This window comes from Dryobates pubescens, chromosome 25, assembly GCF_014839835.1.
Source record: "Dryobates pubescens isolate bDryPub1 chromosome 25, bDryPub1.pri, whole genome shotgun sequence".
NCBI lineage: Eukaryota > Metazoa > Chordata > Aves > Piciformes > Picidae > Dryobates > Dryobates pubescens.
The window spans coordinates 10,621,419-10,765,597 of NC_071636.1; the positions used below are offsets into that span (position 1 = coordinate 10,621,419).

General features: G+C 38.8%; 2 protein-coding genes across 5 annotated transcripts; one reads left to right on the forward strand and one right to left on the reverse strand.

The window, feature by feature from the left end:
* Nucleotides 1-3,890: 3,890 nt before the first annotated feature.
* Nucleotides 3,891-17,889, forward strand: PIWIL1 (piwi like RNA-mediated gene silencing 1). Of its 2 annotated transcripts, none has more exons than XM_054173077.1 (20): nucleotides 3,891-3,977; nucleotides 4,321-4,468; nucleotides 5,153-5,278; nucleotides 6,356-6,570; nucleotides 7,561-7,682; nucleotides 8,323-8,403; nucleotides 9,001-9,198; nucleotides 9,538-9,649; nucleotides 10,857-10,974; nucleotides 11,588-11,705; nucleotides 11,872-11,986; nucleotides 12,348-12,535; nucleotides 13,097-13,173; nucleotides 13,513-13,709; nucleotides 14,046-14,149; nucleotides 14,625-14,695; nucleotides 15,206-15,359; nucleotides 16,126-16,251; nucleotides 16,901-17,048; nucleotides 17,773-17,889. In XM_054173077.1, the coding sequence occupies exons 1-20, from the start codon at nucleotides 3,891-3,893 to the stop codon at nucleotides 17,887-17,889; spliced, it is 2,622 nt and encodes an 873-aa protein (XP_054029052.1). The 2 variants fall into 2 exon arrangements, with proteins under 2 accessions (XP_054029052.1, XP_009909329.2); XM_009911027.2 differs by having other exon boundaries at nucleotides 4,321-4,447; nucleotides 5,147-5,278.
* A 2,124-nt stretch (nucleotides 17,890-20,013) lies between these two features.
* Nucleotides 20,014-83,738, reverse strand: RIMBP2 (RIMS binding protein 2). Of its 3 annotated transcripts, XM_054173298.1 has the most exons (23): nucleotides 78,186-78,295; nucleotides 72,047-72,151; nucleotides 67,797-67,847; nucleotides 66,760-66,780; nucleotides 63,542-63,746; nucleotides 57,759-57,910; nucleotides 55,271-55,347; nucleotides 54,258-54,367; nucleotides 53,032-53,841; nucleotides 48,757-48,908; nucleotides 47,934-48,395; nucleotides 45,681-45,830; nucleotides 42,820-42,978; nucleotides 39,078-39,803; nucleotides 37,168-37,285; nucleotides 33,999-34,151; nucleotides 30,789-30,973; nucleotides 28,673-28,841; nucleotides 26,618-26,683; nucleotides 25,196-25,299; nucleotides 24,543-24,614; nucleotides 23,299-23,433; nucleotides 20,014-20,890 (listed from the first exon to the last, which is right to left on the reverse strand). In XM_054173298.1, exons 2-23 carry the CDS (start codon nucleotides 72,146-72,148, stop codon nucleotides 20,702-20,704), a joined length of 4,368 nt encoding a protein of 1,455 aa, XP_054029273.1. In that variant the 5' UTR covers nucleotides 72,149-72,151; nucleotides 78,186-78,295; the 3' UTR covers nucleotides 20,014-20,701. The 3 variants fall into 3 exon arrangements, with proteins under 3 accessions (XP_054029273.1, XP_054029274.1, XP_054029272.1); XM_054173299.1 differs by lacking the exons at nucleotides 26,618-26,683; nucleotides 33,999-34,151 and adding an exon at nucleotides 83,648-83,738 and having other exon boundaries at nucleotides 78,186-78,308; XM_054173297.1 differs by lacking the exons at nucleotides 26,618-26,683; nucleotides 66,760-66,780 and having other exon boundaries at nucleotides 78,186-78,308.
* Nucleotides 83,739-144,179: the final 60,441 nt, after the last annotated feature.

Here is a 144,179-nt window from a genome sequence, read left to right on the forward strand (position 1 = left end):
CAGAAAAAAACTAATTAAGAATGCAAACCCACTGTGGTCCAGATTAGTGAATACTTAATACCTACCACAGGAACTTGAATTTGAGTTTATTTTTGAGCAATTCCCATTTGAATTTTTTAAACAAATATTTAATAAGTTTCAGGAGCAACACATTGGGCTTTTAAAAATCTAGCCACATGTATGAATTGCTGAGCTCTTTTGTGAAGCATCTCTTCTGTTTTCTTGCTTCATCTCGACAGACAATGCTTCCTATTCTGGCATCTTCAGGTTTTCCCTTTGCTGGGGCTAGAACCAAAACAACTATTGATACCCAGACTTGGTGTTGCAAGAAAGGCACAGAGGTAAGAGTTCAGCTTATGCTGCTAGGAGTTTGCAGTACACTTAAACAGTACACTAAAAGCACTGAAGTGAGCACTTTCTTCACTATGTGCATTGGATTTATTTATTTATTTAGCATTCAAAATCCCAAAGTGCTGCTAACTACACAAGTTAACAGCTGTCTGCTGGTACAGTTCCTGGCTCCTACCTCCTCAGGCATCTTTTTCCTGTTTATACTTGTACATCAAATGGGCCTTTGGAAAAATCCCTGATTTTCTTTTGTTCTGTTTTCTTTGTTCTGTTTCCATGCAGTCTTTTCCCCTTTGGAGATGACATGTATGGGAAATGGCTTATTGTAGCAACAGGAGACAGAAGGCAAACCCAGTTGCATCATGGGTAAAACAAACATCAAAGCAGAGCACAAGCCAAGTAGCTGTGAAAAAATTATTTCATATGTGATATTTCGACATGTTGAAGTCCAGCACTGAGAGCTTTTTTGGCAACACAGAAAAAAAGAAAAAGGCTAACAGTTACCATTTCTTTTCCTAGTGTTTCTGAGAAACTAGCCAGGTTGAAGGACAAGATGCACCTGTTGCAATTGGTGCCTTGCCATTCCACATTGCCTCTGACTCTGGAAATTCATTAAGCTTACCTGCAGAGTCACAGTTTTAACTGGGCTTGAACTGTTGGGAAAAAAAAAAAAAAGAAAAGAAAAGAAAAAAAAGGGCATGTCTGAAAGACTGTGAAAACCAAATCAGAACCTATCTTTCATTAAGCACTAATTAACTGTCTGACAACCCATGTGTAAAAATGAAGGTGCTTATTGTCAATGTTTATTTTCACTTTCTAAGGAATTGCTGTAGGTAGCCAGACTGATTAAGTACTTTTAACAACTCCCATCTAAAGATAATTAAGTTCTGCAGTGAAATGTAAGAAATGTAGCATAAAAAATATCAACATTAAGTATGGAAGATGTTTTATATGATTAAACATAACGATTTATAACACACATTCTGCTTTTCTCAAGATTTACATAATGTAAATTACTTTGACAAGATCTTTGCATTATGTTTAAGTACTGCTGAGAAAAAAAAAAATCTGCATATTGTGTTTCTGCAGCTTTAACCCTCTGAACCACTGGAAAGCTCTGCAGGCTACAAAGCAATAAAAGTTGCCACTGTGGTTGAAGACCCCATGGCAAGCAGTAATCAGTAAAATCACTGAACATTCCCCATCTAAGTGTATGCATTGAGTTTGTTAAATATTTATCCAGATTTATATGTGAATAATAAAAATCACTTGCTAGAGTACTTCAGCTCTTTTCAAGCACTAACATCCACACTTTCATAGTTCGAAAGCTCTTCTTTTTAACTTGTAAAAGAGAATCTGTCTTCCCAAGTGGATTACTACACTGACATCAATGAGCACAACAAAACTGGCTTTAGGGACAAACTGACAATCTGAATCAAACATAAAGATGTATTTGTATTATTTATCCTAAGTATTAATGTTAACAGTGTGACCCACTTCCCATTTCCACCTGGAATAACAGAGAACATGGAAAAGGAAGCTTGTCCTCTATTCACTTCAGGTACCTGAAAAATGTTAAGCGCCCTCATGAGAGCAGACTGGGGTTTTATCAAAGTCAAGTTCTAATTAGATAATGCTATCTCTTGACCCTTGAAGTCAGAGACTCTAGATGCATCACAGCCATCTAATCTTTAAGGAAAGGCACACTTCAAGCTGACAGAAATGTGCAGTCGAGCCTTGGCGCTGTCTAGACATCCTGTCTTCCCACAAAAGCATGGAAAAGCTTGCTGGAGTCCATTCCCACTTGAGGCTGCTTACTCACAAATCATAAGATTTGCTAGTTCTCTTGTGTAGTATCTAAAATACAGGTTATGATTCTCTGTTACAATCATAGCAATTGAATCAGCCTTGATACTTGGCAAAAGATGCTTTTTAAACTTCTATTTGATTGCTACTCTGCTGAAGAACGTACTGCAACGGGAAAATTGCTGCTTCAGCGGATTGTCAGTCACACGGCTTCCATGCTCAGCCCAATGTCCTTTTGACAACAATGTGTTTCCATTTGGGGCTGGAAAAGAGCCAGTAATCTAAGCGACATCGTTGTGAATACTGCCGACAAATGCAGTCCTTCACTTAAACCACTTCAGAGTGTTATTCCTTGTTTCAGTGCTCCACCTTCTGGTTAACTTATTTTTTTTCCAAGCAAGAAGCGGAATGACGAGGAGATAATTTTTAGCGGGAAAATTCTCCTCTCACAAGGTGACAGCCCGGGTTTGCCAGCGGACGCCACACCGGGGGCACGAACGGCTGAAGGAAGCCGCGGGAATGGCACGGCCCTAGGGGCCCGTTTCTGCCAGGGCACCGAGCTCCCTTCCGGCTACAGACTGCCCAGAGCTGAGGTTCCCGGAGGGAGGTTCCCGAGCCGCACCCTGTGGAAAACAGGACGTCAGTATCACCAGGTGGAGCCCAGAGCGGCAGGGTTATTTCTTTTTGCCGCCCGCAGGAACAAGCGGAACACACTGACAACCCTGCCCGCGCACGAAAACAAATAGACCACGTTATCCTTTAACCTCCTTCGGCTCCGTCCGACGCGACCGCACCTGCCCTTCGGCACTCTTCGGCAGCGCTCGGGCCTCGGGAGCCAATCAGGGAAGAGCGTTCATTCCCGCCTTGCAGCGCCAGCGCGTGCCGCCTGAGAGCTCCTCCGGAAGGGTCGAAGGGGAGCTGGGAGGAGCTAGGAGGAGGTGGGAGTAGCTAGGAGGAGGTGGGAGTTGCTGGGGCGTTTGTGCCCTTACCCGGGGGAGAGGTTTGTGGACACCGGTGTCCATTGACCTTAGCAGGAGGGCAGCCGTGTGACGTCGTGAGGAGGACTGCCCATAGAGTATTGCTGGAGCAGGAGCAAGAGCAAAATCCCCTTTTGCGACCCGGTAGCAGGCTGAGGTAACACTGAGGGCCGGGGCTGGCAGTAGAGGGGGGAGTACGACTCTGTACGTGGCTTTTTGTCCTTGCAAAATGCTCGAGTCTAGCAAAGGAGCTGGGGCCAAGCCCACATGGAAAAGAAGAGTTGCTGGATGGAGTTGGGGCAGGAGAGGTTGGTAAGGTCTTAGGGGCCAGTTTGTGTCGCTGTGTAGCTGGCTATGCATAAGGGCTGTTGGGTGCTTTGGGGGAACTGCATGCTGCTCCTTGAGCGGAGTAACAAATGGGGCTGAATCGAAGCTGAAGTATAACTGAAAGTAACATTAGTAGGCCCTGAATGACACTTGGCTGAGGTTGCAGATCTGCCCTGCTCTCCAGTATGGTTGACTTTCATCACAGCTTTCACAGTTTGTGGTGGGCTGTGCTAGAAAGTTCAAACTTGACTATAAGAAGGTGTAACTTCCCCACACTACCTGTTGTGGCTGGGTTAGTGCAGAGATCCAGGAGCAGGGACTTTTGCAGAGGATGGTGTATTTCACTGAACCAATGAAATGAAACATAGTATTTATTGGGGTAAGGGAAGGAGCAGATTGAACACTAATGCTGTAGATGGTTTGTCTTACAAGATGACAGGAAGAGCTAGAGCCAGAGCGAGAGCAAGAGGAAGACCTCCAGCACAAGGGACTGCTCTTCCAGCTGTTGGGGCTGCCGCTGTAAGTTGACTCTTTTCTTTAATGAGCACAGCTAGGCTTTGAAACATCATAGCTCAGCTACTTCCTATTTTAGTATGTTGGATGATATGTATACATGTGTATATTCTGTCGGGTTTCTAGTTGTATTAACTCCTTTTTATTAAGGAAATTTTTGTGTGCATACAAGTAAGCATGGAAGTACAGACTATAAGAACCCTGCTACTTGATACAGGACAAACAATTAAACTTGGGTAGCTCTTACACTTGAGTATTATTTCCTCATTAGTGACTTTGTTTTGCTGTACTCTTGGAACTGTGCTGTTTCTTCAGCTGCAGTAGAAAAAGTTGATCCCAACTATTACAGGCTCAACAGACTTTGTCAAGTCAGCTATTCATGTGTCAGCAACCTCAGCAGCCACATATTCTTCCACAAGTAGGAGAGGTACCTGCTGGCTACGGGCGACAGAGGCAAGTTCAGAATGTTCCGCAAGGCCAGGAGAGAAGACCAGAAGGTCAGAAAGTGTAAAAAAGTTAATTGCCTGCAAGAGCAAATGTTTGAAGAGAATGCAATTAAGACATTCTTTAGACTGTATTTCTAATTTTTCTTTTCAAAATGAGATTTATTACTGAGATGTGGAAAAGTCTATTCTACATACTTGTTATCTTAGCATTGTCATTCTAAGGTGCAGGAGTTTTGAAATTTCTGCTCCTTCTGTATTATTTCCTTTATCAGAGCAGTTCAAAACAATAAATTGGAGAGTAGTTGTCACAATTGACTGCATAAATACCAATGGTATATGTCATATTGATATTTCATTATTTTTTTAAATCTTAATAAGGAAGCTAAGCTTTCTTACCTATTTCACATCACAGTGTATTTAAACATTTCAGTGTCAGTTGGAACTGCAAGGAAATATCTGTCCTTGCATTTGCAGAACAGATTATTGATTTGAAGGGTTGACATCTCTTTCATCTGGCTAGTGAGCTGTCATCTTAGTAGTTAGCAGTCTGTAAGTCTCAGGAAGTTAATGTCTTGCCTGGACGCTACTTATGTACATAGCAAAAGCTGAATCTTAACATTTCATGGTTTCTCTTAATTTTGTACATACATTACTTTCTAGTGTGAATTGTATTTGGATCTTATTTGTATATAAGACTTAATTGTAACTCATCCTCTTCATATTTTTAAACAATAGGATTACAAATTTCTGCAGGATTTCAGGAATTGTCTTTAGCAGATAGAGGTGGACGTCGCAGAGATTTCCATGACCTCGGGGTAAATACTCGGCAAACCATTGAACATGTGCAAGAATCAAAAACTGGTATGTTCAGATGAGACTATAGGCATATAAGCAAGTTGAAATGAAAACCAGTTTTGCATTGTTTCTGCTTGTAGTATTCCCTAGAGAGGCAAATAAAAAAAGCCTTTATGGTTTACGAGAAAAAGATACTGTTTGTGCCTGGTATGTGAAGAGGAGTACTAAGGATGACATGTCTGGTGGCAAAGTGCTTGAGACAGAAGTTGTGTAGCATTTTAAATTGCAGCAATTTAGGCCTAAATGATGTTCTTGATGCCCACTTCTTCAAGCAGGATTCTAGGTTTGCTTCTAGGTGTTCCAGTTTGTAACACCTAGCTGAATTTTTAAAGATCTGGTAGTGGAATTTGAGGCCTCTTCTGAAGAAAGCCTTTAGTTTAAATAAAATTCTGCCTTACTTGAGATGGAACCATACATATGAAAAGTTTTCTAGTATGGTAGATATGATTTGTGTATGGTAGGATTTGTTAGTTTTCATCTGAGGTGGTGTATTTATGATAGGAAAAAAGGGATAATGAAAACCAAGTTAACCTGGATGGTACACAGCTAATCTGAAGTGTGTTAGGTTTGTGTCTTTTAAGTCTAGAAGAGATTGAAAGTAGACATGAAAAAAGGGTAGAAATACTTTAATGTGGAGATAGTGCTTACTGGTCTGGGTTTTTGTGTTTTAGTTGTTTGAAACAATCTTGAAATACTGAGAGAAATGTCATCTTGTCCATATGAATGGGACTGTGGGTATTTGGTTTTGTTTGTATGTTTATGATTCATGTAAAGAAAAGTTTGTTTGGGTGGAAATTCAATTCTGTAGTACCTGGCACCAATCCTTAAAGACTGCTTACCTCATTTGATGTCAGAATATTTCTGAGTACTGAGGGAATGATAAAAACCTCAAGTGAGTGAGTGAGCATCTATACTAACTGTGCCTACGTGAGCATTTCCTATACCTGACTGAGCTGGGACAGTTTCAGAGCACAGCTGATCTCTAATGTTTGTCTTAATGGCTTAGTTTTTGTAAATGTCTTAAAGCTGTTGAATTGCTATAAACAGCTTTGTATGTACTAAGGTGTTTGCCTCTCATTTTAGGCACTTCAGGTAGTGTGGTAAAACTGGTTACAAATTACTTTCGTCTGATGTCTCGACCACAGTGGGCTTTGTATCAGTACCATGTTGACTACCATCCTGAGATGGAAGCACGCCGCCTTCGATCAGCTTTGCTTTTTCAGCATGAAAAGTTAATTGGAAAGACACATGCGTTTGATGGATCAATATTATTCTTGCCAAAAAAACTAGACAATAAGGTGTGATACCAGCAGGCTATTTTGTTTTTTATTTTGACTTGTATTTTATGATGTTTCTTGTTTCTTACTCATCTGGATGAGGTTAGACAACTGATGTCCCACAAGCAACAGAAATGGATAGTAAATACAGTATTTTTCCTTTACTCTTCTTTCTCCTTATGTTTTTGTAACTTCTGTATTTTAACATCCAACTTACTTGAGAGGGTGGATGTATTAGGTATATGTGACAAGGATGTGGAGGCAGAGGAGACCTGTGTTGGCTCCTATGGGAAGTAGCTAGAGGCTGCTCTGTGCTGTACACAGCCATTTTAGCTGGCTTCACAACAAACCCACCAGAGATCAAAGCTGATCAGAAAAGTTGATGGCACTTTTGCGTGTTTAAAAAGGTGGTGTCTGGGCAGGTGGATGGGGAATGCCAAAGCAGACCAAAAATCTGAGAAGAAAGGAACAGCAGAAGGGAAGATGCTGTGAAATTATAGTGAGTCTTGCTCCCCCTGCCTTTTGCCACTCATTGTGTCATTTAAAGGTCTGAGTATAACCAGTGGTGGGGACAAAGGAGTCCATAGTGAATTTGAGCCTGGAAAAGAGGAGGGGAGGAAGATGTTTTCAGTGTTTTAATGTTAGTCATTTTGCCTCCAAGTAGCTGAATGAATAATTAAATATATATTAATTAGCAATATATAAAGTTTATTTCTCTAAGTTGAGTCTCCTTTTCTTGCAATGGTAATTGGTAAGTGCTCTCCTTGTCTTCATTTTGAATTCAGCTGCTTTGGGGATAGCCTCCATTCTATTCCACTAGTCATCTTCATCCAACTGAACACAGCATGTCAGGTCATAGTTTACAGTCGTAGGAAATAAAATTCCTGTTTCAGCAGCCTTGAATTATTAATTAGAATCTTAATATACAATTTCTATTCAATATTAGTGGAGCAAAATCCAGATATTGCACTGTTTACCTCTTTTCTTACTAACCTAGCTTCACTTTCACAGGTTAGTGAAGTGTTTAGTAGGACTCGAAATGGAGAGAATGTGAAGATAACAATCACGCTGACTAATGAGTTGCCACCTTCTTCACCTACATGTCTACAGTTTTACAACATCATTTTTAGAAGGTTTGTTGTTCAATTTATTTCTTTCTAAGAAGTAATTTAAAAATATCTCTCAAGCTATTCCTTTCCAAAGAATGGACTACAAAATCATACTACAAATGTAAATTTTTAAGCTTATGTAGCTACTGTTACTCTGTGGCCAGTGTTTTGATGTGCAGTTACCACTGTCTGCCAGAAACATTCATGTGTGAAATGAGTTTATATCTTTTTCCTTAGCAAGCAGATGCATACTGGGAGTGCTGACTTGTAGGCAACGATTCCTAACTCTGCTCTCCTTTTGTGTCTGTGGATTTGCCTCTTAAAGGAAATAGCAGTCCAGACCTCGAACTGGCAAATTACTTTTTTTGCTGTAGTCTTTCCACTTAACCTTGGTACCTGAACTGCCTGGTTCATTTGAAACATAGCTTGTTTATGCTACCTTCAGGTGTTCAGCAAAGGGTTGGGTTGTATGCAAACTTAACCATGAGTTGTCATTATTAAGTGTCTGTGGCCTTTCTAAATTGAGTTTAATGGAAAGTTTATGTTCATACCTGTTTCATCTGTTCAAATGAATAAAAAATGAGGTTGTGCAGGGGAATGGGACCAGGTGTAGTTTGATGAGGTGAATTGTAGTGGTAAATGATATCCATGTTTCAACTTCTAGGATTCTGAAGATGTTGAATTTGCAGCAGATTGGACGCAATTATTACAACCCCAGTGACCCAATCACCATCCCTAATCACAGGTTTGGCAAAAAGGGTACTCAAGTTTAGAAGTGATACAGGGAGAAAGGATGGTATTTTGTTAATGCACCGATGACTTATCTTGTAATAAAACCTTGGACTTAAAAGCTGGTGTTCTGGGAAGCATGAGACTTCCTTCTCCTAATTTTATTTCTTCTATGTGTAAGATCTTATTGCTCATTACCAGTCTCTGTTCTGCTGTTATATTTTACCCCAATGTCAGAAACCATGCTGAAGTGTCTGTAAGGCTGCAATCTCTGAATACTTGAATTCTAAAGCTCAAGAGTATCCAGCCTTCATTCTGAAGTCCATCTAATCTGCCATGAAAATTGATAGCCAGTCATACCCCATCAGCAGTTGTGGAACTCTGGTATTGCTGACTCATATTGTGTTCTGGTCCCATACAATGTGCATAGTGCTTCTGGCTAGCCTGTGGAGAAGCTAGTAAATTTGAGTTTTTAATTCTGTTAGATTTTAGCAGCTTGTTTATATTTGGATAATGATTTCTTTGTGTCTTGACTGATTTCTGCTGTCTGAGAAACTAGAGGTGAGCATTGAGATGCCTTAAAGCATGTTAAGACTCTCTTTTTCTTGGACAGGTTGGTAGTTTGGCCAGGCTTCACAAGCTCTATCCTTCAGTATGAGGAAAACATTATGTTATGTGCAGATGTCAGCTATAAGGTTCTTCGCAGTGAAACAGTGTTGGATTTTATGTACAGCCTGTATTGCCAGGTTGAAGAGCAACGATTTAAAGATGCCTGTGCTAAAGAGCTGATAGGTTTAATTGTTCTTACAAAGTAAGTATTTGTGGACTCCTCTTTAGAGTTCTGTTTAGTTTTCTTTGGATGTTCCATGTCCTGAAGTATACAATAAAATGTAAAGCATGAAAATGATATCATTGTCAAGCTAGCGAATTAATCTAGGTGACAACACAGAAAAGCAGGACTTGCTTGTTTTCATTTGGTGTTATTACAGTTTATCTTTTAGTAGAATTGACAGCCTATTACAACTGAAAACTTGAACTTGCTAATACAAGCAAAGCTTTCAATGACGTATTAACCTTTTCATTCTGCCATTCTATTTCTTCTCTATTTAAGTGAAGGTTATAAAAAAAACTGATTAAATTGTTTATTTAGGTACAATAACAAAACCTATAGGATCGATGACATTGACTGGGATGGCAATCCAAAGCGTACCTTTAGAAAAGCAGATGGTTCTGAGATCAGCTTTGTGGAATACTACAAGAGGGTATGGAAACGTAGTGCTTGTGCGTGCATTATGCTTTAGCTTGGAGTGTTACAGCATTTAGATGTTTACTTACAATGTGTGGATTTGTAATGCATAGCTGTCATTTACAGAATTTTTAATGGATATTGTAATTGAGAGCCTTAAGTAATGTACAGGGTGTGAGTAGTCCAGTGGTGACTGGACGCCAGTAACCAGAAGTGTACCTCAGAGGTCAGTACTAGGTCCAATCCTATTTAAAATCTTAATGATCTGGATGATGGGCCAGTGTGTACCCTCAGCAAGTTTGCAGATAATTTACTGGAGGTAGTATATATCAACAGTCATCTGAAAAGAAATTACTCTTCAATGCTTCGGATTCTTTTGAACAAACTTTATGTATGTCTTTCTGCTATTGTATGGCTTTCTACCACTGTCATTGGGAAAATTTTCTGCCATCAGGTTCAACTGTAAAACAGGAGGACACTTTAATAAACTAGAAGGAAAATTTGCATTACCCATTCTAGGTCAGGATGGAGTTTAGAAATGATAAATTTTCCCTGACTTATTTACGTCTGCTTTTACTTTGTTTGTTTGATTTTAAATGCTTCCTTTGGATGTTTTCTGACGTTTGATTCTCATGAAGAAAAAGTTGAACTGTGAAGTACGCTGTTTGACTGACTTGTGTTGCCTTTCTGTTGTTTTTTGTTGTTTGCTGGGGTGGGGGTTGTGGGGTGTGTGTCATGTGTTTGGGGGGGGGGGTGTGGGTGTTTTTTTTCTGTTATAAACTAAAGCAGTGACAACTTGACAAACCAGCTCTTGCCAGATTAAGGAAAGGTTGGCTGGAGGGTTGAAATTCAGAAACTTCCCTTGTTTAATTCCTGTAATACTTTGTTGCTCTACAGGGCAGGAGCCTTGTCTGTTACAGAGCCGGAATGAGTTTCCTAAGCTTGAATTAGATACTGTGGATGATACTGCCTCAACTGAGGCAGAAGCATTGTGCCATCTCTTACAAGTCAACAGTTAGTTGTCCTCAATAGAGAGAATAGTACTTTCTTCTTTGGCCTTTTCCAACAAAACCAGTTCCTGGTGAAAAAGTTGCTGGTTGCTTTGTTTTGGTTTTGTTTATTTTAGGAAAGATTTTGCTTATTTTTAGAAGTGAATGTTACTATTAAGAAAACAGAGTGCTTGTTACGAATAAACTAACTTTCAATTTGTATTTCTAATACAGCAATATAATCAAGAAATTACTGACTTGAACCAACCTGTCTTGATCAGTCAACCTAAGAGGAAGGCCAGCAGTCTGCCAGGCCCTGTGGTTCTAATTCCAGAACTGTGCTTCCTAACAGGTACTCCAGCATTTTTTTCGTATCAAAGCATATGTCAAACCATAATGTCTACTGAAATTGGTACTCTGACAGCAGGCTCATACCAAGTTAAAGAGAAATGTTTTGTTTTATAAATGTGAGTTTGTAAACTAGTTTAGTAGCTAAAGATTGAACATTCTAAAGAGGCTGGAAGGTTTGAGAGGTTGCAAAGTCCCTACAAATGGTGTTCAACATTGGCCCACTGGTAACTTGCAAAGTTTTTTGGTGGTAAAACTCAAGTTGAAAAAGAGAGATTTCCTATATATTGATAAATTATTATAGAGTATATAAATATGTATTTTTCTCTGATATATGCACTTTGTACTAGTAATATCTGTCCATCTCAGCACTGTTTTGATTTGGTTTAGAAGTGTAAATAGAACTGCATGTCTTGTGTGGTTTCCTGTCAAGTGCAAAAATCTAGATTTTATTTTTTCCAGACAGAATGTGTGTACAGGGAGCAGCTGAAACCTTGAAAAGTACTGATGCCACTTTCTGTGTCTGTAATACCTGCATAGTTAATATAGCATGACTTGCAAATTTGCTTTTCTTAGTCCTCTAACTTTTACTCAGAAAAAGATTTTGCTGTTAACAGGATTAACTGAGAAGATGCGTAATGATTTTAATATGATGAAAGACTTGTCTATTCATACACGGCTGCCACCTGAGCAAAGGCAACGTGAAATTGGAAAACTCAGGGATTACATCCAAAAGTATGCTACCCTAGTGTCTTCTATACTTCTTTCTTTGTCTTGAAAAATGTGTACAATAAACTTCTTTCTTAAGAAGTTCCATAAAACTTTGGAAATCTTACATGTTCTAAGTCTCAGCAAGAGCAAATGTCTTTGTTTTAAGTTAAGTCTTCTCTTTTCTTAACAGTGATGAAAATGTTCAGAAGGAACTCCAAGACTGGGGTTTAAATTTTGATTCTAATTTATTGTCCTTTACGGGAAGAGTTGTTGAAGGAGAAAAGATCTTTCAATCAGGACGTGTGGTAAATAAAAACAACTTCTAAAATCTGGATCTCACTGATGAAGCAAACTCTTAAGGAAGGAAATGCTACTAGTTGGTTTATAAATGAAGGATTGTGAGTGAACACATCATACACAAGTCTTGTCCAAACAGGAGTCTCACAAACTTTCACATTGCTTACAAGTTATTTTCAGAAACCTCAGAAGACTTTTCTGGCTTGACATTTGACTAGTGTCTTCCTTGCAAAACAGGCCCTTTGTCTAAACAAAGTCCTTTCAGATACATAAATTAGGAGACTAGAGAGGTCTCTAACTAGTTTAACTGCTGTAGTTTGTGGTTGGTAGGATGCTGATTTTAATTTCCCTACTATCTCTTATTTACAGTTTGATTACAACCCTCAGTTTGCTGATTGGTCAAAGGAAACCAGGGGAGCAGCCTTAATCTGTCCAAAGCCGCTGGATAACTGGGTGTTAGTATACACACGGCGCAACTATGATACTGCTAATACATTAGTTCAAAATCTGTTTAAAGTCACGCCATCTATGGGAATGAGAATGAAAAAGGCGACCATGTAAGTATCTTTAGAAACTGGATAGAGAAATCGTTATATATTCATTAGGATATTTTTGTTAGCACGCTTAGGCTGTTAAATGGGGAGTTGAGTATGTCACACTACAGATTTCTGTGAGATTTGTAATAGAACCAGGTTGCTCTCAGTGTGCAAGTTGTTCACTTTTCTGTAGTGGCTGACTTTCTTACTCATGTTTATTTGTGGGAGCTTTTACTGGGGATCAAAGCGTTCCAAAATCAGTGTTGGACATACAATCATTTAAGCAAAACTTTCTCAGGTGGAGCTGTATTTAGTACAAGAATACATACTTTTCTCTCTGACTTTATTCTCATTGCAAATATCTTCATCTGTGCTTGCTTTTAGCTTCACATTTTGTTGCTCATGGAAGTCTTAGTTGGGGATGATTCCTCTTTATCTTTGAAATATGTGAATGTTGTACATTTATTAATTGCTGTACATGTGACACAGTACCGATACATCATGAGCATGGATGCTTTTTGCTGAAGTTTCAATAGCTGTTAAGTTTTTTTCTGTGAGCATTTTTTCTCTCTTCCCTTTCAGGATTGAAGTAGATGACAGAACAGAAGCTTATCTAAGAGCTTTACAGCAAAGTATTACCCCTGAGACAAATATAGTATGTATTTGAATCCATGATTTCAAATCATTATATCTATCTAATTGGTGTTTTCAGACTAGTGGGATTTGTTCTTAGAAATAAAATTCCTGGCTCCTGATTATCTATTACATGCCTACTCATACTTCTGTTCACACACCCTAGGCTAACTATAGATATCATTCTGGAAAAGAGCTTTTGTACTTGGCTTTGAAGTAATAGACACTGAAAGTGTTACAGGTATTTCTTTCACTGTGAGCACTTGAATATTTCTCCTGAGCATAAGAAACTTTTCCTAAAGGATGACTGTTACATAAATCTGAGAATGCACTGTCTTAAAACCTCTTTCTTTCTTTAAAGGCAGTGTGTGTTTTGTCTAGTTCCCGAAAGGATAAATATGACGCTATCAAGAAATATTTATGTACAGATTGTCCCATTCCAAGTCAGTGCGTGCTTGCTCGCACTTTAAGCAAACCTCAGACTGCTATGGCTGTAGCCACAAAAATTGCCTTACAAATGAACTGTAAAATGGGTGGAGAACTTTGGACTGTTGAGATCCCAGTAAGTATTTTTTTTTTCTTTTTAAATGGTAACTGTTTTCTTTATTGAGCATTATTTTGAAAACAAGCTTTTTGCCCCAAAAGGAAATTTGAGTGTTCTTTTGGTTTGTTGTTTTGTTTGTTTGTTGTTTTTTTCTTTGTGTGTCTCTGTTAGAAGAGACATGAAGTTAAATATGACATAGACATTTAATTGAAGAATTCAGTGGTCATAGTTTACTTAAGTGTTCTGAAAGCATGCATCTTATGTCATGATCTTGTTACACTATAGGATTGAGATGGTAGGTGCTTTGACATGTTTTAATGTACTAATACATATTCTGTATTGATTCCTTTTAAGCTGAAGCAGGTAATGATTGTGGGAATTGATTGTTACCATGACACTTTAGCTGGGAAGCAGTCAATTGCAGGATTTGTTGCTAGCATGAATCAAACATTGACACGGTAAGATTTCAATGCCAAAAAGATAAATCTTTCCCTTAACTTGAAAAATAACTTGAATTGGTTAGGCCATCATGAAAGTGTCCAAATGATTGATCTACTGTGTGTTGTTACCAATATTGTGACTTAGTTTTTCCACTGCATCCCTTAGGTGATAGTTTTGCCCTTCTATGGTGCTTGGGAGAGGAGGCAGAGGTTGGGATGAGTAGAGGACATCTGGGTGACAGGTTCTTGCCTTTTGAGCTGGTTTGTGTGAAAGTGTTTTGATTTGAGAGGAATTGCACTTGATGGTAAGACATTTAACTGCCATGGGGACTTTGCCAGGGAAATGCACTCATAACACACCAGCTCCTGCTTGACTGCCTTGACCTACAGCAGCCAGAAAGACTTAAGTGGTTATAGCCATTTGAAAAAAAACTTCCTTGATGTAAGCCTGGGAAATGCTTTGAAGGTCAGATTTTATCTTTGTTTTTCACAGGTGGTTCTCACGTTGTGCTGTTCAAACTCGTGGGCAAGAACTTGTGGATGGACTCAAAGCCTGCTTGCAAAGTAAGGGAAGGCTTTCTTCTCTTCTTGAGTCAGTCCTGAGGAATGGAAGTTTTAGCTTCCTCAAAACACCTCCTCAGCTGTCTTGAGGGGGAGGCATTGCCACCTTACACTTAGATAAAAGCACATTAGAAATACAGTTATAAATATTGCTGAAAAGTATTAGCATTATATGTATGTTCTTTCATATTTAATTGTAACAGTAAATAGTACTTAGTGTGCTTCAAGAGTGCTTTAAAGGAGACCAATATAAAGGATGACAGCTTTCTTGCTGAGAGAGGCCAGTGGAGCAGATAATCTCCTTTGGTTTTTTGTGGGCACACAGCTAAACCAGATTATTTTGCAGGTAACATTTGTGTACCATGGTGCATGCCTGTTTCAGGTTACTGAAAGATCAAGGGGCCTTAGGTTTCAAAACTTACTGCTGTTTTTTCAGTTAAAAAAAGACTGTTTTTGTTTTGGAATCAATTCTCATTATAGCTAACAGCTTTTGCTGGTTTTATTGTTTTTAAGCTGCTCTAAGAGAATGGTTCAAGTGGAATAAGTGTCTGCCCTCTCGTGTTATTGTGTATCGTGATGGTGTTGGAGATGGACAGCTGAGTGCTTTGGTTAATTATGAAGTACCTCAGTTTCTGGATTGTTTGAAGAATATTAGTAAAGACTACAAGTAAGTTTGTTTCCACAACCCCACTTTTTATGCTGCAAGACAAATACACAACAAAATACAGAGGTTAGAGATTATGATCGTGTCATCTTTTCATCTCTATTTTGACTTGAGCTCAAGTAACTGCTTTTCTGATGATTGTTAACAGGATTTGAGATACCTAACCTGTAACTCAACAGAAAAAGGTTTTAGTACACACCCTATATGAATATTCAAGACACACACAGTGTCCAAGCACTTCTGTGCAGGTTTCAACATTCTGCTTTAGGACTTGCTAACTGCAGTGACTTGGTTTCTTAATCTGCTCTGAAAAATGGAAATATTTCCTGACACTCAGGCAGGTGGAACAAAAAAGAAAAGCTAAGAAACTGAAGTGCTTACTGCTTGTTTCACTTTTGTTAATGGCTTGCTGTTTTCCAAAAATAGTTAAAACACTGTGTTTCCTGTATGAAAAGATGAGGTTGAGAGACAGTGGAAATCGGGTATCTATTTAGAATATCCCTTTGTGGTCTGGTGTGTCTCCCTATGAAGTTTAATATAAACCAAACTGGTAAGAAATAGTATCAAAGTTGCACCTGAAACCAAAAATCCTGAAGTTACAAAAAATGCCTTATTTAATATAAATCAAGGAATTGGAGAAGAATTATACATGAAATTAATGCTCTGGAGAACTCAAAGTGCTTTTAATTTGAAACTCTAGAGACTCTGCTCCTGTGACACTCTCAGTACAGTATTTCAGAATAATTTTGGCTTTTCTCTTTTACTTTAGTCCAAGACTTACTGTGATAGTTGTGAAGAAACGACTGAATACCAGGTTCTTTGCACAGTGTGGTGAAGCACTTAAAAACCCACCCCCTGGTACTGTGGTTGATGTGGAGGTTACCAGACCAGAATGGTGAGTTAGTGTAAAAGTAACACTTGGATTTGCTGGCAATCTGCTAACAAAAGAAATTTATCCAATAGTAAACTATCTGAGGGATCATGTTTTAGCCAGATTTGGCGACGACAGAGGTTCTTGGAATCAATACGGCTGACCAATATGATCGGGTATTGATCCTTTATTGTTCCAGTATTGCAGGCCTATGGCTCAGGCCTATGGTGAAAGCATGGCACAGTAAAGCATGGAAGGAAAGGAGATAGGACAGGCAGGAAAAGAAGAAGTGCGTAGCAAGGAAACTGCTACAATTTATATAACCTTGGTGTACCTTGTTGGCATGAATTCATTGGTTGCCTACGAGTGACCACACATCACACTTTTGTAGATTATTGGTCCAACTATGGATGACACTTGAGGTTTGTTGATGCAGGTGCATGTCCTGTTGTCCCAAGATAACTTACTATGTTTCTAGCTACCAGCGTCTTGTTTTAGTTACAGTGCTGCAGGCACAGCACTGTTTTGGCATACTGGTAGCTGGCTCTGCACTTACGCTGAGCATGGCCCACCACCATGTCAGGCTCTAGGCCTGCACTGCCAGATTGCTCACACTGCTGGTCACTGTCATTCCCACATCATGTCAAAGAATATTTTTTGTTTTCTGTTCCAGGTATGATTTCTTTATTGTGAGCCAGGCTGTGAGAAACGGTTGTGTTACACCCACTCATTATAATGTCATTTATGACACCAGCAAACTGAAACCAGATCATATACAACGTTTAACCTACAAACTTTGCCACATGTACTATAACTGGTCGGTGAGTTGTTTCTCTGGGCAGCGATAATATTTTTCTTCTAAGACTGCCACATCTCTGTGCAGTAACAACCTACAAGAATGTAGAAAAGGATATCCTTAAAACACCCCTGCAGATCCACAAAGCCTGCAGGGTGCCTCCGGAGCTTGAGAGCTGGATGTTTTATAGGTTCTGTGATCAGTCTCTGTCTAAGGGCTGAAGAGTAAAGTCAGCTTTATTCTTGTTGTTTGTCTTATTTATTATTGTTCCCACAGTCTGTGTCAAAAGCAAAACTGAAATGATGATTTCTTACTGCAAAAACACTTTTAGCTGTGTGGAGATAGAACCTCATCCTCCATTTCCACGGAGGCTGCTTCTGTTGCATGCCAAGATCAGCACATGGTCAGCTCTTGCCAGAGGTGTGCTTTAGATTTGTCAGTTTAGTGATCACAAATATGACACAAGACTTACCCATATCCCATCTCCTGTGAGATCCAGCATCCAATGCAGAGCTGCATAAAAGGCTGTTTTGGAAGGAGGATTTGGGAAGTCTTTTTTGCATCTCTTCTATGAAGTGCTTTTTAAAAACTGTTCAGTGTATGTAGTATTGTTTTCAGAAATTAGTGTAAACTACAGGGAACAGACATTTTAAACCTATCAGACTTTTGAATTCTAATACTCTGTTACAGAGAATGATGCTTACTAAAATGACTTGAAAATAGTTCCTTTTGTTTTGTGTCTTCTGCAGGGTGTTATCAGAGTACCTGCTCCTTGCCAATATGCTCATAAACTGGCTTTCCTCATCGGTCAGAGTATTCACAAGGAACCAAACCTGCTGCTTTCAGACAAACTTTACTACCTCTGAAGTTAAGTTACTAGCTAAAAAATATAGTTCCTTTTCCAGGAATGGTGAATTGTCAGGGGCTTGCATGTTGTGTTGTTTTGTTCTTTAGAAAGGTGTTTATGGCGTAATGAGAACGTGCAGTTGTGGAACTTTTATTTTCTATGTAGCAACTAAAAGGAGTAGGCCTGGTTTTTGCTGTTCTTATTTATGTTTTGGGGAAGTCTTACTCAGAATTACTTCTAAATACAGGATCTATAGTTGTGTAGACCAAACTCTGAATTTCTCCAGTTTTAATTTTCAAAATGCAATTGTTGCAGGGATGGAAAGCTGATACGGGGCTGTGTGACTCAGCAGGGCCTCTCCTGTTGACATCCATTTTCTTAGGCTTGTAATTTCTTATTTACTACATAGTGTGAGTTAACTGGTCTTTAGACCACCACAAATTCATAACAGGAATCAACTAAGTTTCTTGGCTGGCATTGTTTAACTGAACGCTTGTTAAATGAGAAGAAAAATGTTGGTGCCCCTGGTGTGCAAAAAGGTAGATGGCTGTACTGTTACTAGCTGGTTTTGCAGTTCCAAGTAATGGGCAGTGTGCAGGCCTTAGTTTGTGTTGATGGAAACCGATTTCAGGTTTTTGCATCACTAGCTGCCAAGTCAGACTAGCGCATGTGGAAGAATTGGATGAGCGCTAACTGACTTGCTGTGGGCCTTGTTCCTTTCCTTTGTGAGATTTCAATAAAGTTGCTGCATTCATCCTTGCACGTGTAGCTATATTTGTGTACATACGGCATGACTGAGCTCTGGGCATACTCTGACAAATGCTAGAGTAGCTTCCTAATCCTTCTTGATCTCTGGAAGCTCCTGGAAACTTGCATGTAGATGAAACTGTTATTTCCCCAGCTAACTTTAGCAGCTGCCAACAGCTCTGAAGTAATGAGGGAGCTCTATTATTACTATTCAGTTTGGGTTTTTTTTCCTTCCTAGGCTGAGAGACCTGCCTCTTCTTTTCCCATGAAATGTGTAATGAAGAGAAGCATAGGGGGTTTTGACCAGTATTTCAGTCTTTGGTATCATACAGTGGTGGCTTTCCCTACTCACTGCTTTGTTTTGTATTTCTTCCTAGTTATGTATCACTTACTTACACCTGTGGTAGGTGTTTGATCTGGTGCCTGTCATTTGAGGGCAAAAGCGACGGAGTTAGTGCAGCTGCCTCCTCAGTCAGCAACAGAAAGGTGGGAAATGGTCGCTGCGGGCCGCTACTTTTCCCCATGCGTGAACATAGCTTGAACCATTACTGCGTGCTGAGTGATCCTACCCGCGGTGTCTGAGCCTTTAGGAAGGGAGGGCAGCTGATACAGGACATGTATGAAACATACTGCACTCTAGAAAATATCAAATCATTTATTTATATAAAATATAATACACAACAGTTGTACACATGCACACATCCACACAGTACTTTACCACAAATTTAGGCCAGTTATTTCCTTTTTAATTAAATGTTATAATCTAGCACACAGTATCTTACAGTAATTTACATTGTTATCTGAAGACACAATGGGGAAGCTTCGAGCATTCATTTATAAACCTTCCATAAATTACAAAAAGAAAGGCAGTCTGAAAAGTATGTATAAACAGTAAAAACAATTTACAAATGGACAAGAATTACAAAATAGTAACAGCCAATGACTGCCATCAATGTGTAAGATTGTTTTTCTTGAGATGCCAATATTGCAGTTAATATTTGATTATCATCTCTTGCAGCCTTATTACTGGCTAGGGCTTGTGTGTGTGTAACACAGTTGGTTTATTTTTTTTTTTTTTTACTTGAGACATGCACTTTATCATGAGTCTGACATCAACAATATGAAAATGCCTTTTAACTTAAGACTGTACCTCCACAGGTAAAAAAGTCAGGGAGTAAAGGGGTGGGGTTTTTTTGGTGGAGTTACTGGTTTGGTTTGGTGTGTTGTTTTGTTCCCCTGGTAATTTAGAAGTGACCCAGGAACTCCAAAACTGGAGGTCACATGATTGAAACTGGGTAAGTTGCTGAATAACTTACACTGTATCCGATAGGGAAAATGTGTTGACAACAGAAATCAATAGAAGTAGTGTAGTTTAGTTTAGAGAGGGGGGAAAAAAAAGAAAAACAAAGGGGGAAAAAAAGCAGCAAAACCCAAAAGAGAGCATTTTGCACAGCACTTTCAAACTCCCAGGAGTTACATCAGACATTGAATGGAGTCAGTAACACAGTATTGATCTTAAATTACCATGTTTGAGGGAAAATGAAGACAGTTGAACACACAGTACATACAAAGTATACGCTGCATATTTATTAGACAGTACAAATCATTGTGCATTAATAAGGCAAAACATCAAGGCTGATTAAACTAGGAGTTTCAAGACCATTTTTGTTAATGATAAGGATTAGATACAGTGGGGTGATCCCTCTGGACCAGGAATCAGTGAATAGTTTTCTTCCCCCCACTCATGGTTAATGGAGACCAAAGGCTGAGATTTATCCAATGGAGTTGCAGGTGTTGAGTTGACTTCAAATAAAACCATGTTCTTCTGGTCTTAATCCCATACAAAATTTATTTAGTTGTTTGTTGTTTTTTTTAAAGAAAAAAATATTTGCAACAACACATCCACTTCCTTAGTTCTTGCTGTTCTGATTAAGCAATTCACATGATTCTATTGATGTCAGAGTTAAAAATGTAAAGGTTTGGTAAAGTTGTAGTGCATAGTCATGAAAGCCCTAGTTTTGACGTTTAAAAAAAATAAAAATACACAGACTGGAAGCTTTACAAGTTGTCCAGGAGAACATGAATCATTTCACTGCACCAAGCTTTTTCAGCAGTTTCTTGCCTTTGGAAAGCAGCCCCTTTTTCTTTTTCGAGGACATATCCCTGCCTCTCCCAGGACTACCAGAACCCATAGGTGACGTAGGTGACCCAGAATGGAGATGAACTGTGGGGGATGGTGCTCTCCGTGATGTACCTGTATTCTCAGGAGGAACCTATTAGGTACATTGTTATAATTTATTGAATGTTTGAAAGCTTAAAAGCTATTATCATCAAGAAAGTTGGTAACATCACTTGTCCCACTACCCACTTAAACAAAAGGGCTGTTTTTTTTCTTTGTGGCTTAGAATACTGTATGGGCTTAGGGAAACTAGATAAATATTGAGGGGAAAAAAATGCAAAGACTAGAGAACACTCCCATAGAGCCCTGGTTTGGGTGGACTTTTGTACAGAAAGACTTCTTTGCCGTAGCTTTTGCCACAAAAGCCACAAAATCGGTTTGGGTTTTGCATTTCAGTACTCAGTACGGAAATGTAGAGGGATACTTTTGGCAGTATTAAGAAACACAAATTTGTTAATTACTAGAGCTTAGCAATCTATAGAAGCCAAACCCTTTCCGGAAGAAATTACTTAAATTGATACATGATCACTTAATTTTTAGTGTCTTTAAAATGCTTTACAATTGGCTAGCAAACTTTATGTACATATTTGAGAAGATGGCACACTGGCTTAAAATAAAAGGGAAAAAAAAAAAAAAGGGAAAAAGAAAAAGCTAAAATGAACCTTAATTGCAATCAAAGAAAGCTTAAAGACCCTGACTGCTTGATGTGTATGCTGCAGCTATGAGGTGGCTGAATGATGGTGAGTACTTGAACTATAGCTAGATGACAGCATTCCTAAATATTTTGAACAGCTATTTTTAGAAATTATTTTAAAATTATTTTTAAATCATCAAAAGCACTTGAATGAAAAGAATGCTAAAACTACTTATACTCAGCCTACCCTAACTACAGTGCCCGGCTGACAACATGTGGTACTAGCAGTTAAGATGATATTATCATAGTAGAATCCATGCCTTAGGGACCCCTGTTAGCTTGTAGGTCAAGTTAAAACATCAGCAATTTACTGGCTGGTTGTGCAACAGGGAGTTTAAGCAAAGGGGCTTCAAGCCTACTTTGATTTTAAATCAAGGTCTAATTCTAATGGAAAGAAAACAACTTGGTAAAGCACCCCAACGTACACCTGAAGATACCAGATATTTAGTCTAATGCATTCATTCAGTGAGCTGCATGGTTCATTCCGAGACTTTTATTGCATTGGTAAACCAACAGTTGCTGATATTTCAAATGTGCACTTCTAGAAAAATCCGAGCAGGTTGTACTGTAGGAAGGGATTTTTTTCAGAATGGTTAAGTAGTTGGTCTTAGGCAAACTGGGGTATAATCGATTATGGAAAACACATTTTTAAGGCAGAGAATTTGTAGCTATATTCGAGTGTAATGAGTTTCAAAACCAACTATACCCTTGTAAACTACCGTTCGTATCAGCTTGTGTTTTGTTTGCACGCTCCTTAAGGGCTGGGGGAGTTGTGCTTTTCTCCTGATAGTGGAGCTTGGAATTTTTATATCCCAGGTTGGCTAACAATGCAATATGCAGCTTTTGTTTGTAGGGTAGTTAGACATCAAACTCTTCTTGCTATGTAAACATAAACATTTAGCTAAGAAAGAAATATGTTCCAAACGCCGACCTTCATAAAGTGAAGTCAAATTGATTTGTTTCCAAGGATTCCTTTTTAAAGGATTTGTCTCCTAAAACCTCTAAATTGACTTGACTAGGTACAGTAAAAGCAGACAGTTCTGTGGCCAAGGCTTTTGGAGACATATTTCTTTTCTCTTTCTTTTTTTTTTTTTCCCCCACAATTAGGTTTCAAGACTTGCATTAGAGAGCCAGGTAGCTTTAATTGAAATCTCTATTGGTATCTTCAGTTGCTCACTTACGTGAAGGCTACATTGCCTTATTAAGGTGTGAAATGAACACTCTTCTTCTGTTTCCAAGCAGATGAGCAAAGAAATAAAAATATATATAAAATATATAATATAGAAAAGTATTGCAGTGACGAAACAAAACAAAAAATGAGATACTCTAAACATTAGTCTTTCATAAACTATAAGTCTCTGGGCAGTTAACTAATGCTGGTTGGAATAGGAAGTCATAAGGATTAAAAGAGGAGCACTGTCCAGTTACAGTTGGTATTTAAAGGAATGTGGGTACCAGGCCTGTGTCCACAAGAACTTTTGCTTTCATCAAGATACTGCTTGTCACAAGAGTGGGTTGGAAGCACTGGGAGGCATCTACTTTCACCAGGGAAAGCTACTTAGGCTCAAATTGTAACTGAAGGTACTGCAGTGACTGCAATCAAATGGTCAATTTAGTTTCTTCATTTACAATTGTAACCAGCTAGCAGAGGGCTCAGTAAAGTAATTTTTCTTTAGGTTTTGTATACTTGAAAGTTAACTTTAAATGGGCAAATGGATTAAAAATGTTAAAAGTAATGTCTAAATTATATATGAGACAGAATGGAATGGAAAGTAAAAACGTAAAGTTTTGCTAATTTGGTTGCTTACCCTTTTTGCTTTTGTACGCATCGGTGTGTCATGAACATATCGCGAGGGTGCATCAGACAGATAGACCTCAACATCATCAGGCACTTCTTCAAGGAAGTTGGAAGGAACCAGCCCCTTTTGTCCATTAAGTTCACCCTGCGCATGATGAAAAGTACTGTGAATGTTTTGACTAAAGCAAGTGTTGGTGCCTAAGAAGGCAAGGACCTTTCAGAGCCAGTGAGGAGCAGAAGACAGCCATCTAAAGTCACTTGGGACCTTAAGAGCTTACTTGCTGCTGAAAACTGCAAGAGCTGTTGTGCACAGTGGAGAGCAGAGGAACTCCTGTTCTTTATCTAGGCACAGTGGAGAAGCAGGAACTGAAGTGCCACACAATTTCTAGATGTCGGTCCTTAGGACTGTAGCATCATAAATGTGTGGGGCTGGGCTGTACTGCTCAGGCAATCACATTATTCCTTTGGGTCTCAACTTCTACAATGTTTTGGAAAATGACAGCTGGGCCTGTTTTCTGGGGTGAAAACACCATGGAAATGTGAAATGCAAGTTCACGATGCAGCTTGGCTGCTACTGTCAATTTGAAGACCATCCAGCTGGGCAAGCAGTGCTGGAATACTGTTTGTCAGGGTTAAATGCTCCTTCTCCTTCAAGGAGCAACAAACTAGTGGGGGCAGTTAGCTACAGCTTAAACCACTGAACTGTTTAATGGATATAATAGAACCAATTAACCCTTTATTGTAGGAGAGGCTGGATCTAGCCTTTTCTCCCACATTGCCATTACACATAATTTACATGTTATCAAAATCCACATTTCTAACAAGCTTATCAAAGAAAATATCACTTATAAAATGCCAGAGCAGCTCTGAGCTGTATGAACAACCACCCCTAAAATTCTGTGCAGAGCTGGTGAGTAAACTTCAGTGCCTTATGATCTCCTCCAGCTAAGGGAGCATCAGCTTCTGCTACAATCTGCAGCAGTGGGAGCTGAGGTCAGGTTCACAGCCTGGCTCTCTGTCGGGCTTGGTGTTGACCTCAGTGTGGCAGGTACAAAATGGGAGTGGTGATACAAACTCCAGGCACATCATGTAGATGTTTTTGGTCAAATCAGGATCAGTTAGCCCCACCACAAAATGAGCTGGAATTGTGTCCTGAAATCCACTCCCCAGGCTGGCATTTGATCGTTCATGCTGGTGAAGACTGCCTCTAACAGTTTGTAATGGTTTGAAGTGACCATGCAGAAGCCAACTTACATAGTAAAACCCATCTTCATCAATTTCACCAAACACAGTGATGATGTCCCCAGTGCAGAATGTCAGCTCAGCCTGCAGCAAAAGGAAATGAGACAGTGAGTGCCTTGTTAGGCAAAGGTTACCATTTCCTTTGTTAACAGGAAATCCAGTCACATTTCTCTGTGTTAAGACGCAGTTGGTGAAACCCAACTAAACTTTGAGAGCAAACCTAAATTTTTCTTGTTTTTTTAAGCTTGCTAAGTCTAGCTAAGAGCTGATGCTTGAATGAAGATCTAGCTAATGGTCTGTTGATGATTAAGATAGGGCATTATTTTTTAATATACAACAATTTAAAGCTACTCTGTATAACTTCATGCTTTTTAGATATAGATACGTGTGCACATGCATTGCAACGCATCTCTCCATAGTTGACTAGAGAACGCATTGTGCCATATTAAATACATCCTACATTGGACAGTCCTTCCTTTTGTTTGAACAAGAACCATAAATCTACAGAAGCTGTAAGCTCATCCTAGACATCTGCCCAAAACCACTTCACCAGTGCTTGCAGTTCTGAACTTTCTGGCTTCTGCACACCCACTGGAATGTGTAATAGTGCTGATCCTATCACTACTGACTGCTGCAGCTCCACGACCGGTAACATAGGTCAATACCTCTACATCCACATTAGGAGAACTTTCTCTTGGATCATAATCATACAGTGCCACCATCCTTCTTGTAGCCACTGAGTGTTGTCTGCCGCTCCGTCTGTTCCTTTCTGTTCCATCACCGGGGGGGGGAAGGGAAGGAAAGCTATCACAGTTATTTGGAAAAGAAAAACAAAAGCGCAACTTTCCCCACATCATTTTCTCAACAGCGCTGTAACAGTGTTGGTATTTCTCTAGCAGACCACCAAACCCCCTGACATAGAAAAAGGCTTCAGAGCAGCATGGACTTTTCATAAACAGTTTAACAGTTGTGATGCCCTTGTTATTATAAGCCACTGAATCCTCTGAACAGCATTTGCCTGCAAAACTAACATCCCAAGATTATACCGAGGTGTATGAAGCCAGTCAAAATTCATGTTTGTTTATTTTATCAAACTTCCACATTTACTGTCTATTCCCTTCCCCACCCTCCTAATCACAAGGATTATTCCATCCTCTGGTGGGAGACTGGAAGGAAAAAGGGACATTCTTAGCTGTCCCAAGGCAAAAGAGGCGTCCCAGTATGCGAGTGCTCTGCAGTGTTCTCAACACTGACTACAAAACCACATTCTCAATTACTGTTTGATTTTACAAGTTTCCTTTGTGGGGAGCAGAAGGAAAGGAGTAAAATTTGTAGCTTCCAGGACCCACATGAAATGTTTATGACTCAACGGTAAACATTTACAGTGGTCCGAAATGGGCATCATTTCAAATTTGAATGACATTAGCATGATTCTTGCAGATGGTTGCTGCAGCAAGAGGAACATGCTTGTTAGTGCTACTTACGGACAGGTATTGAGGGCAGGTTTGCTGAGTGTTGTGCAGCGTGACAAAGGAAACCTAGGGTTAGGAGGCACCCTGTGATTGTTCCAGCAGGAGGGTGAGCATTACAGGCTCAGCTAATGTAGGAGCAGATCCTGAGTGTCACTTGTGCTCACAGCTGTCACCTCACCCACCAGTTCAGTCAGGAGATCACTTACTTTTGTAGTGGGTGCTTTGATGTAGCTGTCCCAGCTGTCAGTCCAAGGGATTGACATAGAACTCAAAGAAATCCAAAAGGAAGGCACAAACTGCAACAGACTTGGGACCTCAATCCCCCAAAGCCTGGATCAACCAATACCTAACTGATTGTCTTAAGAGTCTCACTTTTCACTTTGAAGTATCTCTCTGGGGCAAGACATTGCCCACTGCTCAGGGTCAAGGGCCCCTCTATGATCAACCAAGGAGAGAATCAAAGAAGGACCCTATGCATAACTGCTATGGGACAATATTTTCCAACTTCTGGTTTCCAAAAGTTTAAAGGCATTAAATAAAATAATAACTCTAGACAGCTCAAGTAATTTCAGCTAATGTACAGCTTGAATCAAGTTATTGGTTCTTAGCACAGACCTCTTTTAGACTTTCTGGATCTGCGGTGTACAGAGTGTGTGCTCTCTTTGAAACGGTCACAGTTGACTTCAGGAAAGGAATGCATACAAATAAAAGAAGAAAAGATAGGAAGCTGTTCAAAGTTCTGGTTTTAAGGATTTCATGTGGGCAAAGGATTAAGAAAAAATATCGTATGAACACAGCATGTAAAGGGTCTGATATGACATTGAAAACAAGAGTAACAATATGAGACACACTGGCAAGTTAGATCCTGCTTCTGCTACAAATCCACGTGGCAGCCTGTGTGACAGTGAGGGTCTGAGCACATGGATCTCTGCTGTTCAGAATTTGTATTTAGTTTAAAATTAAGACTAGCTGTTCTAACAATTTATACCCATATTAAAGAGAAAATAAAATGCTTTTAAAGTGCTAGGATATTTAAAGGTGAACTGCTGAGGGTAGGTTGCTAACAGCACTCTCAGAAACATCCCAGGGTAAGTAGAATTGCTTAAAAATGTAATGTAGGGCAGAATTTCTGTCATAAGCTGCCTCTCCCTCTTTCCAAGAGAAAGAATTCCTGATTTCTCAGCTGCCCATTGGGCACAAGAAAATCCAATTATATTCACATAATCTGGCTGTCCCAACCACGAGAGGCTATGTGGAGTAGTGGGTTTTTATCTTCACAAGTGTTCTGTTTCTACAGCTTGCTGACTTTGATAAAAGCTGAGAGCCCTGAGCAGGACTTAAAGCAGTAAGATCCAGCCATAGCTATTCAGGAAGATATTTTCTGTACCCACAGGTGACCTCCCAGCTAGAAGCAGAAACATATTTGGACATTTCTTAACTCCACTAGGCCCCCAGTTGTGTTTACAGATGTCCCTAAAGCAGGCTGGGTATCTCATTCTAACAGACTGCAAATGATGCAGACCCATGCTAGAACTTCTGCAGAATAATGCTGTCAGCTGCCAGACTGCTCAGACACAGCTGTAGGGTCCCACTGTGTGCCCACCCCAAGTTTTTGTCTTACAACTGTACGTGTAGGTGGGTGTGCTTACCCCCAGGGCAGTGGGGTTTATAGTGCATGCGAGTGGGAGGACTTTATGTGGCATAAGGAAATAGATTTGAATTAAGAACTCAGTTCAGCATTTAAGAATCTAATCACCTTTCCCATTTCTGGACAATGGAGAATGTAAAAATATTTCAGTATCTTAAAAAAGCAATCAAACAAAATGATTACCACACATTTACTAAGACAGTTTTGGAAATTACAAGGTTTGACTCAATCTAAAAAGTGATACGGGAGATTTCTTTGTTGGGTTTTTTTTTTTTAGCAACCACTACTACAGTTCACATTTAAAACAGGAGTGAACCAATTCCAGCCCTTTATGCTCTCTGAATCACGCTGAAAATTTTCCAACACATTTAGTTGTATGAAATTTACTTACAGAAAGAAATCTAAGTTAAGATGCTTGCTTTGTGTATCTGTGCACAGCACTGAAGCAGTCACGTAACACGAGTGACATGGAATTGTTTGGCCAGACTCTGCTTTTTCAAGGGTTTGTTCTTGCACTATCCATGACATCTCATACTATCTAGTGCTATCTCCAATGAGATTACACATAACCCTTTGCCACCATCCCTTTCAATTATTGGTAAAGTAGGAAAATGTAGAAGAGTAAAAATAACAACAAACAGGTGGTCCTTTTTATGCTTTGCAGCAGTGAGCATATCACAAAGCACCCCCAGTGCAGCACACTCCAAAGCACAGGGATCGTGTTCTGTGTCTAGACGTCTTTCAGGTGACAAACCCTTTTCTTCCATTTGTTTTTAAATAAAAAAAGTAATGAGTGGAGTGGTGAGGATACAAGTCCTCATTTGCAGCAAAAGATGTCACCAAGATTAAATATTAGCAGAATAAAGTCATCCAGAGACTGACACAGAATGTATCCCATGGCGCAGCAAATTGCTGCAGGTTTTAGATGCATCTGCATATAGTAGGAACAAAAGGCAAAGCAGATCCAGCCAAGTTAATAGCACCCAACAGACAGGAGAAGTGAAGCATATCTTTGCCCTTACCAATTTTCTCCACTGGTGTGTTTAAAGGAAGAAAGCCTTGCTTCAGAAGCTGATCCATCATCTCTTCATCATCTGCTTGGATCTCAGACACCATATTACATGGGATAAGGCCAATTCTTGTACAGGTTTCTCCACGATAGAATCCATCAGCATCTTTGTCCCCATAAACCTGTGATTCAAAGAGTGGTAACATTGGTCAGTAAAGATTTTAGCATTTGGGAGTTTTAATGCAGGCTAAATGGCTACTGAAGCACAGACAGATGACTACAGATTGGATCACAGAATTGTCAGCGTTGGAAGGGACCCCAAGGATCATCTAGTTCCAAACCCTCTGCCATGAGCAGGGACACCTCATACTAGATCAGGCTGTCCAGAGCCACACTGAGCCTGGCCTTAAAAACATCCAGGGATGGGGCTTCAACCACATCCCTGGGCAACCTATTCCAGTGTCTCACCAGCCTCACAGTGAAGAACTTCTTCCTAACTTTTAATCTAAATCTTCCCTGCTCTAGCTTGGATCCATTCACCGTAGTCTGATCACTACCTAAAAAGTCCCTCACCTGCTTTCTTGTAGGCCCTCTTCAGATATTAGAAGGCCACAAAAAGGTCTCCTTGGAGCCTTCTCTTTTCCAGACTGAACAACCCCTACTCTCTCAGCCTGTCCTCATAGTAGAGTTGCTCCAGCCCTCTGACCATGTGGAATTGTATGAGTTCTCGAGTGCTCTGACTTAACGTTATAAACCTGGAATTCCGTTAATTATGATTTCAGAGAATTTTTTTGTTAGCACTGAAATGCACAGGAAGTGAGAAGCATCATTAAAAGTCATCAGTTTCTCACTATGTTGAGTCAGAAATATCCACTTTGACATCAGTCTGACATGAGATTCAGAGCAGCAGATCACATAGTAAGCACCATGGTCCCAAATAGAAAATAAACATCACTGAGAGGCAATATCTGCTGTGTGATCTCTCTAGGCTTTCCAGTGCCAAACATACGTATTGGTGAAGAAATCCTTAAAATAGTGACGTGAACATTCTTGCAAAGTAAAAGAAGTTCTTAAATTCCATATTGTTGGCATGAATCCTTTATCAGGTGAAGGGGTAAACAAAACATCAAAGTCTTCAGCATTTTAAAACTGTCCTTTGGGATACAGACATTTATTTGTGTTGGGGTCCAATCCAGCAGAGTGGAAAGGCAGGCAGTATTTTAATAGCTGAAGTTCCAATATTTTGTCTTTGAAATGGGGAGTGGAACACAGGAGTCCATGTTTTTTCCAGGTTCTGTCTCAGATCACACTCAGATTGACATTACCCTTGCACCAGCATCAGCTGTTCCTTCTGCCTGTCTCATTTCTGCCCATCTTGCACCAGATCCATTGGATGCAAGGCTGTAGGAGATGCATTTGCTGACACCACAGAAAAATCCGCTGGTGTTTTAAAATCGGAACGGCAGACCGAACAAATGTGCCTTGCAGCTGCACTACCATGAGATGAGGCAAGCTGGGCCAGAGGGGTGGCTAAAAACATGGACAAAGCCTAACACCATCCCTGGAATCTGAAACAGGGCCAACTTGTCTTCTGCAGCCTGCTCTGAGACAGCTTGCTTATTTTACACCAAACAGTCAGAAAAGGGAGTGGCTTTCACAGCTTCTGCAAGAAAAATGCCTAACTTCTGGACCTTAATTAATCTGAAGTGTATACTGGCTGGGAGTGTTCAGCATTTTAAAACTCAGCAGCTCTGCTAGGACCAACGGTACAACACTAAGCACTTTTGTGGTACCTTGCAGGGAAGACATCACCTCTCTGAAGCAGCTTTTCCTACAGGGTTTGTGGCAATGGACATAGGGGGCTTCATAGTCACAGTTTTGCTTTTAGCACCTAATCTCTGATCAAATCTGGCTCTAACCCATCTACAGCAGCTCTGAGGTTTTTGCCCATTATTATTTTTAACTCATTAGGACTAGATACTAGTTTCAAGATCCAGGGAGTTTTGAAGCCTGAACCTCTGGAGGAAAAAAATCTTGGATTCTAATCACACAAGTTGCTTTCCCCATGGGGAACCAAGGACACCCTGTTTGCAAATGTGTCCTTTGTTTCCTCTGTTTTTAGATCCCACCTTAATGATCTGTCCTTCCTTAAATGGCAGCTCTTCTTCTGCAGCATCAGGATTTGGGGACATCGTCAGCGGATCATAGTCAAAGAGTGCAACAAATATCCGAATAGAAATATCTTCTGTGCCAGGATCTGTTTCTGACTCTTCATAAATATCTGGAGAAAGATGGTCATGACCACCATAGCCATCTAGGAAAGTAAATTCAGAGAAGAATAAATCAGTAATACAAGCTGGCTCCATCTTTCAACTATTCCAGTTAATAGTTGAAAAATGTTTGGCATTCCAGTGAAAGAAACCCAGCGAGTTAAGGCCTGTCCTGTCAGGCAAATGAGCAGTTTGTTTCTCTGTTTGTTTATTTTTAAAGCATACACAATCTGCATGCATTGCCTGTGGTGCTGATCTTCGGCACCACACTGACATTTACACATGTGTACAAGTCAGGCAAGAAACCCAATCTTTGTCACTAGAGTTAAATTAGTGAAGCATGCCCAGAGTGACAAAATGATGAGTCTGATAGGCTTTATCATTACTGCAAAAATAACCATGCTTTGGATCCCCCTGTTTTCCAGCAGAGCTGCTTCTGCTCTTCATGAACACAAGAAAGCTGTCTTGACATACCATGTTTTAGGCACCAAGTTTAAAACACAGTTATAATCTCTTCCCTCCAGACAGGCAAGAAGAAATACATTTCAGTACTGTCAGTTATACCAGGGCTGGAACTCCACTGCCTATGATTTTGTTTAAACACAGTCAATAGCTAACACAGCCAGCAGTGCCCCAACCCAAACACTAACACAAGGCATTAAAATCCAAGGGAAATGGTTAACTATGACTGCATTTAACCACAATCTCATTAGGAAAGATCATCCATGAATCATCCAGCTCCTGACACAGCGTTGAACTTTGTCCACCGCAGGGTACCAAATTAATTTGGACAGGAACAATGAGAATTGCCATTTCGTCTTGTCTATCATTCAGATTTTTCAAGTGACTTGAAGAATGCAATTAATCCATGATTCAACAATGTGCTTCAGGATGGACTTCAGTAAAACTGAATCAGAAAATCTAGCCAAAATGTCTTGAGTGTTTAGACTGAGGGGTTTCAAAGGCTTTTACTTGTGCTTTGAAAGAGTATATGGCAGCACTTTCCCCCAAATTAGACTTTTTCAAGTTCCATGAAGTCCCCCTCAAAGTTGCAAGCCACTTCTGAAAAACACGGCTTACTGCACAAGTCCCACTAAGTTCAGTGGGAGTCTTTTATTCCTTGCTGACTCAACACTTACCATCCACTTTAGAAGATCCTTCACAATGAATAAATTGAGAAAGTGATGTAATGAATTATGGTGAAAATGGAGTTCAACTAACTCAAAATCTTTCCAAAGACTTTTTCATATTAACACAACTTTTACCTCCAGCAAATGAAAGACTTGCATTTTTTTTTCAATAGTTTGAACATTCAATATGGAACATTTTAAATAAAATTCCTCCTTTTTTTTTTGCCTCTATGTCAGATGCATTTCATTCAACAATTGGTATTTTTAAAATACCATCAAAAGAGGGTACCTCAGAGGATCACAGCTTGAAGGGAACAGCTACTAACTCTTGGGTCCAGAGCGCAAGAGAGAATGTGAACAGGGAAAAGTGCAGACCAGCAAAAGGGCACAGGGAAGTATTCCAGCCAAGAAGCTTTAGGCAGGCACAAAGCACAGAAAGGAAGTGTGGGAGAAGGACACATGGGACAGAAAGCAATGGGACACAATGATGGGATTCTCCTCTGTTCTGTTCTCCTCCCACAGTCAGCTTGCAGTCGTTCTGTGGTCGATACCTGGGGCTCACCAGGCAGTGGAAAAGAGGTGGGTTAAGGGGCGTTTTGTTTTGGTTTTTTAAATTAAAAAATAATGAATTTTGCAACCAACTCCAACTGTGGTCAACAGGAATTTGGTGCAAACATGAGGTATGGCCAAATAATCTCCGTTAAAAGCACCGGCCTGCAAAAATCTGCGTCAGAATAATCACATTTGCTTCAGTGAACCAGAGAGGAAATGCCTCTTGATTAGCACATCAGCTACTTAGCTTACTCTCTCAAGAGGTATATGAGATAGCATTCACACACACACACACACACGTAACTGTGTGTGTAAAACAGTCTTTGGCTGCAGCCACTCAGATTCCCAATTGATGCATGGCTGCAACCACAGCTGCACTGAATTAACTAGACCTACAGCAACATACACAAGCTGATGATCTGGTCAGTCAGATCTCTCAACTCAACATTAAATTATCATTTACCTAAACTCTAAGGGTCCCTTCAGTCTGGGCGGCTTTGATGGGTTAAGAGTTGGACATTTCATTTTACTGTGTCATGGAACTATGAGTTGTTGATCATGTAATGATTTCTATGTTGATGAAGCAACAAATACTATCAGTAGTGGGTATAATTGCTTTACTCATGGAAGACAAGTCATTATGATGTACCTATTCCTAAAAATAAGAATGATTTCTTTTGCCTCTGCTCAGTGGCACAGACAGTTCTGTGTGATCACTGAAAAGACCCTTGAATGTTCGTGTAGCCTAAGCCAAAAATCAGAATAATGTTTGGTAACTGCCTCCTATTGTAGAATCATAGAATGGTCTGGATTGGAAGGGACCTCCAAAGGTCAACCAGTCCAACTCCCCTCTGCATTAAGCAGAGGCATCTTCAACTAGATCAGGTTGAATCTTCACCTTGCATATCTCCAAGGATGGGACCCCTACCACCTCCCTGGGCAACCTGTTCCAGTGTTCCACTACCCTCACGGTAAAGAACTTTATGGGATGCTGAGTTGTGATATACCAGCTACTGTTTGTCCCTGTCCAGTCTACATGACTCAAGTGGAGATGTGGTCAATTGGATGAATGGTTGTTCAAGTGTGTACAGTAAATATTGACTGGCATTAGTAGCAGCATAGCTTCACAGAGGTTCATGCAATGCAGTGTGCTTGGACTCAGTCGAGTATGGAAAGGTGGCTGCACAGCAGTTTCAGGACAGAGGACTAAAGGGCTGTTTGTCCCTTGCAGCTGAGCTGGAGAAACTTACCTGAGAGCAGACAGGACTTAAGAGCTAGTTCCCCTGGCACTGTGCATTGCATGCAAGGTTGTCATAGCCAAACCGCGCTCGTTAACACGCAGCTCTACAAGGTGTCTGTCACAAAGGAGGAAGAATGGTCGGCATACCGTATCTATATTCAGAGGCCATGGTACGCTGCTGGGGCCATTTCTTGTGTCCACCAGTGCTGCGATAATAAGCTTCTTCTTTTACAGGTGAAATATTTCCCTCACTACCTGACCGAGACCGACCGCCTTCACTGTTACTGTCCATTGTAATTTCTATGGAGAAAAAGGGAATGATCTATTAAAACATATTGTAGAGTTGCCTTTGTGGAGGCTCCTGCTGGCAGGCTTTGCCTACCTTGTTTTCTGACTTGCATATAGCAGGAAGGCTATAAGCTCTGCCAGATGGCTCAGACTCTAGAAGTCCTTCTTTAGCAGGGGAAATACAGAAATGTGTACCTCCTTTGTTTAAAGCATCTGAATGCTGTGCTTTTAAGGATTCATACAGTGTAAATATTGCTCATTAGATCTTTGGTTAGGAATCATCTTTTATTATGAGGTTTAAACAATCCTACCTGCCAGATCTGCAAGGTCAAGAGCACTGTAAACTGTCTTTCACCTTCTAAAGTATCAACCTAAAAACAAAAATTAATTAATTTACTTAAATCCTACCTGCAAGAAGATACTAATCTAAAGCATTTATACCTTAATGGAGGAAATACCTCAAAGAATTTAAATTCCAGAACATTTTGGAGAAAGGCTTTATCAGTGGAATCCTAAGAATGTTACAATTCTGCAGGTCTTTCCCACCAATCTGACCTCCTAGAGGTGCCTTAAGAACTTTCTGTCACTCGAGTGACCCTTTAGCTGAATAACTCAGTGAAAACTCCAGACATGCATTTAAAGGAATAAGCTGCTGCCAAGAAATGTAGAATCCACAGTTTTGAGCTATATATCCTGAAGCCAGCAACAGTTTCATTTATTTAAATGGTCTAAACTTTGGCTCAGTCATATTTACTTTCTTCTTTCCTTTCTTTTTACTCTGCTTTTCACTCCGTGGGACTACATATTATAACAACACAGCTACAATAACTTCCTTCTTCAAAACCCATACTTGCAACCCTTGTTCATGGGAAACTTGCTTTGTCAGTGGAAGCTCTGAACAGGGGGTTCAAGCTCTCCTATGTGCTTTTGGATGACCTACTTTTACCACATTTTGTTTATCTGGATACAGAACTCCTAGATTATGCTTACAGGAAGCAACTTTTGGGCAGAGTTTCATCAGACATTTGTATTTGCTTCACTTATCCTCAAAGTGTCTTATTGCAGTGTGCTGCTGAAAGTGAGACATATTGCACACATCTTTTAGTGATTTAATCACTGGTCTTTTAGTGAGAAAAGTCACTCTAACACACACAGCCCCTTTTAACAGCTTCAGAGTAAATAATTTTTTCGTTAGATGCTGTGCATAATGCTCAGGGGTTTGCTTATTACCAGCATTAGACAATATTGTAATTTATTCCTGGAGCATCTGTGGATTGTAAGCAGAACAAAATACATTCATTCACTCTTTTAGTTATGCTGAAAGAAAGGAAATCTTAGGTTGTATTTTCTATTTAATTACCCATTTGAGCACAGATTGACTATCAGAAATTAATGTCTTTATCCGATTCCTAAGCTGCTGGTTTTGAACTAATGAACTGTGAAGTCATTCCTTAGCAGTTTCTGTGTCCTAACCTTGGCTGGCAGAACGTGAGCTCTGACAAATTTAATTGCATCCCTTATTTTTTAATTAAAATGAAACCCAAAGGATTTATTTAAACAAGACTGTTTGCTCTCTCACTATTCATTAAAAGAAAAAGATGTTTTAGCAGATAATATAAAAGAAAGATCTTGGATACGAAACTTGCTTTAAGTAGTCCAAACATAAACCAGAAATCTGTACTCCTGAGGGAAAAAAAAAAGCTGCTTTCAGGGAGAAAAAAAATAGTAAAAAGGACACAAAAATCTAAGTGTTCACACCATCACCTGAAAGCTATTTGATCTACCTAATAGTAAACCATCAACAGAAGCACAAGAGCCTCTCTGGGGCTGATTCTCCCCTATACCATTTTCGTACCAGTGTAATTTCATTGACATCTGTGAAGATTATGCTGGTTTACACCAGGCTGCATGACAAGGATCAGCCTCTGACCAGCCATCCTCTATTGAAGACACTGAAGTTTCATGCATTACAGCTGTGTGTGTTTTCTGATCTATGGTTTCAATAGTAGCAATCCCTATCTAATAGATAACAAAGTAACTGTGTCCACTAGGGAGATTTTACTTTTATTTTATGGTATGGGCATTTCAGTTTGATTCTTTGAAAACAGGGGAAAGTAATATTTTTAAATGAAATCATTCCCTAATGATCAGCCTCTTTCCTTCTGCTAATCCCCACTTGTGGTATCTTACTCACATAAATGTCAGGTGAGAAATGCCTGACTGCTTTCTTCTCCTGACGATTCAGTACTCACAAACTACACTCCAGGTTGGGGTCAGGAACTGAACCAAATTTACAGCTTCATAAAGTTCTGGAAACAGCTCACAGAACTCTTTCTGCATTTGTTTTGCTTCTGTTTCCTGATTTTCAGTGTGAATGTTCCTCATTTGTCAGTAAAGAGTGCAAGTTTTAACAGATACGTATTTGCCCATAGCGCCTTGATTCCATTATCTTTTCTGCACTACTTTTTGGATTTTCTGGTATGCACCAGCACTTAGTTTAAATCATAAGTAACCCAAAATAGGGATCATTCTGTAAGAAATAGGAAATCTAGTAAATATATGCAAGTTCTACTAACTTGTTATATTTAACAGCTTCCATCTTTCCTGCTAAATTCCAAAAAGTAGTCAAGAAAATGGAAAGTGAATGCAAAAATGATGGTTGATGAATGAAAAGATGGATGGCTGAATGGATGGCTGAATGGGTACATTTATTTTACTGATTATATAGTTGCCTGCCTGCAAATTTCTGCTTAGGTAAAAATCTAACAGTATCTAAATTTAACCAAGCTTATAAAAGCTCAAATACCCTTGAAATTTAACTAAACTACTTCCAGTGATGTCAATGACTACCCAGCGAGAGCCCAGTACACTCAGATTTTGATGGAGTGCGTTACTTCCATTTCATCCCATTTAAACTAAGAATAACCATGGTACAAGACAAGTGCCTTGTGTCTTTTTTTTTTTCAAGGACCACCTTCCCAACTCTGAGGCTGTAAAGAACAGAAATGCACCGATCTGTCCAACTAACCAATGGAAGGGACCAACATTGGTCGAGACCTGTGTGGCACTGCACTGCCATGAGAGGACCTTCGCCCTGCATGCTCCACCCTTTCAGGCCGTCCTGCAGATGATGGATTACCTAAAAGCTAAAAAACAACAACAGAAAAAACAGGTTTGTAAGTTCCATGCACGGTAACATTATGGTTACAAGACTGGACATTAATCAGGTCAATCACATTTGGAAGCATAAGCTCTAAAGGCAACTAAACTTAGTTTTTAACTGAAAGGTTAGCTGAAAAGTCAATACTGTTGCCTGGCAAACCTGCAAAAGAAAAAAAAAAAATGGTTCCCTGATTTATGGCAGAGTTTTGTAACCAGCAGTCACACGTCAGAACAAAAAGAAAAGAAAAAGAATAATTTTTTTTGAAATATTCTTTTGCCTTTGTTGTTGCTGCTAAGATGGTCAGAATCTTCTGAAGAGTAGTACAACCAGTCCTGAGAGCTGTGCAGATTGGACTGCTCTGAAAAGGGAAGCCTTTTTTTTTGTGCATGGCTACATTGCATTGTCCAGTTTGCAGCACGGGAACAAGTGCACGTCCTCCTGTCTTTCAGCACACAGCTTTTCTACAATGGCCTTCGGTTGTTAAAGCCTTTTAGAGGTCACTGAGACATGTGGAAGGGAATGTAGACACACTTCGTCTCACATCACAGCTGTCTCACTACCCTTGCAGAAAATGTTGCTGTTTTAATAAGTAATGGCACTGTTTTAATGCTCTCCAGAGTTTTCGATGCAGTCATTGAGATTAGTACAGCTTGGGCACTGATTTTAATTGGAGAAAATGCTAAGGATCATTTAAGCATAAACTGCTAGGCTAGAAGAGCAGGAGCTGACTCTCATATGAGACACATTAGATTTGAGGTTTCCACTCTGGACTCTTGCAGACTGAGGGTGTAAAGAACTTGCTTTAGTCTTTAGGGAAGCCTATGGATGCATCTATCAAAGAGTGGAGACTCTCTATAGATTAATAGACAGAAATGCAAATAGGCAAGATCACAGAGAGGCATCCTTGGAAGATATGGAATGGCCCTGGCCTCTCCCTTTGGAAGAAGCTGTTTGCCTGCATTCTCATGCAGAGATGCAGTCTGCAACTTCAAAGGCAAGAAGAGATGGTCTAAAAGGGATGACAAAGTAGTTACAATGCAGAGCTAAGGCAGAAAATGGAAATATGATGAAAACTGTGACTCCATAAATCTGGGTCACTGGCACACCAGGGGAGAATCTTGATTGTTGTCCAGAGACGTTTCATGATAGAGAGTATATCTTGAACATTCTAGGAATGAGCTGAATAAAAACAACATGATGAAATGAATTCCTTGACACACACCAAAAAAAAAAAAAAAGAAAAAAAAAGAAAAAGAATCATTAAAAAAAAACAGTAACTGATGAAATATTTTTCCAGTTGCAATGTAGTGGGGTTTTATTTTGATTTTTTTGGGGGGGAACAAGATTTAGATGGGCAAAAATAAAGAAAAATGGTCTGTTGGAAAAAAAAAAAATCATAGTTCAGCTAACCCTTAATTAAAATTTAGATTCAGTTGTCCTTTAATAAAAGCAGCCATTATTGTAATTGGTTCGGGGGGGGGGGGGGGGAAATCATTGGAAAGCAAATTAAACTGATTTCGGCATGACAGAAAAAGAGAACTGCGAACGAAAATGAAGAATAACAAATTAAAATGAATGGGGAGGAAGAACAATTTAAAACAACAACAACAAAAAAAGGGGGGAAATGTAGCAGCTAGGTCCAAAGGATGGACTCTAAAAATTAAGTCAGGAAAAAAAAAAAAAAATAACAACCCCCCAGAAATAAAGAACTAAAGAAAGAAAACAGACTGATTCAGAAGCAAGCAGATGGTAGAAGGAAGATTTATTTCACACACCAGAGAGTCTTCTGCATCTCTGTGGGATGGCTTTGCAAGTAGACCAGCTGCCCTAGAGTCAGCCATTTTTAAGTCGGTCTTCCAGCCTCCCTGAACATCTTCATTAGAGAAATTATCTGTTCTATTACATTTCTGAGTCTCATACTTTCTCTCATAACTGGGCTTGACCTGTTCACTCCTGGGCTCTACAAAGGAAGGACCCAGGTCACCAAAATCTTCTTCGATGCTGGTTTGTCTGGTTAAGGTTTTCCTGCGAGCAAGCAAGGGCCTCATGCTTTTCCTGCAGGAACAGTTAGCAGTCTCTGCACAGCAGCTAGAGGCCACAGTGGCAGAAACTGAATCGCAAGTGTATTTGAAATTAAACCGAGACTCTTCTTCTTCACTTCCACAGTCTAGTCCACTGTCTGGGCTTCTTGATAAGGATCGGATATATTTACATCCTTTGTCGTCTGCAGCAAAATCCTCCATGCCTGAAATTCTGTGCTTGGCTGGGTACCAGAAGTTGTGCTGCTGGTCTTGATTGTAGGGCCTAGGTGGTCTAGAGTCTCTAGCTATTGTGGGATTCTTTTTATAGGGCATACCTAAACCCTGCTTGTACAGCAGTTCAGAGTATTCACCATCCTCTTCAGCTACTTCTGGAATACTGAAAAGCTTTTTACTGTGATGTATCTGCTGTGAAAAGTCAGGCTGTTCCAAAAAAGTGGCTTCAGTGGTCTTATCGCACTCCTTAAGATTATGTAATGTTAAAAAAAAAACAGATAGGGAACAAATAGTGTGTGACAAAAATAAAGTGGGAGGGAAAAGGGAGAAGAAAAGAAAAATAAAGACAGAATTAGTTTTAGAGAAATGGCAAACATAAGACATGCAGCTTATTTAGTGAAAAGGATGTCATGCTTTGAATGAGGCTCTGTGAAAAATAAAGACGTGATCAAGAAGTTGCTGGGTGTCAGATACAACATGAGAGGTCAGTACAAACGACTGAGTGACGCTCTTAACAAGAATAAACTCATGCATTTAAAACAAAGCAATAAAAGCTGCACATGTTCCAGCATGGTGAATGAGAATGGCATTAAAACACAGCACTGATGCTTAGTATGGTCCTTGCCCCATGCCAAATTGCTATTTAATTTTTCTTTGTAACCAGAACCCATATCCGAGAATGAAAACTCTGTTCTAGCAAGCTTTCTTGCTTTGTATCTGTTAAAGCATCCTGCATGAATAGCAAATACTCCTAAATCTCCTGCCAGAGAAGAGCTATTCTGCAGATATCATTAAAGGAGTTTTAGTTTCCTTTGTAATGCTGTAAAAAAATGGCATCATTTAAAAAAGTTTGGCTTCCACAGAAAGAACTCTGAGAAGCAGACTGCGCTCTGGTGTCACTTAGTCTGCACTGTCATCAAAACTCATCCTGAGCTTACGCTGCTGGATAAAACCAGTATTTGAGTATCAGCCGATTGGCAGAAAAGAGTCAAAGTCACTGCTTATACCAGAAGTAGGTAAAAAGGATCCCAGCCCAGGTAAAATAAACATTCTGAACAGGACAGATACAGCTTGTGATTTTTCTGTAACATTTACACAAAACACAGGTTGGTGTGACAGAAGAATCCTATCTACTACCTTTGTTGGACTGTGAGAAGAGAGAATAGTGTTGCAGGAGGTGTTGTTCTTGATTGATGTGGTTTATAGATTCTACATCATGGAGCTCACCTCTCCTTGTACTTAATTCCCAGGTCAGGCAGGTTTCTGAACACAACAGCACCCATAAATAATGACAGGATCATCTTGGAGACTTCAGCGTGACTTCTCTCTCTCTGAGCACGTTAAACTTAATTGACTTGTGGATCTTTTCCCCTTTCAGACAATAGGAACTTTCTAAGTTACTTTATGACTGCATTTGTTTTCATTAGTTTTTAAAATGCATATCATACCTGGGAAACTTTTAAGACAAACTGCCATAAAAGTGGAAAAAAGGTCAATAAATATGAACAAGGACAGATTTGATGTGAGCTCAGATACCCCACATTTTAGAATACTAAGACCAGATGAGTTGAACCTTCCCTTGCTCACCCATGTCAGTGGCATTTTTTTTTAGGGAACCTCTGGAGAGAATAACAATCTCCCAATAAAGCAAATATGTATCTGCATGAAAAATGTTTTCTTGTTACTTGGGGGCATCTGTTAGCTCAGGAGTGAATACTTAATTATAGCTGCAAGGGCATGGTTGGCATAATTCCAGAGGTAAGATAAACAGGAATCTGATTATGGAAAATTCAGTAAACGTGTTTTCCACTTTTTGTTAATTACTGATGCTGCAAAGTGAAGTTGGATCTAGAAAGAGGGGGAAATTACAGAGCCCTGTGGGAGCAGAATCTAACCTGCATTTTGTATCAGAAAAAATATCAGCATGGTGGCCCATGCTCTCCAGATAAGACTGAGACATCCATGAGTCCTGCCACAGGAACCACTCATATACTGAATTTCTGCATAATGAGTCCACTAGCTGTACCCTTCGCACACACTTCTACACCCAGAGAAGTATTTTGGCAGATTTAACAGTCTAAACTGATTTACTACATCAACTAAGGGTCTGAACCTTTGTATTTAAATATCAACATTGGCAATACTAATTTAAAACCAAGAAGTGAATGTACCTTTTGATGCATAAAGAACAAGAACAGTCTAGAGATAATTCACTTATTCCCAGAGGAAAGGGACAGAAGCAGCATGCAGAAGGATTTCAGTTTCAACCTTTTGTCAGCAGAATAATAGAAATACTGATTATTTTTTCTTTTGAAAAATTACCTGTCTCATTCCAGATACTATCAGAATAAAAGAATGGAATTTATAGTACATGAAAGCAATTCCAGAATGGTCAAAATTCTTGCGTGCATGTGAAAACAATATTGGTTTTTAGTTGAATAGCAGTGTGTTGGAAGAAAAAAAAAAATCTACTTGTGGGTTTCCCTGTCAGAGTTGTCCAACTTTCCATGAAAATACTATTTGGTATAATTGCTAGACACAGAAAAAGCAAATACAACTCACATGTACAAATATACTATGGGAAATATGTGTTATCTATTGGGTAGGTTCAACATTCTGTATTTGCTTCAGTCATTATAATAAAGTTGTCTCTGATGATTTAATATTCCTGTGTAGTGTTGAAGCAGTATTTCTGAGAGCTATTTCCTACTGTCTCTTCCTTATAATCAGAGCACAAAGATCTCTGATAATTCCTCATCCCCAAAGCTGACCCAACTCACTTTTTCCACAAGTCTGTGGAAGAGATAGCACTCAAAACAGGGACAAATTACTCAGATATGAAAAAAAAAATATCTATTTTTTAAAATATATATATGTATGCATGTATGTTTATACACATCCCCTTGCTCAGAACTCATTGTCCTGATAGTACATGTGGTATATTGTTGTATGGAAATGTGAAAGGTCCCCAGATATAGAAAAGAAACTGCACTGCAGCAATTACATATAGAAAAAAATGGTCAATTAGTTAAAGGGTTAGCTATCAAATAATAATAAAACAAAGAATAAGAAAAAATAAAAGTAAAGTAATAAATGTATTAAAATGGCCTTGGCATCATAAAACAATGTTCAGCCCAGTTCTAGGTCTATACAACAGTGTGAGTTTTAATGGTCTGCAAAATCCATAGCTGACTACAGGAAATGCTTTGAAGGAAGAATTGACATATGGAAGCACTCCTTAGGTTTCCCTGCAGTCACCTACCTTAAGTGCATTGTGTGAAGTCACACTGACTCGTCGCCTCCCTCCATCCTCCAGCTGCATTTCAGAGTACAGCTCTTCCTCATCTTCTTCCATAATATCAGACAAGTCAGAACCTCGGCTGCTCTCTGTATGGTACTCTTCACCATGGCAATAGTGAGGCTAAGTGACAGGAAGAGAAAGAAAAATCTTTACTGATTGTAAATCTGAAAATCCTTCTCTAATACCAATGAGGACTAGAGAATTTCCTAGGTTTGAATATCACACTAATAACCACATGCAAATTACATCATGTGGCTTGCTGCTCTGTCCTAGTGGGGAGATCATGTAGAAACCTCTTTTGCCCATTTAATGCTCCCAATTCAAGAAATGCAATCTTCATCCCATAGGTGATACCTAAAAAAGATGTCTGCATTCACAGTAACAAATGCAGTTTTAGTCTTGATTAAATTCCCTTGATTTAAAGAGGTCCTTCATGCATCAATGGACTTGCTGACCAAACTGTAAAAGCCTCAGGATAATTCACATATCATCTGTTCTTCACAGCTGTTTGTTTTATCACGTTGTAATTTAAACGTGATCAGCATTCAGTTCTTGCAGGATACATCGGTGTATGATATAGCTAGCTGATGGAATTTCAAGCTTTCATTCTTTAAAACTTTGCAGAAATAGATTGATGAAAACTTTAACTATCCTTTAAAATTAGTCCAAATATTTCAAGTTGCTTTAAGTTTCAAATTAGTTGGAAGATAAGGAGGAAAAAGTATGTCCTACTGAATTGCTGAAGGTATATAGGAGTGGCCTCTGAGAAATGTTACATCAAACAAATCAGATCATAAACAAAACTCACTGTATTGCCACAGGAAAATCTTCACATGGAGTCATCTGACTGTCAGATTGCAGGAGAATGTTTGAAGTACCAGAATGCTTAAAATGACTGCATTCCTTCCCCCAGCAATATTAATGAAGAAATCATTTCTGTGTTACCAGATCAATTAATTCCCTTAGCTATGTAACATGCTGACATCAATCAATCCCAGCAATGAGAAGAAAATGTCTGCAATAAGCAATTTCTCCAAAGTGAATGTAGATTTGCCCTCCAAGTATAAGAGACAATTTATCCTCTTTTAATTCTTTGTTCTGGAACTAAAAAGATTGGGGGAGTAAAGCCTTTAGTACTAATTTTTGGTGTCAAGCTCATAAATGTTTTCAGATCCTTCAGATGTATTATATTAGGATCATGTTTGGGGGTGGGGGGAAGCCACTGCAGTTTCACAATGGCTTTGGTTTCTTTTTGAGGTTTAAAGATCAGAGGATATTTTAATGCTTTTAAAAATTATTTCTAAACTTTGCACCTCTTACATTCAATGTTATTATTTCATCTTGGTCCTGTTTTTCAGAGAAAAGCATTCCTGCACTCCTGTTCTCAGCTCTGTTCATATAAGACTTGGGGGTTACACTGGCACAGTGCCACAAAAACTTGCCTAGCTAAGTGCACAAGGCCTTCACTGCTGGAATACAGTCCTGAGTGCCCAGGCAATCAGACTGCAGAGGCTGTCTCCAAGACTCATCCATTGTGGTTCTAGTAACAGCAAAGCCTTGCTGAACAACCACTCAATTATTTAAACCAATCTTTTAATTCAAGCACTACTTTAACTGAGGTATAAAACATAACTAGGAGATATTATATAAGCAATAATTATGCAATTCTGCTTGCAATCAATTAACTATATACAACAGGGCATTCATACCCTGGGATCAATAACTGGCTGCATTTACAGATGCAGATTTCCAGTGAGACCTCTATGGCTATATTTTCCATGCACTTGTTATTTCCCATGTTTTCTAGCACTGCCCTTGCTGAAAGTGTCCCAGCTTGTCTGTGAATATCAGTATTTGAATTTCTATCTCCAGTACTTCCCCTATCTCCAGTACTTCCCTATCTCCAGTACTTCCCCTATCCTAATTATCAACAGTTTGCATAAACCAATATGCTCATCCATTTTTGTGACTAAAGAAAGAATTATGATTCTCATTTTTGATTGCATACATTCTGAAAACCACTGCATGTGAAGATGGGACCAAAGAAAATCCTGAAATGACATATTTAGAACACTGGAAATTTGGATCAATGTTTCTATAAATATCTGTACTAAATGGAACCAAAATTCCATAAAGTTTCAGAACTGGTACAAAATGGAATGCTGTTGCTTGGACTCTTCAACATGGGAGGTCAAAGGTTTGGCTAACAAAATGATTCAACCATGCCAAGACATAAGAAATCATCTCTTTGTTAGAATTTACATCTCTCTTTAAAGTAATGGAATAAAGTACTTGATATATTACTTGATATATCAGTTGGATCAGACTAAAAACTGCATAGATGTGAAAAAATTCTTCTGGCAACATCTTTCTATTCATTACAGCATGCCAAACAGATACAGCATTGGTTTTCTGCTAATTAGAATTATAGGTTATGGCTTTTATGGAACACAAAAGTCCTTCCTCCTTTCCTTCTTTTCATGGTATGTTTTCATATGCACCAGTAACACCATACAGAAAAAGCCCAGAGCCCAAACATGACATTCCACTCACATTTTCTATTTCAGTGCTTCAGTTTCCAGTGCTCAAGACTGCTGCACAGGATAACGATCTGTAGCTGCATGGTGCCAAACACTCAGTTCCCATTAGGCAGCGTTATGCTCCAGTAACAGGACATTCACTCTCCTCCCCACAATTTAGCTGCTTGTCTGGATAGTTTACCAATACGGCCACAATAATCAGATGGTGACCCGGATAGCCTGCTGAGCTCCATAAAAAGATTTGTTTCATGTTGGACACAATAACAAGACCAGGCTACTTACTTGCTTTCCAAGTTCTGATCCTTTCAGGAAATCATCAACTGAAGCCCCCCTTCTTTTGACATTAGGAGAATCGTAGCCATCTTCCTCATCATCTGAGTTAGCGTACTGGGTTGCATTACTCCTTTCGCTAAAAACACTCCTCCTCTCCATCTAGCAAAGCAACAACAAAAGGGGAAATTGTCAAGCAGGCTTGTTCCTGCAAGCAATGGAAGAAACAGTGAATATAAGACAAGGACTGAAGAACACAGCATTTAAGTATACTCATGGTTTAAAACAAGGTTAATTTCATCCGACTGTAATCTTTCAGGAGTTTTCAAGATATTTTACTTTGTACTGCTCTTGCTCACAATTCTATGATTTTATGTGACCATCCACTCAGCTGCTAGTTTTCCTGTACCACCCAAGTCAAAATTTTCAGTATTCTACAATCACAGGCTGCTAATGAAGACACTCATTTCCCCTCAGCAGAGGGCTAGTGGCTAATCTAGCCACTACAGCATTTTAGCCTCAGTAGTAGCTATAGAACAAGGCTTCATGCTCTTCCTCTGCTGCTTATCCTCATGACAATAACCATCAGCCATCTAACAGGTTGGATGAAAGGCAAGGAGAGAAGACACACAGCTTCTGCAGCAGCCTACTGCAAGGGAAGAATTTCTACTACTGGAGTCTAAACATGGAAAGTATCACTGGAAGAATTTGATTTGATTTAGAGTGAATCCATCTGTAAACTTCCATTCAGGTCCCTGAATTAAGTATTTCAAGCATCACTAAAATTAATGTAATTAAATGTGGTTCAGAGCCTATGTTATGTTAGCAAATTAAAGAAAGAAAAAAGAAAAAGCAATTCAGTCCTCTTTCTCAATTATGGTTAAATCAATTTTCACCTCAGAGTCCCAAAGAAACTAATTGCCTTCTCTCCCTGTATTGCATTTCTTCCAGTTTGCTTTACTTCTAAACAGAAGGCAGAAATATACATGTCCATATATATGTATTTAGCAGACCTTAGTGATTCAGAATTACTCAGTTTCCCAAAAGCTCCATCACCACCCACTGGCTCAGTTCTGTCCCAAAACAGGGACAATCAACAAATTGAGACAGGTGTGAAGTGTCAAAATTAATGGAGTTATTTTGGAGATACAATAGCAGACTGAAAGGTGGACATAACGTCTGATGACTGCCAGATGAAGGACCAAGAGACTGCATGAAGAAAAGTGAGACCAGAGCTTGAGACAAGTAACAGACAGTTGTGAGCAGCCTGTGATGAGCAAGTAACTGCCCAGGGCACTGGGAGTATTTACATATTTCATACTTGGGTAGGAAAACCAGAGCATGTTGTCAGGATGTATATGCATCAGCTATGCTGACCCAACAGCTTCAAATATGGGATTTAAATTAGCAAACATCTGAGTCACTGCAGCAGCTGGGGGTCTTAATGGTCTCAAAACCAGGGAGTCTCCTCTGGGCAGTGGTTTTTCTAGCGGCTACAATAGTAGCTGTAATGAAGAGCTTTCACATAGCAGCTATAATGAAGCAGTTGTGAACATCTGTGAAGGTGTAGCACTGAGAAAGGGGCACTCTTGAAGGGTCAATGCAAAAAATTGCCTGTGGATCCATGACAGTGTACAAAACAGTACTTCATGTGCATCTAAAGTGCTCTTTGCCATTTTGGAAAAGCAGATGGGTTTAGAATATAAACAGAGCTCTTACCTGACTGCCCTTAGCATCTCCCTTAGAGAAATGAGGCTTTGCCCTCATTCTGTAAACTGGCAAAAGTCTCTTACAATAAGGACTTTTGTCTATCTGCCCATTTCCAGATGCATTTTTAAACTGCCTTTTATTGTTTTGGTCTTTGAACATTTCAAAGTACTTCAGGACTTGGTTGACTTTTCCCAGAAAGGCAGAAGCCTCCCTTTTGGCTCCTGCACAAACATTGACCCCAAGCACAAATATTGATGATTCTTCATTGTTTTCAGAAGGAAGGATCTGCATTTTTTGAGACATTCTTAGTGATGTTATGTGGTTTCCCTGCTAGCGAAAGGCTGATCAATGCTCTTTATGATTATAAGCATATCTGTAAAAGATGGCACAGAACTGCAGCACATAGAATCTTCTCAAACTACAGATCTTTAGGGTTTAGGAATGATTAGCTGCTCCTTAAAGCATATGGCAAATAAATTCTTTGATAGAAAGTGCCACAATTAATAAAGTCAGCACACACAAAAAACCCAACTTTAAGAAAACATTTGGCTTTACCCTGGTGCTCTCTGCAACTCGTTGGGCAGCTTCTCTTGCCATGGCTTTTGCAACGGTATTTGGGACAGGTGTGCCTTGAGGTTGAGGGAGTATTCGGTTAGGCGATGGAGACCTCCTCCCCTGAAGTGAGCTGTGAAAGTTAGGTGGCTCAAGCATGTGTCCATGAACGGGGGATGCCGAACGAGTCTGCTCCCACGACTCATCCATTTTTAAATGTGGACCTAAATGTTCTTCTTTGGTTTCTGGGGCTCCGGCACTTGCTAATGGCTTAGATTTGGGAGCAGTTCTGGGGTGAGGGGTTGGAGGCACCAGTAGGTCAGATGGAATGGCAGCAACAGAAGAGTCCACTGATTCCCCTTGTGCAGACAGTGTCCGAACAGTAACTTCCTTGGCTTCCAAATTCCTTAGCCTCATTAGCTCCACCAGTGTGTTCTCTGCTGTTGGAAAGATCACTTCTGCTACCTGAGTACACAAAGAAGCAACTTATTAGCATGAAAATATTTGTTCCTCTCACCTCAATCCCACTAAAGTACCACCTTCAAAGTCTTAACATGTAATGAGTTATTGCCAGCAGAGAATGGGCTGCAAGAGCCCACATTAGGGCTCCACACCAGTTAGCACCAATTGTCATCCATCCTTTCAATTCATTTGTCCAGAAAGCTTAAATGCTTATAGAAAGGGAGCTAATAAGCAATTCATGCACATAGAAGCAGATTCTACTGAAAGCCGGGAAAACCTTGCACACATTCAAGTGCTGTCATATGTTTATTGTTGCCTTTAGCTGTCAGTAGATGGTCACTGTCATACTGGAAGGAGAACTCACCCGTTGACCTTTCGCATAAACACCATAGCCTGTGACATTGGCGCCATGGGAGGTCCCTGTTGCTGTCAGAGTTGGTGGTTTCCAGGACACTTGTACAGTTGCTGGGCTGGACCCAGCCCGTACAGTAACATCTTGAGGTGGAGCTGGAGGACCTAAGAAAGACAAGACTGGTCACTGCCATAGTTCAGAATTATATATAGCAGCTGGTGTATCTGTGAGTTGGAAACTATACATCTCAAAGCACTTTAAAAAAATATTTTGTTTTGATGATATAAAGTAACCTTATTGCAGTTACTGTGCAAAAACAGAAGCACAGGTTCAGCAGGTCACAGAGCGAGGAAGTGACCCTTAGCTTACAGCCACTGACTGATCTATATTTCTTTCCAAGGTTGTCTGTACTTGTAACATCCTCTGGACCTATTTTCATCTGTCCAGGCTGCATAACTGCTACTTACTCTGAATGCAGAAGATGTTAACATAAAAATGCAGGAAGAAAAAAAGCCCAAGAACAGCACTGTTAGTGGAAAGCTGCTGCAAGTGGCAGCCAGTGACTTTCTGGTATGTATCTCTGCAGTGAACGCACACTACATATGCAGAACTTACTTTCAAAATCTGTCTCTCTGGACCATCAATGCCTCCAAGTAATGATTTATGGACCAGAAGCAAACTGACACTAAGGTGCAACGGGGACCACAAGCTGAAACTTTAACTTTTCCAACCAGCAGCATGCTGGTTTAAAGGAAACTGGATTCCAAGTCTTCTTGCTACACTGAGGAAAAGAAATATGCCTACTAATCTTTTAAGGTGTTTGGATAGAAAGCCAAAGTTAAAATATCTTAGAGATTATTAGTTTGTTAATATTTTAGTCATCCTTTTGTGTTAATCTAACAGTCAGACTCTTGAGAAGTATTTAATGCTAAAACATTTCAGAAGCAAGACTCAGCTGTAGCCATCTCCGTGCAAGAGCCAGAACAATGCAAACTTAGCTGCTCTAAGTTTGCTTTTGCCAGTGAACAAGGTAGAACCAATTTATTTTCATCTCCCCCAAAAGCTATGTGTATTTTAACTGTGTGCATTCAATGCTACCAAACAGCTCATGGTACAAATGTAAATATCACAAAAGCCTCCGCCTCCAGATGTGCTGGCGAACCAACAGCGCACTTCAGTAGTTTGCTGTTGCTGAATTTCACCCTCTAGCAGTCATCGAAATAAAATTACGGTCATGATCAGAATACTACAGGCACAACATGAATTTTTCATCTGTACCATCCCATCTAGAATGCATTTTAACTTATAAGGCCAAAATATTCAAGCTGACCCAATACTATTCTTGGGCAAGATGTAGATAATGATTTAAGACTGAATTTCAGCTTTCCTGATCATTCTATTTTATTGACAGTCAGCACTCCCAATCCAGCAAAGCTCCTCTGCTTACAAGAAAGAATTCATCTGCTCTAGTCCAGTACATTTGTCAGTGACAATGACATTAATCTTTTCCTGCAGGAGAAGTCACCTTCCTTCCATTCTCACAAAAACAAACAATCCCCAGGGAGTCTATCTCAACTTTCACAGGCTGTAATAGAGAGAGGTTTAATAAACTGTGATGCCCAAGGCTTAGTGTGGCTTCTGTTTCTCCCCATTATTAAACAGGAAATTGCTCCTGATGACTTTTGATCATCAACATAAATGTTAATTTCAGAATTCTCCTAGAGTTTGGTCTTCATGAATTTATTACCTAAATTAACTTAAAATGCATAACAGTCACATTAGTCCTAACCCTGTTGATATTTATGCCTAGTTTTATATCAGAGCACTCAAGAAAGAACTACTTCTGTTTTAATTTAAGCAGTTCTGATGCTTTGATGAATCAAGAAGAGCAATTCAATTGCTCAGCAACTAAAGAGCTGTCACTCAGCTTTGGTCCAATAGTAAGCAATGTGTTTGCAAGCATAAAGCATGCAAAACACAGTATATCTATGCAAAGAGAAAAATGGAAAGGTGAGCTCTAACTGTCCTGTGCTTTCCATGCAACTGCTCTCTCTAGCTTTGAAATATGAGCAGTTATCTCAAGTTCATTTTTTGCTTAATATATTCCTAAAAGTACCCCTGAGATTGATACAGTGAAAATGTTAAAATATCTACTGATCCCCACTCCCTTTTTGGTGTAAGCAGCTGATGGTATCCTTTTCTGCAAGGATAGCACTGAACCCTCTAGAGTAAAGAGCAGAGCTTCTCAGCTTCAAATAAAGCAAGCACAAGTATTCATTTGTAAACATTCCCAAATCCCTTAGAAAAATGTCAGTACAAACTTTAGCAGCTGCCTGTGGCCAATTCATGCTGCACTGTCTGCTAAACCTGACATTCACCACAACTAAAGGTTTAGGTGACATTACTCACTCCTAGGCATCTTCTAGAGAAGCACAATAAGAAAATACTTTCTTCATGCAGAATACCTGCATTGCTCCCTCAGCATACTCTAAAATCATCTTTGAAACACGCCCCCTTAGAGTGTAGACCAACTGAAGGCAGTTAAGGTGGAAAAATAATCCAGAATGTGAGAGAAAAAATAGGATTAGTTGCATTAAAGACACTTTGCCTTTTGTTTTGTTTTGTTTTGTTTTTAATTTTAGCTTCTTTTAACTCTAGGTTGGAAGAAGAGATACAAGACTGCTTGAAGCCAGTAATATTTGCAGGACAAAATCATGACAAACTATGGTGGCAGTTCCCATTGCTGACTGATTTCATGGCCATCCTTTTCCCTTTGTTTCAATGACTCTTGCAGTACAAATATCAGCCTCTAACCATTCAACAGCCACCGTCTTATTTTAATACACATAACAGTGAAAAGTCGATGTACTTTTGTAACAATGCCCTGTGTGAAATGAAGTGGTGGGGAAGATTCTAGGATCTCTGGATCTAAAAGCAGAAGCTGTGATGCATTTTAGCTCCTCAGCAGGGAACAGCTCATTCATTGCTTTAGCATACTTCAGCAACTAGAGGGAGATACAGCATGGTAAGTGTTTGGCCTGAAAAAGATTCACTAGAAATGTCCTTCCCAAAGCACAAAGAAGTTAACTCATCTAATACATTCAAGCCACCATCTAGGCAGTATTTCATGACTCTTACAGAACGTGTACAAAGTTTAAAATGCAGCCTCATCCTAGCAGATCCTGTAATAGCATTACCTTTTATCTCACTGAAATTATTTAAGACATAAGAGTAAATGCCTGATCTGAGGATGTTCTCACTGAACCTGTAAATCAACAGCATCAAAAGTAGTTGACATACAAGCCTAACTCTCTCTCTGCTCCAGCAGCATTACTGCCGTGCATGTCTCCTTACATGTAAATCACACAAGCCAAGGAAGAGACCAGAACTAATTCGTGTCCCTTTGCTAGAGTCAAATCCCAGCAGAGAGTCAATTAAGATATAGCACAGTATATGCTACTGACATTTCACTTGCCAGGAGTCACTTGTACTTGACTGTCCCTGCTTCAGAGGCATACTGAAAAACTGAAAGTATAAGTCTTCTGTCCTTGGTTAGAAGACCTTGGTTAGATGGTTCTTTAAGAAGAGATGTTCCAGTTTTTCAGGTACAGCTATACACATCCAAAACTATGAGATGATCCTTTAAATACACTATAATATTTCTGCTCTGGTTTTCAGTGTTACTTCACTGTTCTCAAATACTGGGAAGTAACTGGTAATACCAGCATTTCTAATGTAAAAGTGAGGTGGAAAAACACCCCAGACTTTCCAATACACAACCAATCTGTTATCTTCACAAATGCAAACTTAGCAACCAAAATGCATGCACATCTCCTAAATGACTGTGTGCTCCTCGAACATGTCTGTCTTTACTTCAGAAAAGGGCTGAATCATCCTGCAAAAAATGCTTTAAAACACACAAATAACATGCCAGAAGTAATAATTGGTTAGTTGGGTTTTACCCATTGTGGTTTGCATCAATGAAAATCAATTACTATCAGAAATAGTGGACAAATTAAATACAAATGGAAATTAATTTGATAAAACACAGTGTGTGACCTATGATGATGATAAGCAGTTTATCTCCCAGAAATGCTTCAGCCCTTGCCCAGGAATAAGAAGAGGACAGAAATTAACTTTAGATACTATAAAGCAATCTAACAATCCCCAGTCTGCTCATGAAAGTGACAGGGTTCACAGCGTAAAGCTAAAGGTTAGTTCAATTTATCTAGTAATTTCAGAGAAACTTAACCAGATAGTTTTAGGGTCGAGAGACAAATATCAAACCTGCTGGCAACGTAGAAAATTCCACAAAGGCTTCCTTTTTCTCTCGTTGTTCCAGGGGAAGCTGCCAGGGCATCTGGTGGGGCTTTGCCATGACCTTCACCTTGTAGGCCATATTGGGCTTCAAATTAAAAAAATGGTACTTGTAGCTAGCAGCCTTGACTATGTCAAATTCTTCTTCATTAAGAAAGATCACATGACTGTAATTACTATTTGTAGGTAGCCAGGAGAGCTCAGCAGAAATCTGGGTTATATTGTCCACTTTCAGATTAGAGGGGGCTACTATGACATCCTTCCCAACTAACAAAGTGCACTGCAGTTCGTCTGAGTTGCCCTTGTTTGTGATGCTCTGAACTGATATTCGGTATGTACAAGCAGAAATGTTAAGCTTTTCTATAAGAGCTTTCGTTCTGCTTCCCAAGGCTATGTTCATCCGTACTTCTTTGTCAACTAGAACATTGTAGCTGCTAATGGTTCCCCATCCGGGTGGCACTACCGGTGGCTCCCAGCCCACAATGACACTTTTGGCTAGTTGTTTGATAAGGGTGATTTTTCTAGGATAAGGCACAATGTCTTCTCCAATTTCATCAATGTTCACATCCAGAGTCCCTGCACCATTGCTGATTACAGTAGAGTCTATGTGACTCGGTGGACTTGTCTCCAAGAGATCTCCTTCCAAAGCAGGACCCGAACGGTTGATGAAATTCTGATCTTGTTCACTGCTTAATGTGCTCGATAACCGAGTCTCGTTGTCTTGAACAAAATCCACAAAATTTGAAGGGACTAGTCCTCTTTGTCCATCTAGAAGTTCCCCTGGCAAGAAAGAAAAAAGCCATGAAAATTCTTGAAGGAGCGTACCTCTTGCACACCATTGCCTTGCAAGTAGACAAGGGAGAAGATATAAGCGAAAACCTTACGTAAACAACATTCACAGCTTGAGAACGTAAAGACTCACTGAGGCAAAAAGCAGAACTGCCAGTAAGCTTTCTTATCATCTTAAATCTTGGCAGTAGGAAAAGCTGACAATACAAAATATCTTGTAATTAGCTTTGCCTGCAAGGAGCAGCTTTGCTGGTGCAGGAACTCTCTTAATTAACACAATGATTATAGGAGTAATTTTAGCAGCTGATTTGGTAGTAGATGAAGGAAAGAACTGGGAGCACGTTTGACAGATGAACTAATTTGAATCTCCATGAATCTGCAGGAATTCACAGACTGAAAAAATGTACCTTCGTAAAAGCCATCTTCATCCATATCTCCATACACATAAAGGTACTTTCCTGCCGTGAGGGGGAGCTCTGCCTCTGGATTTTCATTTGGTCCATCAAAGGGGTTGTAGCTGCAATGGGAGCACAGAGGAGAAACGGAGTTCACTGGCAACTCCACACTGAATGCTGATCAGAGAAAGGTGTACAGCTCTAATGCAGAACAGGAAGGAAATTCCTAGGTTTAATGTTTTGGCTTCCAATCTGAAACATACATTCTGAGTGCAGTCTAGTCAGTTTGTTGTTGTGAGCTGCAATTCTATCCCCATCAAGCTGCCATGAAATGCAGCTGAAGCACTATACACTTAAGACCACATCCTTTTCTGTTGAATTTGCTTACGTGTTTCCTCATCAGGTCTCCTTGAACACACTGGCCAAGATCTTCTTTATCTTTTTCTTACAATGAATGAAAGCAAGCTCAGTTGTGCAGGTCTTTTCCAGTCACTGTATTCCTTATGCTTTATATGGCAGACTTCTATACAAGTTTATTAACTTCAAGAAGTTAAATAAAGACAAACCCAGTGAGTTACATCTAAAACAAGCTACTCCTAGACAAAAAACTCCTTTAAAAGTATTCAAATCCATACCCAACCTGAAAAAAAATTGTTGGTCACAGAAAATTTTACCATGTCAGTACTTTATAGCTGAAATATGGGTGGAACTTTAAAATAATTTTTGCATTGATGAAAGAGCAATTTATCTGACCAGACTGAGACACCCTCTTTAAAGTAGGAGATACACATTCTCATCTCATTCAGACACTGAAGGCCAGGAATATAGAGATGGGTAAGAAAGTCATGTCATGGTAAATTTTCTCTGACAACTAAAGCACATGGAAATGGCACTAATTTGCAGCCAGCCTGCTGTCTGTAATATTTGTTCCAGGTAATAATTCAATGTATGAATAAAGGTGAAGCAAACCCAAATGCTGAATAATATAAAGACGTAGGGTAGATGTAATGAGCTGGGATTTTTACCTGTAACGGGCAATGCAAAGATGGACTTTTCCAGAATATCTCTGCTTTGAGGTATTGGAATTCTGATCATTATCCATCTGTAGTGAAAAATTAAAAAAGGAAGAAAGAAACAATGTGATTTCAAAAACATGTCTGGATTCTTTTCCTGACAGGAGAGAGAACTCAATGAACATTAAAAAAAATAATAATTTAAATCCAGCATGGAACAGGAATGGTTAATTTTACTGAGAAGGGTTTAGGCTTAAAAGGGACTGCAATTCAGATTCTAACAGAGCAAAGAAAAGGAGCTAGCTCCTTGACATCTTGTTACAGATTCAGCTCAGCTGTCTGTTGGTTTTCCTCAAAACTTCACAAAGTTGACAAGGCAAAGTATCTTGGTGTTTTGTTATTTGGTCAATGGAGATGGCTGAAGGAGATGTGATACTGACCACACTACTCCCTTTCATGCTGCTAACTAAAGAAAGAGGTATGACTCAACCACAGCAGTCTCACTGATCACCTTAGCCTCCTGACTAAGCTTTTACTAAAGTCTTCATTAAAGTACAGTAAACTCAGTTACTGCAAGATGACCTGCTGTAAGTGATACGCTTGGTGCTTCTGGGTGTAGTACAGCTATATGATCACACAGACAACCAAGGGTGATACTCTGATGTTTTCATCAGAAAACAATAGTAGAAACCTAATATTAGTGACCAAGTACTTCAGACAAATGCTATGTTTAGGGCTGGTGCAGATGCCACCTTCCTACCCCTTTGTAACAATGAATGTACCCCCTTGCCAATCCAATCCGCAGCAGCATCATCTCTTGAATCCCAACCTTTCCACTAATTAAAAGAAATAATATATTTCCTCTGAATTTACCAGCATATTTAATGAGAAAAAAATGAGCAACTTTTCATTTGAGCTTGAAAGAACTTAAATTGATGTGGAAATACTGTTTAAGAGTGGGATCCAAAAACTGACCAAAATTTTACAGTCTGGATAGAGTGAATATTGCAGTGTAACTTTCAGGCCTAAACTGGTCCCTCCTTGGTTCCATTAGTATGGAACAAAAGTGCACCAGAAAAACACTGAGTGAAGTCGCTTTTCCTCTGAATTGACTCCCAAAAGGTGGGTTAGCTTGTTGGGTTAGCACAGCACAGCACACACTATTTTGCCAGCACCCCTCCCTCCTCCAGTGAGGTGGGTGGTAATAGCCAGCTATCAGGTATTCTCCTCTGTGCAGCATCTGGGGACACAGGCAAATTTCCAAGGGTTATTATCCTGACACCTTTTTATGGGCACGTCACAAAGATTTTTGGTTTTATTCCTACACTCTCCCCCTGGGTCTGGATACCTCTAAAAAAGAATGGAGCCTAATTTCTGTGAGCTTGCATAATGCAAGTATGTATCACATAATTACACTGCAGAAGGTACACAATGAACAGTTCTGCAAAGGAGGGCTTGACATTCTCAGTGAGCGATAACTCAAAAATAATAGAAAAAGGGAATTAAATTTGACATGCACTTTTTCTGTTCCTTGCTGTTAGTTCTGCTTCCCTAAGTCTCATTGCTAAGCTGCTTTTTATGGTTTGACTACTTTGAGTTGCCTTTTTTTGTGGCCTTTTCAAAAAGCAGTGAATGTTCCCAATTTTCAGCAGTGCTGCTACACTTAAATACACATACATTTATTTGTGGATTATCCTTAGATGTGCCCATGGAATTCCTGCTATACAGGAATCTAATTTTGTTGAATATCCCACACCATACTCAGGCTTGTGAACCATTTGAAAAACCTTTTGATTTTTATCACCATCCACGGGTTCTGCAGCAATGAATATAAAGTAGATAGAAAATCTACACACAGTTTCAGTTCAGTTACTTCTGCAAAGATTAACAATGTGATTCTAGACTGTAAGATCCTCACTGCTGTTTGCTCACATCAAACAAGCTTACAGTATTTAATAGAAAATAATACCCCTCTATTAAGTTTTCAGTATGTGTGTTACACATCCTTATATTTAACATTTGTCCAACTTGCTATGGCACCTTTGTAAAGCTCTTCTGAGCTTCCCATTGCCTTTCTACTAGAATTCTACTGAAAATCAGAAAACCTCACTTATAAAGAGAACAAAACCTTTCAAAAGTGGAAGAAAATACAAGCAGTTATGTTAAATGGTAGAAGAATTTAGTGACGACATCCTGAAACTTTCACTTCCAGGTTGATGAATTAAACCTCTTATGCGCAAGTGTGGTACAGCACTCTGAACGCATCTTCAAAAGCTGAGGTTTACACAGAAGCTTGAGGTTCTCACACCCCCACTTTTTTATGCTATGTAACTTGGACATCAGCTGAGACTTTGAAAATATCAAATTCATGTCATCTGTCTCAGGAAATGAGGACATGCATCTTCTTAAAACCAGGAGAATCAACCTGCATCGATCTCCCAGAGAAAAGAAGTCTTGGTCTCCTAACGTACATTTTCAGTCACAAATCAAAAAGACTCACGTCTGAATCAAATCTGCATCTTGGGGTACCAGATCTTGACTTGGACAGGAATGTAGGTTTGACAGACAATTGTTCTGGTTTGTCTCCAGAAATTTGAAGGGGTCGTATAAACTCTGAAATCACACAACGGCTTCCAGAAGGACTTTCATGACCTGGCAGTGAACAAAACACATACAAGAATAAGTAATTGATCTCAGGCAGACTAACGAGCAGCAGTGAGTTTTTTTCTCCTAGAAAAACAAAACAAAATAAAACCTAAACACAAAACAAACAAAAAACCCCACCCAAACCCACAAAACATAGCTAGACTGCGGAGCATAAAAGTAGCCTTCTGGTAAATTACATAAGTTAGCAATTTGTAATACAATGAAATGTAGAAAGTGAAGACATTAAAAAAATAAAATATAAAGGTTACAATTTCCCCCAATGAAAAACAATTTCACCTTTGCTCTGGGCACCCTAGGGCCACGAGGATGATCAGAGGGCTGGAGCACCTCTCCTATGAAGACAGACTGAAAGAATTGGGGATATTCTGTCTGGAGAAAAGAAGGCTCAGAGGTGACCTTATTGTGGCCTTCCAATATCTGAAGGGGGCCTACAAGAAGGCTGGGGAGGGACTTCTTAGGATATCAGGTAGTGCTAGGACTAGGGAGAATGGAATGCAGCTGGAGATGGGGAGATTCAGACTGGACGTGAGGAGGAAGTTCTTCACCATGAGAGTGGTGAAGCCCTGGAATGGATTGTCCAGGGAGGTGGTTGAGGCCCCATCCCTGGAGGTGTTTAAGAGCAGGCTGGATGAGGTTCTAGCCAGCCTGATCTAGTGTGAGATGTCCCTGCTCATGGCAGGGGGGTTGGAACTAGATGATCCTTGTGGTCCCTTCCAACTCTGACTGATTCTATGATTCTATATTTCAGAAGTTACCTCACATGCTGTTTAACCCATGCCCAGCACCAAAAAGTTGCTGTTGGAACCTTTCTTTTTCTTCTGGGGATTCTCATACAGTGGAGAGTGGAATCAAGCCATGCATTTATCTTCTAAGAAAGTGATTGAAATGCTGATAATTTAGTTGGCAGGATTTTCATTTTTAAATGAAGGGAAGTGGATTGGCTTTTTGCAGGGCAGTAAGTTCCAAGAACACCTGCTTGATATTTCTTGAGAGCTCTTTGTTAACACCAGTACTAAACCAAATAATTTGATCACAGTGTCATCTCTCCAGTTTCTAAAAAAATGGCTATGAAAAAGGAAAAATCTCCAGGCATGTTTTTTGAATATTTTTATCATGCTTTTAAAAAGCACCTCAAAATGAAATAAAAAAACCTGGGTAATACGGTTTATACTGCACATTTAAAAGACCTAAGGAGGCATCCTTACAAGAGGCTGATCACAAGGCTGCAAGAGAGACTAATAAAGTGTAATATAAAATATTTCTACATTTTCCCCTTTTACTGTTAGTTTAGTCCACAAACAACACACAAACAAGAAGGGTATTGTAAACTGAGCCTAATTACACTTGCAGCATCAGCAGCAGTTATAGCAAAACACAGTCTAGAGCACTGCTGACACAATCAGATATGTGGAGTGCTTTCTTCCTTTCTCCCTCTCTCATTAACATAGCCTATGCTCTAATTTGTCAGACCCTGGCTATGTATAGGCTCAGCATTAGTTCTCCAGTAATGTCCAGAAGCCCGGTCAGCAATGTTTTGCTACTGAATTCCAAGCTTCCTAGCCACACATCAACCAGAATTATCAGCAGAACTCCTTTATTCATATTACAGAGGAGAAAAACCACCAAAACAGAACAACAGAGGGTGTTTCTGGTGTGCTCCTGAGTCCAATATGATTAATTTTCTCTACATCACTGTAATTTACAGCAGGACAGCTTAAACACATTGACAGCAGGGAAATACACAAGTCATCATACTAAAGATTAATTACAACCAGCCCTGCTTACAGCAATCCCCAGGCTGGAAAAGGGCACATTTTTTATTCTTGGAACCTTTCTCACATATATAACAGAAAAGTCATCCCTGTTCAGAAACCTTTAGCCAATTTAGCTCCTTCTGTTTGCTGTTAATGTGCTTGCCATATCAGTCTGTCAGTGCCAAGTCTATAAATAATTGGTTCAACTGCAATTATTCATTCAAAGGAAACTGCTGTTTGGTCTCATACCTCCTGGATTTTTCAGGCTTTGTTATTACATAGTTGCTCTACATAAAAAATGCAGAGAAAGGTTCTTGGATAATATAGCCCTTGCTTTGTATATGTATCAGATGATAACCAGGATAGGAACACACGTTATCAGGAAGTCCAGGAATATCTAGATGCTGGAAGATATTCAAATAGCTTGGTTTTTTCCACTTGTAAACAAGGATACAGAAAATTTACCTTGAGTTCTTAATACGTAGGACAGAAAACCACGTGGTGGTTTTAACTGCATCATGTGACTGAACACATCTATGGCTCCAGATGGTGCTAATAACTAGATACAGCCTACTCAGATACCTCACTTCCCATCAAAGTAAGTCTATACACATAACCATCAATGTATATGGAAATAAAAATCTAGCTATGTGAAATGGGTCTGTCTTCCCAACTGGATTTATTGCCACCTTCAGTGTTTTCTGCTTTTCGATTCATTTGGTTACTCGTGGCATGTAACAAACACCTTTCCATTTTTAATTTGCACTCTGGAAAAAAACTACTGGTTAAAAATGAAAAATACAATAAGTCACTTCATAAGAACAAGCATCAGCTTCTAAAAAGGCCTCTTTTCTTTCCTTCTTTTTTTTCCTCTTAATACTAGGAAAGAGCCCTATAAAGCCACAGGATTTTTGTCCATAAAGTCCTGTAAAATACACACACACTGAAGGTGGCTTTTATTTTCCCCTGACTGGAAAATATCTGTCAAGGAAGTCTTAAGAACACCCTCCTTTGAATGAATGAGGCAACGAAGAGCAACAGACTTAATTTAGATGTCTCAGCAGTATTAAAGCTGACCACACTTGCAATACAATTAGACTCTCCATTTTATGTATTGGAACTGCTGATTCATTATGAACTACCTGAACTGTCTAGAAAGGCCATTTAAACGAGTCTTTTATGTAATGAACAATAAACCTTAAGGTTTTGAGATCTGATTGTGACATTATTATACGTTTAGAGTGAACTTTTTACACTCTAATCTATTCTGCCTAGGTTTACTTCATTTCCTGATACATTCAAACATCACCAATTAAGGCAAAGCAGCTGGTCATAAACTGATCTCATTTCCGTCATTTGCTTTGCTTTGAAAGCTGTCCTTTTGTTCTTTCTTCCTCACACATAATAAAAATAATCACACTTCTGGTTGGGAGAACTCGCTGCAGCATTACCAGCATCACTGTGAAATGGTTAATTTCAATGATTAGACATCCTGCCCACTTGCTCAAACATTTCTTTGCTGTTACCAGTGTGATCATACTGAGAGTATTGTCCAAGGCTTTCTGCTCTTCATACACTGGTGCCGCAGGCCTTGAATTCCGAGTCACAAAAAAATTTAGTAAGCTATGAGAAAAGGTTTACAGAGCAAGACCCTTAAATGACTTCAGTGTGACTTTAGTCAGCATTTTTTTTAAAGATTTCTGTTTGTTATATTTTGAAGGGTGTTTTGGAAGCTGTTTTCCATTAACATTTCAAGACTAAATCTTAGTTTGGAAAGCTTGACTGAAGACCTAAAAATGTTTTGTTTATTTTTATTTGAGGTCTGGGGGTCTACTTAGATCAATTCCAGAGATACAGATTGGACTTTCACTAGCTGCCTAAAGAATATTTCAATCCCTAATTACCTTTTCTTTAAAATTAGTTGTTGTTTGAAAAATCCTGTCCTTAGAGGCAGGAGGAGTTAATCCTCTTGATATTAAGGCAATTTCTATTAAATTCTTATGCTATCAGGTAATGCCTTCTGAATTGTCCATTTAGTGTACTTCAACATCCACTTAGGCAAGATGTGGAGCTCCAGAAAAGGCTCTAAACTAATACACACCCCAGTGAGCAAGGCTGCAAACAGCTCACTTTTTGTGTTCAAAAACCCAAGGCGTGCAAAGTTACTGAAGTGAAATGAAAGGAAGATGTCACCTTGGTTCCTTTTGACTTGGTTTCACATTGAGTTTAGCACCCTTCACTGAAAATAACTGCTCAGCTGTAACAGCAGGGCAATGATTTGTGATTTCTAGGCCCTATGCCTCCAAATTTTCCTAGAAGCTTACAAAGATGAAATTTTAAAAGTCAAGACTATTTCATTTTTCCAGTTCCTCTTCATACTTGTTTTAAAACAACTTTGAGGGTATTTGTCAGTAATGGTAATGACTTTACAGTGTTCCTTTGCAGAAGTAGTTACAATCATTCTAGCATGGATGATATTGAGAGGGTGAGCACAATCCTCAGCTTCCATAATGACAGACTTATAATACAGAATAGAATAGAATAGAATAGAATAGAATAGAATAGAATAGAATAGAATAGAATAGAATAGAATAGAATAGAGTAGAATAGAATGGAATGGAATTAACCAGGTTGGAAGCAACCTTTGAGATCATCGAGTCCAACCTATCATCCAACACTATCCAATCAACTAAACCATGGCACCAAGCATCTCATTCAGTCTCTTCCTAAACACCTCCAGTGATGGTGACTCCACCACCTCCCTGGGCAGCCCATACCAATGGCAAATCACTCTATGAAGAACTTCCTCCTAACAGCCAGCCTAAACCTCCCATGGCGCAGCTTGAGACTGTGTCCTCTTGTTCTGGTGCTGCTTGCCTGGGAGAAGAGACCAGTCCCCACCTGGCTACAACCTCCCTTCAGGTAGTTGTAGAAAGCAAGAAGGTCTGCCCTGAGCCTCCCTTTCTCCAGGCTAAGCAACCCCAGCTCCCTCAGCCTCTCCTCATAGAGCTCGCACTCCAAACCCCTACCAGCTTTGTAGCCCTTCTCTGGACACAATCTAACAACCTAACATGCAAGTTACTTTCCAGTGTCCTCAGGTAACCTTTTGCCTTGATCTTTGCAATTTTCTTATGAATAATGAATCATTAGCAAAGTTGTCTACTTCGGAGGAGCAGCTGCCTCAGGCGACAGGAGATGACCTAGCAAAAGTGCAACACAGATCTTGCTAAAACACATACCGTGCTAAGACGCTAGGAACTGTAAGTGTAGGAACATCAATACAAATGTAAATGGTTGGGTGGGTGTGGTTTTTGTTTGTTGTTTGGCGTGGGGGTTTTAGTTGTTTTTGTGGTTTATGTGTGAGTGTTTTAGGAGAGGTTTTTTGTGTTTTGGTTGGGGGTTTTGTGGGTGGTTTGGTTTGGTTTGGTTGGGTGGTTGGTAAGTTTCTGTCGGGTTGGATTTGCTTGTTTGTATTGGTTGTTTGCTTTTTGTTTGGTTGGTTTTGGTTGTTTGCCTTTTGGTTGTTTGCCTTTTGTTTGTTTTGGTTGTCATCGTCTTTCTTCTTTTAATTCCAAAGAAGTAGATATTTACGTAAGGAAGACATCAATTTAACACTGAACAAATTTCTCACTACTACACCCAACAACAATTAGAGAGACTTCTGCTCACAGCAGTGCTCAAATAAAACAGAAACAACCTCAGTGAAGGATTAAGAGATACCCTGAAACGTAAGCAAGTCACAAAACAGAAACAGGAGTAAATTCTATCCTTTGTTTGTGCAGTCAAACTATTTACATCACTGAGTTGCATCTTAAATCAACATGGCAGAACAGACAACTACAAATAAAATGTTGGTCCTTACCTTTGCCTATAGAAGTGGCTATTCCATTCATTAACTGGGATAGAGATTTACCAGGAGAAACAGGGATATCTGAGGATACCACCGAGTTACTGCTCAGGAGATCAATCTTCCCTGCTTGCTGTCGAAACCTCTCCAGTTCTCTGGATAAGAGGTTAAATTGTTCGCTCTGTGTCCGACATTTCTCCTCTAGCTCTCGGACCTTGGCCTGCACAAGCAAGACATAACACAGACATCTGACTGAGATAAGAGTGAGCTGTGACTGTACCAAATTTTTCTAAAGTACCAGGAAGTCAGGACAGGCAAGCTATTTGGGATAAACAGGCCCACAATAACACATTTCTCTCCCTATATTCTCACCCATCTTCAGAACATAACCTTTTAGCAGCCCTGAAATGTTGAGGTAAGCATTTCTTTTTCTTCTATCCCTGATTTCTAAAGGGGAAGATCTTAATATTTTTTTTTTTGGCACTGATACAAAAAAATCACTGCCAAGAACAGATCCTATAGCTTGTAACTTCTACGTACATCTGAATGCCACTTTTGTGTGCTTTCCCTTTTTTTTTCCTAAACCCCAGGTATCTTTCTGAGGTTTGCCCATCTTCTGCTATTAAATTGAAGCATCCTGAATTGCTAGATTAACATTTATGCATTAGAAACTACCACAAACAACCCCCCCCTCCCCTGAGTGGTTAATGCAGAACGTTTGGCCTAGCTACTGACTGAATTCCCTTTCCAAAATAATGCTCCTCACTGCAGATGCCAAACCACACAGAAGTAATTTAGGCACCAGCCAAGAGGATATTGTTAGTAAGCCTGTGAGAAGTACCAAAATGTCATTGTTGGCAAACAATTTTGTTCTAATTTGAAGCATCAGGTTTTAACAAAACAGAACTTAAAAGATAAGCTTCTGTGCTGACATAGGAAATAATAATGTTTTCAATATAATGCTTTTCAATGTCAATCTTCATTTACAAACAGCTTGTATATCTGTTTGCATACACTGTCAGATATTCCTGAATACAAACCCACACATCTAGAGTACCCAGAGAATTAGGAAACAGCATATTAACACCTGTGGCAAAACCTGATGAATCAGAAAGCTCCACAGAGGTCTGACAGGGACAAAGAGTCATTCTGTACTCTGGCAATGTGCCATTTGAGACCTAGGGAGCACTCATGTCTTATGCACTGTGACCCAGATGCTGCAAGCAGGAGCAGCTCAGCAGCAGCAGTAATAGACTCCCTATATGATACTTCTGATGCTTTCTGATGAACACACATCTTCATTAAATGCCCCTTCATGGTATATGCCTAGTTAAACAGCCACACTAACAAAGTCTGGCTATCTATTAGGTTCATCCAACCGTTCCAAAGGTTACTTTTTCTTGAAAGAGAAAAAAAAAATATGTTCACATAAGAAAAATTTCACATAACATATATCAAGAAAACAACACTTATTACATACAAACTATAAAGAGATCTTAGCACAGGTAAAGATAAACAAAACATTTACAAGCCCAGAAGAACACAAAAATTCGAATTTCCCACCACAGAAGGTGGTACTGTTTGCTCCTTTTAAAGCCACAGTGAATTTTGAGGACATAATTTCTTTGAGTTCATAAAATACAAATTCAGTTAGTTCTGCTAAAAAAAACCCACGAAGTCACAGGGTACCTATCTGACTAATTACAAAACAGAAAACAATAAGATATAGAGGTATTGCTGAGTTTTATACAAACATTAAAACCTTTGATATTTGCTTTTTGTCTTTCACCTTTCCTCTGTCGCTCTGCAACTGAAATGTGAGCCTTCGCTACTTGTTAACTCACTGCATGAATATGTATCATTTTAAAAGAACATTAAACAAGCAAACTGGTAAAGTGGTCTGGGGTTTATATCCCCTTTTTCCAATGGATGAGCTATCCAACTCTCTAAGAATATATACTGACCTTTCCACATGCAGTTATGGAAACTCTAGCATAAAATAAAAAAAGTAAAACCATCACAATCCAGACAAGATCTAAGGCTGCCCTAAAAGTGGGGTTGAAAACTATTAATGCATTGTATTAGTATTACTTATTACAGACTTATTTGCCTTTTAGTGTATGCCTTTTTTGACTATTCTTTTGAGCATCTAGACTCACTGGGTTGTTCTTTTATGGGGGAAAAAAAAAAAAAGGCTTTACTACTTTTTTCTAATCAAGGTTGTGACTTACAAGTGAGCACAAAGCTGGTACCTACAACAAAAAAACAGCTGAGAGATCCACAGCAGTACCAATGAGAAATCCCCATGCCCATCTTTCTGCCTTGCCTTCAGGCAGGTGCTTGGTTCACTGTGAGCCAGCCAGCCTCAGCTCACTGGGGCAAGCCTACATATTCATGTATGTCACTGCAGAGCAAGGCATGCGCTTATGCTCTCAGAGGTACCGACTGTTTATCCTGTAGCATGGCTCTGCCCACGCAGCCTGTTCTAAGAATGATGGCACAAAATGCCAAGTCTCCCAGATCTCCCTAAAACTGGATCTCCCTATAGCAGTGGTTGTAAGAACATTCTCTACTACAGAACATATTGAACATATACCACCTAGGACTTGCCAAGTTTCTCACACAATACACAGTGCTATTGCTATAACAGCTTCTTAAACAGAAAAAGAAGCAGACTTTATCCAGTACAAGACAGATACTTTTCACACAAGACAGAGGAGAGCATGAGCAACTTTCCAGGTGGTCAGGCTTGAATTCAGACTAGTAATTAACTCACACATTCTGCTATGGAGATATAATTTCACAGTTTAACTGTTTATGTAGCAGCAAAGGCTTTCAGTAGGTGGCTCAATAAATGAGCCTCGGGTGAAAATATCACATAAAATTCAAGAGAAAGAAACAGTCTGAATTCAGACAAAATCCACACAGTCAGAAAGCTACTGAATAAACTAACAAACCATTCTTACTGGGCATGCTCATAGGAAATTACCTTTCAAAACCAGTAACTGAGTTCTTATTAGATCATGCCATATTTGAAGATTAATCTCTTGTAGAAAAAAAAAAAATATCTGATTTTGGTGATTTGGTATTAGGCCACTAAATGCCAAGCATGCTTGCATAACAATGGCTCTAGCACGCATCTCATGCAAGGTTAGGCAGGACTATCATACTCATTTTAAAGGAAGAAGTGCAGGATTCAGGACAGGGAAAGGAGAATTTACGCCCTAAAATACCTGCATGCTGTCCAGGGTGTTCTGCATGAAGTGCAAAGCAATAAATTCCAAACAAGACACAGTAAACAAAGAGATGTGAAACAAAGAAACAAAAGCAGTTTTGAACACTTTTACATTTCAAAGCAAAATGTATCAGAACAGTTAACTCGTGTAAAAGCATGCATCAACACAAACCACGCCACAGAACGTTTCAGAAATCAATACCACTGCTGATCTCAAATTGCAAAAAGCAGATTAAAACAAATGCTAAAAATTAATGGGCTTAAGGCAATAAAAAGCAAAAGCTTAGGAAACTTTGATGGGGTTATGCAAATTGGAGGTTGCAGATAAATCAACTAAATAGGAATTTGGTTAGCTTGAGGGAGGTAACTACGCGCTTGCTTTGTTTCTGCTTATGTTTTCCTTCACCATATACTTTCCACCAGGCATTAAATAATAATTTAATCTTACATTCTTAAAGGCAAAACAAACTTAATATGTATGATGATAATGAAAGCCTATGAGCAAACAATTTCTGTGGGGACATTAACTTTTACAGATACAAATAAACCATTTTAATATTTCATTAATTATTTTTTTTGGAAGATGATTAGGGCACCAGCAAAATCATTTTCCATCAGTGCATGACAAGTACAAAGAGAGAAGAACAACTGTGAGAAGGTAAAAAGACTAGGAATTACCTTCTGCTAAAACCAGATCTCTAAATGAAATATTGATGATGCACTTGCCATAATCAGTTTATGGGTTTGTGTGCTCTTGATGGTATGTACATTAACACTTAATAACCATTTGATGCCTTTTCTTTTCCTCAGACAGAAAAACTAATTTGGTTTTCAATTCAATGAAAAATTGAGGTATACATGTCCTCAGCTTAATGCACTCCTAACTGAATTATAATCTTTAAAGGATGCAACAAGAGGAAAAAACCCTGTTTCCTTACTCATTACTTGAAACTTTAAAATATTATGATACTGTAAATTTAACACATTCAGAAAGGGAATTCCATAGAAATTCCAAGATAACAACGGATATCTTACCTCTAGCAACTGAACTGCTCCTTCATGTTCCTTTTTAGCTTCAACCTGAGCCTTGTTTTTATAACAAAGAAGAGAGAACAAAAAAAAAAAGATAAAAGAGAAATCAATTAGTCATGTCACATATAGTATGCTCTACCCACATAAAGCAGCATACTGTATGCTCAAATCCAAAGCCAATTGCAGTCTTGAAGGGATGGCTCCACCAATATTACTACAGTGCTTTGGTTCCAAGCCACTGAAATAACTGCTTATTTTGAAGAGACTGAATCACAGTAAAGCTCAACAGCACGGGTGTTTTGTTAAAGAGCAAGACAAGCATGCTCAACGTACTGCAAGGACATATCAGAAGTGTGTCTGAAACCCTCTAAGTTAAAAGTGAAAAATGAGCTTGTTATTCTACACTGCAGGAGGTTCATAATGCTACCATACTAGCTAGGAGAAAGGAACACAAAAATTAAGCTCATTCTTTACATGCAGCAACAGTATTTATCATCTAAGTAAACAGCTCACAAAACACTTCAAGGCAACCACATGAAAAGTTGTGAATGTGAGTGCAACATTCAGAGTCCAATCAACTGAGTCAAAGAAGAAAAGAGGGAATCAATAAGAGGGTTTTTTGTTTGTTTGTTGGGGGGGTTTGTTTGTTTGTTTTTGTTTGGTGTTGGGTTTTTTTGGTGGTGGTGTTTTTTTTAGGTAGCTCAGAAACTCAGTTATCAAAATTTGGTTGCAAAGTCTAAACCTTCAAACAAAACCAAACAAAAGCACTCAGTAACTTTGTGTTATGCTCACTTTATTTTCATGTAATTTTTCACTAACTTCTTTCTTGAAGGTAAGCAAAACTTGTTAACCATTGTATCAGGCTGACAGCAGTGTGATGCACTAACTTTACCTTTTAGTTCCATATTACCATTACCCAAAGATCTTATTCTGCACATTCCACCTTAATGAAAAGTCTTAAAACTCTCCAGTTTAGCAGAGGGAAACACCCCACACACTTTCTGATTTAATGTGTGAGATACTACCATGACCAACACCCTATTCCATTACTGGGTTCAGTGGAAGCTGGGTCAGATCATAACATCACAATGAAAAACATATACCCAAACTCTATTTCACTGTCATGGATGGTAATAAACCCTCCTTCAGTCCTGACAGCACAGTAATATTTCTTCCTGTACTACAGTAGTATTATTGCCAGCATCTGATAAAACACTGTGTCCACAAACATTAGCAAACATAAGATGATAGGTAGTAGAAAGCCTTGTGCTATCCATCATTACAAGTTTAATAAAACCTACCCAAAAATATGAGTTCTTGATCAATGATTAGAAAACCTGCATCAAAAGTTATCTCTTACATTGAACTGACTTGTATTAAGGCTTTCTTAGAGAAAAAGAACATCAGCTTCCCTACAACCACAAAACCTTGATGAACAATATTATATCCCACCTTTTAGGATGAAAAATCTGATCAGTCTGTACATACATGAAAAACACAACATATTTTTATTTAAAATACCAAGATGTGACAGCAAGAGGATCAGACTCTACCAACAACTTGCTTTGTTTTGAAGGGCACATTTCTGTGATTCATCAGCAACTTTCTGACAGTAACAAGGTATGCTGTCAAATGTCATCCTGTTACCACCTGGAGTTACAACTTTCATTTCATGGTACTTTTTCAAGTAATTAGAGGACTCTAATTAAAAAAAAAAAAAAGGAGGAATTTAACACACATGTACTAGGTACAGTGAGGTCAGCTCTGGATGAAATGTGAGCCAGCAATTCCTCCTTAATGATGGAAGTAAATTGTTGGAGTTACTTAGGTAACAGATTTATTTTAATTACTTTTCTGACAACATACACTGCATTATAATGTTGAAAAACTGGTGTGTTGGATACCACCAGGGGCTTAAAGCACAACAAATTAGTCTGTGCTCATCTCCACAACCATGACTAGGGAACTACAGGTAGCTTGGGTGTCTCTCTACAAGTTTGAACAGTGCACAGTATAGACATGCTCTCAATTATTGTTCAGTGTTTGGAATACTTTCCTCCTTCTAGACACAGTAGATTAATCTGTTTTTCAGTCTTATTCTACAGCAGTCTTAGTCTTATTCTATAGCTCTTCTAAATGATGTCCAATGACAGGACAAGGGGCAGTGGTGCAAACTGGAGTATAGGAGGTTCCATGTGAACATAATAAAAAGCTTCCTCACTGCAAGGGTGACAGAGCCCTAGAACAGGCTGCTCAGAAAGGTTGGGAAGTTTCCTTCTCTGGAGACATTCAAAACCCACCTGGATGCATTCCTGGATGACCTGCTCTAGGTGGTTCTGCTCAGACAAGGAAGGTTGTACTGGATGATCTTTTGAGGTCACTTCTGATCTTTTGAGGTCACTTCTAACCCCTAACATGATATGATTCTGTGATTAGTGACATTACTGAAGCAACTAAGTGGCTCAGCCAAACGGAGATCTCAACATGCCACAACACAAAAGAATCTGAGCTTAGAAAGACTGCAAATATTTTTTTTTTTTCCTTTTTGAGTGGTATCCTGAAGGAATATCACATACAGATTTTGCCCAGAGATGTGATAGGTAGGATTCTCTTTTAAGTTGCCACAGATCCTTATCATGAAATGCAATAATAAAAGAAAAAAACCCACCACACAATAGCAACTTAATCACATGAAGAATTAGATATTTCGGGGTGAAATGAGTGCCTGTGCAAAGTCCTAGAAGGAATATTTCAAGCTAATGAATGAAACCAGTAAGAATGATGAATTATTTCTTAAATCCTCAAGTAGAGCATAGACAAATTGCTAAGAATGGATTTTGGCATGGGAACTCTAAGCTAAAATACTAGTGGAACCTAGTGGCAAATGATCATTAGATAATAATTTTTAACATAAATGATCTTGTACTCCATGCCTCTTCAGGGCTACTGGGCAAGAATTTAATCACTGGCTACAGATGCTGAGCTAGTCACATTGAGTAAAACACCAAACACAGTACAACTCGTTTGTGCTTGAAGTCTCACGCTACAGCTTAGCAAAAGCGACTGGAGAAAAAAAGCATTGCAGAGATTTGTTTCTTATTTCCGATTTGTAACAAAAAAGGCCCAAGTAATGTGGATTTATTAGATGAATGTAATGAAAGTTAGCAAGAAGAAAAGCTGTACAATTCTTTGGATTTCTTTGCTTTGCCAAGAAATTTAAGTCCAAAAATGTATGTAGAAGTTCAAATTGTAACAGCTGAATATAACAAGAAAAGGCATTTGGAAATAAGCCTGAACAGATTAATTGTGAAGGGCTAAAAGAAAATTAACTGGAAGATGTTATTTGGTCAAGTGAAACTTTCTATTTCAAGCAAACTATATGAGATGCATTTTGTTTTATCCTGCTGAGAATGTTCTTCCATGCCAATTCTCTACGAAATTATCATTAAGGTTATTATTTCTGCATTTTGATCTAGTCAGGCAACTGGAAAGAATCGACATTAGTATTCAGAAAACTGCAGCTTTAAGTGACTTTGGTAAGACTGCAATTCAATATATTCTTTCTAGTATAATAAATACTGAGAAGTTGAAGTGTGAAAAGAAAAAAAAAATCTTAAAGTGATTTGTGAATTAGATAATTAGTTTGGAAATGAGGTACTTAACTGTTTACTTTATGAGAAACAAGATCAGCTGTGAAGTGTAAATGCCCTGACAAGGACTTCAATACAATTAAGTGGAGAAAGGTAGTAAGAATTGCCAATGTCTGGAAGAGGAAGTCAGAGAAATCCTACCAAAACATAAAGATGTCAGTACAAATGTTTAACTGTTTCAGCAAACCGACAAGAAAATGGTGGATTCCCTATATTTTGATTATCATGAAATTAAGACCAGTTTCCTTCTTGACATTTAAGAAATACACAAATATTTCTGAGCCAAACAGAGGGAAGCAATGGAAATACATATATTTGTATCCTTTTCTCTCCCTGTTGGTAAATATGAGAACTTATTGCTAAATATGAGAACCTGGACAGGTTAACCTTCACTGGCATAAACATTTATATATCAATAGTACAGTCACAGAAACCCAACAGCAAGCAGCACCTTGTAACAACTTCAAGAGCCACACAGAATGTTCCAGAGTGGCAACCAGCTGGTGGTCACAGTTCAAGTTCCTTTTAAACCAGAACTGTTTCATGGCCTGTACTCTGCAACTGCAAATTGCTGTTTCACCTTTTTTCCCTTTCTCCACTTACCTTCTGCAGGAGTTCGATTTCCTGCTGTTTGGCGTTGAGAACAGCCAAGGCTTGCTCATGCTCCAACTCCAGCTGTTGCCGCCGTTCAGCAGCCTCTCGCATATGCTGTTTCAAAGGAAGCAGAAAAACCATCAGGAGACTTTAACATATTCTACCTGAAGCCAAACATGCTGCCACTTCCAGCCACACAGATGTCCATCTCAACATAAAAGTTCTCTGGTATCACTGATAGACAAGTGGGAAACTGGATAGGATTTTATTTCGGTCAGCACTTAGAGGCATATTGCCAATGCTAAACTCAGGCATTTTGCCAGCAATCCCTTTTAGGATATATGACTCTGTCATTGCCAGCGACATGGCTTCTGTGATGCACAAGTGAGCAGCACCCATTTTATCCACCAGGCACACATTTATATGCGGTATTGTGCTGAAACACCAAAACTTGGAAAAAAATTTGCTTGACAATTCCCCAAATGCCTCTTTATCTGGGATGTGTGTAATGGGTTGGGGGCCCAAACTACGACAATGTGTTTTCATGATTTGTTTAGCAAATGATGACCCAAAAGAAACAGCTTACTTTTGCTAACCCCTGCTTATTATTTGCAGCAAATTAGCCAGAGCAACACTAACACATGGATCTGGACAAAAGTGACCACACAGCACTCAAACCCAACTTTTAAAGTGGAGGTGCTGCTAATGATTGAAAGCAATATGAGACAGGTTCTTGGGAAGAGCACAGGCTGAACAATGTCAAGATACCCTTTGCAGATAGAAATCTTTTTCATTACAGGTTAATATTATTCTCCCAGTATCATTATAACTCTCAAATACTGTGTTAATAAAGGGGAGTTAAGAAAGATCTCTATATAGATTCTGATCTCTTCTCTGGTGAAACTTGTATTAAAGATTTTTATTTTCCCAATTACTTATTATTCCCATAACACTCTCAGAGCAGACACACAGCGTCTTATCTGCAGCACCATAAGTTATTGCACACAAACCTATTAGGGATCAGCACCTGGAAAGACAAATGGGTGGCTGAAATTGACAAGAACAGACCAAAATATCTCATATTGTGTAGCAGAGAAAATTTTATCAAGCATATTGCTAACCCTTAATGAGCTGTCCTCCTGTGCTACATTACTCATAAGAGAGGGACAGCACAGTGAGGCTGGCTTTCCTCAGTCGGGATTGGTTTGCAAAGGAAGTAGAAACGTCTCCAATACTTCAGTTCACCTCTACCTGGGATTTATTTATTTTCATTTGTTGATTATTAACAACAATTAAAAAAATATATTTTTTTTCCAGTTCATCTGTTCTGACTCTCAACTATGCCTCCTTTTCTAGGAGTTTTGTGAGGGTTCAGTATCTTGACTGTAGATATTTCTGAACATTGCATAATGTACAAAAGTAAAACGGTTCTGTTAGTAGGTAATATCTATCCTCAGTGTTTAATAATGACCAAAAATAATGGTTCCGATTCTCATCTCATGGGAGTGAATATAACCTATTTTGCAGACTAGTATTACTCATGTTTTAAATTAGCATGAAGTGACATTTGCTGAGCCCAGCAGCTTCCATCAAGTCTTATGTAAAACTTGACAGCAGTGGAGCATCAGCACATTTCTTATATGGAGAGAAAATTAAGTCATTCCCACACCTTTAATTAAAATCTTTAAATATCAGAAAAACAACAAAGGCCTCACTTCACTCACCGAAGATTTGGTACCAAATTTGGGATAGCATATTTTTCATATTGCTTTTACAAAGGTACTACAGAATAATTTTTAGTCCTTTGCAGAGATTAATGAATTAATGTCATGACCATACACAGAATCTATAAAATGTAATGAAGAAACAGGGTTTGATACATGAGCTGTGATCCTCATCAGCTTTTAAGTTATATTTCCTAAAGCATGTATTTGATGACCTACAATTCACAGATTTTAGTGTTAGAAAAGACCATTGGTCATCCATGTCAACCTAAAAATCTCTCTCAGTCATTCTAGTATTGTCATGTTCCACTTAGCATTCAAAGCAGCAAGGATCTCTTCACCCCAGTATCTGTCCTTCCCCTAGCACAATAAGGAAATCATAGAATAGAATAGAATAGAATAGAATAGAATAGAATAGAATAGAATAGAATTAACAAGGTTGGAAGAGACCTTTGAGATCATCGAGTCCAACCTATCATCCAACACTATCCAATCAACTAAACCATGGCACCAAGCACCTCATCCAATCTCTTCCTAAACACCTCCAGTGATGGTGACTCCACCACCTCCTTGGGCAGCCCATACCAACGGCCAATCACTATTTCTATGAAGAACTTCATCCTAACATCCAGCCTAAACCTCCCCTGGCACAGCTTGAGACTGTGTCCTCTTGTTCTGGTGCTGGTTGCCTGGAGAAGAGACCAGTCCCCACCTGGCTACAACCTCCCTTCAGGCAGTTGTAGAGAGCAAGGTGGTCTGCCCTGAGCCTCCTCTTCTCCAGGCTAAGCAACCCCAGCTCCCTTAGCCTCTCCTCACAGGGCTTGTGCTCCAAACCAGAAGCAATTTCTCTTCTACTCTGCTCAAAGATCAGTTCTGTCTACAGATCTCTTCTGTGGTTCCTATAAGCACATCAGCTACTGGCATTTCTTCTTCCAAGACTCAGTGTAATAGGTTAGGGCAGCGAAGGAGGACTGCAGAGATCACTAGAAGAGCATCTGGATTGCTGGACTGATTTCCACGATGGTCATATTGCCATAGTTTGTGAGGTGGCAGTGGATCCATTTGGTTGCTGTTCTTAATGTGAGGCAGGTTAATGCAAAACTGCACTTCCCTTTTTGCACCATTTCTAGAGGTTCTAGTAATGTTACTCTAATACCCGAAAGCAAATCCACATCTAAAAGTACATAGGAAAAACCACAGGAAGGACTTCCTGTTTTAAAATAATTGGCAAATAATGATGCAACCTTCAAAGAAAAGGGTGAATATGGAACCTTGTCAGTGCATCTTTCAGACCAAAGGCAAGAATCCTGCTATGCAGCAGGAAAGACAGACTGAGGACATCATGCATAGCTGTTTTCTCTCAAACCTTAGAGCAAGACAGCTGTACAGTATAAACTGTTTCTGAAATAGCACTTAAGGGATCTGTTCAAACAGCTCTTGTTTTTCCAGCTTCCTCATGGACAGCAGGAGGATTGACAATAAGTGGTCACCAACCACTTCAGTGGTTCCACTGCTTTAAGTACAGCTGCAAATGAAACAAAGAAACTCATTCTTCCCTATAGCAGTGACTTCTACAGTTCTAAAATGTGCAACTGGTTAATGCTAGAACAAACTCAAATGGCTTTCAAATAGTAAAGTCTCATTTATGAGACAGAACTCATACATGATACTGAATGGGGAGCAAATTTAATTTTCACCCAAGTACTCTTATCAAAGGACTTGTCATCTGTGCCTGCAGATGGGTGAGCACCATTACAGTGGAATGAATGGGAAAAACTGGCTGAACACATCAGAAAATCAGAACTGTTCTATGTGAGAGGCTCTGTGAAGATTCTCAGAAGTTAGCAAATTCAGCAGTTCTTCATCTTCCTTTTTCTGTTCAGTTGATACATCCTGAAGTTCTCAAAAGAGAAACTAGGCTAAATACTCCTCAAACTTTTCCAATGGCTGGAAAGCTGCAAACCATTTTTTCAAACTACTAATCTCCCAACCATAAGCTAATACACATGAAATACACAATGAACTGCATCTGCTTGGGCATGGTTTAGTGCTAAAAAGGAAATTTAGGGTTTCAAGTCTGTTCAAGGTACTCTAACAGCTCAGATGGCTTCAGCTCACGACAGAGGACTACTGAATATGAAAAGCCAGGATCACAGAATCAGTGAAGGACAACATTTGAAGGAGTTCTTAAGCAGAACAGTGAGATTTATGGAAGACTTCTACCACATCTATTAGAAGTATTATTGCAGTAGAAGTTAAGCTAAATAACTAGATTGAGCTCTGCTGCAGAAGAAATTTGGAGGAAGCATTAAGTCAAATCCCAGTAGATAAGCTAATTAAAGGGTGGAGAAATGAACACTGTTTGGTATGGCCAAAGAAGATAATACATTCTTTAATTGGCTTTAAGAAAATAAAACACAGTCCATCATTAGAAGAGTTTTGTCTTCAAAAATATACAAACTCAATCAAATCAGTGTCTGAACAAGGTATGACAGGAGTTTTATTGCTTGTGCAAGTTGGGGGGTTTTAGCAGCATAGAAGCCCAGCCAATTATAACTTGCATTTTGATTTGGTGAAATCAGAATTAATTCTAATTTACTTAGAGCAAAGTTTAATCCTCAGCTGTTTTATGAGCCACGAATTCATAGTTCATATCTTTTCTAGTTGCTTTTTCCCCCCTTATCTTTCTACTATGTGCTACTTAAAGTGAATTTCTGCAGTTATCAAGCTGGAATCCTACAATCATTATACAGAGAGCACAGGCAAGCTGTATCTGTTGAAATAGCTTCTAGGTGTTGCTCCTGTTTTCTATAGGTATTAGCACATGGCTCACAGTAACACAGGAAATTAGTGATAAAGGTCTGTGGAACTGTAGGTTTTGTATTCCCCAAAAGGAAAAGAGGAAAATAACAGAAAGTAAATTATCTTCCAGAGCTAGAGAAAAACTTTCTACTTGTTCCTGGGGAAAGTTGTATCAGTTTAAACACAGATAACAGTCTACCACTCTTCCATTTAATTAAGCAGTTTATTTTTCCTTTCCCAGTGGATGTATTTCATATTTGCATATGACTCTAGATTTATTCCATCAGTGCTACCTGTTGTCAGGTGGGAACAGGACATGGATAATTCACTGCACAACAGAACACAGTCTACTGCCTGTGGCATTGCCTAGCATATGATTTCAACAGCTCTTGTTTTTCAGAGCTCCTGGAATATGCTGGTTCACAGGGCAGCCAGCTTACTTTTGATAACTCTACCGTCTGTTGGAGGCTCAGCAAGAGGGGTGTAAACTTATAACCACCTTTTATTTCCATCTGTGCTGAAAAATCTTCTCCTCACCTCCTGAGCAATATTCAATAAAGCTGGAGAGGTGGTTTCAACAATGTATTTACCAGTGTAACAACATTAAAAAAAAAAACCTCTCCTCAAAATTCAAACAGGTAGCCATTTTCATCACTACAATCTTCAAAAGTCCAGGTCTACTCTGATGCAGCTAATTAGCCAAACTAATTTTCCCCTTTACAGTGGGTCTGATGCAAGCCAAAATTATTAACAAATCCAATTTTAAGTAAGTGATTGTACTCCCAGCAAGCATTGGTTGAAGCCACTTGCCATTACTAAAGCATTCTGCAAAGAAAAGTTCTGCTCCAAATTTAAAGTCTCAGACCCCTTATTTTCATTTCCACCTCCTCCTGCTTTCAAGGTATCCATCCCTCCTTTACTAGACACTTCAGTGGTTTGAAAATGGACAACTTTGGGCTTGAGGAGAAAAGTAAAGAGCTCTTTGTCAGTCTGTCAAAAAGTTTTCAGCACTGGACCAATGCTCCATTCTATCCTTCATTTTTCGAACAGTCTGAATTACAAACAAGTGTTTATAATTTTTTTTCTCTCTCCAGCAAAGCAAACAGCTGTAACTCCAGGCCTTTCTTTTATATTACTTTTCCTAATGATCTTAGTTGCTTAACCCTCTTCAAGGCAGGTTTTGCAACCCTGTCCAGACAACGAGATACACTCTGCACAAGCAATGCAAGCTAGCAGAATAGCTTGTTTCACAAAGCCACAATAACATTTTGCATCATTAGACTGGCAGACATAGCTCTCTTTAAGGTAAAATATCTTGGCTGTTGTTCATACTGCCTTCATCAGCATAGTCACTTCTCATCTTGACTTACCTCTATAGAGAAAGCCTACATCCAATTATTTATAATATATCAGATAATGATCTCTAAAGATGTCTCTTCTCTGATAATTTGAGATCCCTTGTAGGTACTTGGTCCACTGTATTCCATGTGGTTTATCATAATAGAGGCATTCAGTCCTCTAGTTTGCAATGCACTTAGGTATCTGTGACTCACTAAATGAACATCAGGAATATTAAACAAGAAATAGAAGTACTGGACTGTTGGACTTCATGGTATACATACCTTTAGGACCTGCTCTAAGTTCTCCAGCTTGGCTTGGAGCTGGTGTTTTCTCTTTACAGCCAAATCTCGTTCTTTGGTCACTTTGAGAAGGGTTTCTCTAAGATGGTCATAGTCTGATCTTACCTGGAGGTAGGAAGAGAGAGTGATTATTGCCCAAACAGCTCATTAATTAAGGGAATACTGTATCTGTCACAAACATTTCTGTATATTAAAACTGAAAAAGGAGAGAAGGGTAAAAAGTGGAAGGGAATATTCATTGAGGAAATTGTGTCTAACTCATATACATATATGATGAAACATTTTCTTTTGACAAGGACTGCAATTTGGCAGTCAAACTGCAGTTATGCATAAGTTATGTAAATTGAAATAAATCACTATATAACACACAAAGTAAATGACAACCAAAAAATTCCCAATTCTTCTGGATCTCAGAGGCTTCAGAGATAGGTGTGCTATGTAAAGAGAAAGACATCTAACATATCTGTGGGAATATAACTCAAATGCACATTTCCCAGCACTGTTCTCTAGTGTAAATGGATTTCAGAATAAATCAAAATAAATGTGATCAGCCTGTGCTAACATTTGAAATCAGCGTGTCTCTACAATTCAAACATATTCTTCTGCAACAAAACCCTTGGTCTCCCTTCATATATTTGCATACAGAAGGTTTTGAAAGGATCAGATACTTATCAAGTAGGATTTGTTTTCCCCATGTAATTTACTTGCTGCTAGCTTATCCATTTCAATATGGCTATGTCTTTTTACACAGCATTTTGTGAGTCATTAGCGATAGTGGCTACTTCATAAACACACACAGAAAATAAGAAACTTCATTATTAAACTATTTCACCCTATTGTGGAAAGGTTCTTTCATCAGTTCAGGTAAGTTGAAAATATGATTTCCTATGCTTGATCATTTTATCACTTTATATCATGAACTATCTATAACAACAGGGCTGGTACAGTTTGTATCATATCAGAAACTGGAGTTTTCCATTTAGAAAGAAAACACACCACCAATAAACACCTAGGCATAAAAAAACCCCAACATAACATTGACAAACTATTTCCACTTCCCTGCAATGCTGAGAGAGGGTAAAAAAGCAAAAGAAAGAGCCATAATATTTTTAGTGAGCAGAGTTCCAAGGTGTATCTATTTTCCTTTGGTACCTGAAACAGAGCACAGAAGCTTAAACAATGCTGGCAGGATTACTGGCGAGGGAAAGGCAAAGTCCAAAGTATTGGGATAAGGCATAGGTGTGTTGATCTTGGTGCAGCTCATGTTTTGTTCTACTTTCACTTAGAGGAAGTGCAATTTTTTTTGTTTGTTTGCTTGTTTTGTAGTTTTGGTTTTGTTTGTTTGGTGTTTGTTGTTGCTTGGCTTGTTTGTTTGTTTGTTTTTAAAGAATGAATAGCATTAAGCAATCTCTGACATGGATATCTCCTGGCCATTTTCTAAAGTGATGTTTTGGAAACAGATTCAGCCTTTCTATTTGCCTTCTGGCTTCAGTTTGTTAACTTGCAAATTTTGCCATGGACCAAACACTCTAAATGGCTGCAGCCAGCCCTCATATTCATCTTTGCAAGAGGGCTCTTTGGAGTGCAGTGGACTGGAAAAAAAGTAAAAGGAAAAGGGAACAAATCATGTTTTCCACAAGAACTGATGCAGTTATTGTCAATCTCAGAATTTTTAGCTTTTTTTTCTGTGCAAGGATTTCTCTTTCCTTCTTCCCTCATTTCTTTACAACTAAGTGAACTAAAGGAAGCAATGAGGTATCACTATCAACAATGCCATTTTGTTATGGCTTATGATTCTCAGTTAATTTACTGAGGATGAATCAAGTACAGTATTTTGAACAACTTTCAAGAAAAGGTTGTTTTCCTCAGGCTTAGGTTTTCCCTCTCTCTAAAATCACTGATACCAACTGACTACCTTTGTAAAGAATTTTCCAAGACTTACTGGTCACCACATGTGCTTTTCCCTGTGGGCAGCGAAGCAGCTATGACAGCACATGGTACCTATCGGGCTGCTAATGTGATTTTGGAAACAGATGAATCAAAGAAAGATAGAACTGTAGCTATTATACACATATTGTGATCTTTCCTTTAGGATCTCAAAGCATATACGTAAAGTAGTTAAATTTTAGGATCACAAAAATGGTTCTAATAATTTCTGTGCTTTCTCCTTTGACAGATCAGTTTTGAACAAAGTTCTGTGTATATTTTAATTTTGCAGACTGGAAAGAACACAACCAAACCAACCACCTTCCAATAATTACTCTTGTTACTTCCAGTGACAACTGAAATTTTAGTATTTCTCCAGGGCATTCTTGCCAGGACTTTCTCCTCTGAAGACTGTGTATCACATAAAATGCTGTGATGTACACATTTATGCAATCCATAAGGCAGCATAAAACTTGATGAGTCTATCATTTGCCTTTTTTGTTGTTGGTGGTGGGGTTTTTTTGTTGCTTAGACAACATTTGTTCTTAAATGTGAATTTAATGCTCTCTCCAAGCAGGCTGTTTAAGAACATATGGGGTATACATGAATTTGAATTACACAGAGAGCACATCAAAACATCAATGTTCCCAGTGGCAAAAACAGTTGACCTAGATAGAGTGCCATCATAAGCAGTTCTAATTTCATGACAGAAATGGGGAACATTTTGATCTGTGATGTTTCCCTGTATAATGCATCAACCAATTTATTTTTCGTCCCATACCTACACACTTATTAAATGCATCCTCGTTTGAGTCAGTAATGAAGGGCAGAATAGTGCTAAAATATCTTTCACTTCTTGAACATTTAAACAGAAACTAGTTATCGAAAACCAGCCCACCAAAACAAGCTGGCATTTTATTTCATTGGTGAAATGCTCCATCAGTCTTATAACCTATCATTTGCCTTAATTTTGGACTTCAGACACTTGACAATTTCTCAAGCTACCAATACTGTTCAGAACACATTATACAGAAAGTACCATGAAAATTACATGATTTCAGATATTGAAACAAAATCTGAATGTGTAATGTCTGGTCTTTTGTACATAAAGCCATTCACCCATATATATTCAGGTAAGCAGGAAAACAAGTCAGAGCCCAGTGTTACAGCACTGCTAAGGACACAAAATCTTTTCACAAGTACTCCACTCCAGGAAAACACCTTTGGTTCTCTTAGGCAGAGCACCCAAACTCAATCATGTAAGTTATGTACCACTTAGCTTTAATTTGTGAATTTAAAGGTATCCAGTCTTCTAACTCCTCCTTCCTGAAGTAAAAATTCAGCAAACACATCATGCAAGAATGAGCAGGAGTTTTCTCTCTGCTACATAACAGAATGCATAAACACTCCTACAGTCCCAATTGCTTGGATAAAGTTGGCCTGTTTTTCAGGCCAGCTCTCAAGGGTGAAAAAATAATAAATTATTTTAGGCAGGTTTTCCCCTTCAGGGCTGAGCCCTAACTCTCTTATAATTCTGCTCCAGCCTCCACATCCAAAGTCATACAGATTCACACTTTTTGAATAGCAAAATGGAATCTAAACTGCACAATCTGTCCTCAATCTCATTGTGTGTGGTAAAAACAAACAAACAAACAAAACACAACACAAACAAACAGAAAACCCCAAATCATTCCCTAAGAAGGCTGCTTATGCAAGAAGGAAAACACCAGGTTTGTTAACATTCAGGGTATTCTGCAAAGATTGCATATTGTTTATATTGTTAAAGGGGAGAGGGTACACTTAAAGTAAGTCTTTGATCCTGCTGAGGCTGTGGTATTAAATTAGTAACACAGGCATCCAGAATTGTTGCATTATGCCTCTCACAGTATTTGAAGAAACAAACACCTATATTTGAAGAATATTTGAAGAAACAAACACCTATAGTATGGCAAATTCTGACACTACAATAGTAGAAAGTAATTTTATTACTGACTTAGTGTCTAATGCAGCAATGTTGACATTTTATCTTTACAGCTTCAGCTGCTTTTACTAGGTTTTTCAGTGTACTTCAAGCTCTGCATTCTAGTAAGAGACAAACATTACCTATAATAAATCATTGTTAGCTGCATAGTTCTTCACTTTCTGATAGTAAGAGGGCTAATGTTTTTAGTGTCACCAAGGTATGGAGCCTTCACTCCATTGACGCTGCATGCTATTCCTATGTCAGATAGAATATAAACTTGCCTAAGTGAGATTTTATCTTTATGTGCCTCATGAAGTAAAGGCAATATGTAAACAACAATAAAGAGAAAAACATTAGGAAAGGGAGAAATTCTAGACAGATGGATGAATAAAATCAAGTGATGCTGTGATACACATGGCTTCCTCCTATCATAAAGTATTATCACACTGTCTTTTTATGTAAAAAACACTTTAAGTTCCTCAGCAACAGGAAATTTCAAGTCTGGTTCAAAACCAGGTGCTACACACAAAATCTAGAGTACATGCTTAGCCTTTTGCATTGCATCAGGGACTTATTCAGACCTCCTTTGGTCTGGAAATTCAACAGTGGGCTACTCTGCGACCCATGCACGTCAGAGATATCAAAGCATGTCGCTACCACTGTTCTGCAGGCTTTGAGGATGGGCTTTCATCAGAGCCTATGTGAGTTACAGCTCTTCAGATATGAATGAGGTTGCCGAGCAACTCACTTAAGCCCTGTAGAAATCCCAGATTGGAGTTTTATTTTTAGCTAAATGTAGCCCTGTAAAGTGGCTGGTTCATGATGTTTCTTCCACTGAATGCATATATGGTGAGGTAAGCCACATCAACCTCTCCTCCCATGCTAGTCACGCCATGCAGTATTTGCCATAGACATAATCACACTCTAGTCAGAAAGATATTTTTGTCCCATAAAAGGCACAAAAAAGAACTGAAGAAAAATGCTAACTTTTGAAATACTTTTATGAATTGGGACCTGGAATAGCTGAGACTATGCCATGTGCCATGCACAGGGGGAATAACAACTGCTAAAGAGAGTTTTGGAAATTTGCTGCTGGACAAGAGGGTTTTTAAACATTTGTCTTGAGAAACGTAAAAATGAAAAATGGTAGTGGGAAAAAAAAAATCTGCTGGATGCTAATTATTTCAGAAAAAGAAGATAATTTTTCAACCAAGTCTAATCAAAAATCACAAAAATAGTCTTCTTGCCAAAGCCCAATACAATCTACAGTACTAAATAAACATGAATCAGAGGAGTGATGTACCTCTTCCTAAATAAACATGAATCAGAGGAGTGATGTACCTCTCTATCAGTGTCTTAAATTTACATTTGAAAGTAACATTTTCTCATAAAAGATGCTTTTTTTCATTGATCTCAAAATAAACCTTTGTATGTTCTCAAGTAGAAACAAGCGAGTGAGGAAAGAAAAATAAAATGCATACAATCCACTTTTTTCCACTCTGCAGCCTGATTTCTGTAAACAAATAATGTCTGAGAGCTGTGCCCATGATGTTACCTGGTCATGTTGCAGTGCTTTGTGGGACACATTTGCATACTGAAGGCTCAGGCAATTCTTTTCTTGCACAGCATCCTTCAGTTCATTTCCCTGAAACAGAAGTAAAGGCTGTTATAGACCATTTGTCTCTATTACAGTACATCCTATTAAGTGCTTAAGGAAGCAATGTTTTTGCATTATTTGGTATTAACAAACTATTAAGAGTAATATCAGGCACAGAGCCAGAGGCACTGAAGGTGCAGAAGCTGCAGATTAGTATGCAATTCCAGTTGGCTCCATCGTAAACCCGTATGTTTTCAGTTGATCATCTGGTTAAGGATGTGCGAGTAACAAGAGATGGCCTCACTTCACAGGCCTCGTGTCTATAAAAATGACAATAAATATCTCCCTGTGGATGTAAGAAAGAGTGAAAACCTGGCTGCCTCACACAGAGCTGGGAAGAGAGAGATCTGGCTCCCAGAATAATAATAAAAAAAAGAAGTAATGCTATCAAACTTATGTCTTTAGAATGCATTTTGATGTCAAAAGTCCAAACCTGGAATGTATATTCATGTACCCATTTTCATAGTCACATATTTGGCTTAACTTCTAATGAGTAACTATTTACAATATCTGCATATATACACATTCTAATAGGAACATTTTTATGATCTGGGTAGAGCATCTATGCACTACAGTGGCTGGCAAATAAAAAATGCAGATGGAAGTCAAAAGTTAAGTTTACTCGGCTCTGGTGAGACCTCATCTGGAGTACTGTGTACAGCTCTGAAGTCCTCAATATAGAGAGGACATGGACTGGATGGAGAGGGTTCAGAGGAGGGCCACAAAGATGATCCTGGGGCTGGAACACCTCTGCTATGAGGAAAGGCTGGGGGAGCTGGGGTTCAGTCTGGAGGTGACTCTGGGGGGACCTTACAACTGCCTTCCAGTACCTGAAGGGCTCCTACAAGAAGGCTGGGGTGGGACTTTTTATAAGAGTGTCCACCTATATGAAAAGAGGAAATGGATTTAAATTGAAGGAGACTAGGTATAGATTGGATCTTAGGAAGAAATTCTTCACTACAAAGGTGGAAAGACTCCAGAATGGGTTGCCCAGAGAGGTTGTGGATGCCCCCTCCCTGGAGATGTTCAAGGCCAGGTTGTATGGGGCCGTGAGTAACCTGGTCAAGTTGAGAGGCAGCCCTGCCTGGCAGGGAGGTTGGACTAGATTATCTCTAAGGTCTCTTCCAGCCTAGGCCGTTCTATGATTCCATGATTACTTGAGCATCATAACTAGAGAAGCTTACAGATTGCTGCTTAATGGCTACCTGACTAACGTCTTAATAGGTGTGACATTTACATCTGATTGCAATTATCCACTGGGTTCCAACTTGATACAGTCACCTAAACAGATAGTATGATCATGTGAATATTTATTTTCTATAGAAAATGAGATTAAAATGTCCATTTCATAAAAACATTTCACACAAGAAAGGCCATTCTCAGTAATAGTGGTTTCAAGATAGCGATTAATTTGACAGAGGATACTGCATTTCTGCCCACACCTGGACTGTCAGTCTGATAGCTGAAATTTGAACACAAAGCATAGTGAAAATCAGTTCAGCTTAAATAATGACATGTTACAGCACCAGCATCATACAGTACCAGAACATCTTGTCATCTGTGGGAAGCGTTAAGTGCTACCACACTGAATCAAGCTAAGATGACAAACTGCAGAATATTCACAGTTTCCTGATTGCAGAAACCTATCACCTGGCACATAAGGAGCTCAGCAATTAGAATTTCTCAAGTCTGGTAAATCTGTTGTTCAGGGTGCAATTAGAAGTGGCAGTCAGGCTGTGTGAGATGCTAGACAGCTCTGAGGGCCAAAACAAGAAAGATTTCTTAGCTCACAGTGCACTTTCAAAGGTGTGAATTAAATCAGTAAATATTTTTATAGTATTAACAAACTGCATAGAACAGTTCCTTGGATATGCAAATAAATCCTTGTATCCCATTCATTGCTGACAGTCACTTGTAAAGCATTTTGTGTCTCCTCTGCACTTCAGGAGGTGAAAATAAACTACACTACCAGCTTGGAGACCACTACAACTGCAGGCTTTTGTCAAGCCCAATTTGACCCTGACTTTAATGGAGCAATGTGCTTTTGTTACTGCTCAGGTGACTTGAATGGTGAACAAGTGACAATACATTAGCAGGTTTTAATGAGCTTATTAAAAGAAATTTAAACAGAAATGGAAGGGGGAAGAGCAAGGAGAGGAGGAGTAATTGAAGGCAATCTAGGACAGCTTCTTTCACACCCTACTTAAATTCTCCAGAATGGAAAACAGTTTATGAGAGAAAACACAGCAACTGGGCTGGCTGTTAGTACTACCTGAAGAAAATACATTTTATCATGTTATTTGCAAGGATGAAGAGAAGTAGGGCAATAACTATCCTAGTTTCATTGATCCTTAGTTATAAGACTGCTTATTTTCATGTATACCTCTGCTCAATATAGTGACTATTTCTCTTAGTGTTCCTTTGCATTTGCCAGGATAATGCCCACTAATGCGTCCCATCCCAACTCAATCTGTGAAACCCAAGAATTTCCTGAAATTATATCAGGAGTTACTGGCACAGTTCTAGCCTGAAAAATAACACCAATCCAGATGCAGCAACTAAAATTCAGGTGCAAAATTTCCACTTGCAGTATTTGCAATGAAGATAGAATACATTTGTATATATTATCAGTGTGTTTGGAAGTGAAATAAATACATGGACACTTATAATACTTAAATTGCTTGCTCTCAGAAAAAGCATTATGGAATAAAGAATAAACGGTGCATCAAAGGTCTGAAAGTAATAACATGTGGCAAAAGCCAAAAATAACCAAAGTCTTCTACATTTCAGCCAAGTTCTTTATTGGGATGTGTATTCTGGAAATAATTCAAGTCATAATTACTGTCAATTCAAATGCCCACAATATTAGTTTCAATTTGTTGACTTGAGTCATAGCTCAGCAACAACAAACCTTTACAACAGAGACTCTGACAGAAGAATTCTGGCAGGTTCAGCTGCAGTTACTTATGTACTGCATAGCATTACCAGTCATGTCCCTGAAAGTAACCCATGATGCAGTTAACTGAAGCAGCACACAAGACTACCCAAAGGGGAACACAGGCTAGTTTCTGTGTAGCATACATGAAGGGTACATCAACAGCTATGTTCTCTCTCAAAATGCCTCATGATCAGTTCACAGGTGCACTTGGAGATATAAACCTACAGGGGATCCTCACCATCTTCTCTTATGGCTGTGAAAGGCCACTTAGATTTTTGCAAATGATAGTTATGCATCACTGCAATTTGTGATTTTCTGTCTAATCCACTGACTTCAGTGATTTGGTCCCTCAATATCTGCCTCAATACATTCCAGATTAGTTAAATATAAGTCATCAACAAAAAAAAAGGAGCAAAGTTAATCCCAGCTACTCTAGAACTAAACTCCAGCAACACAGAGCAAAATGACATTTTTACTGTTTCCTTCCATCTACAAACCAGACAACTTAGATTTCCAGTATAAATTCTAATTGTCTCACAGTTAGTCCCTGAAAGTTGCCAGTTCATGGCTGCTCTTCCTAAAGGTGCTGTCATACCATCATTGTGTGTAAATCCATTTGACTCAGACCAGAATGGCACACACATCTGAGGGGCAATCCACCACATATGATGCCGTGACTTGTTTTCATTAAGATTTTATGGTTGGATGCTGAAAGAGCTTTGAAACTTCAAACACACTTTAAGAGAGAGAGATGCCTTTTGAAAATGCCTCTCTCACAAGAACGCTACACTTCCTTGAGATGCTACACTGAAATAAAGTATTTTTCCATTCTCTCTCCTTTACTTGGCAGCTGGCACTGAATGCATTAACAACAGGGCAACACTTCTTGCTTCAGCTCTTAAAACTGCCAGTTCTAAACAGAACCTCCAAGTCAACAGAAAGAAGAGGTCAGCAAATACATAGGGCAGCCATCACAAATGACAGACATGCTGCCAATAGGCTGGATACGTGCTTTTTCCCTCCAAGTTGCCTGTGAATGCCAGAGATTTTCTGCTGCAGACTTCCTTGCTTCAATTTAGTAATTAAAATTCTGAAGGGAGCACAAAAAGGCACCACTCTGTTATTGCTTGGACCTAAGAGGAGATATTGTAGGATTTTGCAGTTCATTTCAAAGCTTGACATGATTGAGATTTCTAAACTTAACAATAAACTAGTAGTAGTTACTGCCCCCCTTACACACACCCCCAAATAAAAATATCTGTGGAAAACATTACCATGCACTCCTTCCTTATATTGTTTTTTAATACAAATAACTTTTGACTCCTTTTTACAAATTTAATGAGAGTTTTGTCCTGTTTTTCCCACTGCTGCCCTCTCCCCTGTTCTTCATTTATTCACTCTATGTAACAACTCTGACAATTTAATTGTGCCTAAGAACAAGCATTTTACTCGAGTCAGATAAGGTCTACCATTTAACCTATGCAAATGATTCCACTGCAGCTGTTTATGAAGACAAGCAAAGTGAAGACTGAGAACTCAGCAAGCCACTTAGTCCAAGACACTGTACAAAGGCAAATGATGACCAAATGTTAGGAGTCTAATGTGCAAGGGAAGGGGAAGCAGTACTTCATCCTTCCAAAACAGTTTCTCACCAGTCTCGACACTGGGTTTCAATTATTAGTGGAACAGTTTGTCATCCCTTTTCCGATGTTCTTCTACACAATATCCATTTTAAAAATGTTCAGGGTTTGGAAGAAGTTATTTACTAGACTATAATGCATCCAGAAATTTTAAAATAAATTGCTATGAAAAATTAAAGACAAACAGTAGAAGCTGTAAGTAGAACTGTTTCATCTTCCCCCAGAAAAAAAGTATTGCCACAGATTAACATCTAGTAGCTACAGAGAAAACCAAACCCAAACTTTTTACAATGTGTTTAGGCAGAGGCTGCACAGATGTTGGATTGCTCCTGCTTAAGTTCTTTTACCAAGTTCAATACAAGAAGCATAAGCCATACCTACACATCTTACACGTGTGGTGCTACGTGAGACAAGCTGTATTCATGTCAGGACCATAGAATACATAGAATACATAGAATACATAGAATAAACCAGGTTGGAAGAGACCTTCAAGATCATCGCGTCCAACCCATCAACCAATCCAACTCCGCCCAAGCAACTAACCCACGGCACCAAGCACCCCGTCAAGTCTTCTCCTAAAAACCTCCAGCGATGGCGACTCCACCACCTCCCCAGGCAGCCCATTCCAATGGGCAATCACTCTTTCTGTATAGAACTTTTTTCTAACATCCAGCCTGTATCTCCCCTGGTGCAGCCTGAGACTGTGTCCTCTTGTTCTGGTACTGCTTGCCTGGGAGAAGAGACCAACATCCGTCTGTCTACAACCTCCCTTCAGGTAGTTGTAGAGAGTAATAAGGTCACCCCTCAGTCTCCTCTTCTCCAGGCTAAGTACCATAATGTGCCAAAAGAATCTGAAATGTCTTTAGCATACCAGACAAAATTCCAAACAGCAAAGATATTTCCTGCTGGATGTAAGGAATACTTCTCATGGCAGGGGGGCTGGAACTGGATGATGTTTGAGGTCCCTTCCAACCCTGACAATTCTATGATTCTCAGTTCAGACAGGCATTTTGATTTAAGAAAACCACACTAAAGATGATTTTTTCATACTCTGTGAAGTAAACTGAATCAGAAATCTGACAGCCCTCCCAAATGTACACAAACACAAGCAGTCCCACAGTGTGCTATTTTTAAAGGGGTGCCCAGAGCACTGCACAGATTTAAAGGCTCTCAGCCCACTACCTACTTCCCAAAATAGAAAATAATTAATAAAGAAACATCCATGAAAAAAATTAAATATGTCAGAAATTAAAAATAGTGTTACCTTATATATTAGTCACATCTTTTTAAGTGCAGAAATGAGGGCAAAAATGTGTGTTCACAACAGAACAAAAGTTAAAATCCTCCTACGGTTATGAGGACTGACTGTAAAAATTCATGGTAGGAGGATGACTTCTATAGATTTAATACAATTTGACACCACTGTCTGGGTAACAAGGTTCTACATTGCCTGGAGAAAGGCATCTGTTGCCCTATGTGCTAGTTTGCTCCTCCAACAATTATTTTTGCTTTAAAACATGTTATACACTATTCACTTATTTGTGGCTCTTTTTGTTTGGGACTTACTTCTGCCAGTAACCTGGAATGACTGTGTTAGAACACTGATTAAGGTGCCCTGTGATAGTTCTCTGTTTTGGTGATAGAAGAACGGAACTGATCCAAGACCTGTAGTCTACAAGTACTGAAAAAGGAAAAATGAGGAATTTTCTGATCTTTTCTCATGTATTTTCTCCTTGTAAATGACTCACTTCTAAGGTCATGTTCATCACCACCAATTCTTTTTTTTTTTTTTCTCCTTTTCTTCCTGTAAGAGCTAGATTTCAAATGCAAGGCTGACTCATCTGGGATATCACACAGTAGATCTGTTTAAGAATTTCAATATGGACAAGCTAAGAGAGTTAGGGTGAGAGGCACAGCCTGTACAACAAACTGACATTAAAAACTTTCTGATTTTCTCTTTGCAATTAGCATGCCATGGATGCATGAAAAATACAGGTTGTCTTGCACAGGTCTAACCACTGTGTAGCACAGCACTGAGCAAAGAGGAACCAGAAACAGGCACAGAAAAACAGCTTTTACAAGAGATGCTGCTTTTCTAATATGGTTAGTTAACATTCTCACACCACTTCCATTATATCTGACAGTGCTGGATGCATCCCTGTAAAGTAAAAGTGGGATTAAAGAAAGCACTTGAAAGGCACTGAAAGGTGCTTCCCTGTCCAATAAAGTGTAGTTATATTCAGCACAGACTCCCAGTCACCCAATTGGATAGTTAGAAAGGTGCACTTCTAAAATAAAAATTACATATTATTTTAATTAAAAACTATCAAATGCAATTAAAAGTAAACTAGAGGTTTTGGGCATTACTCTACTTCATTTGATCCTTCTGCTCAATTACCATGATGACGAATATATAAGCAAGTAGTACAGGAAAGGAATTGGAAGTTTTAGGATGTTAACATTTAAAAATTAAGGAATTGCTACAGAAAATACAGAATTCCACATGCACACAGGTATTTTTTTTGCCCACTACCACCCTTAAGATAAAGAAAGATCTACTCAGAAATTCCTGCATTTCCTTCATTTTAAAAATAGGAACTTACCCGTGAAAATTATACTCTGTTCTAACAAAGGAAAACAAATGCTCCTCTAATCAGTAGGCTGAATTTAGCATAAGAAACACTACACAAAAATAGCACTTCTTAAAAAGCACTACTAAATAAAGAACGCAGGAACTGCAGCAGTTTATTGGACTTGGAAATCACCAGTGTCTTGGCACTGCAGTGAGTAGGACCAGATGTTATGGAGGAAGCACAAACCATTAATGTATGGTTTTATTTTTCACTTCAGTAAGACTCTTAACAAGCTTTGTGCTACCAGCTCATTTCAATGACTTCTTTTGTCTTGTCCTTTGGAATATTAGATTTTCATGCAACTGCTTCTCATAACTTGTCTTACAATCTTTTCTACTACCTCCAATCCAACACCACCATAAGAACACTGATGTACATGATAAGGTAATCACTGTCATGTTTTGCAGATCAGAGAGGGAAAGAAGAGATCAACATCAGATTCACCTGAACTTCTGGAAGATTCCCCAATTTTTGAATCATATATAACCATATTTGATTTGCTGCTGCTCAGATGGTGGCCACCACTGCAAAATGTTCAGCACACTCTCCATCTTAATTTCTTCACCGATGGCACACAGTATGAAGATGACAAGAACCTCTCATCTCTTCTGATTACAAAAATGGGTAAAGTGATAAATTGATGTGCAATGATTTTATTATAGCATTCATAGTCACGAATAAATAGCAGAGATTCTAGCTGCAGCTGCTTATAATGAATTACTAAACATGCAAATTCTCCTCAAGACATTGCTTTTGGACTTTTTCTGTACCGTGGCTGAAGGAAGTAGTCACGAAATCAGCAGACACAATAACAATATTCAGCATTGGATCTTATAGTTGTATTTTACAATGCCTTGCTTCCTCCATGAGGTGTGTGGAATGCAACAAATAAACTCTATATTCAAAAGCAAAAGACCAAATATCTTTGCAGACTTCCAGATCACAACACAGATGGAATGAAGTCTCTTAACTGCCAGTAAGTGGAATTACGTTTTTCATGTTAACCTCTGCAGAAAGTAAAGTATCCCAACTAGCAAAGACAGAAATTGTATCACTTAAGTTTTCAGTATCATCTTTTAAAACCATCTCAATTAAATGTTGTTTTTATTGTCATTAATTCCTTAATGACAAAATCATGCATAATTTTGTTGTGGAAAAATAACACACAAATGTACAACTGCTAACTGAACAATCAGTTCAAAGTAATTTCATGCCTATCAACTTCAAAATAAAATATGGGGTAAGGGAGAGGTCAATTCCCATCAATAACAAGTTATTGGTGTATGTTAGCACTGCAATACTTTCAGCCTGAGGCTGTTCAGATAATTAAAGTTATGCAATATTGATAATGTTTTCATCAGAGACCACATAATTATTTTGATAGGTTTAATTTTTAACATAACCTTTGTTCCAAAGTAATTCTACCACTGACAACAGAGCTGTTCCTAGTTCAGCACCTGCACCATGAAATCTATTAAGCTTTTGTTCAGGGTAACCTCCAGAAGACACCCCCTCACCGCAAGTTAGCCAAACTATTCCTTCAGAATAACCACAGTTGTGTTTTACCTTTCAAATAATATCCAACTGCTGGTAACATAAACACAGCCAAAGATAAAATAAAAACAAATTTCTGCAGATTTTTGTAATAATTAACCTTAAACTTCATAATACAGCAGTGTTTTCCCTTGGACAGTATTAGAAAGTGGATTTGATTTGTGGGCTGAAGCAAAATCAATATTTATTCAGGGTATTTTACACTCAACTTCTCAACACAATAAATTAATCTGTATATCTGAGAGACAGAGAGGCTAATTCTCATTTACCATGGCAGAGTTCTAGTTCCTTCAGGGACAGCTGATACCCAAGGGGAAGAAAAATTATGCGCTGCTACAGGAGGAAGCAGTGAACATGGTCCCTGGGTCTCGTGTAAAGGAACAAAGGAAACACAGCGTGGCTTAAATGTTTAACCCCATTTGAATCCTGATATTAAGCTGGCAGGGGCTGAAGTGGAAATTCCTCACTGTCCCTTAACAAATATTTTCTTTTTATTTTACCATTATACTACATTATTTCTTTATTTATTTGACATCTCCAGTTGGTAGTAAATTGTTCTTTAGCCCTGAGTCCAGGGTATGTGCCAAAAATCTAATCTAGTTTTGTAGGTCAAACCAAATGGCACCAAATGCTTTAAGAAAAAAAAATAAAAATATGAAAAAGCTTAGTGTGGATTTAGTGATTTCTGCACATGCATGAATTTCCACTCACAATTTGTAATAATTCAGAAGGAACTTGTAGATCAAACTACATTCATCAGCTAAAACACACGAACAAAGTTATTCTCATCACCGCCAGAGCTCATTAGGGAGAAGGCTGCAACAGAAGGCATCTATTCAATTATCTACTAAGGCATTAAGGTTTCCATTTGCTGATCAACAGAACACAGACAGAAGACTGGTGAACGGCAATGTGAACTTGGAAATCTCTCAGAAGAATACCTTAGAGGATCTTCTAAGGACCCTGTATGTTAGTATTCCGCTAACACATCAGTTGCAGACACTTTTATGTAGGAATAGAGCTCATGGAAGGATTTAGTCCACTTTGATTAAATTGGCAAGCTCATTGTGCTATTTCTTAGAATAGAAATCTCTTATTTTTGCTGAAATAGAGCAATCCATCCCGTGTTGTATTTCACTGACAATTGAAATGCAATTAGTTAGATCAGCTTTCACAAATATTTCTCAAAAAGCTTTCCTTTTTGTCATGCACAAATAGGAGAGAACAGCAAACAGGATCAACTGTTGTCATGGTAACATCATGCCCCAGCAGGTGAAAAACTCAGTCCAGTGGCACTAAAAAAGGATGAAAGGTACTAAACCTAAGCATAGTATCAAGTAAAGCTCAAGAAGCTAAATGTTTTTTCATAGACTGGCATATTCTTAAGAAAATGTTTAAAACCTTGTGTGAATTATGGTGGCATTAGTAATTATTCAGTTGTGTCAGTCATTTTATTAGGCAGAAATGTATATAGGTATTTTGGACAATTCTGGAAATCTCAGGGTTTAGCACAACTTTTAAAAGTGGTAAGTGACTCAAAACCAGGAGATCGTTTTTCATTTCAAGACAGCTAATCGAAAAATATGCTGAATAATTTTCAGGGTTAGATGCCAGAAGCATCATTCAAAACCAGCTCTTCATGCTCCAGAAGTTCCGTGTTCAGAACAGCTAATATCACAGCCTTCAAGTGAGATTGAACAATCAATTTTTCATCTTCTGTTAAGCTAAGATGGTATATATAAACACTAAACATAGCTATGAGCTAACCAAAACACACTGATCTGGGCCACCACTGTCACTATGTGTTTTTAAAGACAGCTGTACAAAATTCTAGGTTTGGCCTTCTTTGGCCCACCCAAATCTTTCTTAACAAAAAAAAAAAAATGTCTGCAACAAAGAGCTCAGATCAAAACACTTCATGCCTATTTGCAGACATCACAGAATCATAGAATTGTTGGGGTTGGAAGGGACCTCAAGGATCATCTAGTTCCAACCCCCCTGCCATGCTCAGAGCAACTCTTTGCATTGCTCCCTTGGAGAGAATAAACACGCCGCTAAGTCACAAAGCCTTCTTTTCCTTAGCAGGGTTCTCAAACAATGGGAGATCACCATCCATCAGATGCTATTAACCAAAGCTGTTTGAAAACCATTTTCAACATAATTTGGAAAACTGGGGGAGGGGGAAGGAAAAGGACCTTAATGTGATTTCTTACATAATACAACATCAAATCTGAAAGTGTTACATAGTTTATTCTAAACAACACAGATATTTTCTCTGTTTAGCAAAATGCAAGGACTTTAATAAAGCTTAATATTTTTACTATGTGTGTATTTGCAGGTGTGAAAATCTGCACATGCTATTTTTCTAAGGATTTGCAGGAAAAATGCCACACACAACAATGAGTTTGAACAGTTTGCCAGTCAGAACTTGAAATTTATTCATTACTCACAGTCCTAGAGCAAGGAGTGAACAACACCCTTCCTCAGTGCCATGAAAGAAGATGGCTTTATCATTTAACTAAAGCAGGGCTGTTTCTTATTCTTCTACTCAATACCATCTGAAGTCCTGTTGTAAGGCCATCAATCAGAAAGACAATAGTCAGGAAATACTAGAATTCACCAAAACTGATGACTTTTTCCAAGTAATATGTCATAGTTTTTTTCCCTGAACTTTAGCTCAGTCTTGAATGTGAGTAATTCACCAAACTTCACATTAGACACTACCCAACTAGAAGAAAGACCCTGCCTAAATACATGTTATTTTTTAAAGCATAAGACAAAACAGGCAGTAGAATCACTTCTATTTAACATTCTGAAGGCAAGAAATCCTCTGCATATGGAAAAAGATAAGTAGTATTAAAATGTTTAGAGAGTGGCTGCTTGAAGACAAAGGATGAGAACAGTATCTCCACAAGAATACTTTCATATATTGATACACATACAATGTATATGCTGAGTTTGTCAACAGTTTGTATGGTAAGCCTGGGAGCAATACATAAGTTGTGTTTGTCACAAAGACAAACTGGCTAATGAAGACCCCAAAAAAATGTTCATTTTGGATTCCTCTGCTGGTTGTAAGAGATCCCTCAGAAACTGAGGCAGTCACCAGCAGTGAACACTTTGGAAATGTGGTCTTAGATGATTTGTCTGGCACTGAACAGCACTATGAAAGCAGCCAGGGGCAGATACTAACATGAACATGAACAATCCTCCTGTGTATCATACTCTACACAAACATACAGGTCTTTCAGCCTTTAAAGAACTACTACAACTTCTCACTTAGCTGCTACAAATCTGCTCTACATGCCTGTAGCCTCTAAGAACAATTCCCCAGGCATTTTTGAAGGGAGCAGAGCGTAGACAAAATACTTTGTGTTAACATATTACAAGAAACAACAGAAAATTGAAACAACACATTTGCTATGTTACTTTGCCTTATCTTCTCTTTCCTAAATCTAATGAATGCTGACAGGAAGATATTTATATACTATTCTGCTCAGTACAAAATCAAAAGATAACTAAATCATCAAGGCCCCGATTCAGGCAAGGAACTAACTTCTTAAGAGCAGTGGAATACTGAAGAGATTTATCAGAAACCCCCCCACAGTATTTTCCCCTTTATTAAAGTCTGACACAAATCCAGAGCCTTGAATGCTTTTAACAGGGCAGAAAATCAGCAGCTAGAAATCTGCCTTGAAGTTGCAATCAAACCTATTTCTTTGCTATTTCCAAGTCTTAGCAAATACATTATTTGGCATCGCCAATTAGTTTCAAATTTGCTTCTACATGACTAATTAGGTATATATTACCCTCAGTCTCAAACCATTAATTATTTCATTACTTACAAGTTACATGGGGTAGCAATGAAATGTATTTCACCCCACTTACTCAGAAAGCAGTCCTGTGTACATGCAACTGCATCCATCTTCTCTCCTTAATCACACAGGCAAACAAAGAGTCAAGAGCTGCTTTCTGCTCATTCAAGCTGTACCGCATCATACCCTTAAATTAAAATTAATCTGCCTTACTAGCTGAAGCTGACCTTTTAGCCACTGCCTGGAAAGAGAACATCACTCCCCTGGGGGCTGTTCAGGGGGAGGGCCTTCTTGTGCCTGACACCTTTCAACCACCCGATGGGATGAGGCAAAAGCACATTAAAATGGGTAATTTGGTAAGGCATGATTAATACTATTTATGTAAAGAAGGCTGGTGAGCCATGCTGAGCTTCTTGCTTCCTGAGGCAGGGAAGCTTTTTGTGCTCTGTAACACCAGTAAATATTTATTTTTTTGGTTCATTGTTTAAAAGTTGATAATTAACTCCTTGAGGACGAACAGAAAGATTCTGTAAGCTTTCACTCCATTTCTGGTTTGTTATTGGTATATCTGTGAACTCGACCCAGGACATTCTGGGACTTCAGGCATTTATATTTATTTAAATAATCAAAGTCTATTCATAGTTGTTTCCAAGATAAAACCTTGACACATTATGGAATCACAGAATTTATGTTTTTCCTACTTTCTCATTTATGAAATGAGATGCATAAAACAGAGAGATAGCAAAATGATTTTGCCTTCTGTCACTCAAACCAACCTGAGCACTAGGAAATTTGATTTTGCTTATAAAACCTTTTCAACATAAGCATGCATTACTCATATGCTGCTTATAGCTTTAAACAACTCTTTCTTGCTGTCACCTCATATAAAATTCACATTCTGTCCTCCATAAAAACACACAAAAATCCTTGATGTCATGATTTGTACATTTGCTGATACTTTGTAAAAAATATATTTAAAATAGAAGCAATGTAAAAGCAGTTCAGAAGTCTGAACACCATTAGGGCAACTGAGAAGGAAGAGGCTGATCAGAGCATAGAATCAATCCCCTGTAAAAAATACTACTTCCCATTTCTGATCATCACAATGCTGTGCATTATCAGTGTAACCAAGGTAAACAATGCACAGAAGCAATGTATCTTTGTTTATTAAAGATAAAATTTGTTTGCTGAATGTTTCTTGAAATTATTATTTTTTTTTTTTTTCCCTGTGAATCATCAAAATCATAGAATCACAGAACTGTCAGGGTTGGAAGGGACCTCACAGATCGTCTAGTTCCAAGCCCCCTGCCATGGGCAGGGACACTTCACACTAGATCAAGTTGCCCGGAGTCACATCCAACCTGGCCTTAAAAACCTCCAGGGATAGGGCTTCTACCACCTTCCTGGACAACCTGTTCCAGTGTCTCACCACCCTCATGGGGAAGAGCTTCTTCGTAACATCCAGTCTGAATCTAGCCACTTCTAGTTTAGCTCCACAGACAAAATAAGCCTGATGTTCCATCTTTGCATAGAAACCTCCTCAGCCACACGCAGACAGTAACAGCATCATGGCTGAGCTGCCCCATCCCATCAATTACAAGCGAACCCACTGCTGCAAATCTATTCATGAAGTAAGAAACAGACATCTGGCAAGGTAATTAAAATTCCCTATGCAAAATAAATCCTTGGAGGACATTTAAAAAAATAAACAAAAATTTCCACCACTTTAGACCCTTGAGACCACATACTGTCAGATGTCTATTATGAATTTCATTAATACATATTTTTTATTCATGTTGAAGTAATTTCCAATTACTGCACATATATATATATATATTATTTTTACCCCCTTCCTGTAATATTTATTTGTAGCAAGGAATGCTGGGAGCCCTTCAGTCCTCGAGCAAACTAATTAGCTCTAATAAAGCCAAAATAAATTAGCTTTGGTTAAATATTAACAGATAACAAATGTAAGTGATGCTTCTGAATGGCAATGGGCTGAATTTCAAACCAGAAGGTTAATGAAAGGGGAGGTTCGATTTATCTCCCATTATGAGTAGAGGTTTTGAAACGAGGCAGCATTTCTAGGCACAGGAAGAACTGAGAAAGACAGTGAGAATGTGCATACTCCTGTGATGGCTCTCAGGAAAAATAAAAGTAGACCACAAGGTAGCAGGGAATATTCAAAAGAATGAAATTTAACTGCATTTCTGAACATGTTAATTCAAAGGGAACATCAGCACTAGCTGAAAAATTGACTCTGCCTATGTGCTTCCAAGGGACACACCGCATGATGCCTCATCTGTCACTTGAACAGAGAAGTAAATCAGCTAGCTACCTTCTGCATTTTTAAAGCAGATTGTGGTAATAGTTATATATGAATTTTAAATGTTGTAGAGTAGGGATGTCAAATGCAAATGATGCCAGGCTTTTTCTTAGGATCTAGATGAAACCTCATCTTCCTAACATCAGGATGAAATGAAGTTGAGCATCACTGAATTCGCTCTGATATGGCTATCAGCAACGTGAAGAATGAAACTGAAAATTACAGATAGCCTCAGATGGCTGCACATTTATGAGGTTTCCTATAACACAGATTTCATATCACTGGTTCCTTTTTCCAGATATCTACTGAAGAATGACACCTGCTTGCAAAAATGTAATTACCAGAGATCACTGAGGTACCAGAGATCAGACGTCTTGACAGATCCCCCTGCTCCAGTGACAATCAAAATGTCTGTCAATTCTAACAGGCATAATACCACATAGAAGATTAATATTTCTCCTAAAATTTCTAATGCAGAATATATGGCTCCAGAACTGCTATTTAAGGTATTTCCATTGCCTGAAGCACTAAACTGACTTCTGTTTTCACAAAAACATTTTGACAGGAATGTACATCTAGGAGAACTATTTCTTAGCACCTCATTGCAAATGATACCTGCATCTGTGAGGAGGTTGCCTATTGGTTAATTACCATTTCAGCATTAATGTGCATTGTGAAATGGAGGAACTATGACTGTGGAAAATCTGATGTAAATATGTGAAAATCATGGGCTTACTGTCATGATCTATTGAAAGAAAAGCAGTGGCTAAAAATGCTGCTTTTGATTAAACATTTTACACTTCAAAGGTCTCTTCCAACCTCAGCTGTTCTATAATTCGCAATGTGAACGGACCACTTTTTAACGTTCCATCAGCCCCTTCTCTCACAAAAGTGAGCTGTGGAGAAAGGATTATGTTTGCAAACACACCAAACTATATCCACACACACTGGTGCTCCTCTCAGAAAACCAAAAATGAACTACAATGGACTTCAGAAACCTGCTGATTCCAGAATTTTACAGATTAGATTGCTGCTAGACCAACCAAAAATTCCAGACATGAACAACTGTTACATGTGTTATCTTTTGACTGCCAAAATGTAACCCAGACAGACGGCTGATCAGCTCTCAAATCACTTACATTTCCTACAAAGGAAAGCACAATTTTGCTGTTGATTTAGACGTTTCTGTTACTGACACTCAGGCTACCGTTCACCTCATTAAAGGGTAACTCTGGACACTCCGCCAGTTCTTTCCTTCCGCTATTTTGAGTTTGGTGTGAAGCCTATCTGATACAGAAAGCAGAGATTAAAAAATCTGCTTGCAGGAATGCAAACTCAGTTTTCATAGTAAATTACTGTTTTCCTACTTGCAAAGATTAGCACCATTAACGTGAGCGTAAGATTTTTGTGTAAGCACTTTACAAGTCTGTCATACAATTTATTTTTGCAGAGTCTAGAAACAGATGAATTGCTTTTTTCCAGTATGCTCTCCTGACTTCCATTAGGAAGAGGAGAAACATGATCAGAGACAGCAGGTTCTCCCAAAACGATACCGAAGCAAGCTTTTTACCAGTTTGAAGAACTGATCTTCCAGCTGTGGTCGCAGGACAAAGTCATGTCTATGGAATCAGGTGAAGCTCAGCAGCATAAAACTGTGGGTCTTTAAAGACCTGGCATGCCCAGTAGCAGGGTAACACTTTGAAGGAGGATCTCCATGTGAAAGAGCTGGGGAAAGCGCATGCGTTAAACAAAGGGGGAAGCAGGGGGAAGGGGGAAGTGTATCTACCACACTATCTTAAAGCGTGCCATGAATTTGCAATTAAAGCAATTTTGTGATAAACTAACAACAATTATGTTGTAAAATATGTCCTGGATAAAATTCAAACTCCGGTCTCTATCTGCAAGATGAAACACACTATGCTTTTCCTTTTCCTTCATGAAACCTTCTAGAGTGCAGTATGAGAACACAAGACCTAGCATTTCATTTATCATTTACTTCAACAGCAATGATAATGCTCTGACTTTCTCCTGAATTTGCACATTTGTCCCTTCATTAATGATCCTTTCCTTCCATTAGTGGTTTACTGTTGGTCTATTTTGTAAGCTTCCAGCAAATTAACATTAAATTGAATTCTATTGAAAAAGATGTTAAAGGCTCTCTCCTGCAAGCCTGATTTAATCACATTTCCTTCTCCTACAATTCACGCTACATTTAATGGTGGAAATTATTTTTAAGATTGATTTGTGATGTTCATGCTTATTATAGTTCAGAAGATCATTGTTCCTGTCTACCTTTGGCTAGTTCTCAAAGAAAAGATTTGATCTGGAACAACTTGTGAAGGCCAAAAGTGATATTTACACAAAAGACCATTTCTTTTCCCTTCTACTTCCCCATCACAGCACTTCAGAAGGCACAAAACCCTCACATATTTCCTTCTTTCACAAACAATACTAGCAAAAGGTGGAGAATGGGCAGACAAACTAGAAATAAATCAGTATCCTTCATTTGAATTAGATGTCAGATAAATTCTTCTCATTACAGAAAAGCAATCTACCTATCACCAAACCTACAGGTAAAGAGATTCCTTTGTAATTTCAAAATGCTCTGAAATCCTTTTAAGACAAGTAAAGTGTTAATTATTGGCAGCATGTCATAAATAAATCCTTCCTTAAAAAACCAACAATGAAATCTCCACATAAAATTATTGCTTTTTAAACTCTTATGCTTCAAATTTTTTGACATATGATAGGAGATTATCTGCTTAATCCATTTTTTTTCCCAGGCATTTGAGATTTCATGGAGCTATGCAAAGTTTAGTTCTGCTTAACAGACCCGGGGAGATGTTCACAATGAGTCAGCAGAGAAAAATATACAGGCTCATGGCAATTGTGCTTTAAAAAACAATTGTAGTGAAATTAAACCACAAGGGGAAAAGTTTAAGTTGCATCTCTTACTGACACTGTACTATCTAGAGAATCCATGTTACCTTTCTGCTTTTACTTTTTGCTGAACAGGCACCAGCTGAAGGAAGCTTGTTAACTCCATTTCTTCAAACTGAGGATTGTCTTTCAGTCCTTGTCAAAATGGAAATTGCTATTTGATTAGGAGCTTGACCAAATGCAAACTACTGCAGCCTTCAAACACTCAGATGATGCTTTATTTATGCAGAGGAAACAAAACTCTGCCAGCACGTTTTGTATTCAGTTTTCGTACCTGATTGAGAGGACCAGAATCCAGGCCTTGCCTTTACTGTTTTCAGCATAATTCAGCACGATTCAGTCTCAGTGCTGCCAAGACTGTATCACCTTAAACGGACTTTAACTATGTAATTAACCAAATGACTTAACATCATTTTATTCTTTTTTTGACAATGACTGGATTTAAGTGAATGCTGTCCCCTTAGCTCAGTTTCTTAACTCAACCATTGCTAGCTGAACCACATGTAGAAAATGAAAGAACAGTTTTCCCTGAGGGTCCCAGATTGACCTCAATGAAGTGAAATGCCTTTGCAGAGTACAGATAGGCAACTGAATGTAATGGCAATCTAGATCTCTGCCATAGAAAAATTAAAATCCCTGTCCTGATCCCTAGACAGGTTGGAAAACAATCCAGATTTTGAACATTTCTTCTCTGCCAGACTGTCAAATGGCATTATTTTTTTCTTGTGTGAAAAATGAGTGTTGAAAATTCTTCAAATGCCAAAATAGGTCTAATCCTGCTTCAATGTGGTAGAGAATAATTTCTAAATTTAGGATGTAATTGCTTTCCTGTCCAGTGAAATGTACACTGAAGAAAATAACCTCCTCTAGGCAAGTCCTCCTTCTAACTACTGATTCAGACTTCAGTGAACACAAGCACTCTAAACCTTCAAAAAAAACCCCCCAAAGCTCTACAATTCCATTGTTGCTGTTTACTGTCTTTATTGGTGCTTGTTTTGTATCACAACACATTGAAAAGAACAATACCCAGTGCTTAGATGTCAGCCAATACATAGTTACACAGCACTTTGCAAACAGAACTGCACAGTTCTCTTGGGTAATATTCTTTTTGTCAAGGATTTTGACTTCCCAGTTGTGGTTTTATTTGAATTGTGAACAAAAGTTTGACATTTCAAACTTCTTTGTGCAAAAGTGGAAGAGGAAAAGTTTCTTGGTTTAAAAACAGTCTACCTGACACTGTTGCCCTAGAGCAGCTACGTGCCAGCTAGAATCTTGTGAGCATTAAGTCTTTGATTCCAAGAATTTCAGAGGACTGAATACTTAGCTTCTAAAATCCAAAAGACTGGTGAACAACCTAGCTGGCAACAGCATAGTTTGCCACCTCCTAATTTAAAGTACTCTCAGCAGCCCTGCAATGTGGGTTTCAAATACACTGCCAAGTCCCCAGACAGATAATTAATATAATTCCTGATATTTCAGCAATGGTCTGTTTAGCACAGACAGGTTTTAGCTCCACATATGTTTGATATTCTGTGAATTATTACAGAGAAAAAGATTCAGTGCTAAACACAACCCACATTTAAACTACGGTTTTCATAGGACTGGACACCACTCCTGCTGTGGGGGTGGGAAAGGCAGAACAGAAGAAAGCCCAAAAAAGTAAATTTCCAATTAACTTCCATAAGTATTCAAGAAGAATCAAGGTGAAACCCAAGTGAAATTGCACAGAGCAGTCTATGAAATGAAAACACAGACCAATAAAAGAAAGAAGCCTCTGTGGAAAGCACAGCGAAGTACCTTTGACTGCTGCCTTGATTAGGGGAAGAGGAGGAAATTTTCTCACGTTCATTATGTTGGTGTGTGTATGCACAACAGCTTCTGTCTCCTAGAATAAACTCCCCTTAGCAGACTCAAACACCTTGCTAGCCACTGGCAAGAGATGACCCTGCTTTATACATGGGTGAATTTTCCAAGGCAAAATGCTTTTTACTGCTTTTGAGGTGTTTGCTGCACTCTCATTGAACACAGGCAAACTGTTAACAAGCACGTGGAAGAATACCTGTGAGTCTCCATCTGGATCCTGCAGATTCAGAAATTCACTGCTGTTTACCAGGATGATCATTTGCTATGGCAGAAAAATGTCACCACATATTAGAAGAGTAGTATTTACACTTTTAGTGACAACTCTTACTACATTGGACCAGACCTTTAAACATTGCAGAGTGTCATTTGTGTGTCTGTGTCACTACATGAGTACAATGTACTCTCATAAGCCTATGCAACACACTGTCATACATGAGTATGAAGGATATGATAAGCGTCTAGCAAAAAATTTCTTCTTTGATTTTTTCCTGTTTATCACTACACACAGTAATGGTGGGAGTGCAACAGATGCCAACATAAAAAAAAATAAGAAAAATATGTTCACAAAAGGTACAGAAGAGAAAATGGAAATCATTCAGTACACTGCAGACTTTAGGCAACTAATTTGACAGAAATCCCTAACTCTCTTCCTCTGAATCTTACTCTCTCTCTCTCTCAATTAAAAAAAAAAAAAAAAGATAATACCCATGTAAAATTAAAGTAAGCTCTTTGCTTTAGTTCTCATTTTTTTCAAAATCTACTAACACTATCTAACTGTAGAACAGAGGATCAGTGTACATCAACAACCCAAGGCTACAAAACTACGTTGTGCCCACCGTAACTACAACAACCTGTGAAGAAGGTTAGGTCACTGTGATCTAAGATTCATTGTGCTTTAGTCAATGGCTTTTCAAAAGAAGAAATAGCACAAGAGTAATGGACTTTTCTATTCTTCTGAAAAAGCTTATTACACATACTCAGTATATCTATGCTATACACTCACAGGCAGAAACATAGGCACAGAGTGGCTTTTGTTTTCAGCTGGGGGAGCTAAGAGAACAGGGCTTCTAAAAATAATTTGTTTTGTTCAGCAATAGCTTCCATCATTACCCTGCAGTCTGTAAGGCTCATTTTTCTCCACAGATCTCTGCATGTGTTCTAAAGGCTCAACACAGCCTCTGCTTTTTCAGCTTCTAAGGAACTAGAAAAGGCATTTGCATGGTAGGAGACATTAATGTAACTTGAACCAAACCTGCTTAAGAACTTCTATTGCCATATTCTAAAGACAATATTCGAAACAGGAATTGTGGGAGAAGAAAACAGGAAAGGAAAACATTAAAGCTGTTGTTCACAAGCAGAAATAACCAACTTACTATTATTCAGTGACTTGATGTTGGCAACTGAAAAAATATGAATGCTCTGTTTCTTCTAAAGTGCCACTTAGAGTGCAATCTAGTTATACATAGTAGTCATTGCTATCAAATGTCTGTATCTTTCATTCCTTTGATGGGCTGAGACTATGAGGAAGTGTCCTATAGAGTGAAACATAATTCTCTTGCAGAAACCTGCTTGTTCGTTTGCTGTTGTGTGGAACACCCCATCCTTACCCCACAGCTTCTTTGTGATCATCTGAGTCACATTTGGATCAGACACTTGTAGAACTATGAAGCCTGGAGAAGGACAGAACTGATGGAAACCAGATGGAGAAAGCAGCAACATGCCCAGGGGACTTCTAATGATTCACAGATCAAGTTAGCAACTTGGCCTTCAAAAATTATAATAAACAAATTATTACAGGGTTTCTGTAGCTTCTTATTTCATTAGTATTTTAGAATTGTGGAGCTCCTTTTAAAAATAAATCTAATTTTTATAGCAATTATCCATTAATATAGGGTTCCCAAAACCTCACGTGTGCTATTTGCAGTACAGAAGCAAAAGTAAGCCCCTGAAACATATTTTCAGATAACTCAGAATATTTTTTTGAGTTGTTATTCAAGAGAGTTATTTGGCAGCTGCCAAAATGAAAATTCAAGAACTTCTGCTTTTATTGAAGTCATCATTATACTTTTATTTAATATCGACCACTGCACATCTATTACTCGTACTCATAAATCAGAAGTGTAAAAATCAAGACTTGCAAATGACATTTGGTACTGGAAAAAATTCACTCAACACTGTCAACTTGAAATGACTAAACAGTTTTCTGGATTTATTTTTAGTTGTCAGCTCTATCAAACTCCTGACAAGAATTCATGGGGCGGGGAGGGTGGGTGGAACAACCACACAAAACCCATTACTAAATCTGTGCTTTCTGTAAGAGAAACTGCAGTCCAAAACTATCTAGTATGCTAAAGCATAGATGACTTTCTTATGCACCAGATTAAAATCCTGAGTGGTTTTAAATGGTTAATAATGACTCTGAAGAAAAAGAACTTCACTCCCTCTAACAGCAGACAAAATACCACACCTAGCTAACACTCCGTGGTGTTCAGCAACTTAAACCTTGCTTAACACAAAATTCTTACAGTGCCTTCCCAGCTATTCTTTTTGGCTTACTAAATATGGTTTTACATTTTCCCAGAGGCAGAGATTTCCCAATCCCACTTGAGAAGTTGTTTTAAACTTAATTATACAGTAATGTGCTAAAAATGCTGTTACATGGGAGTACTGCAGTCTTATTCATTTCATAGCTAAGGACACAGGCCTATTTCAGGAAGACTATTTCCAGAATCTGAATAGTTGAGATCTTGTAAAGGGTATGTCCCAGCTCATCTGTCAATCTAATTTGGTTCGTATTACAAGAAGATGTACTCACAAGGCTAGAATCCAAGAAACAGAACTGCAAATCAATTCCAAAATTAAATAGAAAAAAGCCCACAAATGAAACAATCTCCCCTCCCCCAGCCCTGGTACTGCAGCAAAAGGGAGTGGAGTAGGGAAAACTCAGAGCAGTTTTCTGTATTGGTGATGCTCTGCAAAAGTAGTTCCGCTCCCCCCCCCCCCCCCAGTTATCTGCCAAGGAAAACCACACAAATTACCGTTCACAGAAAATAACTTGCAAAGTCAAACGTTTGTTTCATCAAACTTTTTGGTTGTCTAAATTGTGATCTAAAAGTCCAGCTCTGAGGCTGGCAATGGTTTCAATGGAGACACAAATGCACAAAATTTATATGGCACGCAGACATTGTAAAGACATGAAGAAAATTGGATTTCTTAACTCATTTCCATCATTTCCTTTCAGTAAATGTAGAGCCAAGAGAACATTTTTCTTTTTCAATGTAATGCTTAGTTGCATTGAAAATTATAAACTGTTTTAGTAACTGAATGAGATAAAGCTTCAATAGAATAAATACATGGTTGGTTCAGAGGCTTGCAATAATTCAGAATCAACTTTTTCCTTCATATTAACTCTGTGTTTTCAAAATACTGCCCACACCAGTAGAGATCTTTGAGTCCTCTCCTGCCATCACAAAGACACTACACACAAAGGTATGAGCCCAAAGGCCCTTCCCCGGTGTGTAACTTCCAATGCTAAGGACTCTGTAGGAGCAGTGGTCACAGAATAAACAATTATCTTCAGAAAATCAGAGCAAATGCTCTTTCTTTTCCAAGGAAGGAAGGGAATGAGGCTTTTTGTTTTCTTAGCTCTTTCTGCACTCTAAAAAAAATAATAATATCTTCTTTGCTAGAACTGCAGTATTTTCTTCTGAGCCCTGTAAAATCTGGTTACATTGTAGGTATTATGATCACTACAGAAGACATAACGCATTCAGGATAGACCTCTACATATATTCCTGCTATTTCACCTGTCAGTTGGAATCCTGTACATCTGGATTCTTGGAAAGAAACAGCTCCTTCAGAGTAGCCCACAGCATGGTGACTATGGGACTCTCCAGGAACCATAATTTATAATTTCAGTCCAAAACCTCAGCTGGATTCCCAAAGTGATAAAATAGCTTACTTTATTTCTACAAGACTTCTAGGAGGGCAGAAGGCTTTGTTTAATGCTGCTTTGGCACTCCAGAAAAATCTAAGAGGCGTCCATTATTCAGTCAGCTAGTCTATGAAAATTACATGACATTTAACATACTTTTTAATTGCTTTTAATTATTAACATTTGCATTGCTCTTAAAATGACAAAGTGTCTCAGCTGGAGACATGGTTGAATTTTTAATAACACTGGAAAGCAAAGCTGCAAATCTCAGCCTGTGGATTTTAAACACATGTATGTAAGGGTGTACGCATTTATAGGTAGAATGTTAACTCTATAAACACATCACCTCTATAAAATATATAAACATCAAAACATACATGTTTTTATGCATGTATTCTTAATGAAACTTCATGATCATGTTGTTCAGAAGATAAAATATCAAGCTCAGAAGTCTATTGGACTCCACAGTCTTGGACAAAAAATGATTGTACAGAGTCCTGTATCTTTAGTTTGTGGAATTTTGTCAGGCAAAAGAATGGTGAGGCAACAAGAGATCATGGTACAAGAGGCTTGCTGACTACATATTTTATAGTTAAATGCAAAGCACTCATTACAAAAGTACCCTCACATGAAGTAAATTGTTTTACCCATGTGCAAAGCCAGCTGTCAATAAATATCTCCATTGAAAAGCATTTCCCATAGCTGCAGCTGTGTTCTCTCCTTGTCTCTCTGTGGCTCTCTTAGGACTTTTCCTTAACTTGCATTTTATCAACTTTCCCACCTTCATGTGCCAAATGCTCAAATTAATTCTGCCCCCGTTCAGGATTTATGAACCTGAAAAAGCAGAGGTAGGTTAAGTACAGCACCTTTGGGTTTTACTGAACTATGTCTCTCTCTCTTATGATTTTTGACAGAAAAATGACATTTTCCTGGTGGTGTCACTATCAGATACCTTCCATTTTGTATGGCCTGCTCATTTCAGATACAAAGCAAACCTTTTACCTTCAGAACTTTCCAACACCTGTTTTCAAAACCTCAGCTCTGTCTGCAGGGTTAAACGTGAAGCAGTAAATGAGCCACAACACTGCTGAGGCTAATGTCATTAAGTTGCCAAGAGACACCTAGAATGTAGTTCAGATTGAGTCATAGCTAGAGACAGCCAGCCAGTAATGCTGTTAAAACATCTCCACAAGCTTCCTGTTCCATCCTTTCAAGAAAATTATTCACCTAATTACAAAATAGTTGGAACATTTTTAAGAAGCGTACGAGAAAGCAACAAAGATAGCTCCCTCCAGCATGCAGATATGGACATACTCAACTACTCATACTCAATCCTTTCTCAAGGCACCCTTCTCCCCTGACATTCAAACCACCTTTTCTAAAGGATGTGTCACAATTTTGACTCCCTTCAAACTTCCCACGAGCCCTGGATGAGCCTCAGTCCTCAGAGAGGAATCTTATGAGAACATAAATGAAAGCCGGACTCCCCGTGGAAGACACAAACCTGTGGGGAGAGCTGGAAGCACCCCTGAAGTCTTAAGATACTGGAAACTATAGTAGGCAAATAATACAGATAAACTTGCTTCTCTCTTAAACAGGAATTGGAAAACATCTTTCCTTAACAGTGAATCTCATCACTGACCAGCTTTCAGGACTTCAGAGAAAGGGAAGAACTATGCAAGCAAAGTAGGAAAAATGAGTTTGTTTCAGAGAAATTGAAAAAGCATAAAGACAATACTAGAGACAATGCTAGAAAACATGGTTCTAGTTTCCTTCGGATGCTCAGGAATAAAATACTTTTTGCTTCAAATCCAAACAATTAAAAACCCCTTATGTGACAACTAATGCACAACTCAGTGTGCACCAGAGATGATCAACCTGCTAAAATTACCTCCTGAAGTTGTAAAGGTGGGTCATGAGGGATTAATTACATAACTGAGAAATGCTCAGAATACATCTTGCCATTATTGTTACTTTTTCTATATTTGGAAGCTTTTTAACTTTTTGACACTGACTTCAGATCAAAGTAATTCCAGACTTGCAAACTAGCCAACATGATTTCCAGACAGAAGTAAGAACAGATACTCTCATGAATATATTTTTGTCAGGTTTGTCTGTCACTTACTCCCCACTTTATAGCCTTGGTTTGCATTACAGAATCTGACAGAAGCAGGGCTTATTCCACTAAACCAAATTACAGGTATTAATTAATGGCTCTCGCTTGTTTGCCAGCTTCTGCAAGCAGAAGGATAGATAAAAATGTATTTACAGCAGAATTTAATTACCCATTTTCAAGCCACTGGCCTCCTGGCAAAAGTCGTCCAATGTAGTGCAAAATAGGCCTTGGATTAAGAATTAATTTACTGTCAGCAATGATCTGCAATTTAATGGCTTAATCAAGTTTGAGATGAAATTGTTAGGGAGCTCTGGAGCCTAATATTGCCCCAGAGCCTGCTGCATCCAAAGACAGGTTTCAGAGATCCATAATGTAATCTTCACCCAGCAAATCCAAGATCTCTCTTGTATAATCAGGAACTGCCTCTAGCAAGCTTACTGCTCGCATTACAAAGTTATAGCTCATGGGTTTGAAGTTCAGTGCATACATTCGACTCTTTCCTCCTCTTCCAGCTATATGTCCCAAAGAAACTGTACTTGCATAAATACCAAGATTAGCATGCACATACAGGCCAGCATATGACTAACATTCTCTCTTGTCTCTTCAAATCATAATGCAAATATAGAAAACTATTAATAAGAAGACAAAAGGTTTTAACACAAAAATGCTTCGTTTAGCTCTATTCAGAATTTTCCCTACAGTGGGCACAATGATTACACAACTCTTCCTATAGGAGCACAGTTGAAGATGGAAATAAAAGATTAAGACTGAAAATCACAGTTGAGATAAAATTACCCATGAACTGAGCCTTTTGTTTGTTAACATTTTGAGATTTAATAGATCTTGATTATCTTTACAAATGAAATCACTCCACGTTTTCTGCTAGAGGCCAACTGACAGAATAATAAAAGTCTAAGTGCCTAAATATAAAATGTTACACCAGAAACAGGGATAAAAACAATTCTCTCAAGCTTTCAAGACCAGATTTTAATGACCTCAGAGGATCCAACCTTTCAAAAAACAGGAATAAGCTTCTCACATAGGGTGTTTAGCTGGGCTTGAATATTCCAAACTCCCTGCAAATTATCATCGGTTGTCAAAATATTCTGGGGGAATCTCCTAGAAGTGCCTTGAACACCACAGCATCACAGCAGCTTACCTATTTCACTATTGCCTCGCTAAGATTATGAATCATCCCTGTGTCTTCTATTCTGTCACCCATCCATATTGACATCACATCTGACACAATGATGCTAGTATGGAGGATTGGATGGATTTTAATTTTTTTTCTCCCTTTTTCAATGTTTTTCTCCTCTTTTTTCCTTTTTCTCCCCCTTTTATGTTTTTCCCTTTTTAAAAGACAATCTCAAAGTTTGTCCCCTCATTTATTCAGAATAAAACACAACACCTCTAAAGAAGCACTGCATCACCATGTGAAACACATTTTACGCTCCCCCAAATAAAGCGACACCATGCTGGATTTCCTCCCAACATGAGAGAGTGGCAGGCATAATATTTTGCTTTGTAAATACAGACCAGAATTTTCTTTCTGTGCAATCATCTTCAAATGTACACACCCAGTTCCTTTCTAACAGCTGCAGAGGGCTAGCTGCTAAGAGCAGGCAACAGCACAGGCCACCCCCATCTCAAGTGGGAAGCTAGGCTGCAAACCATCAAAATGCCAAAGGCACAAAATAGCTTGCTTGTCCCAATTTCTTCATGTTATTTTGGTGTACTTAAAAAACCCAACAACAACAACACATAACTCATTAGCTATAACCTTTCAAAAGTGTTTTCCTCTCCCTCAAACTGTTAAAATTTAGCAGAACTGCAGCCAAAGTTCTAATAAAACTATTTTTAGCCTTTGTCACGCAGAGAACATCATGAAGAGTCTCATCTTTCTGTTAATGCAAATGTACTTAAGCAGTCAGTGCAGGAAACTTTAAAATATGCTAATCACTTTCCCTTCAGAATCCAGTCTCTAATGTCTTTGCTGATGTGTACATCTCACAAACAGGCTAAGTAAAGCGAATACCAACACTTGAAGTGTCGATAGGTATTCACAACTCCACAAAGTGACAGCCATATGTATATTTCATTGCCACATTTTTTCAATTTCCACATTCATCCTCCTTTTAAATATATAACGTTCTTATTTCTGGTGCCTGAGATGAGCTACCACAGCGTGTTATAAATGGAAATGCTTTTGATAATCACATGCACTGTTTTTTCTATTTAAAGTGATTTGGTGCTGATGAAAGGGCCCAGATTGATGGCCTTGCAGATTGGAGTTCCCTCTTAATCCAGAAAGAAAACAAGGCAATCTCGGGGCAGTAGCTGGGCCAGCTTTCCTCCAGTACAACTCCAGTTAAATCCATGTGAGAGAAAGAAAACAAACAAACATATCACTTCTCTAAGTCACCGTCTGACTCTGCCTGCTCATATCCTTGGCCGTGCTGCTTATTTTTACCAGCAGAGAAAGCAATCAAAGCAATCAGTGCATTTCTGGGATTGGACTGCTGCCCACGAGCTGTTTTGCGGCATACATTTAAATCCAGCACCAAACAACACTCTTAGGACAGCACATGCTTCAGTATGTACTTAAAAGACCACAAGAATTATATTAATGTAAAGTTACCAGGTCTTACTTGGCTTCAGCACAGCTCTTCTGAAAGCCAGTGGCGCTCATCTCCTGGGCACCTCAACAGGGATAAGGGGTATTTTCTTCAGTGGTTTGCTATGATAAGAACACATCTTCCCAAGAGAACTTTGTCACTATTCTTTGTGTAAATGGATCTATATTTTAGTAGCCATGTGGCCAAAAATTGGAAAGTATGATTCTGGAGAAAGACAAGACCTAGACATTTAGACATTGACCCAAGCCACCTGTTAGCTCCTAATCTTGTAAAACCAAACCAGAAATTTAAAGAGCAAAGACCCTTTGTCAATGACACACAAATGTATCAGCAGTTATGGGGGAAAAGCTCTAGCACAGAAATAAACAAATAAAAATACAGGATTTTAAAATACTAAAAGTAGTTCAGCCAGAATACTTCGAGCTACAAGGCTCAGTCATAAGGCCACAGCAACAAAACAGAGCGATGTGGCCAGAAACAGTTTCACTCTGTAACCATAGCTGTGAGCCTAACAGCTTCCTCAGACACTCTCCTGCTCCATTCAAGCGAAATCCTGTCTGCCCACAGGGAACTAGGGAGCTATTAGTAAAGAGCTAATGGGTCAGCCCCTTCTTACTAGATATTTAGTTATATAGCTGGTTTCTTATCTCAATAAAATTTCATAAATATTAGCCTTGGCTTTTGGGAAAAGATGAAATCCCCTTGAAATGAATTCTCCGGTCTTCTTCGGAAGCATTGGCTCTGCTTAGAATTGCATTTTGTCTTCTGCTACCTGAAGTTATACAGCTGCTAGAGTGCATTTCAATTGTTTACATTCTTTTATATTTTCTTTTGCTGCAGGTGAGGATGCCTATGCCATTTGGGTTTTGGATTTTCAACTGCTAGGCATGACGTGCAAATCTTCATGGCAACTACAGAAAACATGCCATCTACTGCTAAAGGAGGAACCAGAAAGGTTCGAAAATACATTCATGCACGGTCTTAACATAGCATGGTTTGCCTTCAATCACATTCTGTTAACGGTTCACATTTTATAAATGCTAAAAAAAAAACCACACACAGAGGTAAATCATATTTGCCTTCCTGACATGAGCAGTCTCAATTACGTCTTTGAGACCAAGCCAAGATACTTTCAGCGCTATATAAGCATATTTTTAAAGTGTGTTGCTAATTATTTTTATAGCTCATTATCTCCTTGCTATGCTGAGCACGACTCATTTCCCTCATCCACCCACTGCCTCTCAGGTAGTGATGAACTAATGGTTGAATGTGTCTGAAACTATTACTTTTTTTTTTTTTTTTTTTTTTTCTTCCTTAAGAAGGAAAAAAAATTAACCACTTCGGAGGAACATTCGGTGAAATGCAAACATGAGATCTCACTGTCATTAGATTTGAGAAGCAAGGCACTTACATTGCAACTTTCCCCTAAATATATAGGGAGGTTGTAGCCAGGTGGGGGTTGGTCTCTTCTCCTAGGCAACCAGCACCAGAACAAGAGGACACAGTCTCAAGCTGTGCCAGGGGAAGTTGAGGCTTAATCTTAGAAAGAAGTTCATCACAGAAAGAGAGATTGCCCTTTGGAATGGTCTGCTCAGGGAGGTGATGGGTTTGACATCCCAGGAGGTATCACAGTATCACAGTATAACTAAGGTTGGAAGAGACCCCAAGGATCATCAAGTCCAACCTGCCTCCAGGCTGTTTAAGAAAAGCCGGGATAAGGCACTTAGTGCCATGGTCTGGTTGATTAGTTAGAGTTGGGTGATAGGTTAACTTGATGATCTTGGAGGACTCTTCCAACCTGGTTGATTCTGTGAACCATGAGGATGCATGGATCTTGAGCTTGGTGGAAGTGGTGCTTGATTATTGACCAACTCTCTTGGATCCCTCTACCAGAAGGAGTTGTTGGCCATTGGGATGTGCTACCCACGGAGGTGGTAGAGTCACCGTCCCTGGAGGTGTTCAAGAGGGGATTGGATGTGGCACTTGAAGCCATGGCTAAGTTAGTCATGAGGTGTTGGGTGACAGGTTGGACTTGATGATCTCTGAGGTCTTTTCCAACCTTATTGATTCTGTGATTCTTCTGTGATATAAAATCAGCTACTGAGAGCAATGCAAGTACCTTAGACAGCTATGTGCATAAGGAAAGAGTATGAAAGAACATACCAAGTGATGAGTGAGGAGAAAGTTCTTCACTGAGAGAGTTGTTAGCCATTGAAATGTGCTGCCCAGGGAGGTGGTGGAGTCACCATCCCTGGAGGTGTTCAAGAGGGGATTGGACGTGGCACTTAGTGCCATGGTTTAGTAGTCATGAGGTCTTGGGTGACAGGTTGGACTTGATGATCTTTGAGGTCTTTTCCAACCTTACTGATTCTATGATTCTATGATAAAACTGTTTGTTTTAGCCAATGAAGTTAATTTAGCCCTACAAGTCTTTTTAAAAAGCCTTAGAAAGGCCCCAAAAGATGTCTCAGCATGCTCTGAGGAGAAAAAAAACTTATCCCTTTACATAAGAGCATGCTGCCAAATGCTCCTGAGTCTGCAGTCCAGCATATACCTGAATACTTTGCTTCCAACCAATTTCATGGACAAGAAGCCTTGCAAATGAAGCTACTGCAAAATTCTGTAGCCTGATTCATTAGGACAAAAGTTAATTAAATCATGTTCTCCCCTCAGACATACTATTTTGTCTTAAAGATGGTTAAACAAGAGGCAAATGTAATAAGGACAGGGAAAAGTGTAAACAAAAAAATTAATCTTATAATGTGCTTCAGACAAATGAAGTAATGAATCACCTTGCTCCATACGCCTTCTGCCTTGCTGTAAGTGATAATGCATTGAGATTCTGTAGCTTTCTTGTCTGATACAAGCACTACATTTGCTGAGGCAATTCATAAGGAAACAGACTGTGACAACAAACAGTACATTTAGGAGAATGATAATATATATACTTAGGCTTGTGCGGATGATGCCCTTTCAGAAGGCAATGAGCAGAACACTGGGTAGTGAGGTTTATGAAAACATAGCCTACAGCCATAAACACAGAAATCAAGATAAAAAAAAAATAAATAAATATCTAGACACTGTCTCCTAAGCAGCATCCCAACTTGCAGTCCAGGTTAAGAATATCATTGTTTTAGGGGAGGTGGAACCTCTGAAGGTTTGCATCGCTGGCTGCTTGTTGAGTGGATGCTTTTAGATGACAAGAGTACAAAGTGCAAAAAGAAAAACCGTGCCCTGCAAGCACTACCTGGGAATGAGAAAATATGCATTCAGTTCCTGAATCTATCTTTGACTTTCTTTAGAGTTTAATTAGCTCATTTATTCTCTTTCTTATAGAGGAACAGAGATAAGAACGTTTCATTGCTCTTGTCTGTTTAGACTGGATTGACTGCTCAGTTTATCATCTCAGTTATATCCATAATTTTGGAATGCCTTCTAAATCTGCAGTCATGAAACCCTGAAGTCTTGTTTTTAATATAAGAATGTGCACAGTTTGAATATATCATACAGTAAAGGTTATCAGAAGGACTTATAGTGAATTTCATAATCCAGGAGGATTAATGGATGTATTCTGGAGAGAAATTTCACCTGAAGACCTGTAACAGTTGAAAAATAGGTAGCACTTTTTTTTTTTCCACAATCATAAAAAGGCAACACTGCATCTAGCACAGGCAAAACTGCCTGGATTCTGCTAAAGGCTTTATTCACCTTTGCTCTTTTGAATATCTGAGCATGCCTCATCCCTTCAGAACTCCCTTAACAGCCACCACCATGCATTTAAACCACCCAGTCCCAGGCAGCAACAGCGCTTGAGAGTACCTGCTCCTAGCTGGTGCCCCTCCTTGACCTATCCTGACTATGGCTCTGATCAATCCACCAAGAGGAAAAAAAGATGGAAAGAATGTTACAAGAGTGTTTTTATTAAAAGGTCATATTTGAGTCAACAATCTTTTTAAACTGCGAGGGTAAAAATATCATGTTCTAGGGAAGAAAGAAAAAAGGTCAGCCTGCTTTCATGGCTACTAATTTAATCCAATCTTATACTGAACATATCTCATTGTCTGGGCCTTTAAATATCTTTTACTGCTTTCACTCATTCAGGAATTTAACAACCTGCTGGAACTCTGATTAGAAAGGGGGGAAAAAAAAAAAGGGGGGGGGGGGGTGTTTTAAAACCACATTAAGTTCTATTTTTGATGGAAATTCTCCTCACAGCCTGCAGATAAGAAAGGCACCGTATCAACAAAATCAAAATTGAATTCTACATTTGCACAAGCAACAGTTAATCGAGAAAATATCATTAGAAATGGAAGGTTATAGAAGTCAATGCACTGATATGGAATGATAAAGGGAAATTAAACCATTAAAACACCTCATTTGCACTCAGTTCCATAATGGCAAAAAGGCTCAAAAGAGACCCCAAATGATAAAAATGCAAATACATTATGACTGAATATATTTCAGCATTTATCAAAATCCAGATACCAGGTTTGGCCTTGGATATTGTTGCTTTCATTGCTAAAAGTGTCAACCATGTACAGAGTACAGGAAAGACAGGTAACCACAAGGAGCTCCTTTGTAGAGCCGGCTACCCAGGCTAAACATCACTGCACCATAATCAGAAATGTTCCTATATTTATTATACTAATATCCAGCCTCGTTGCTCTGTCATTATTTAGAGACTGCAAAACACCTGTGAATAGGAAGCAATACTCAAAATATGTATAAATTAAAATAAATATTTTTTTTTTCTTTCAGCCCAGTTCTTGCCCATTATTGTAAACATCTGGTGCTCTGACCACAGCAAACAATGAATTCAAGTCAGTATGTTTGGGAAGAATGAGAATCCAGCTTTGCACAGTGGCAAAAAAAAATCAAAATGAAAGAAAGCATAAATGGAGGACAGTGTTTGTTTTAGAGAAAACTATGTATCACAAGAGACTAAAGCAATAATAGTTTTTCCATCATGAACGTGTGATAGAGGGTTATGTCTCAGCAAACTGTTGTTGTTATAGAAACTCTGCTGACATGTTGCTACTATGGTGAACATGGCATTGTGCTTGCACTAATGTCCTTTTTATCAACCTCAGTTCAAAATTCAGAGCACTTTAATTTACAATCAGGGAGCTGCACGTCATTCAGTGCAGCTGCAGGCAGTGTCAAATGCTGCTGTTGCCTGGTAACTAACAGGTAACTGGTGCAAGTCTGTTATATTTATGTACCCAGAAAGCTAATGACAGAAGACGAAGGGAACATTCATCTGTAGATAAAAATTTGGTCTCTGTTTACTACCACACAGGATTTTCCTCTTGCAGTAAAACCACTGCTGTAACACAAGTACCAGAATGAAAAATTGCACTTATTTCTTCTGATTGTCAGTGTAAATGATTAAAAGTTATTGTTAATGACACAGCATTAATTCAGAAAGGAGAGAATGGTAATATGAAATTTAGCCCCAAAGTACTGTAACTGCAGGAATTTTTAATCCTGACATCAGAGTATCTTGTTCTCAGTGTCCACACTATAACACTACGTAAACAACATTGATTTAAGGAGAAGCTGGTTTGGGGGTCCAAAGCTTACCTTTATCTGGAGGGCTGCTACTGCCCAACAATCATTTAGATTTCTTGTGTTCCCCTGAAATGCTGACAAAATGAGCAATAGATGTAAAGATACAGCCTGCCGTGGACTAAAATGAGCTGCTGCCAATAATCATCAATTCTTTATTTCAATCTCAGACCCTAAAGCTTGTTTTGTGACTCAACTTTATGCTTCTTGAAAGCAGGAATTATTTGGTGAATGAAATTAACAACAAAATTCCTGCTGAGTTTAATACCATCCCATTTTGCCTCAAGTTAGTCTTTTGCAAGGATACCAGCTCTGGGTCTAAAGAACTACCTAACTTCTCTTCTGTTGAAGGAATTTCTGCACACACATTGGAAGATCAACTTGACTTTTTTTTTTTTAACCAAACCTTAATATTCAGTTCACATCACAGCTATGTAATTATTCTTTCCAGAAGCAGAGATGCAAAGAAGGCATTAGCAGCTGTTCAAAATATCACATTTATGCACTTTTCTCTTGTCATATTAAATATAATTACTTCTGATGCAATCAAACCCATATCCTTCAAATGGATAAATCCAGCACCAAATTTAGAACCTCAAGCTTCAAATATCAGGCTCTTAAAGAAAAGCTTTAAGCCTTTACTTTCAGTTCAATTCAATACAAGAATAGTGAGAACATTAGATTGAAAAATGGTGTCTTTATATGAATTTTCTTTAAATTATTCTGTTAGTTATTAGTTAAATTGTGCTTTGAAGATCAAAGCTGATATATGAGCTACCACTTATAACTGTCACCAAGAAATGTGGATCAAGTCAGTGACCAACATATATGCTCCTCAGAACTCATTATCTTCAGAAAATAAATCACAGTATCTTATTTTTTAGAACACTTGCCAGTCCTGAAAGATCTAAAGGACTCAGAGTATGCACATATTCTTCACACAGGTATGGACACACATGCTTTTAGGTTGACACAAGAGCTCACTTTTAAAATGACAGCACATCCTGTAGTAGCAAATATACCAACATGCAGATATGGGTATTGGATTTGCTCTTGATTTTAAATGCGGATATAACTTCAATTCTGCTTAGACTACGTTCCAAGAACGGATGTATATTATTGAAATGTTACTACCACTCTACAACAGCCTAGGAAATCAATACAAAATACATAGAATAGAATACATAGAATACATAGAATAAACCAGGTTGGAAGAGACCTTCAAGATCATCGCATCCAACCCATCAACCCATCCAACACCACCTAAACAACTAACCCATGGCACCAAGCACCGCATCAAGTCTCCACCTGAAAACCTCCAAATCTTTGGTGTAAGATTCAGGAACTAAACCCTTCTCCTAAATCCACACCCTCTCCCCGCAAGAAACCCCAGTACTCTGATATTAGTACACATGCAAACAATAAAACCCAACAAACCAAAAGATGCAGCATGGACTGTAATACTGAATTTGTCTTTAAATTCACCAATCGCCATAAAATAGTAAAAACAAAACGAGGACTTACTAAAAACCGCCAATGATAATGCTCTTGATTTAGGGTGGTGACATCAGACTTGGAAATCTGGGTCTCTCCTAAAAACTGGGTCTGATCAAATATTTTCTGTGATGTTGCAGGCTGCAGACATGATGGATCATTTCCAAACTGTAGAAGAAACATGAAGCAAGTGACCGGTCTGTCAAAACTGCATTTGTACTAGCTGACTAGCACTTACTCTTCCTACAACACAGAATGTTTTATTAGCAGGTTTTTCATGGCATGGGTCCATAAAAGCTGCTTCAAAATGATAACTAAATATACATTATGTACAATGGAAGTCAATCTAAATTAACACATTCAGTCTTGATGAATAAACATTTTGTCAGGGCAGGCAATAAGACTGAAGTCTAACGTTAACATTCCAAAATAAGACCTTAACTAGTGTGGTCACTGGTCCCCTGCAGCTAATCAGTTTCAGAAGGTAAAAGAAAAGAAATTTGGCTTCAGTATTTTTTTCCATAAAATGTAGGGACACAGAACTAAGCAGAAAAATTCTGACTAAAATTTAGCATTAGAGTCTGGAAGCTTGTCAGAATGCCTCTTTATACTAACAAAAATGTTCCAACAAAGCTTACACAAAGTACCGTTAGAAATCCTGGAGGTTCTTTGTTAGCTCACCCACACAGCTCACAGTGCTCCATAGCTTAAAACTGAACATTAGTTTCTAGTATTCCACTCTTTCTTTTTTTTTATTGGCTGGAGTCAGCAACATCAATATACTCAAATTCCTTGTTCCAATATGCTACATTTTCATGTAATTATAATTTGAAAAGCGCATGTTTCTGAGGAACCTTAAAAGATCCTGAATTTGGAATAGTTCAAAACTACTTAACCCTTTGCTTAGCATTTTCTCTTCTGGCCAACAATCAAACACCATCTGCGAAATGATGCTATAGGGACCATCAGCTATGAAGACATGCACAATCCGAAGTTACAGAAGCCAACAGAAAAATTCCCACTAATACTGGCGAAGTAAACAGCACTTAGATCTTGTCTGGTCTGCGTCCTGTTAAAAACTATCAAGGTTCTAACCTCCGTTCAGCCAACATGTCCACCTTTCGTCCCTCAAAAGCCCTATTTTCACATTAGCATCTCTGTGCCTCCTCCCAGTGCTCAAGAAAAGCTTCCCTAATGTGCATTTGTCAAAGGTATCTAACTGTCCTTAAAATTCACAGCTGCTTCAGTACCTATGAAAATTAAGTAACACTAAGCCAGGTGACACACCAAGGTTACTCTCATCCCCATCAGTCATGATCCATGACTTCCTCCCACTCCCTTTTTCTTTCTTATTAATCTTACATCACCCGCTAATCTGGGAAACTATCAGAGATATCACCCTTGTTAGGTGTCTGTAGCACAACACTCTTTTCAGTGTGAATTTGTGTTCGAACCCATAATATAACAACAGAGAAGAGCTGGCATTTATTGGCCTCAGCAGATGATAAGCATGAATATGTTCCAGCAAAGACTTAAAAAATCATCTTTGTCACTAAAATGGAATTCTAAAAATAACTTTGGATAGTGCCCCTCCACACACACACAATGGTGAGGCATATGAATTACATCCTATAGGCACAAGCTAAATATCAGAGGGAATTGTCTAACAGATTGTTCAGAGTAAATGATAGATACTTCCACTCATCCCCCCACGTTTGCATCTATTTTTAAGTGTCTTTACTTACATAATGTTTGATGTCTTCATCAGCACCAGCCTAATTCTGATGGCAACATCAAGGCTGTACTTGTAGGACAAGGGAAATCACACTGAAAACATGCATCCTTACATTTCTGGTAGGCTTAGGCCTGGAAGCACAGGATCTTTTATTTATTCATCACTTTCCTGAGAAGAACTAGTGGTTGCTTTGTGTCAGATGAATAGGATCGTAATTCAATCTTCAGTGGAACCTGTTTATCTGAATGACTCATTAAGGCACAAGCTGACTGCTAAAGAACTCTGTTTCATAATAACAGAGCCTTTTGTTAGGGGAAGATAAGTTTTGTAAAGACACTTTATACAGTGTGAGTTTATCCAAGTTTGTTGTGGAGAAATAGCCTTCGTTCTTAAAAGATAAATTCACTGAAGCACATTCACACCCGTGACAGTGACATTTTGCTACAAGGATTCTGTCTATGGGCAGTAGGATGCTTTATAGGCACAGGCCTTGAAAATGCAAGCTCAGAGATGCAGGCACGCTGGAACAGAACAGTTTTTAAGTGCTCAAGGCCTTGTTTTCAAGCACAGGATTTGCAGATAGCTTTTCAAGCAGAGCTGTTCCAATTCCTCTCATCTTTGCAAAGGGCTGAGTGTAAAGGACAAGGAGTCAACAGGAGTTTCACAAGTCTGCAGATCTAATATCTACAGTACTGCTATAAATGCAGGTAAGAAATGACTTCTCCTCGTGTTCATTGGACTGGCCTATCTGACACTTTCCTGACAAACATTTCTGTAGGGATATTGCCTTCCAACATTTCCTTTATTACCCTCATTTATCTTTCATTTTATCTTTCTTGGTGTTGCTTTTATAACTGACCTTTCTGCAAATATTTTAGCAATCTTAACTAACCAATCTTCTTCCCCACCCCATCCCTATGAATTAGTTTTTTATTTTACTTATTCATTATATAATCTTAAAAGGTATTAAATACATATGGCTCACTACTGGCTATTAACCAAAAGCAGACTTTATCACAAGAAACAGACCCAAAGCCATAATGTTTTAGGGTGACTGACCTCCAGAGAGGAGTAAGAGTCAAAATCAATGTCTGAGAACCAAAAACTGCATTGAGATATCTTAAACTTTAACATTACTTAGTTTTTATGCTGTTTCATAATACATGATACAAAGCATTGCTACATAAAGGTGCAGCATTAAGAGACTTTTTATCATGGTCCATTATAGATCAAAGTCTTTTACTGATCACGTATTTCTTTTCATGCTGAAATCAGCAAGTTGCCAATGTCAGCAAAAGGCAGAAGCCTAAAGCTGAATACCGAGATTCTAAGGAGCATCTATAAAGTCATACCTTCATTAAAGGTTTCTTAAATTTGTAAGTCACACTGGAGTCCAAACCAGTATTTCATGCAGATTACAACAGCCAATGTATTTTATCACAGCTGAAGCTTTTCTGATTGGTGAGGTATAAATGCTTTACCTACTTTGAAGATAAAACAATAGAGCTACACAACCAAATTACATCAGTATTGCTTACTTGACAGGGTGTGAACAGTGTTTTGGAAATTATGCTGTCATCATGTCATGTATCTTACACTCTCTAGCTCTATATGAAAAATCATTTGGCAATCAAGTTTGATCTTCTATTGCAAATGACAAATGCATTGTGAATGTAGAATCAGTAGCCAAGTTACTTGAGACAATAACATTCAAGACGGAAGGCAAAACGTCAGCAATCATAAAGTCACCAGTCTGCTGAAGCTGTTCTTAGATGCTGTATTTGTAAAGTAAGACACTTCAATAAATACTGTACAAAACACATTTCCATCTTTCCTCTTAAACTGGATTATCCTGACCTGCCTCTGCTTTTAACACATGGCCTTTTTCTTCTCTATCAGAGAAATATTCAGTACCAATGAAATAATCAGTCGTATTACAATGGGTAATAATTACACAGCTCTGCACTGTGTGGGTGTATGCATGTGTACAAAGAAAGATATATTTAATACACATGCCAAGCAAGACAATATATTTTATTTACTGTCTGTGATTAATTTATTACAAATTATTACTGTCCTATTAAGTCTAAATAGGTAACAACAAGGCAAAGCCTGGACTAACAGCACTGTGGAAATGCCCCTTAATTTTTTATATTAGAAATATCCCAGAGAACAAATTAATTATCTGTGTTGTTGCAAAGCAATGCAATATTGCAGAGTGTCAATCAAGGTACATGGCACACTCTGCTACCCACAACACAGAAAAATACTGCATTGCTCAAGGAGCTCATTGTCTCTATCGTCCACAGCAGTTCACATATGGCATGCTGATGATGGCAATTATGACATTTTACATCTGCCCACATATTCTCACCAACAAGAAAAACTATTGTGAGACTGAAACAGCACTGCATTACCTGCAAAAAACAGAGTGAACTTTTTGACCATTAAAAAAAAGGAAAACAAAAAGGAAAACAAACGGGGGGGAAAAAATGGGTACTGCATCTTACCCAAAAGGCATCATCGCCACTACTTCTAGACATCCCCACACAACGGTTCCCTCTAGATCTCAACAAAGAGCTGATTCAAAAATCAAAGGAAACATAAAATGATACAATCTTTTTTTTCAATACAACTGCCTGCAGCTTCCAGGGATGGTTCTTAGTTTCATACCACATCACTAGCCCATGTCTGACCTTGTGTAGTTTACGATATCCTACAGGGTCACGGCACAGTGCGGGCAACCTTTACACATGATACACATAAACATGTTTTCCTCTCCATATAGTTCTGCCAGCAGAAGAACTACTTCCTATGTGCTTTGAAATCTTACTTCATGCTTTACTTTTACTCTGAACAAAACCAGAGAGAAACAAAACAATTGCACATCACCACCAACTCTTATCCAAATGAGCTGATCTACAGTGCCTCTGACAGAGGAATATGAATTTATCTATAAATTATATGTCCACAAACAAGGGAGAGAATGGAGAAGTAAGAAGCTATCTACACCACCAAAAAGCTTTTAAATAGTAACACTTTCTAGGAAGCAAGCACTGAGAAATTATGAAAACTGCTGTTTGAAGAAGAAAAAAACCTTTTAGTCCCTTGCAAAATTACAACTGCAATATATGTTTGTTTTCATCTTTGAGTCTAAATGCCAAATATGATCCTCCATCCTTATTACAACTGACAACACAAATACTTTGATGGTATTTGTCCTACTATTTGAGAGCTTCCTAGCATATTTAACAATCCCCAGTTTTGCACTATTATTTCATATTTTGAAGTCATAAAACAAATTAATTAGCAAGATCATGCCACCTCGTCCTTAATCTCATTAGAGAAGACTAATGGCTACAGAATCAATTATTTCATAGAGATTACTGCCTAACACCATTAGCCTTTACATCACACAGGCTCATTTTGAATTTTCAATTCCATTGTAATTTCCTCCATAAGTTTAATTACAATTCTTAATTAAGACCGTTCTTTAATCATCTTTATAGCTCTGTCCATTCATTTATGGCTGCATATAAAATAAGAAACAAAGAGCAACTTGCAAAACAATAAAGCCAGCACAAGAGTCTACACACAGTATTTGGCTGGCCTTAACCTCTGCTCCAAGAACAGATTATTTCCTTTTAAATATCCACAATAAACTCACAATGAATACAAAGCAACACAACATTTTTTTGCTAGGCTTTACAATACCACCACTGATAAATTTTTCATCTTACAGTTCCTGACAATCCAATTAATCAGGGAATATTTGTTTAGTTTCCTGTCAATTTTAAGAATAATTAACTTGGTCACAGTTTTGCAGCTACTCCCAAAGCTAAGTTCAGATGGCAGGACTTTGATCTATACCCTGTGAGAACCCATTGGGATTTTTTACCTCACACTTCTATCACACACTTGGACATCCTGTCCTGACATGGAAAACATGAATCAATACTGAGACAAGGAGTGTCAATTGGAAACAGGTGATGTATTCCAGGAAGCTTAGCTGATTAAGGTAACCTGATCAGAGCAGTGCAGTTAGGTCAGCAAAACTATTTTTAGGATGTCTCCAAGTTCAGTTTCATTCATACAAATCTACAGCTGAATCAATCACCGGGAGCTGTCTGGTGAAGAAGTGTTGCAAACTGTTCAGCTGTATTACCTCTTTTTACTTCTATATATACATAAAAGATTTACAGAAGGCTCTCCATTTCTCACTGAAAGAGCTGTGGCCATGTACACAAATATTAATTATTATTGTTCCCCCCCCCCCCCCAAAAATGTATTTTCACCAATTTGTTTCAATGGCTGCAGAAAGTCCATCCTGTGTTTCTGCATAAATTTTACAGCTTAAACATTAACTTTTCAGGCTATGCAGCTGCTACAGTTTTCTGAATAGATTATTTCATTTGCAAAGCAATAATTGAAAATTTTCCAACATCACGCTTTATTATCATCATAAATAATTTGTGGCTCATTCCAGAGCAAAGTGCTTTCAATTGAAGGGATTTTAGCCACAAAATGAATACTCTGCTTTCTTTGAAAGCTGCCCTTCTTAACCCTTCTGCACTGGGAAAATGTGGAAGCCATTCAGAGTCATTCACACCACTTAGCAAAGATGCACAGATTTGCATTGGAGATTTTATTTCTGTTTATATTACTAAACCACAGAAGTGTCAATACATATATATAAGTTTTTCATTAGTCAATGAAAAGAAATACTTTCCCTTTACATAGTTTGCAGTAAAACACAATTGTAGTTTTTAGAAGTAGCTCAAAAATATGCCAACATATGTCTTTCATGAGTTTCTGTTCAATATGATGCCTGGAGAAGAGGAGGACAAAGGGAGACCTTATTGCTGTCTATAACTACCTGAAGGGAGTTTGTAGCCAGGAGGGGGTTGGACTCTTCTCCCAGGCAACCAGCACCAGAACAAGAGGACACAGTTTCAAGCTGTGCCAGGGGAAGTTTAGGCTGGAGGTGAGGAGAAAGTTCTTCACATAGAGAGTTGTTAGCCTTTGGAATGGGCTGCCCAGGGAGATGGTGGAGTCACTGACCCTGGAGGTGGTCAAGAGGGGACTGGACTTGGCACTTGGTGCCATGGTCTAGTAGGCATGAGGTCTTGGGTGACAGGTTGGACTTGATGATCTTTGAGGTCTTTCCCAACCTTGTTGATTCTATGGTTCTATGAGCATTCCTGGAAGTTCAGAATAGTTTGCCTTTGTATGTGCCTTTGCCTGCTTCAGGCACAAAAACTTAAGACATTTAAAGTGTCCAAAATATATTGGCTTACAGATACTTGCTATTCTTAATGTTTCTGCTATTTCAAACCTATTTCAGATGCACTCTGAAAATCATGCTGCTGTATATAAATCCTGACCTCAATCCTTTGGCTAGGAAAGCCCAAATTTAATCTCATTTTCAGCAGACCCTCATATCTCTACATCTACAGAAGGAGAAGTATTCTTTTTTAGCACATTACTGTTTCAGATGAAAAGGACAGTATTCTGACTCAAACAAAACCATTGCTCACACTTCTCAAATTAGATTTCATTTTTTAAGAAATATCTCTCTGCTGCAAACTACACTTCCCTTGAAGCACAGAATGTTAGGGGTTGGAAGAAACCTCCAGAGATCATTGAATCCAACCACCCTTGCCAAAGCAGGATCACCTTGGGTATGCCACACAGGAATGCATCCAGGTGGGTTTTGTAAGACTCCAGAGGAGACTCCATCACATCTCTGGGCAGCCAGTTCAATGCTCTGTCACCCTCACCATAAAGAAGTGTCTCCTCAGGATGAGGTGGAACCTCCTGTCTTCCAGGTTGTTCCTTGTGCTGTGACTGGGCACCACCAAAAAGAGACTGGCATCTTTTAGTAGATTAGATAGTGTTGGATGATAGGTTGGACTCCGTGATCTCAAAGGTCTCTTCCAACCTGGTTAATTCTATTATATTCCTCCTGACACTCACCCCTCATACATTTATAGATGTTGATAAGGTCTCCTTTCAGTCTTCTCTATGTTTAGTTTTGCCAGTCTTGCCCTGGGGCTCTCAAGTCTCTCTTCACAGGAGAGATGTTCCAGTCCCCCAGTCATCTTCACAGCTCTCCACTGGAATCTCTGCAGCAGATACCTGTCTCTCTTGAACTGGGGAGCCCAAATCTGGACATAGTATTCCAAGTGTGGTCTCACCAGAGCAGAGAGAGGAGAGCCTCTCTAGACCTGCTGGGCACACTTTTCTTGATGCATCCAAGGATGCCATTGGCCCTCTTGGCCACAAGAGCACATTGCTGTCCCAGGAATAACCTGCTGTCCACTAAGACTCCAAGGTCTTTCTCCACAGAGATAAAAGCACATAAGTAACAAACATCAGCCTTCTTTTCAAGACAAAGCACTGTCTCTGAATGACTTATCAATAGAGGTGTTCACTAAGTGTTCAGTCCAGAAATGCAGAAGACATCAGCATTCTCATGGTGAGAAATACTCACCAGATCTAAAGAGCAGTGTGTCAGTAGAGAACTGCTCAACATCAATACCTAATACTATAATTAACAATAGTGAAATGCATTTTTTAATTGTTTTTCATTGTCATTTTAATACAAAAGTTTAATAATCTTTTTGCAGCAATGGTACTATTTCAAGAAATAACTAAATTATTCTTTGTTAACCTGCAGAATCCTTCTTTTTTGGTGGCTATGTGATCAGAGGTGTGAGAGGCTCTGTCTACTAAGAAAATTAACTTCTAAGTGACATTTTTTAACTGGGCCTAAGGGAAATGTGATGGTTCTTCAGTGACTTTCAGTGAAAGAGGAGATTAGAATGACTAGGAATAGCTTCTGTCCTATCTTTAACTAGCTCTACTAATTTCATTTTTTTTCTCCCTGTCTCAAAGAAGAGAGCTAAAAGCTAATTTATGTTCTTTCCTTACTGCAATGCCACAGATACCACAGCCATATCCTCCTGATCATTAGATTCTACAGCTTGGGAGCTATTTTTTAACACTTCTTTCTACTTTGCATTATACATATGCTGACTTTTAAACCTGTCTGCTGTCCCTTCAAATCTCTGTGACTCCCAAAACTTGTTGCCAGGCTCTCATCAGACTGTTTCTTGATTAGGGCAAAATCTTTGCCATCCTAAACACAACAACTTGGTTTTTTTCCATCTGTAAGTAAGCAGCTATTGTTCCTGTACTCTTTACTAGCAAATTACTTTTTAGTTTTTTGATGTGCTAAAAGCAGGAAGTGATCTCTCAGGAAGGGCTATGAAACACCAAACAGCCCTATGCAAAAGGCAATGAAATACCAAATAAATTTGGAATAGCAAATTTTCCTTTTGGTCTAGACACATTTCCACTTTTTCTCTGTTTTCTGAATTTTGTTTCCATCATGGTATGAGAGAAATTTGGTGTAATTTCTGGATAAAGCACCTAAATTTTCCCTTTTTTTTAACTTAAATTCTATCTTTCATATTCTCATGCAGAACTGACAAAACTTTCTAGTGAGTTTTTCCTTCAAGATCTATCGGAATAAATGTACCAAAAGCAAATTAGCAACAAAAATGAGAAATACCAACCCCCTCCGTGCATGCAAATTTCTTCTCTTAAATACAAAAAAATTAGACCAAGGGAATCCTATTTCACTGAGCAAATTAACAAAAGGTCAGAAAGCTTGATCCTTGTCACTGGTGTACTCTGTCTGAAAGCTGAACTGCCATTTAAATATTTATGAGGGAGAGCTGTAATTGCAGGTTGAGAGCTGTGGGAGAGCTCTGCATGTACAATACAGCAAACTGAAAATATTCATGACAAGGGAGATACTCCACTAAAGAAAAAAAAATGGGTGAAGGAAAGGAGTACTAACATAGAATTTTAATAATTTCTGAATCAAGATATGTAAGAAGGTGACCTGAAACCTGTTACTTTTGGGGTCTGTCATGGGACACAAGCACAAAAGATAAATTGAGCCTACCACCAGCCACTGAAAACTGCTGGGAAAAGGAAAAAAAAAAAAAACCAAACACCAAAAACCAGTTTCAAATGATGACAGCACAACCAGCAGTAGATGCAACCATGTTTCATTTCTGTGAATATTTTTTTTTAATGAGATAAAGTAAAAGAAGAAAAAATGTGGGAGGAAAAACAATTGATAAATGACAAAGTTGAGAGAGCAAACAAAAACATTCCAGACCCTGCTGCATCTGTTAACAGGGCTTGCTACTAGCAACAGAGTTATTGCCCAGCAGATTAAGAGTTCTTACTAGATTATCTCTCTCCCTGTCTGATTTTAGTGCCTTTAATTAAACTAAATTTATACTTGCCCCTTTAGTTTGAAACCCAGTTTACTGAAGATCATTTTCAAGCAATTTATTCTATGTGTCACCAATAAGAAAAACAAGAAAGCTCAGAAAATACAGAGTTAATTCTTCCTACACAAAGCTCCAAACAATATAAATCAATGTGAGCAGCCTACAACATACCAGTGAGATGCACTATGCCTATGGTCCACACTGCATTCCTTTAGCTTCACTCCCCTCCTTTTCACAAGCCCAAATACGCTCTGAGCACAGGACGGAGAATATTTCCAGCTTAGTCATTTAGTAATTTACCTTCCAGTCACATGAAGGCAGAAGTACTCCAAAAGGAGGCTCTGCAGAGCACAGCCACCAAAAGACAGCATCTCAAATATTTATACAGGTGAGATTGTGTTTTGACATAAAGATGCTTAAAGAACTACCTTGCAATAAACCAGATGCTGCAAATGGATGCAGTTGCAAGATAAATTATAACTAAGTGTTTCTATCAAATATATGTACAGTGAGCTTGACAGGATTACTTCTTTAACATCTGAAGAGAATGAGTATTTATCTTAGACCTAAGAAACAAGGAGCCTCATGAGCACCAGGCTGAGATCAAACATATTCTGTTGCTGGTCCAGTTCATTATCACTCATACCATTACCATCATTACCTGAACATTCATGATTCTTTTCTATTGTTTCTTTCTCCAGTTTGAGGTTTGTGAAGCATGAGAATCTTTCAAGATTGCCATTTCAGCATTCCTATCAGGAACATCCATTCACAGGACATTCATGTAAAGACGTGTAAAACCTTCTCTTATGCCAGCATTCCCTTCAATAAAATATGACCCATGTCATTAGTCATTCAAAGCAAACAAAAAAGGAGTTCGGAATATTACTGAAGTAAAGCCACCAGATTACCTAATTTTTTATTTCTTTTGCAGAGAGAATGAGATTTCTTAATAATGAGATTGAAGGGAAAAGGCACTATTTCACCTGACTCTAATTAGATTATATCAATAGAGAATTCTTTTTCTATTTGGGCTGATGTTAGGGCCAGAAAATTTGTAACGTTGGGTTTCACAGAGTAGGATCTGCATTTCATATGAATTACTGGGCTTCTCATTGGCCCAGCTTTTGGTCCCAATACACCTACCCACCTCCTACCAATACACATTGTTATAAAATCCAAATCAGTACTCTGTATTTTAGACAGGTCTCCCACAAGGGCTACCATCTTGAGGGAAGCCCTGCCACGGTTTTGTAGGAGCACTGTGAGATGACTGGTGTATTGCCACTGCCCTCTTCTGGGTGAGCTAAGAACGGGACAGATGCCCTGGAGTCCCTGCTGCTCTGGGTCACCAGCAAACTGGCAACTGCTCTACAGCTCTTGAATTTTTTAAGGCAGCATGCTCAGGTTTTACTTTTGTGCTTGCCATGCAATAAAGATGTGCAGAAGAGTAACAACCACAACAAGGCAGAATGACCTCAAACTGGTGGCAATAAAGTTTTCAAGAAGTTGACAATATGAAGACCTTGCTGACTTTAGCTAGAACATCCCACACTTCTTGCTTTTGAAAATGAGCTCTGGTGATATGCAAAAACCTAGCTTAAAATATGATCAGTGATTCATCTTCTGGCCTAGCTGTGGCAAGGCTGTAACCTTTAATAATATTGAATATTGCTTTTTCTGATAGTTTGGATTGCTAATGAAAAGCACTTTGGTGACTCTCTCACCTCTTTCTTGGGACCAAGAATAAATGAGTAAGAAATGTTAGTCATCAAAGCACAAGAATAGAATTCAGGGGATGCAGATCTACTACTTGGCTCTAAAAACTCAGCCTCTGACCTTGGGGAAATTCATTCAGCCTCTTTGTAAAGAGAAAACTTAGGTGCTTAAGCCAAGCAGTTTGGGAACAAACCATATTACTGACATGGAACCACTGAAGTACCATAGTGATGATGGGTTATGCAAGTATCTCAGTAGGGGCTTACAGAAAGGCTGGAGAAGGGCTGTTTAGAAGGGTTTGTCATGACAGGACAGGGGGCAATGGTTTTAAACTGAAGCAGGGTAGATTTAGGTTGGACATCAGGAGGAAGTTCTTCACAACGAGAGTGGTAAAATACTGGAACAGGTTACCCAGAGATGTGGTTGAAGCCCCATCCCTGGAGACATTTAAGATCAGACTTGATGTGGGCCTGGGCAGCCTGATCTAATTGGAGGTGTCCCTGCTCACTGTAGGGGGGTTGGACAAGATGACCTTTGAGGGTCCCTTCCAACCCAGTGCAATCTATGAATCTGTAAAAAGAACCCAGGCATGATACATAAAGCAGATAAGTGATTCCTAATTATCCATATTAGTAAATTCACTCACTGATGGTGCTTGATTTCTTATATCTCTGTTGGAATATCTTTCCAATCTTAGCCAGACTGAACAATTCCCATTATGATAGGAAATAGGAAACACCAGTCAAAATGCTAAGTTTAGCTTGAGGGTAATTATAGAGATCTAGCTTTGGATGAATGGTGACCCTGATTGCAAATGGGAAGATTGTTGTTTAGAGTTTCTAATAAATAAATTTAAAAATTAGAGCCCACTTGTCACTTGCAACTCAAAGAAAGAAAGAACAATAGCTTGTACTGGAGGCTATCCAGGCTTGCAATCACAGCACTGGAACAGAAACATCCCATGGTCTACATCACCAGAATGGTAGAATAAAAGCAGCTGACACAAAAAACCCCACTTGATAAGCAACAGAAAACACACCCCAATCAGTGAGAGTAATTGTAGAAAATAAATAACTGGCTTTTCAAATGACCATAATGAAGATTTGCTGAAGATTGAGCTTTTGTAAAAAAACCACCACCACCAACCAACAACCAATACCAAAAAACCTTACAGCTACTACACAACATTAACAGTGAGTTAGTATAGTTTTGGGCACCAGGTATGATATTAGAGGACCCCTATAATCTATTCCTACCTTACTTATCCTTCCTATAACATGTTTGAGGGAGAGCTCTTTCCTACACATCTGTTTCAAAAAGCTGATTCAAAGCCCCAAAGCCGTATTTCAACAGCCTATAAACATAGGATCTATAACAACAGGTTCCTCTTATCTCATTCATCTGGTACATGGTGGGTAAGTAACAGTAATCTAGGCAATCACACACTGGTCATGTTTCTGACAAACTAGCTTGACCCTCCTCTCCTAAACAGGACACTTGTCAGTCAAGGTTATGCACAGGCAGTTGTTAGAAGGAAAGGTGCATGGGACATACAGTGATATGGAATTGGCCTGCATTTCCCTCCAGTTAGTTCACCTCCCACCTCCCACTTACAGCTTTGCCAGTGCATTGAGCATGTAACATTATCCTCACTGGAGGGTTCCAGCTTTTTATTACTCTGGGGAAAATACTAACATCTTACTGTCTGAGATAATAAGAGAGACTTGAATTTCATCAGGATGATTACATGTACTTGTAAGAGCTGAAATATTCCCTGTGTAATATACCCCTTCAATATTTAACTCCCCAGCTGTTTCTGGCTCTCTTTTCTAAAAGCTCAGGACACTGAAGTCATGATACCTGCTCAGTGCTCGTGAAAAAGGTGGTGTAGCTGTCCCTGAACAGCAAAACAGTGCCAAACTGTAGACACTTAGTCACTTCAAACACATATCCTTGAAGACCTTTGAAGATCTGAGTTTGTGTGTTCCCTGAAAACATCTTCCTAGAACATGGGTGCACTCCAGCCTTCAGAATCAGGATCATCAGAAGCAAAACCTCTTTGCACAGTTCCACTCTGACTGTGGTACTTTTCCCTGCTCTGCTGTCCATCCCAAGCATAACAGCTATATAGGCTGCCTTTCCAATAATTTAAATTGCAATGACCATTTTAAACAAACCAGCTGTTTCCCTAGGAAATGGACATGTTGCATGAAGTCTTCAACAAATGCATTAAAGCAATCCCCAAACTACTATTCCACACTTTGTGTTATCAATAATCACAACCACTCTGCGCTCTCTCTTCACTTTTTGAAGCATTTATTCTGTAACTCTCTTAGCACACAAACATTTCTTCCATCAAACTGCTAACTCTTCACAAAAACTAGCACTAGTGGAAGATTCACTCAGCAAACTTGTATTTACAAAAGCCTCTTACTACTTCTCATATCCTTGCCTTAATTTTAGTCCTCTTTATGCATTCAATATTACATTGATTTGACCTTTCCACTTAAAAATTCTCACTCACTCTAATTTTCTTAATGGGTTTTGCTTTAGCTGACATCAGTTCTCCACAGTGCTGCAGTCTTGATGGTTCCCATATTTTTTAGCTACTGTGCTAAATTGCTCTGAATTTAATTAGTTAAACACCTAGCTGCAGAAATCTACCCTAAATTCAATGTAAGAGACTGCTGTCAAAGTTGTTACGATCAATTCAAAGTCACTTTACTTTGGTACCTTCTGGACATGAGGTTCTGATGCAAATGACTTGTGTTAGCATCTTACATCCAAAAAGCACACATAACCATATGTCTCAACAACCAGAGTATCACAGAACTTGTCAATAAACACTATGGCAAGAGCAAGAAATGTGATTCTCAGGACAAATTCCAATCTGGCTATCTAGGTGAAATCTTTGCTCTGTTATTTGTTGTAACATCTGAGATAAAACTTGCAAGCATAGACTAGACTAGAGATGTCACTTGTATCTTTATCCTATACTACCTAATCTTTCATGGAGTAGGAATCTCAAATAATTTACATAATTTACAAATTAGAGAAAGCTTATTTAGCATAAGACTAGATGATGTTGTCACATTTCACTTATGCTGCAAATATGGACAACCTTTGTGTACTGGAAAACTGGTATCAGCAATCACTTTTCTGATAAATGTTCAGCCTAGAGAAGAGAAGGCTCTCAGGAGACATTATAGCTACATTTCAATATCTGAAGAGGACTGGAGCAGGACAGCTTTAGGTTGGGCATAAGGAAGAAGTTCTTTACAATGAGAGTGTTGAAATACTGGAATGGGTTGCCCAGAGATGTGGTTGAGGCCCCATCCCTGGAGACATTCAAGATCAGACTGGTCTAGCTGGAAGTGTCCCTGCTTGCTGCAGAGGGGTTGGATAGGATGACTCTTAGGGTTCCTTCCAACCCCATGCAATCTGTAAATCTCTAATTATTTTTCACAGACTATAAAGAAGCTCTGCATTAGCTGTCAACTTAGCCTGGAGAGGAGGAGACTTAGCCTGGAGAGGAGGAGACTCAGGGGTGACCTTATTGCTCTCTGCAACTACCTGAAGGGGGGTTGTAGTGAGGCAGAGGTTGGTCTCTTCTCCCAGGCAACCAGTACCAGAACAAGAGGGCACAGTCTCAGGTTGCATCAGGGGAGGTTTAGGCTGGAGGTTAAGAGGAAGTTTTACACAGAGAGAGTGATTGCCCATTGGAATGGGCTGCCCGAGGAGGTGGTGGTGTCGCCGTCGCTGGGGGTGTTCAGGGTGAGGCTTGACAGGATGCTTGGTTGCATGGTTTAGTTGATTGGGTAGTGTTGGATGATAGGTTGGACATGATGATCTCGAAGGTCTCTTCCAACCTGGTTTATTCTATTCTATTCTATTCTAACTCAGACCTGAATAAATTTCCTAAGAAGGAAAAAAAAAAGTCTTTATGAAATGTAGATATCCATCAATGTTAAATCTTCCAAAACATTTGTTTTATTATGAGAATTCACACCCTCATGTATTAATACATGCTTCACACTCAGTTTTTATGAAAGTACTAAGGATTCCATGGACCACACATCAAGAGATGAACAGATCAGAGCTGTCACAACTCTATCCCCTCAGTTTCTAGCCACAAGTATTAACAAGCCACTGTATCATTCTACAGAAACTGCACACCAGCAAAAGTATCTTTATTTGCCATGAGGCTGTTGATTTTTATTTAGAGTTTGAGTTGTGTATCAGCCAGACAAATGTTCTTTCATCTGCACACATGTAACTACTATCTTTCTCACTGATATTATCCCTGAGTGATAGTACCAGAAGGCTAAGGAGAATCAGACCTTCAAGCACAAAGCATTATTGACATAAAATGTAAATCCCTTAAAAAGGATTGGAGGAGGCATTTGATGAGGAAATGGCAGTCAGGAAAATGTCTAACTCCCTTTGACATGAACAACAGGACAAAACCTTAAAATTTATCTCTATAAAGAAATCTGAAACCCAGAAGGCATCTGATAACAGCTGGTATCTTTCAATAGCCAAATCATCTGAGTGTAACATCCCTATTTTGGCAACAGCAAATGTATCACTTTGGCAAAAACAGAATCTCCCATCACTAGACAAACAGCTTCTTGAACCCATATTGCAAAGTCCACAGTTTTACTATCCTCTCCCATGTGTAGTACCTTCAACAACTCGTGCTAAACAGCAGTACCACTGCTAATTCTCTGATCACTTGGTATCAGGGCTCTGTGGATAATTATAAATGATTTCATGAACAAGTTTAAATGTATCTGCCAAAACAGAAACTGAACCTGCAGAGAGAAAGCATTTTTTTTCCCTAATGCAAGTCTTTGACATAAGCCTCTCTGGATCCATGCCTACATATGCAGCCAAACACATTAGCAAACAGACTAGCCCTACAGCACAGCCACCTGAGCACTGCAGGCTTCCCCCTGCGTTCCAAAAACACTGCAGTCTACAGCTTTAGCTCTACAGGTGAATAATCTGTCATTCTGGCCATGCACTAATGGGCTAATCAAAAGAGATTTTCAGCCTGTGGAGTATAAAATGTGACTGCTTCACTCTAAAATGAGAGAGAGATGTGTCAACACCAGACTTGAGCCTCTAGGTCTTAGCCTTTCTTCCTATAGAAAGGAAAAACAACTGTTTTCTCAGGTAGTTAGAATTTTGGATCATCTACATAGAAATGATGAATCAATGTCTATCAGAACACAATTTGTTTCAAAATTTATTCCAGTTATAGAGATTAAAGGTGTTCAGTATTAAAAAAAACTCAAATTTGTCTAAAAAAATTGCATATGTAAATCTTCTTGGGATTATTTCCTTTATCGCTAGAGGTATTTAAACCCCTACACTTGACTGGGATGTCTGGGCCCTCTTACAGCCTTACCAATGGAAAAATGGGCACTTCTAAAGCAGAATTTATGTCCACTTTCTAAAATTAGAAAGCTTTCTTTCTCCATCTAAGTTTTATAACTTATTACTGAAGTATCGTAGTGCTCGAGCACAAGTCATTTGTCACGGTCTCTGCGATGCTGCTGTAACTGGCCCTTTCTCTGGCTAGACTTACAGCAAATTTAACTCAACCTCCTGCTTGCTTTTCTTAGAAGTCATTTAACAGATCACCTGAACCTCACATACATCTGGGCTTACACCTTCATTTCACATGAAACTGTGCCTAGAATAGCTACTGACACTTGCCCCTTTCTGAGGGGAGCTCTTCAAATAAAGGCAAGTTAAATAACTATATTATCACAGGTCCAGAATTAAGCCCAGGAACCAAGAATCAATTTACTTTGACTTTCCTATTAAGTTATATGAAGATTAGTTAAAGGATTTTCTTTTTCTCCATCCTCCATCTGCAGTCCTGTGTAAATGAAAGGCCAGAATTTATCATATGCAGGCCACATATATCTTCCTCTTTGATCCAGCTAAGGAAATTGAGATTCACTGCAATTTTCTGCTTTCCATCATTTAAGGAATGTGGTTACTTTGAAGATTCCTTGAAGCTTACAATATTTTTCCTCATAACCAGATTCTATTTCTCTAGGATACCTTATTTCTTTATCACTGCCACTGTAAGTTAATATAAGTCTCCTGTCTAAAGCAATGGAGACTGACTGAACTCTCCAAACTTAAATTCCACCTTGAATTTGTACATGAACTTTTCTAGAAAAGTTTTTTTTCTGCTCTCTCTCTCTCATACACCAGCCTTATGTGTTTCTAACTACTGGTGCAAGCATTTAAACTGTGACCTTGCACATGCTGAAATGGCTAAAAAGGAGTCTTCATCAAGTTAGTGGTTGAACTGATAGGTCATTACTGAAGTAGTTCAGGAAACCACCCTTCCTCTACAAGAACATGGATTCCATAATCATGACATGACTGTATGCATGCCATGCAGAAAGATCCCCCTTCTTTCCAAGACTTGCTGACAAGAGCAAGATAACTGGGGCACATCACAAAAGAGGCCAAAGTCCAAGGCTGCTTACTGCTGGCTGATGCACAATCTGCGTAACTCCTCTGAAAAAGGCCTTCCAAGCTACCACATTCCCAGCTGCCTTTTTGACCATAGACCCTTCTCTGCTCCATAGCCTCATTCATAAGACACTCACAAATGCAGGAAATAAGAAGCAGGTCAGGCAGACAAGACACACTTAGCATATGACATCAGCAAAACACACCATATCATGCTGTAAACAACAGAGAAACAGCCACAGGCGAGAGGAAAGAATGAGGCTGAGTTAGCTTGTGAAAGTCTCACTTCATTGTGACAGATTCGAGAGGTCTGTAAATAGGTTTCAAAGCCCTTGTTTGAACAGAAATCTGGTATGTTAAAGGGAGCACCACACTATCTCTAAGTGATTTGCTGCTGAGCCTTGTACTGCCATTTCCTTCCTGGAGTAAGAGAACAATACAACCAGAGGAACAATCTTTACATCGACCTTCCACCTCTTTACCTTCCGCAGAGCAGATTAACGCACATTCGAAGTTCATTTCTGTGTGAAAGCCCTCAGTGCAAAGATTGGAATGTGTGAATTGAAATAAACACACAAAACCCCCACACTGCATCTTCTTTAAGTCTTTACCTTGCATATTCTGCTGGCAAGCTTAGATAAGCACACCAGAGAGAGACTAAGAATGCTCCAGACAGTAAAGGTTAATATTGCTGTGGTATGGCTTGGTTTTGCACAGTGATTAGGCTCGCTGCCAGCCTGATTCCTTCAATGTTTTAACTATCTGCAGCTTGAGTGATTACATTAATAAACCTGCAGTGCAGGGAGCATGCTAAACTCTACTCTTCAGGGAGTAAGAGAGGGAAGTCTTTAAATGCATGTTTTCTTCTAAATTCTAAATGAAAAAGGGAAATCTGAGCCAAATTTTCTCAGGAAGAACCATTCCTTAGAAACCTCTGGCAACCTCTTGGTTCTCAGCAGGATTTCTAAACCCAGGACAATTCCCTATCAGAATAAAAAAAGAAATGAAAAGGACATTTTTTCCCTTTACTTTTATGGTTGTAGCAGCAGATGTAACATTCTTATCCATCACGCATCAGAGGCCTGCATAATTCAGATCCCGATCACAGCATCCCTATAGATTACATTTTGAAGGCTTTTTTGGCCAAAAGCATACCACCTGTGCTATCCAAGCTAGGAGACTGAGTCATCAGCAGTGATTTACAACTAGAGATTAATTTAACTGGAGGTCTCTTCAAACTCCGTGTTCCAGAATCAGGCCCAGATTCCCTCTACCCTCTAAAAAGGAGAATTCACATCAGCTGACTGAGAGAAGACCCTTAGCTCTTGCTTAATTGAATCAAAGGAACAAAACCACTACTGCAATTAACAACCCCCTGTCCACCTCTCCGGCTGATCATTTTCCTGAAAGCACACTCAAAAGGTCCTGAACTTTTTTTCAAGGAAGTGAAAATTAAGGTACATTACTAGGAAAAGCTGGCAAATCTGTACACAGGCAGGAGTTTTCTCTCTAGGAGCACGGATGCAGGGACTTCTGTGAGGAGAGGCTGGGACTGCTCCATGCCAGCCACAACCCACCACAACAATAAGGCAAAACACCGTCATCATCAGGAGTACTGCTTATGGGGGCATCCAAGAACTGTCCTGAATTTAAGATGCAGTCTATGGGTAAGCCATACAAGCCAGAGCACAACCTCTACTACTCTTGTGGCTAGCTCTCCAGAAAAAGAAACTGTGTGAGCTTAAGGTATGTGGAGTGCTGCACTAAGAAGTTTTCCACTGCCTTTTATGAAGAAGCTGCTGATGCCGTGCATTTGGTTGGCATGAAGACATATCGTGTTTTAAATTACCCTTACATGGCTATTAGTGGGTTCTATCAACTGTTACATTCTTTAAATCACTTGCCCATCTCTTCAGTTTAATATCAGATGTTCCCCTCTGGGCTTGCTATTAAGGTGTTAAATTTCCCTGCATACTTGCCCTCCCATCTTCATTCTTGGCTTTCATTTGGCATAAATCCTGAGACAGTACAAACAATGTATTTTGACCCCACAGGGATAACACCTGAAAACACCTTTGGGAAAAGCCTAAAAATGAACAGCAGAACTATTCATAATACAGCAAATATTATGGCAGTGAGAGATTAGGAGACACTTAGGGCTTCCAGAGCAGACATATCTTTTAACTAGGAACTTTACATTTCAAAATATTCAGTCACCTGGACAAAGCTAAACAGGCACCATGGAAAGGCTACTAAAAGAGTTTTTCTTACATAAATACCATTCACAGAGCACTTTGAAGAAAGAATTCACTGAGAATTACTGAACAAGTCCATGAAGTACTTCAATAATGTAACAACAGAAGTTAGGTTAAACGTTGGACAGACACTAGTGACAAATCACACTAAAAATTATCAGCTTCATAACATTTTTGAACACATCATCTTGACAGTCTTATGGTGCTTGGAGAACTATGAGCTCAGTATTTGCTTAACTTTAAAAATGGTAATAAGCAATATTAGTGACCAATCCAGACTATTAGTTGTTTAGTCACTACCAAACTACAAAGAAGAAGCTCTTTTAGTGTTCTTTCTTAGCATAAGCTCCCCAATTTCCTTGTTTATTCACGTGGCACTTTCTTTTTCCATGCTTCAGTTCATCTTTCTGAAACAACAAACCCCACACTGACACAAAAAGGTAAAATGTATTTTAAGTATCACACCGTGTATGTAAATTGTTTCAGTTATTCATGAGAGAAATAATATGGCTCATTTCTTACACTTCTTCCTTTTTAAACATGTGTGATCATTTTAAGAGAAATGCAACACAGGGTAGGATATTGTGACCATTCCCCTCAAGTATTTACTTGATGTTTGTATTATTTATGTAATAGCATTACATCAATCAATCCAATAATGATGGATAGCAAGTTAAATGTTCCTGTGGGACTTCACAGGCTTTCTTCCATAAAGTATGTTTCATGGGACTATAAAAATTCAAATGTATTTCTTCCCATGCACACTTGTACTGGATTACAACAGTGGGGTTTAATGCACACAAGAAAAGATTTACCACTTATCTAGAAAAGAGAGTACTGTACTGACCCATTATGACAGAAAACCTTTTCAGCCCAGAAGTTATTCCAATGAACTAAGAAATTCTGATAACAAGAACATGGACCTTTAAAAGCATTGCACCTCATTGGCATGTATTATTCTTACTAGTTCATGTCAGCAATTCTGCTTTTAATCAATGTTGCAAATAATAAATAACATTACACACCTCAAATCTGTATGGTTTTTAAGAGCCATGCTTGCTAGGAAAATTCTGTCCTCTTGGCATTTATTATACAGCACACAAAGAACAGATCATTTTCATCCTCAAGGCACATTTGATGTCAAGGACAGTCCCATTTTGCTTACTTGTGAATTTTTGTTTTGAAGGGGTAGCAGTCCACAAATGATACAATTACAAAAATGCCAAACTGTACTTATTATTGAGGAGAAAGGCAGGGCAATGAGAAGGAATTAAGGAAGATATTGTCATTTATCAGCATTTAATAAAGAGCATTTCTAAACTCAGTATTAAACCAACCAAGCTATCATGTATATGAAACCATAATATTCAAGTCTGGACAGACACCAGGAGAATCTTTTTATACACATGGAAAATAAATGGATGTTACCTTCTAATTCTGTAGGTTGATCCTCGATATTTCCTATTTACTTCACTCCCTACATCTTCCACTCTGCCTTCTCACTGTGGTTTGTTTTTTACTAAAGCCTCTCTACTTCTTCCTTCTTCATTCAGTTGCCTGGGAAATCCTACAGCACCTGACTTAACTTGCCTAGGAAACCCTACAGCACCTGATCTAACTTGCCTGGGAAATCTTACAACACCTGATCTAACCGCTACAAAGAACTAGTAAACAGAGCTACAAAGGAGGCAAATTAGGCTGATTCAAACCCCAAAAAAACCTTGGTGCAAGTGAATGCTTTGCTCCAGACACCTTTTATTGTGTTCAAAAGACCTCTCTCCTTTGCAGAATGAAACTCATACATTACTAGTAATTTCTCCTAAGGGGTTGCATGACATTTTATCTTCTGCACAGTAATTTCTTGTAGCCAAGGGGACTAAAACCCAAACATATCATTATAACCTTTCCAGAACCACAAATCCACTACCTCCAGGTCCTGAAAGCAAACTGAAAAATTAATTTCTGAACTGGGGATTTGCTACCTGTGGCTACATAGTTTCTCCCATTAAAAAAAAAATAATTAATTCCATACCCTATTCAAACAGTAATCATCAAGATTCTTTTCTGACCCTCATTCTTTGGGACTGTAAGGAAAAGAGCCATACTATATCAGATTCCAGACATTGTGCAGTCCAGGGAAAACTGGCTACCAGGTGCTTAATAGCAAGGCACAAGAAATCCACAGTAAATTCCTGCAGTATAATCTCTAGTCCCATAAAGGTTCTGGCATAAGATGTGATAAATACTAATAGAACAAAGCACAGAGGGTTTAATATCCCCACAAATTCAACTACAATGCAGTTCCATCCACAGATAACAGTATGTAACTCAGTCATGTTAGGGAAAATTTCCTGTTACTTAGTTACAGGAAATCAGAGCTGAGAAAGTGTCATTTTCAACAGCAGCAGAGTCTCTTAAATGCTATTAACTAAAATTGTATCAAAGAATCAACAATTTATTTTTTTTTCTAAATGTGATGGTAACTTTTCACCTAATGGACTAAACTACAGTTAGACAAACCAGAATATGGGGATGGAGAGGAAAGAAGAAACATCAGAAAGTGGCTAAGAAGTGGAGTAGGGGGAATGAGGAGGTGGCCTCTCCTTTCTGTTTCCTGAAGTGCTGAATCACTCTGCTGTGACCAGCTGTGTATTTGGACTGACAGCACTTTGAGCAGCATTCAGTGCCTTGCTCAGTGAAGCTGATACTTGGGACCTGTTCAGCAGCTCTTCTTGCAGATCAAAAATAGGAAATCCTCCAGCAGTTCAGTGACACTTCTAGTAACACACACTTGTTGCATCCAAGCTGAAAGTTACATATTTACAGGAATGTTTACTGCTCCCTACATAGAACAGCTTTTCATTAAGAATCAATAAAACCACATGAACTCTGTGGACACAAGTGTGTTACACCATTGGTGTCAGCAGGACAATGATCTCATTCACTAGCTGATTCTTTTAGCTCTTATCATCCTACATAGCTTTTATTTGTGTCTTGTTCTGTTTTCTAAATTCTTATTTTAAGATATTTTCCATAATTCTTATACAAAAACAATAATTATGTATTTACAAATTTTTTATCATTAGATCATAGACATAACAGCCGCTTGGAGGTCTTTGTATTTCATTTCCTTTTTAGAGTAGTTAGTGAAATTAAATAGAATTTTTCCAAAAGGAAAGCTAGAAAGGTTGCAAGCTAAGCATAAGTTTTACAGTTTATGATAATTAGTACCTATGAGTATCAAAGATGCCAAAACTCTCATTTACAGCTAACAGCTGGGATCAATATCTACAAAGAAGTGACTGAGCAGAGTTGCTTTACTCAGGCTGCACGATACTTCAGCCTTTGGAACTCTGAAACACCAGTGTGACCTACCACCTTTGTAGGAAATAAACCTAAGTCCATTTGATCCATCAGAGCTATTGCAGTTGGTATAACATGAAAGATCTACACTTCCTTCCAAACCCCCTCTCCCTTACCAACAGTGTTTATACAGGATGTGACTCCAAAGCTGACAGAATTCATGCTTGTGTTTCCCCAAGAAAATACTGTCACATATGCCGCTCCTTAACACCCATCACCGGCAAGGTAGCACAGAGCACAGGCAGTTCAGACAAGACAAACATTGGATTAGTGCTGATAGTGCAAGGAAAGAGCTTCTGTTCCAAATCTTCATGTTTCATACCTTTATTGGTTTGGATCAGAGACTTGTTGCATCCGGAAACGATTCAGGATGGAGCTTGCCAGGGTGACAGCTCTTTTCTCACTCTATGACTGTAAAACTGGAAAAGGTCTGGACCCTGAAAAGCTGAAGTATGAACTTTACTAACAGAAACAACTGCCTTATTGACAGGTTTCCTTTAAAATACAAAAGCAGTAGCTGTGCCCATCTGCCCTACCACACAAACACAAAACTGCTTAAGAGTTCCTTCTTCTCATCCTGATTCATCCAGCAGCCGACAACTATCACAAGACAGCAGCAACAACTGTACCCACTTAATATTCAAACAAGCAAAGTTGCAGGGCATGTATGCTGCATATGTTTGTATAGGTGATTTAAGACTGTTCAGCAACAAAGATCCCTTCCAGCAATGAAACGTTTGTAGTCTCTGTAAAGCTGGCAGGTAAGCAGGCAGCCATTAGAATAGACAAACTGACTCTAACCAGCATAATTTATGAGAGCAGTAACTAAAAACTAAAAGATAATGCAAACTCTTTAGTATTAGTAGCACATAGGCATACAGTCAGTTAATCTAATTGAAATGAAAGAAAGCCTGGGTTTAGATCAATAGCTCCCCCTTCTCCTCTCTTAAACAACATTTAATTAAGAGAAGCAATACAATAACACGTGGGACAGGACTTTGCAAACAATGTCCATAGATTTGCCTTGACCCTGCTGAATGATCTTGGGCAAATAAACCTGAAGCACCTTGAAAGTTTCTCATCTGCAA

What these genes read in the sequence shown, in the direction of transcription:
- RIMBP2 (XM_054173298.1), bottom strand. Translation starts at nt 72,148, where the DNA reads ATGCGAGAGGCTGCTGAACGGCGGCAACAGCTGGAGTTGGAGCATGAG. An exon ending in GAGTTGCAGAGAGCACCAGG is followed by an intron (nt 45,831 to 47,933) that starts GTAAAGCCAAAT and finishes TTGCTTTGCTAG; the next exon opens with ATGGAGAGGAGGAGTGTTTT. An exon ending in ATGAAGATGGGTTTTACTAT is followed by an intron (nt 23,434 to 24,542) that starts GTAAGTTGGCTT and finishes CATCATGCGCAG; the next exon opens with GGTGAACTTAATGGACAAAA.
- PIWIL1 (XM_054173077.1), top strand. Translation starts at nt 3,891, where the DNA reads ATGACAGGAAGAGCTAGAGCCAGAGCGAGAGCAAGAGGAAGACCTCCA. An exon ending in TCTTTCAATCAGGACGTGTG is followed by an intron (nt 11,987 to 12,347) that starts GTAAATAAAAAC and finishes TCTTATTTACAG; the next exon opens with TTTGATTACAACCCTCAGTT. An exon ending in CCCTGAGACAAATATAGTAT is followed by an intron (nt 13,174 to 13,512) that starts GTATTTGAATCC and finishes CTTTAAAGGCAG; the next exon opens with TGTGTGTTTTGTCTAGTTCC.